Consider the following 139,469-nt stretch of genomic DNA (forward strand, 5'->3'; position numbering starts at 1 on the left):
GATAGCACTTGGACAGCACTTAAGTCAATCTAACTTATATACCCAAGTAATGTAAGTTACATCAACTTACACAATTAGCATAGACTAGACCTAATCAGATAACAGCACAGACAGTGGCAGTTCAAGTTCCCTCACATTTCACTGTCAGTGTACCTCAAGTGTTCTAAAGAGTAAAATGTTTCAGGATGGAGAAAGTGGTTTATTTTCCATGCCGATAAATCCCTTGCTGAAACAATTAGAAGTGGCAGTTATTGATCTTGGTTTACAATATTGACACCAGTCTACTAGGAATCATCATTACTAGCTAACAGAAGAGACCACTATCTAATTTAAGTTCATATTAAGTGAATAAATTTGAGCCACTAATTTCAAGATGAAAAGCTCCATATTCCAAGAGCAAATCCCCTAACATATTCAGTCTTGTGAATGGCTACCTTAGGTTAACAGTTAGCATTCCTTTTTTAGTACATGGATTTCTTTTCAAGATCAGAAAAGAGAGCAAGGAAACAGAAAAACAAAACAAAAAATAAGAAAGATTATTAGGGAAAAGAAAGAGACACCATGGACAAAACTACATGCTTTTTAACTTGTATGATGGGAGTCTGCTTTTCTCTCAATTAATAACGATTACATTAATAATTGGATTGGGGTAGGCAATAATTTTTGATGGGGGAGCCAGTCCAAGAATTTGGTAAGTGGTCAAGGATCACACTTTTCCATTATATTAATGAAGGAGGTGCAGGGGCCTGGGATGGAGGTTGGGTTCAGAAGGAGCTTGGGGTAAGGGATTGGGGTGTGGGATCTGGGAGGGAGTTTGGGTGAAGGAGGGGATTATGACCTGGGGCAGTGAACTGGAGTACAGGAGGGGGATCATGGTCTGAGAGGGGAGGGTGACCTTTGGTAAGGGTGCACGAGTTTGGGTTGTGACCTGGGACATGGGATTGGGGTGCAGGGTCTGGGAGAGGATTCTGGCCTGGGAAAGGGCTGTAGGAGGAGGGAATACAGGGTCTGGGGCAGGAGTGCAGGAGGGGGTGCAGGGATTTGGGCTGTGACCAGGGATAGCAGATTGGAGTGCAAGGTCTGGGAGGAGGGTTGTGACCTGAGGAGGGGTTTAGGAGGGGATTCAGTGTCTGGGAAGATGTATGGGGGATGGACCAGGGGTGCAGCAGGTTTGGGTTACATGGGGTAGAGGTACAGAAGTGGGGCAGAGGGTTGGGGGAGGGAGGGGCTGGGGTGCCAGGGCAGGCCCTGGCTGAAAGACCTTACCTGGGTGGCTCCCAGCCAGCTGCCCAGCAGGTTCCTTAAACAGGGTCCCTGGTGTCCATACCCCTGTATGACTCACAGCAGCCACAGGAGCTATGTTTGCTGCTGTAAACACCATGAGCCTGGGAAATGAGGAGGGAGGGGTTCTTCATATGCTGCCTGTCCTGCAAACAGGCAACTGCTATTGGCCAGAAACTGGTCAATGGGAGCTACTGAATCTGGATGCCAGTTCCGACTTACATACAGATTCAACTTAAGAACAAACCTACAGTCCCTATCTTGTACGTAACCCGGGGAGTGCCTGTATTCAGCTTGAGACATTTCTAAACCAAGCAATCTGAGTAACTGCCACCTCATTGACCCTATCTCATGCCTTGGGGCAGGTCTAAACTAGAAAGTTAGTTATGAAAAATTCAACCCCCTGAGCAACATAGTTAAGACAACATAAGCCCCAAAGTAGATAGCTCTAGATCAACAGAAGAATTCTCCTGTCACCCTGGCTGCCACCTCTCAGAGGCAGATTTATTATAGCAATAGTATGGTCCTTTCTGTTGCTGTAGTAAGCGTATACACTATAGCACAATAGCACAATGAAGGCATATCCTTAGCATGTAGTTAGAGTTAAAACCAATGTGTGGATACCTGAAAAGATAACTACTTCATACTCGTTTCAGTTTTTCTTTATCTTATGTGATTAACTTCATGCAGCTACCTCTTCTACCATATCTAGCTAAATCTATGCAAAGAAATTATTTCTGTCATTTGAGAGTTAATACTACACTGAAATTACCTTTTTAAAGTACTTATTCTTAAATTAGGAAGCTGTGGTGGGGCAACTGCCCCACACTTGCCAGAAGGGGTTAAAGCAGGCAGGAGGGAGCTTGTGCAGAGCCCTGACCAATCAGGGAGAGGCTTTTAAGAAGCCAATCAAGGTATAGCTTGCTGGGGCAGCCCTGTATAAAACCAGTAGAGAGTAGACAGTTGGGTCCTGACCAGAGAGAGTGTGGAACTGGTTCCCTCAAAGGCAGCACTTTCTATAGAGCAGTGTTAGGCAGGCTAGGGGGGGTTAGAGAGGGAGGCTCCAGCCGATACCAGTCAGGCTGCTGGCCTTACTGCAAGTGCCAGGAGGGTGCAAAGGGTCACAGGGAAAGTGGGCCAGAAAACAAGAGGCAACGGAGGGAGAGTGAAGGAGGCAGGAAAATGCTGCCATCACAGGGTCCTTTGGTCCGAACCTAGAGTAGTGGGTGGGTCTGGGTTCCCCCCTTTCCCACTTGCACCGCGTTTAACCACCCTTGATGTGTGGCCTGGAAGGATGGTGCTTGCCCCTGAAGTAAGGGGCTAGGCTGAGGCTGCAGTTGGCTACGGTAGCAGGTGCTAGACTAAAGAATGCTGATAATCCACAGAAGGGGGATGAGAGACCACTGTACTAGGCACTACCAGAGGGCAATATCCCAAAGAGGATGCCATGGTCTGGAGGTGACATGGATTCAGAACACAAGCATGGATGCAGACAAGGGAGACACCAGCACAAAGGAGGCACCCTGCTAACAAAAGGACTAATTCCCGGAGGTACCAGCAGGAGGCTCTGCAGCAGTGAGTCTCGTCCGATGACAGAAGCATAGGAAGAATGATCTTGTAGTTAAGATTTTGTACTGAGAATCAAAAACGTTGATTTGTATTCCTCACTATGCTATACATTTATGATTCTGATTCTCCACTGCTTTGCACCATGTGAGAGATTTACCACTGAGCTGGCAAATAGAGGGGAGGCAGCTTTGTCTCTTCCCCTAAGGGGCAATCCAGTCCCCACTGCATGTAAGGCCTCTAGAGAGCTTTGTTGGAGTGGAGAATCACTGGAGTATTGCAATCCAGAATAGTTTTTTGCCCAGGATGGAAGTGGGGGGATGCATAGAACCCTTCTGCACCACAGATATTCCCTGCAGCCGGCTGGAAAATCAAAAAGATAAATTGCTTTATACCTCTTTTCACAGGTGGAAATGAGAACACAAATGTACAAGACCACAGAAAAATCAGGCCACCTGTGTTCCCTTGAAGTAATAAAAAGTTAAGGCCTAGACCTGCAAAGAGACTTCGACTACAATGCTCAATATTACAGCATATAGCTTTTAGGTATCTTGACAATCTCTGCAGGTCAAAACCCCTATGTTAAGCATTTAGTCTCCCCTATACAACGCATGAAGAGAGCAAAGTGCCTGAAAAAGGGATCCACAAATGCTAGTGTGCTAGGCAGAGAATAGAAGCTAGGCCTGCTACAATAGCAAATAGAAGATGCTTATGAGAAGGGCATGTATGTCTTAAGCACCAGCCCTCTTGTTGTGGTAGGGACCTAAATCTAGGCTGCTGGGAGGCACCTATCTCTTTGAAATCCACAGATAGAAACCCCTCTTCTGTAGTCAGATAGCTTAGATGCCGAAGTCACTTCTTACAGTAATGACAAAACTGACGCAAGGCAGACATTTAATTACTTCCAGACCTGAAGAAGCATTCTGTGTAAGCTCAAAAGAGGGTCTCTCACTCTCACCAACAGATGTTGATACTATAAAAGGCATTACCTCACCCACCTGGTCTCCTTTAATTCACAAAAATAGCTGGAAGAGAGAGGATGCAGTCTCCCTTATATCTATGGGGTCTACTCCAATAGAGGAGAAATCATACATTTTTTCACAGGTTGCTAACAACATAAATAGCAAATTTCACAAATGTGTTTATATATCGTATATATACACATAACAAGTAATGTACTATACTACTGCTCTCTTTGTAATTCACTCTGGATAAGAAAATCTATTCCACAAATTAATTATTAACTCTCTATATATAAAAAAGATTTTCCTGCTGGGCAACAGAATGATGTCCCTATCTTGTACGTAACCCGGGGACTGCCTGTATAATAATAAAAGTTGCATATAAAACTTAGAAGTACACATTCATGCTTACTAAATAAAACAATCTGTTTTATTTAAGTGACATCATGCAGAATTCACTAGCAATTGTTGACATCTTCTGTCTCTGTGGAGTGATACCTTCCCATACATCGAAATCACACTTTCTGCATTGTAGGCATTGTAAGGCAGCATTTTGCTGACCTGTAGAGATTTGGAAACAGACCAGAAACAGCATCCCAAAACTCATTTACTTCTACTAGCATCTAGTTTTCTTTGACAAAGGTGAGATAAGCAGTGTGTTTGTTGCCATGAACTTTCTTCCATCCAGGAATCGCTTGAGTTAGCTCAGGGTCAAAACACAAAAAAGGCACCTGATGTGGGTCAAAAATGTGAATAGAACTCAAAGTAGGCAGCTAGTTAGTTAAGATGGTAGTGACTGATCATACCTGCAGTACTGGTTTAACTTTCTGCTATTGACTGAAGAACTTCTGATAAAATCTATCAGTTTGTTGTATGATTGTCAACTATTAAAAGATTACAGTCTGTTTTCAAGCTCTCTAAGGGCTTGCGGTTATCCCACAGGGAAAAGTTCCCAAGTGATTATTCCATGTTTCAAGGGGTTTTGCATTTGGATGGTGGCAGTGTATGACCCAAGTTCAGGAAGTCTGTGACCTTGGGGAGTTTTTAAACAGAAGCCTTTTTGTGGAAAGGTATTTTAAGGACTCTTGAGGACCCCCATCTTCTGCACTCAAAGTGCCAGAGTGGGGAACTGCCTTGACATAGGCATACAGTCTTCTTTCCAAGTATGAATAAAATGTGGAGTATATATTTATCCCATGTATCTGTTACTTTGTCAGCTGCAACTGAAACGGAATCATATTCTACCAGCACAGATTTTGTAGTCTGAACATGTTTTACAATTGCTTTTGTTAGATAATCTTGGTGAAGCCTATCTGCACACAGGAAACTGCCAGCGTTTGGTACATCACTTAGTTTTGGATTATCCGTTTTTTCTAAACTACTTGGAGTTTTTCTTTTAAATATCATGGATAGTTCTGTAACCTCTGCACATGCTTTTCATTCAATATGTGATTCAGACTCAAACAAATCCAGAGTCATGTGGCAAGATAAAACAATTTATCATCATCTGCCTGTAGGATTCTTACTCAAAAGCTTCACATGATCCAAAGCTGAAATGCTTTTTTGCTTCTTTTTCTTATGTATTGTCACCCATCTTTATATGCAGCAACAATCCTTTCACTCAACCTTATGACTGTCACGCTTGTTTATCATCATAAATGTTGACACACTCTCAATTGACAATTTACTGTAATGACTGCTATGCTCATTTTAGTCTACTTCATGCAGCTTGGCAGCCACTCTCAACCATTCACCATGAAGATTAGAGCGATATCACATGGTTTTAGAAAACTGTGTTTGCATTATGGTAACGACAGAAGTTTTTTCAGCATATTTTAGGAATGATACATATTTTTATTTTGAAGGTTAATTTTGCAAATGATCCCATATTTCACAAAATCCGTGGAATCATGAATTAAGTAGGCCTCTACTTCTGACCAGTAATCCAGTGATTAGAACATTCACGTAAGATGCATAAGACCCTAGTTCAACTCCCTCTCCTATGTACTGAGGAGAAGGAAGTTGAATAGAGGTTTCAGGGAAGGGGTCTGACAGAGATCCTCGGGTTAGGGGTTCCATAACAACCACGCCTAAGAGAAGGAGATGGGTGGTGGTAGTCAGGGAATCCCTCCTAAGAGGGGTGGAGTCATGAATATATTGCTCGAGTATGCCAGGATGTAATCAAGAAGGCCAAAGCGCAATTGGAATTGCAACTAGCAAGGGATGTGAAGGTTTCTACAGACATGTTAGCAATAAGATAGTGCTCAGGAAAGGTGCGGGACCCTTACTGAATGAGGTAACCTAGTAACAGATGACATGGGAAAAGATGAAGTAGTCAATGTTTTTTTTGCCTCTGTCTTCACAGTCAAGGTCAGCTCCCAGACTACTGCACTAGGCAGAACAGTACGCAAAGGAGGTAGGCAGCCCTCGGTGGAGAAAGAACCTATTTAGAAATGTTGGACATACACAAATCCATGGGGCTAGATGTAATGCATCCGAGGATGCTAAGGGAGTTGGCTGATGTGACTGCAGAGCCATTTGCCATTATCTCTGAAAACTTATAATGATCAGGGGAAGTCCTGGATGATTGGAAAAAGGCAAATGCAGTGCCCACCTTTTAAAAAGGGAAGAAGGAGAATTCAGGGGACTACAGACCCGTCAGCCTCACCTTAGTCCCCAGAAAAATCCTGAAGGGGATCCTCAAGGAATCCATTTTGAAGCACTTGGAAGAGAGGAAAGTGATCAGGAATAGTCAACATGGATTCACCAAGGGCAAGTCATGCCTGAGCAACCTAATTGCCTTCTATGACAAGGTAATGGTCCTATGCATATGGGGAAGGCAGTGAATGTGATATATCTTGACTTTAGCAAAGCTTTCAATACGGAAGGGATGGGCAATAATTTTAGATGGGGAGCCACTTCTGAAATTTTTGAAGTGGCCCCAGGCTGCTCCAGAGGGGCAGGGCCTCAGGCAGAAGGGGTGTGGCCATGACACTTCTGTGCTTTCCCGCCCACAGACCCTGACTGGCTGGAGAGTCAGGGGAACACATGCAGTCTTTGCTCCTGGACTCCCAGAGAGAACTGCCAGCTGTTCTGAACAGCTGGTGGTTCCCTCTAGGCATTCATGTCCATGGCGGTGGGAGGAGACTTCACTTGTTTCCCTTGCCCCAGGTCAATCTGGGTCTGAGGGAGGGAGGAGCATGGTAAGTCTCTCGCTCCCAGCCCCCATCCTGCAAGGGGCATACAGTGCTTAGAGTCAACCCTGGTGGTTGACTCTAAGCACTGCTACCCCTAACTAGGGAGGAGACTTTGTGCCCTCCTCTGTCCCCAGGCCCTAATTGACCTGGGGGCGAAAGAGTGGCAAGGCATCTGCAGAGGCCCTTTTGTTTACCCCCATGATACGGTCTCCCACAGTATACTTGCCAACAAGTTAAGGAAGTATGGATTGGATAAATGGATTGTAGGTGGATAGAAAGCTGGCTAGACTGTTGGGCTCAACAGGTAATGATCAACGGCTCAATGTCTAGTTGGTGGTCGGTATCAAGCTCAGTGCCCCAGATGTCAGTTTTGGGACTGACTTTGTTCAACATCTTTATTAATGACCTGGATGAGGGGGATGGATTGCACCCTCAGCAAGTTCACAGCTGACACTAAGCTAGGGGGAAAGGTAGCTATGTTGGACAGTAGGGATAGGATCCAGAGTGACCCAGACAAATGGGAGGATTGGGCCAAAAGAAATCTGATGAGGTTCAGCAAGGTCAAGTATAGAGTCCTACACTTGGGATGGAAGAATCCTAAGGCCTGTTACAGACTGGGGACAGACTGGCTAAGCAGCAAGCAGTTCAACAGGAAAAAAGACCTGGGGATTACAGAAGATGAAAAGCTGGATATAGTCAACACTTTGCCCTTGTAGCCAAGAAGGCAAATGGCATATTAGGGTGCATTAGGAGGAACATTGCCAGCAGGTCCAGAGAAGTGATTATTCCCCTTTATTTGGCACTCGTGAATTCACATCTGGAGTACTGCATCCAATTTTGGGCCCTCCCCCCATTACAGAAATGATTTGGACACATTGGAGAAAGTCCAACGGAGGGCAACAAAAATGATTAGGGGGCTGGAGCACATGACTTATGAGAAAAGGCTGAGGGTTTTGGGTTTATTTAGTCTATAGAAGAAAAGAGTGAGGGGGGATTTGTTAGCAGCTTTTAACTACCTGAAGGGGGATCCAAAGAGAATGGAAAGAAGCTGTTCTCAGTAGTAACAGATGACAGAATAAAGAACAATGGGCTGAAGTTACAGTGGGGGAGATCTAGGTTGGATATTAGGAAAAACTAATTCACTAGGAGGGTGGTGAAGCACTGGAATGGGTTACCTAGGGAGGTGGTGGACTCTCCACCCCTAGAGTTTTTAAGTCTGGGCTTGACAAAGCTTTGCTGGGATGATTTAGTTGGGATTGGTCCTGCTTTGGGCAGGAGTCTGGACTCAATGGCCTCATGAGATCTCTTCCAACCTTATGATTCTATGATTCCCACCTCTCAGGTGATCTATAGTCATGTGTTTCTCTCTCTATTGCTTGCTCACTGGATCAGTGCATGTTTAGTTATTTGTATAAAGAGACTTCAACAAGAGACTTTGAGAGAGACCTACATAAGAATATCCTATAGCCTAGTAGTTCTGAGTATGTCAACCAAATCAGGCCAAGGTGGTGTCCTAGGTGGGACAATAACTATATCCACTTGGTTTCAGGAGTGAACTGGGGTTTAGCATCAAATGGGCATCCAGATGCTTGCCTAAAGCAGCAGTGTGTATGCCTAGAAGCAGAAACTTAGGCAGCCAGGGAACTTTACAGCAAACATTTAGGCACCACATGAGTTTATGTGCCTATTGGTTAGGCAGCAGCTGAATCTGGGATTTAGGCCAAAGTGATTTGTCCTGTTTACCCATCTGTGCAGTGGGGGTAATCTAATACACATGTTGTGAAGAGAGTCAGATTAAGTCATAGGCGCACTATATGCCGCCTTGAGTAGAGTCTTACCTCCTGGGATCATGTGAATGGATCAAAATTTAAGCTTTCAGTTAAAAAACTCCCTAGTCTTTATGACTGCGAAAAAAAGCTTCAAAATGTGAACCAAGCACAATGAACATATTGATGTTTGCCAGTGCCGCAAATAACCTAAAAGAGTGGCTCTGAATAGATGAACCAGCCCCTACAGGTGTCTCTCAGGGCCATGGAATGTCTAGAGCCCCATTTGCCTTTATCAAGGCCTAGTTATGAATTCATCAGGGGTTGTGAAATGTTCCAATATGAAAACCATAAGACACCTATATAAATGAATTATTAGAAAATTCATCATATTCCATTGGTGAGCTCAATATATTATAGTTAAGATTGTGGAAATGATTCTTTATGCTCAGGCTTTATTAATTCATCTGAAAAATCTGCTTTGATTTGAGGATTCAACTATGGAGGGATGTTTACAGAGAGAGAAATATACAAATCCCCTACTGGTGTTTTTGTAAGAAGGTCAACACACACGGCGAAAGAAAAATGAAAGATGTACAGGTACTGGCTGATATTCCTGCATCTAAAACTGTAACCGTTTTCAAAATCTACATACACAATTTCACTCATTCATCAGTATTTCCACACTGTCATGTCAGATGCTAACATGTTAGAGTTACCTATTAATTTATTTGTACTAAAGAGACCAGGACTTGCAATATTAGATTAGAACCAACTGCACATTTGTAAAATTACTGCAGAAATAATGTGTGCAAAGCAATAGGCAAAAATTGTTTACTATGCGTATTGACCCATATTTTGCCATTAAGTGTAAAAGTTTCAAATTCAAACCCAATAAGCAACTGCTGTCAGAAATTTTAGCTATTTATGCCATTCATTTCTGGGACATAGTAAGTACATATGCATTCAGCAATCCTCAGTAGTGAAAGCCAAATTCAGATTATAGCAACTTGTTTGTGATGTTAATTTAAACTACAGGTTTTGTAGGAAGAGAAGACTAGTTTTAAAGAAGTCACCCATGGGCTGTTAAATTGAAATTTCAGCAGAGGCACTGAGCAATCCTTGCGTGCACACATTTTAAATATCCCTTCCCGAAACAGTGTAATAAACCAGTGTTAGGCAAGTAGGCTCACACCTACAAAAACATTTTTGTCTAGCATTTCCCTGAAACAAACAGTCCAATCCCCAAAGAATGAGTCAGGCATTTAGATGCTATACAATGAATAGGGAAAGACAGGCTCCTTAGAATGTGATCCACAAAACCTGCTTGCTAGAAACAAAATTGCCTATGAGGGAGCCTGTGAGAGAAAAGAGAAGGGTGTGTCCTAAGCCCTAAAGCAAGGCTTCAGGGAGGCACTGTTTATCGAAGGCAGTGCTAACCCATTGCGAGCCCTAAGCAGGAATAGTTATGTGCGCCCCCCCCCCCCAACAGATACTGAAAAAAGCAAATGAGGTGCCCCCCCCCCCCTTTGAATTGTTTGGGGATGTACTTGCTAAGATTTACTGTTTGGGAGAGAGATTTGCTTATTTTGAATTGAATTATTTTAAAGGAGTTTTTATACTTTTCTCCTCTGAGAAGGAACAATTTTACCAGGCCTTTTTCAGTAAGATGACCCTTTAAACTATCAGGCTACGTCTACACTGGCCCCTTTTCCGGAAGGGGCATGTTAATTTCAGCTATCGTAGTAGGGAAATCCGCGGGAGATTTAAATATCCCCCGCGGCATTTAAATAAAAATGTCCGCCGCTTTTTTCCGGCTTTTAGAAGTAGGAATAAGTAGGAATACTTCAAAGTATATTTGTCAATGGTGACAAAGAGAAAAGAGGGGAAGGATTCCTACAGAGAGTGAGAAACAATCAAATCTGCAAGATGAAATTTATCAAAGAAGGCATTCTCTATTATGGCCACCACTTTTCATCTACTATCTCTGACTAGGCTATTAAATATCATGAAAAGATCCTCTTCAGATAGCCTGTAAAACTAGACCATAATCTAATGTAGACTGGTTTAGGTTTGTCTCTCTACAAGTACACTCAGGCTATCTACAAAAAGGATGAAGATGGCAGCCAATTTGGCCATATCAAGCTGCAAGAGTTAGCCAACATGCTCAGATAAAGCTCCTCCTCTTGTGAAAACTGGTTTGGGTTAAAACCTCTGTAGAGCAGTCTGTACAATGGCTACAGAGGTCATAGTATCAGAAGTAGTCATAGAATAAAAATGGGGTTAGAAAGTTACAGATTGTTGTAATAAAACATAAATCAATAAAGCTTTATGAAGTTCACAGGATTGTCTTTGAAAGTGTTGTGAAATTTTCCTATGAGATTGAGGACTGAGAGATCAGATATAGAGAGATCACTTTGTGAAAAGTGTTCAACCACAGGGGTATGTCTAGACTACATAGCTCTGTCGACGAAGCCATGTAAAATAGTTTACCCAGCATAGGCAAAGAAGCAGGGATTTAAATAACCCCGTTTCATTAAAATAAACATGGCCGCCGCACTGTGCCAACGATCAGCTGATCTGGCACAGCGTGGTGGCCATGTTTATTTTAATGAAGCAGGGATTATTTAAATCCCCACTTCTTTACCTATGCCGGGTAAACTAGTTTACATGGCTCCATCAACGGAGCCATAAAGTCTAGACCAGTGGTCCCCAACCTTTTGAGGTTGTCGGGCGCTGGGGGCGTGGCCGTTCGCCCGCCGGGCGCCAGGGGGCGGGGACACTTGCGCGCCTGGGGGCAGCCCCCCCCATAGCCGCATGGCCGGGGCCCCCCCCCATAGCCACGCGCCCGGGGCCAGGGCCCCCCATTAGCCCCGGGGCCGGGGCCCCCCCATGGTCCCGGGGCTGGGGCCCCCGCATGGTCCCGGGGCTGGGGCCCCTCCATGGCCACGTGCCCGGGGCCAGGGCCCCCCCATGGCCACGTACCCGGGGCTCCCTCCAAGGGCCGCGCACCCGGGGCCGGCGCTCCCCCACCCCCTGCAAGCGCCGCGCGCCCGGGGCCGGCGCTCAACGTGCGCCATGTGCCCGGGGCCAGACCAGCCCCGAGCACCTGGCGGGCGCATGTAAATGCCCCTGTGGGCACCATGGCGCCCGCGGGCACCGTGTTGGGGACCACGGGTCTAGACCAGTGGTCTCCAACCTTTTCACACTGAAGATCACTTTTTAAATCTCAGAACAGGTAAAGATCTACCGCCCTGCTCCTTCCTTGAAGCCCCGCCCCTTCCTTGAAGCCCCGCCCTCTCTATTCTCCTCCTGTCCATCACTTGCTATCCCCAACCTTTACTTACACACTCTGATAAACAGTTTATTTTTAAATTATGCGATATATAAAATTAAAATCACGTGTTTATAGTTATGAAATAAATGGTCTGTTTTTTTATTCATGCTATTTAAATCTAAAATGAAGCATTTATACTTATACATTTTGTGGGGTCAGAGTTCTGCGGCTGGGGGCAGGGGAGAGGGAACAGGGTGCTGGGAGGGCAGATGACAGGGTTCTGCAGCAGGGGACAGGGTGCCAGTAGGGACAGAGTTCGGGGAGTGGGGACGGGAATGGGGACAGAGTTCTGTAGCTGGGGACAGGGGAGTAGGGTCTGGGGAGTGGGGACAGGGTGCCAGTGGCAGCAGAGAGTCCCCTGCATCTGCCTCCTGCCAGGATTCTCTCCTCCCCCCTCCCCGAGAGAAGCCAGCACATGCCTTCCGCGGCAGGGCCAAATCCTCGCGGGAGCCTGCCCCGGGGCCAAACCCCCCTTCCATGGCATGACCCGGCCCATCCCCTCTCCTCCCGCAGCGCGGCCAACCCCCACGGGCGCCTGCCCCAGGGCCAAATCCCCCTTCCACAGTGCGGTCCAGCCCGGCCCAGCGCAGCCAACCCCCTCCGGCCAACCCCTGCCCTTTCCTCCCGCAGCGCAGCCAAGCCCCACAGACGCCTGCCCTGGGGCCAAACCGCCCTCCCACGGCCTGGCCTGGCCCAGCCAAACCCCGGGGCCGACCCCTGCTCCCACAGTGCAGGGAAACCCCTGTGCTCAACTCACCCCTCCGGCGCTGGCAGCGCAGGGAGGCCTCCACACTCCTCCTCCGGAGCCGATGCCCCCTCCCCCAGCATGCAACAGAGCTGAGGGAGGGGAGCAGCCCGTGCACGTCCAGAACTCCCGGAAGTGACGCGGGCTTCAGACAGGACTTCCGTCCACCCCACGGGAAGCCAGCATTACACTAGAGGTAGGTAGTGGGGCTTCTCGGGGGTGGGGGGATAATGGGAGGGTGGAGTTGCCCGAATGCCTCACGTTCGACTGGTCAAGACCTTGCGATCGACCAGTCGATCGTGCTCGACGGGTTGGTGACCACGGGTCTAGACATACCCCAGGTGATTATTTTCACGTGTGTGAGAACACTCAAGAGGATAGTGATTGTCTGGTCTTACCCATATTGTTCTTACTGGGACATTTAGAGCACTACATGAGGTACACAATATGTCTTATAAAGCACTTGTAAGACAATGGTCCATACTGCATGGGGATCCTATGACCATGCTAGACCACACTGAGGATGCACCCAGGATAGAGTGCAAGAAATAGGGAAACCAGTCTCCAAAGCTAGTGGTTTATTCCATAATTCAGTTCACCAAGTTAATAGAAAAAGAACTTCTGCTGTACCACACTGGTTAACCAGAAGCCAATTACAGTCTCCTTTAGGCATTCCAAGCCTTTGCTCCAATCTAGACAACCAATATAGTAAGATGTACTGAAAACCCATTTCATCATAATTGAGGTTCTTACTAATGCCAAATGATCAGACACTTAGTTCAGGTCAATATATATTACAGATCTTACCAATATTACACGGGCAGCCAATCCTTAGTAAACTAACTAAAAATGTATTAGCAATGAGTAGTCCTGTAGCACCTTAGTGATCCGTGGTCTGGTTTTACTCACTGCTGAGCTAGGGGTTTTTTTTGCAAGAGATGACTGGTGTCCGCTGTGTGGGGAGGAATGAGGTTCAGCTCCTCCCCAACAGCTTGAATCATATATATTTTGTTAGTCTCTAAGGTGCCACAGGACTCCTTGTTGCTTTTAAAGTTACAAACTGACATGGCTACCTCTTTGAGACTTTGTATAGATTTATTAATGAAAGAAGACAGTTATGCAGTTAATAGATTATATATGTAACCCTTCTGCCGGCAGTAGGCCTGGCAGTAACCAGGGCTGGGTTCAATATCTTGGGGTCCATCTCACACAGAACTGGCTCGAGCCTCCACCCAGTAATCTGGGAAATTCACACACCCCTGGGTGCCTCTGAGAGGCAATGCTTCCTCACTCGCACTGAGTCTGAGTGTAGGAAAGAAACATTTAATGAAACAGAGAGAGAAGTCATACGGCATTAACTTGGGGAAACCACCACAAACAGAGTTCATAACCCAAACATGAGCTAAGCCCCCCCCCCCCGCCAAGAATCACCTGAAGTCCAAAGAGTCAGACACCCCAAAAGTCTCTGTCCCTGGTCCGTGCCACCCAGAGTCCCAAAGTTCACCAGCAGGGTTTCATCTCCCAACCTGGGTAGAAATGTGGGTGGGGGGATAGATAGGAGGCACCTTACGACACTCTGCCACGCTCCACCAGCTGTCTCGTCCCACACCACTGGACACTCCACAGGTAGCCTGCCGCCACTCCTCGCCTGCTGCTGCTGCTGGTCACCACTCCTTGCCTGCAGCCGCTCCATACCATGCCGCTGGTCGCCACTCCACGCCACTGGTCGCCACTCCTCACCTGCCGCCATGCCACACCACACCACACCACACCGCTGGTCATCTCTCCTTGCCTGCTGCTGCTCCTACCGGCCACGTTACTTCACCAGCTAGTGATTCTCACCAGCCACTCTGCTGGTCGCTGCCGCTTCACTGGCTGTAATGGGTCTGGCTCTCAGCCAAACCAGTGATTTCAGCTCTCAGTGATTTCAACTCTTTAGCCCCAGCTGGACTGGTAAAGGAATCCAGCTTCCACTGGACTAGCAAAACAAAAGACTCCTCAGGGAGTCCGCTTTAGGTCTGTCCTTAAAACAAAGGGGAAAGGGGCAGGTTGGTCCAGTCTTACAGCTACACCTGGCAGGTGTGAAGCAGGCTGACTCAAGCCCTTTAACCCTTCCCCCCAGCTCAGTTCACTCAACTCTGGAAGGGGGGAGGCTTGTTCCTCCGAGATCTCTTACCAGCTGTCTGGTGCTCCTGCAAGCACTGGTGGCATGTTTTACAGTTCCCACATTTAGGGGTAGCATGATTAGTGACCCCACTACAGACCCAAATTATTTACAGTTCTCCACATTCCATTCCAACACTGACCCTCCATCAGCCCTGGCTGAATGGGATTTACATAGCCACACCTCGTATTCTCTCCTGAGCTGTACTTACATATCAACAGTTAACAGTTAATTACCTTGCAGAGCTAAACAAGTGGGCTACGTCTACACTGGCATGATTTTCCGAAAATGCTTTTAATGGAAAAGTTTTCTGTTAAAAGCATTTTCGGAAAAGCATGTCTAGATTGTCAGGATGCTTTTCCGCAAAAGCACTTTTTGCGGAAAAGTGTCCGTGGCCAATCTAGACGCGGTTTTCCGCAAAAAAGCCCCGATCGCCATTTTCACGATCGGGGCTTTTTTGCGGAAAACAGTACTGTGCTGTTTACACTGGCCCTCTTGCGCAAATAATTTGTGCAAGAGGGCTTTTGCCCAAACAGGAGCAGCACAGTATTTCCGCAAGAACACTGATGATCTTACATGAGATCGTCAGTGTTCTTGCGGAAATTCAAGCGGCCAGTGTAGACAGCTGGCAAGTTTTTCCGCAAAAGCAGATGATTTTGCGGAAAAACTTGCCAGTCTAGACACAGCCTTGTAGTGTGCACACCCACCCCTCCTTTTAGCTGGCTGATGGCAAGCAGCAGTTCAGCCCCTGCTTACATATATATACAAATTTTGCAAAGTACTTATACCAAAGTTTATATTAGTAATGGAATAGACTGCTGGCATGCAAAAGTCATTCTGATAGCTTCCAAAAGATTGGAATGTCCTCAGTCCATAAGTATGGGTCAAAATGCTCTTTTTAATTCTAGATCCACAGTCCAGAGAATTAAAGGAAGAAAAAGACAAAACAGAGGTCTTGCACAGATTTTTTATATTCTTTGCCATGTGCATGGAAATTTACCATACCACAAAGTCCACAGCCCCTGTTTATGGAAAGTAACTGGCCTACAATGGAATCCTGGCCAATAGGAGCTGCAAGAAGCCATGTCCCAGTCTGCACCATTTCCGTTATCCCCATTGGCCAGGAATAGTGATCTGCGGTGAATGGGAGTTTCAAGCACCTGTACCCACAGTGGCTCAGCTAAATAAAGTGCCAGTGGCCCACTAGGGGCTAGCTCTGGTGAACCACATCCAGCCTGTGTACCGCTTATTGTTCACCGCTGGGTTCAGGGTTTTTTTCCAGAGATGACTGGTGTCCACTGAGGATTGTGTATGTGGAAAATGAGGTTCAACTCCCCCCAACAGCTTGAATCATGCTCTTCTCCAAAGCTCCCTGTAGTTTTCAGATATTAGTAACGGGCAGAGGAAGCAGTAGAAGCAGGCACTCTCGCTGCCTCTCCCAGTTGTTTGCCACTGTCTTGCCCCACAGCCACAGCACACCAGTTCTAGCTGCTGCAACAGAGGGACAACACTCTTGGCCAAAGGGAGCTGCAGGAACTGGCGTGAGCCGGGACACCGCTTCCAACAGCTCCCATTGGCTGAAAATGGAGAGCTGAGGCCAAAAAGAGTTGCAATTGCCTGTACCTGCATGGGTGCATGAAAATATAGTGGTGGCAGCCTGTTGGGGCTAACCCTGGAAAACTGAATCAAGCCTGTGGGCCAGTATTTGCCTATCCCTGCCTATAATATGTGCTAACTACTTATGCTAAACCATCTGTTTTACCTTGCATTTAGCTGTGGCCTTGGAGTACCTATCCCAGACCTGAGGAAAAGCTCTGTTGCTCAGAAGCTTGTTTCCCTCACCAACAGAAGGTGGTCCAATAATACAAGCTGTTACCTCACCCACTTTGTCTCCCTATCCATAATAAACCATCTTGTTAGTTTTTAAAGTGCTACATAGTCCTGTTTTTTGTTTCAGCTACACCAGACTAACAAGGCCACATTTCTATCACTATCCATTATGCCACACTCTTGCAAAGAAACTCAGGAACCACCTTATCAGCACATATCCTAATGACTTAACCAACTAACCAAACAATAGAGGTGCTAATTGTTCTTAGCCTCTTGTAACTACTTGAACCATCTACTCACTGTCTCTTCCCTCCCCTTTTTCTCTCTCCCTCCCCTCCCCATCTTTATTTATTCTTGGATCTGGACTTCTAATATGCCAGTCATCTGAAGAAGTGTGTTGTGCTTATGACAGCTCATGATACCATCTACATGTTTTTGTTAGTTTTTAAGCTGCTACGAGACTATTCGTTGTTTTTTTAAGTTTCTCCTGTTACAGACTAACTCTACCCCTCTGAAGCTTTTGAGACTCCCTCCTGAGAAGGACAATTGTTAAGGCGGAAGAAGGGGGAGTCTTGAGTCACACCACCTGGGAGAAAGGAAGAAAGATAAATCAAAGAGCTTCAGCCCCAGATGGAGGAGGGGGAGCTGTAACCTGAGCCCCTCCACACTGGGCTGAAGCCCCATGGTTTTGGGCACAGCAAGTCTAGCGCCAGGGCTGTGGCTACTCCTGGAGTCACAATCCACTTTGGGGGCCCAGCCCACAGTCTGGGAACCGTTACCCTAATGTCCTGGGAGGCACAACACCGCAAAGCAAGCTGGTTTTAGCCAGCTCCGCCTCCAGCCCTGCCTAAAAGCGTCCCCAGCGCTGTCAACAACTGAGGACTACACTTCCCAGCAGGCAATGGGGGGGGGGGGCGCTCCCAGCTACACGCATGCCCAGTGCTTGCTTTGCCCTGCCATAGAGACCGAGCGCTCCCACCTGCCCCGGGCCGGCTGCGTGCGGAGGGGGGAGGAGCCGCGGTAGCGCTATGGAGCCCGAGCTGCGGCCTGGGGTTGTTGCCGCCGCCCCGGAGCAAGAGAGGAAGCTGGAGCAGGAGAAGCTCTCCGGGGTGGTGAAGAGCGTCCACCGGCGGCTGCGCAGGAAGTACCGGGAAGGTAAATGCCGGAGCGCGGCTGGGCCGGGCCCGCCCCTTCGCCGGCCGCGGGTGGGCGGTGAGAGCCCCCCCCCCGCATGCACGGAGCCCCCAGGAAGGGCCTGGGAACTGGTGCCGCCTCCTATGCGGAGCCCCAGGCCCCCTGTTGATGCAGCCGTTGGGGCTGGGAAGGGGCGGGCCTAGGTGCTCTCCTCAAAGGGGCCCCAGGTCCCGGTTTTCTTTCTGTTTTCGTGTCCCTGCCCCCAATAAACAGGGGGGCGGGGAGCTGCCGCCTGTGTGTGCAGCTGGAGGCGCTGCACCGTCTGCAGCGCTGTTTGCACGTCTGGGGTTAGTGACGCTGAGGCTGCTGAAGGCTCTCCCTGCCACCCCAAGTGCTGCCACGGGGCTTCGTCCTGCAGGACCCGGCTCCGCTACCCCTTGTGCTGCTCACAGCTTGCATAGCCTCCCGGTGGCCTGTCCTGGCTTCCCTCCTCTGCCTCCCCGCCCCCCATGGGCACCACAAAGCTTCAGCTTCCTCCTCCTGCCCCCCCCCTTAAAGGGTTCCTGGTGGGAGGCTTGGTGCTTGGGCAGTTCTGGAAGTGGGGGTGGAAGGGATGTCCCAGCTCGCCCTTTTCACCTGCCTGGTGAGTCTGTCTCTTTTCTATATGGTTTTCTGCAAAGCAATCCCATTACAGGCACATCCCGTTTTCCTGTCATAACCAAACCCAGACCTTGTTTTAATTATGTATGATAAGAGGAAATTATACTGAATTCGCTGGTCCTAGCTCTTACCGTTTAGGAGGTGTTTTGAGCAGACACACAGATTCTTTAAAATATATAGTATATTATCTCAACTGACTAATGGTCTTTGACACATGATCCAGGAGATTTCTAGTTAGAATGTGTGACCTTCCATGAGAGTTTCAGATGTTGCACACTAGTGTGGGATTAGAATAGCAGAAGCATCTTGGAAATTAGACACAGCAGTTGTGAAGACTTAAAGTACATTTCAAAATTGAGATCAATAGATATTTGCAACAGAAATTACTCTTATCCTCTAGTCTGATCTGGAAAACATAGGCCATAATATTTCATCTAGTAATTCTTGCATTGTAATTTTTGCTTGAGTAACATCATGTCTTTTTGAAAAATATGAGTGGACTGGAAACTGTTTTTATAAAAATACTTGACTCTTGTATGGCATTTCTAATCCTAAATCTTTAAATGTTTTACATTTCAAACTAATTCCTGCCTCTTCATCCATGGCTGCCTGAAGGCCATCTTGCTGAAGCTTGCTGTATGGACTCCCCAGATTCTGAGAACACACATTTGTTGGGAATCCTAGCCCAAATTAGCATGGCTACCTTCTAGATAGATTTATCAGCTCTTTCATGGTGGAGACCAAGGAGCACTGGTTATTCCAGTCCTCTTGGGATGTCTATACTACATCTTGTGGTCTTTGTGTATCCACAGAGTAAAAATATCTGTGTAAATGTTGCTTTGACATTGAAGCTCAGGTGCATGTTCACACTCTTGAGCCAACCCCTATTCCCATCAGCCTTGAAAGTCTGAACTATGGTGTATATAGCTATTAGCGTGAGCCCCACTTAAGTCTGTCATGTGGGGCTGGGAAGTTTATTCCCAGATGTAGTGTTTAGGCATATGCATTTGTAGCTATACAAGCTTGAAAGAGGATTTCTCTCATCTTCTGGGCCATGGAACAGTTATCAACACACCGCTTAACTGCTCAAATTGTGTTCTGTTGGCAGCAATTGGGCTTTTGGCTGCTCACACCTTTCTGAATTTGCAGACAGATTGAAATAACAGAAAGACAACACTTAGGACTTTTCTACAAAACTGTCACGGGGAAGTGAGTGTAAGATAGCTAAGGTGTGACTTTAAAGTACAATAGTTACAGTATTTGAAACTAGCCCCGTGTGGACACTCTTATTCAGCATTCAAAGTGCCTTTTTGTAGATTCAGCTATAGCTGTTCTACAGTAATTATTCTGGGCCTTTTCCCTTGTATAGAAAAGCCCCCAGCTAACATTTAGTTGTCATAAAAAAAATCATTTTATGACAACTTAAATTATACAGAAATCGGGTAAGCTTCCTCCTGCCCAGGAAAAGATTCTTGCTTGCCATTGGAAAATGAATATATAGGAAATATTTTACTAATACTAATTTTCTTCTTCAGAATGGTTCAATTACGTTGGGAAGTAAATAGTGTTATCTATAGTACTCGTTTGATTTTCTTTACTGCGTCTTGCACATTAGTGAGAACTCTGTTTGGCAGACATTGAATTGAATTAATGGTGGGGAGGAAGGAGAAATAACAAAACTATTCAATAACTTATATTTCTGTAACATGGGGCTTTCTACCCCTTTTATTCTAACCAATTTATAATCTTCATGAGCTAGGTCCTGGAGTAAAATGTTTCCACTTGAGGCGCTGGAGCAGTGTGAACACAGGAGCCAGCTGTGAGCGCCTGCTGAAGAGCCCAGCCCAGAGCACCCAGCCAGCTGTGAGCACATACACAAAGCAGCCCGGACGGCTGTGAGTGCCTGCTGGAGAGCCCAGCTCAGTGCGCCCAGTTGGCCATGAGCACATGCGCAGAGCAGCCCAGCTGGCCTTGAGCAGTTGCTGCGGTGCAAAGCCGCCCAGCTGGCTGTGACCTGCACTCAGCCATGTGCTCTGAGAGGCCAGTGGGCTGCACTTATTCTTTTATAAAACTGTTCCAGTGGGCCGCAAAAAGTTTCGATTGGGCCGCATGCAGCCCTCCAAACGCCAGTTTGACATGCCTATTCTACAGTATAACTCCTTCTGACCGGAACTCACCTTTTCTGTTTTATGAGAAATAGTCGAATTCCATCCATATCCCATTGTCTTGGCACATCCAAACCCTTACCTTGTTTGAAGTTATGATGAGAGGAGGCTGCATACCAAATTTGGTGGTCCTAACTCTTACCATTTAGAAGTTCTGGAACACATGGGCTCACGGATGGACAGACAAACACACACGTCTAAAATGTACAGTAAAGATAATAAACTAGGACCCTGCCAAATTCACAGTTATGAAAAACGTGGAATCTGGTTGGTTTTTTGGGGGTTTACCCAGATGTTGTGCTTTTGCAGACCTCATGGAGGGAGACCAGCATTTCTCACATTGTGGGTCCTGACCCAACAGGAGTTGCAGGAGGTTACAAGGATATTTGAAAGGTCATTGTATTGCCACCATTATTTCAGCTTTGCCTTCAGAGCTGGGTGACTAGAGTGATAGCTGCTGTCCGGTAGCAGCACAGAAGTAAGGATAGTGTGACAGGCGAACAGGCCCTGCACTGAAGGGCTGGGAGTAGCTCAGGCCCAGCTGGCTGAAAGAGCCCCGCCCCTCCAGCCCTGCTGGGCATGCTCCCGGCAGAGGGAGCTCTGCAGGAGGGGAGGCAGCTGGGGAAGGTAGAAAGGCCCAGGCCGCAACTCCGGTGTTCTGCAGCAGCAGAGGCCAGAGCGAGGGCCAGCATCGCACTCCAGGAGTGAAGCCGGCAGCCAACAGCGTCGGAGGGGACCGGACCACCTACACTGCCCGCCCTGACCCCGATAAGGACCGCCACAGAGGCGGACAGACTATAGGGGTGCCAGGGTGGTAGGAAGTAGCCCAGGGCAAGGGATTGCTATCACAGCTTGGTGTGTATCGGCTGGATTTCCCACCAAGCAGGCAAGAGCAAGAGTCCCTGCCTGCAGGGCCCTGGGCTGGGACCCGGTGGAGAGGTAGGGCCCAGGTCCCCCTACCATCCCTTTCCACACCCTGAGCAATCACCCCAGCCACGACAGGCTTTTCCCGGAGCTAGGCCTCAACTACCGTATATGCCCTGAGAGAGGGGCCTGGACTTTGTACTGGAACTGCTAGAACCGTATAGGCCCAGTTAGAGGACCCGGGACCCTAGGGGCCGGCCCCCCAACAGGTGGCAATGCCATACCATGTCATCCTTTCTTCAGCCCTGCTGCTCTCAGAGCTGGGTGGTCAGGGAGTGGCACCTGTTTCATCTTCGATAAACGCAGTGAGATGTAGGAGTGATGTGTATTTGACTTCCCTATTTGCTAACCCTTGTTCTTTAAAGCTAATTTCCATTTTATCTGAGCGATATTTACAGGCCACACCGAACTTGCTGTTTTCATGGACTTTGCAAAAGTACTCGAAGTCACAAGTGGTGCTGTACTAGTTGCAATGAACTACCAGCTGGGCAAATTGATTTAAATCAAGTTACAGGTTAAAGTGTTAAAATCTGGGACACACCAACCCCAGCCCAAAACCTGGTCAGGCTGGACCGTGGATTTTGCTGAACTAGAGAGCCCCGGCTGGCCAGGTTCTGGGCTGGTATTGGAGAGGACAGTCCCAGCCTGGCTGGCACAAAAGGTAGTGTAGTCTCTCCCTGGCTGAAGGCAGTGGTGCTGGCCAAGTTGGTGCCCCCAAAGTGGTGGGGAGCATGCCAGAGCCTTGACATCCCCTGATCCGGCAAACTCCATGGTTTGGGATTGCTCAGACTGACTGCTTAGAATGCACTGATTTTTGGAGTAGGCCCCGTTGAAATAACTCACTGGCATTTCTTGTTTTCTCAAACAGTATACAATAGGGTTCCCTTGCAAAAGCTGAAATAAAATAGACCCATGGCATCCCTGTTATCAGGGCTGGACAATTTAGGTAATCTACTTGCACATGACGAGTAGATTATAGCCAGGCACGGTGCCGCAGCGTGATCAGCATATGCGCAGCACGGTCTGTGCATGCACAGCGGGCTGAACTGTGCGGCTTGGTGAGCCCTGCCTATTATATCTGGGGACATAATGTTCCAAAATAAGAGTGATGTATTATATAATATAAGAAAATGAGTGGCAATTAGCAATTCTAGATTTCTCTTACTACAGCTTCCTGTACAGGTTGAAACTCTAGACCAGGGCTATCTGGTTTGGCAACATCTGTGGTCTGGAAGGACCGTGGATGTTGCTGGACTAGGGAGCCCTGGTAGAAGGCCAGAGGTAGAAGCCCTGCAGTGGCCAGGAGTCCAGGCTGCCTGCAGGGGGACCACTGGCTGGCAGCCCTGCCACAGGAGCCTGGCTGAGCTGCAGCAGAGCGCTTGGAGCACCAGTTGACTACGGCGGGGCTGTGGTCTGCAAGCCCTGGGTCAGCTGCAGTTTGCAAGCCTCCCAAACAAGCAGCAGCATGGGAAGCGGGAGGGGGCGGCTCCATGGATCCAGTGCTAGTGGGAAGCTTGCTTAAAAGCTGGCTCCTCATGGGCACCAGCTCCTGCCTTTTTCTCCGCCCCCACCCGCTACCTCTGAATGTGTATAGTCAACAGGATTAACGGATGAGCCTAAGCTTATCGATTCATTGTGTGTTCGACTACACATCGACATCCCTACATGCTACTGTTTAGTCTGCTGAGAAACAGAAATTGAAAGCCTAAACCTTTCAAAAGCAAAGAAAATGTGTCAAGTGTAAGCAGTGCAAGAAGATGATGCAGGGCCTAATTGCAAGACTGAAACATCACAAGGAAAACTATTGATGGGGGGGCAGGAAGGAAATGATGTGGATGAAGCTATCGATATGGCTGAGCGATCAACTGGCTAATAATTTAAATAAAAAAACAACAAAGGTTAACTTATTTCAACTAATCTTTGTGGCTTGTTTAATTGGCTAACTAGATTTAGAATCTATACAAAAAGCTGCAGGAAGAGAAATCTAGAGTTGCCAGTTGCCATTGTGTTGGTTCCTTATTTTACATTGCTTAATACATGACACTTATTTTGGAATATTATGTCCACAGACCATAATGGTGATGCCATAAGTCTGTTCCCAGTTTTACTTCAGCATAACTCAAGTTTCCCAAGGAAACCCCACTTTTTATATTCATTTTCTCACAAAACAGAAGTGCTAGTGAGTTCAATGGGACTTACTCCTAAATTGATTGCTGTTAGAGTGCACTTAACCTTATATTGTGTGGTCCTTTTTTGGGGGGGGGGGGGGTGGGAGGAGCGGGCTCAGCTTAGAATCAGATCTGCATCCTTGCTGGAAAAAATGTAAATGATTAACGAAATAATAGAATGAAAAGAATTGAGAGGAACCACTATTCAAAATTATTTTTGAATTTTGTTCTATTTAATTGTAAGACTTAGATTTTCTATGTGCAACAAATTTCAAGGTCATCCGTTGGTACTTCTAGCTTCAGTGCTGCAACTAAAGATATTTCAGACTACAAAGTATAAGTAAAAAGTAAAAGACTTGTCATGCAGTAAAACTACCACCATGAATGAGATTGCAGTAAGGAACAGCAAATATCAACAAGACACTATGGAAAGATTTTCCAGTTCATTTAAACCACAAAATCTCCTCCTTTTTGCATTGTTAATAATTAATACCTTCTTTGACATGGTTAAGTTCTTATGATCAGGCTACCTTTCATCTCCTAGAGCAGATGGTGGTGGAAGGTTGCTATATGAGAGAGGAACTTGAACAGTATGTAAGAAATACTGAGGGGAAATTTGCCAGTTTTAGCCTTAATGAGTGGAGCAGTGCACACAGTGATCCAGTAATCTATCCCTGTGTGACAACAGAAGATGGGTTGCATATCTTTCAGAAACAATAGATACATTGGGAAATGCTTAAACATCATCAATATATTTAAAAGAAGGGACAGGGAAAGCTGTAATAAACTGAAGAAAAATTCAATTGCCACATGCGCAATTTTTTGTCAAGCAACACTGCAAACGTGGCATAGATGAGAAAAGATCAGGAGGGTCCAAACTTATTCTCCTTCAAGATGTTCCATGGAATTCTCTATCTGTAATGAACAATTTATGGAGAATTGGCCTAGTCTCATAAAAATTTGAAGAAAATCCTGATTAATCGACAGAAATATCTCCTCTAAAGTGGACAGTAGTTGTAGATGTTTCTAAGGACTCTGTACATTTATTGTTCTGAGGGCTTGTCTATTACAGTTAGTAAAACTTGAAAATAGAGTTTAAGGACATCTGTAGTCACAGATGACTACAAATGTGAAACACTTATGTACATTTGAGATTTAGCTTAATAAAATATAAGTGCTGTTGTGTTTTGTGATTGAGCTTTTACCGTTCCTAACCTATTGCATCTGCAGCCTGACACCGGTACTATTCCCTAACTTTATTTGTATTAATTTATCTAAGAAAATGACATGAAGTGACATGAAGTATACCCTCTTAGATGTGTGAATAGATTCACACAGAATCTATTAGGTTGTGTCCCCCTGGGCGTTAGTGTGCAAGGGGAATGTGCGGAGCATTCTTCCACTTCTCATTTGGAGGACTGTGTCAGTGAGGGGAGTAGCTACGGGTAATTTTTTTGTGCCTCTCACTTGTGTGTGGCCCCCAACCCTGCTTTAAAAGCTAAATCTGTTTTCAGTTTTTGCTATTCTTGGAATGGGCAGAAATTTAAGTTCTCATATCCTTAAATTTGTTTTCTGCTGTGTTTTAAAAAACAAAAAAACCACAAGTCCAGTCCCTGGAGTAGCAAGAAGGCCCTTGGGTTATGCCAGTTCCGCTTTTACAGCCCCAAGAAATGGTGACTGCAGCAGCAAAGTCAGAGACCGGGTTGCCTTGTGACCTTTTGGGCAGCCAGTTAAAGTGAACCACAGACACAGTTCAGACTTCCTCTAATGCTGCTTAAGTTAATTCATATGAACTCATTCCGCATCTGTCTTAGACAAGTGTTTGTTTTTTCAAGTGGGGGTGGGGGAGTGAAAGGATCACCAGTGAGAGTAAGAGAGGGGCTCAGTTGGGTAAGAGTTTGAAGAGGCATTATTATTATGTTGGAGCAGGAGAAATGTCTAGGGTTAAAATCTTAATATGTAAAAAGCAACATAAGGTTAACAAGTAACAGAAAAAATAATGGTAGGAGTGTGGTCAGAAGAGAGTGGTAAGTAGTTTCTAAGCATGGGCGGCCTAATAAAGGTAGGAAGTAACATTGCAGGTTAGCTTTGTTACTCCATCCAATCTTTTATTTGTAATATTTTTTCTTCATGTTGCTCCCTCATTTTTTTTAATCTTGACTCATTTTGTCAGGATTCTACTTAGACCAGTGTTTCCCAACCGAGGTTCCGCGGACCATCATCAGGGGTTCTGGGAGAAATCATGGAATAAATAATGCTGGGCAGAGCCTGGAGCATCTGTCACGCCCTTCACCTCCCACCCTGGCACTCGGCTGACTTCTGCGCCGCTCAGCCAGACCACCGCATGGGAGCAAGCAGCCATTTGGGCTCCGCGAATGAGAGGCAGGAGGGGGAGGATATTTGGGGGGGGGAAAAAAATAGATAATACAAAAAGACAGGAAAAATGTTCCAATTTTTTTTTCTTACAATGTAAGCTGACATATAAATAAATATAAAACAGCTCTTTACAAATAAATTTTCTTGAAATTTTTTTTAGCAGTAATTGAATTGCGCTCCCTGCTGTCAACTTTTTCTGGCCAAGCAAATGTTTTCATAGGTAGGGGTTCCTCAGGATATGAAAAATTATTTTAGGGGTTCCTCCATGGGGGAAAAGGTTTGGAATCACTGATTTAGACTAAGCATTTCAGGTCTGGGTGTGTGGGTGTGAGAGAGAAAGTTTCTAACACTTGTAAATACTCTGTAAACAAATTAGAGCAACTAATCAAAGCACCAGCAACTTGTTAGATAAGCTTCATCCAAGACTTTTGTAGTTATCTTGTGTGGCCTACTAACTGGAGCCCGACTTAGCAAGCTTGCGTATTGTGAAGAAGCATTTGCAAGACCGCAGTTAAGCTTATGTTAGAATTCATTAGAAATAAATTTTGGTAGCTATCAAAGCTTAGACTTTTTTTGCTAAATTGGTTTTGCATAGCTACAATTATGCTTCCTTAACTCACCCACCAGGAAAGTAACAGACAAGTAGCCGTGTTAGTCTGATCTTGGGCGGGTGGGGAAGAACAGTCATGTAGCACTTTAAAGACTAACAAGATAGTTTTTAGGTGATGAGTTTTTGTGGGGCAGACCCACTTCTTCAGATCATATTCAGATTATATAACCGAGGGATACAATGAAAAAAGTAAACAAATTACAAACTACTGAATCAGCTACATAGAACAGAAGGTGGAATTGTGTTAGTGTCTTACCAGACAGTGAAGAAATTTAGACTCTGGATACACTACTATAAAAGTCAGTGAAGGACTGGGGGCCAGGTCAGAAATGTTTTAAGTGACCCTGAGCTGCCCCAAAAGGGGTGGGGCCTCAGGCTGAAGGGGTGGGACCAGGACACTTCCATGTTTTCCCCACCCACAGACCCTTTTTGGTCTGAGAGTGGGGGAGCATGTGAAGTCTTTGGCCCTAACCATCTCCAGAGAGAACCGCCAGTTCTGAACAGTTGGCGGTTCCTCTAGGTGCCCGCACCCCTGGTGATGGGAGAGTACTTTGTGTGCTACCCCCACCCTCAGGTCAATTGGGGCCAGTGGGCAAGGGGAGCAGGCAAAGTCTGTCCCCGCTGTGCAAGGGAGCATCATACTTAGTCACCCACCAGCTAAGCAGCAGCTGGCGGTTGAGACTAATTGCTGAGCCCCTTGCAGGGCAGGAAGAGACTTTGTGTGCTCCACCTGCCCCTAGGCCAGTCAGGGCTTAGGGGCAAGGGGAGCATGTGAAGTCTCCTGTGCTGCAAGAAGCACACAGAGCTTCTAATCACTGTGCCCTTCTTGCAGGGTGGGGACAGAGTGGGAGGAGACTGTGTGCTTCCCTAGGGGCAGGAGAGCAGCAGGATCTCCGTGGGCCCGATCAACCCACTTAGCAGGCCAGATCTGCAAAAGTTATTCAGTTATGCCACTCAGAGGTGTGAATTAGCCACCCTCTTAAGTTGCCATAAGTCATATAGCTTAAGTGTCAAGGTGTAGTGTCATTGGAGAGCTTCTCCTGCTGACAAAGCTATGGCTGCTTATGGGGATGGAGTAATTAAGCTGATTGGAGGGGGAGAGGAGAGTTCTCATCAGTGCAGCTGTATTGCTGTAAGCTCTTTAGTGTAGCTGTAGACCTACATAGTTTCTGTCCCTCCTCTGTCTGTTCAGTCTTATCTGGGTGCTTCATAAAACACCTTTTCCAAGGAAACCAAGCATGGGGAATAGAGGTTGTACCGAACATCCTCCTTAAGAGTACTGTGTCAAATGACACAGGCATGCTCCCAGGCTGATGTCTGTAACTGCTGGTGTCTTATATTGCCAACTACACAATTTAACTCTTCTTCCCCCCCCCCCTCCCCTCCAGTTTTTGCTTTCGGGAAATAATGAGACTGAACGATGCCATATACATGCTTTCAAGTGTTCTGATCAGTCAGCCAGTTTACTAGTTGGGGCAGAGAAACTTTTTTGCTGTTTGCTGGTCATGAAGCAGGCAATCTGCTACAGGGTGTCCCTGTTATAAGTCACCCCGGTATATGCTGGTTTCGCAGTAGCGTCATTGATGCTTGAGGGAACTGATCTGTTTAAAGTCTTCCTATTTCCCACTCTTTCATCATGCCAAAAAAAAGACCTATTCGTACAAGTGGAAGTCAGCTGCGGGAAAAAATTTCCCTGCTTTACATCCTTTCACTATACGTTCAAAACAACATGGACTTATAGCGGGGATGCCCTGTACAGCTTTTTTTGTTTGGTTTCTCTGTTGGATTTGGACTAGATGTGGTCTGTCTGTCTGGCATTCATGCCATAAGGCCATCTCAGATGAAAGAATGTAAATTCCTTATTCTATTGTCTTCATTTTATACCTTCTGAAATTTTTTCACATAAGGGAAATTGACTTAATATTTCTGAACCACACTTTAGTCAGACTGTCTGGCAAGAGCTAAACGTCTTGCCTTAGATTTCTCAATTACACAAGTCACCAAACTTCTGTACACCCACACCTGCTGCAGTCAGAGGGAGAATGTGCTACAGCAATGCTTTGCCTGCTCATGACACAAACAAATTGCTGTTCATTATTCAGGTCATCATCAGCTCTTTTCTTTCTTATGGCCTTAGATTTGCAGTAGATAACTGAGCATGTTGACATGTAAACTGTCATAAATGGATATCCGTTAACTCTCTAATTGGGAATAGTTTGTTGCTCTATTTTTCAGTTGCCTATAGACTTAGGGAGGTATCACTGGATCAATTTATGCTTCGTTGTGAGGGTTGTGAGTTCAATCCTTGCAGAGGCCATTTAGGGATTTGGGGCAAAAATTTGTCAGGGATGGTACTTGGTCCTGTTGTGAAGGCAGGGGACTGGACTTGATGACCTTTCAAGGTCCCTTCCAGTTCTAGGAGATAGGCAATCTCCAATAATTTATTTAGTTCAGCTCTTGACTGACTGACTCAAATCTCCTGGACCTTTTAGGTAAGGCAGTTAACACAGATAGGAGATGGTGTTGTGCTTAGTGTCTGGCACACAAAAGGGAAACAATACATCACCTTCAACTTGGGTATTGCATGGTCTCCCTCTCCTTCCTCCATTCCCTCCTTTTATGCTATTATGAGGAAGGGGAAGTTGGTTTAATCTTGGAGAAATTCTTGCCAAAATTAAATTCTGTGCACAATATTTTAAAATTCTGCAATTTTTTTATTACATAACATCGTAGAAGCCAGCCAGTTACCTGAATATAAGAACATAAGAATGGCCATACTGGGTCAGATCAAAGGTCCATCCAGCCCAATATCCTGTCTGACGACAGTGGCCAATGCCAAGTGCCCAAGATGGAGTGAACCAAACAGGTAATGATCAAGCGATCTCTCTTGCCATCCATCTCCACCCTCTGACAAACAGAGGCTAGGGACACCATTCCTTACCCATCCTGGATAATAGCCATTAATGGATTTGACCTCCATGAATTTATCTAGCTCTCTTTTAAACCCTGTTATAGTCCTAGCCTTCACAACCTCCTCAGGCAAGGAGTTCCACAGATTGAATGTGCGCTCTGTGAAGAACAACTTCCTTTTATTTGTTTTAAACCTGCTGCCCATTAATTTCATTTGGTGGCCCCTAGTTCCATTTGATAGCATCTGTAAACAAGTATGTCTGTAACAATACGGGCACATACACAAATTCCTCCATAAATAGAGATAAGAAAAACCAATACAACAATACAGTTCTTGTTTCTTTGTCACTTCCTCCTCCTCTCCCTTCCTCCCTTACTGGATGGCCAGACACGCCTCCTTTCCCCAACCAGAAGCCAGTTCCAAACTCTAATTTCCACCTCCGACCCAGATACTCAGACCCTATCCTCCTAGAGCTCAGTGATCCAGAGGGAGAAACAATCTGCTGCTCAGGTCAGGTGTGCAGTTTCCTGTACATGGCTGCCTCCTACCTAAGAACTGCAATTTCTGGGAACAGTCTAGTTCCCTCCCCACACTCTTGTACTCTGTGTGTAAGCTGGGCTCTTCCGGGTCCAGCAGCCCCTTGTGATAGTCAACATCTCTGTAGCCAATTTCTGTGGGGATAACAGAAGATTCTGTATACTCAACATTAATTTCAGCAGAATTCCCTCAGGAGTACTTGGTTGTGTTTTGCCTTGTTGTTCTTTCCTTCCTAGTTTTTAAGAGTCAGAAGCTCCATCTCTTGTATCTCCCAACTCTACTATCTCTACCAATATGAAGAAAGTTCTTGATTTTTTTTTTCCTTCTTTCCTTTCCTGCTCCTTGTTTGCCTTGCACTGAAATGTGCCTGTTAATTGCTGCTTCCACAGCAACACCGAAGTGAAAGATGGTATCTTTTGTCTACAGCTCTCATTGTATTAGTTTGTTTTTGCAAGCTGCTGATTCACTATCTCCTTTTTCTTTTTTGGGAGGAGGGATTGAAAAAAATAACTATTCTCTCCTTTTCTGCCTTGACACTACTCAAGTTTCTTAGTAATAGCAGGTGAGTATTGCTGCTCTTGCCCTATAGTATGCCTACCACAGAAGCAGAATAAGACACAGGAAGTATGATCGTTGTGTGTGTTATTCTGTAAACTCTTTGAAGCAATGACTGTACCTGAGTTACATTAAAGCTGCTAGGCACTACTGAATAATATGCAACTTGCTTCTGTTTTGGGGAGCTCTGTATGAAGCATCAGGAAGAGGGCAAGTTCTTCTTAGCTTTACCATTCTCTTAAATTGTGTTGTCCAATTTGGTTAACCTGAATTGTAAAAAACCTTGTTTGTGGGAAAGCTTTTTAATGCAAAAAGGACATGGGGACAAACTCCTTCATAGAAATCAGCTTCATTTTATTACTTGACAACTTCTGTATCACCATCAATGAATTGACTAGCTAAGATTGAAATTCCAGTCTCGGCAAATATCTAATCTGCATTTGTGCAGATTAGATAATACACACATCATATGATGATCACTCAACTAGCCAGAGAAATGTATACTTTGAATTTAAAATATGGTTTGTGTGAGTCAATATTTGACATTGCAGACTAACAGGACTGCTTTCAAGAAAATGTTCCAGTTTAATCTTTTATTGGAAAGTTCCCTTGTAGTACTTTATTCCTTGTGAAAATCTAAAAGTAAAAAAAACTATCTAGAAGATGACCACCACAATGTGAACTGAGTAAAATGTATACACTATAAATGGTTTAAAAATCCTTAAAGCTGAACTTCATTTTTATTTTAGGCATTGATAACACGAAAGTGATAGAAAATGTTGGGGTTTTAAAAAACCTGATTGCATGTTTATAGCATGGTTTTGTTTTAAATGTAAGGCAACAATATTTAAATGGCAAACATTAAACATGGTATTCTGCTCACACTCTCTTTTTACTTTTGTTTAGTGGGAGACTTTGATAAGATTTGGCGTGAACACTGTGAAGATGAGGAAACTCTCTGTGAATATGCTGTGGCAATGAAAAACCTTGCAGATAATCACTGGACAAAATCTTGTGAAGGAGAAGGTCGAATTGAATGGTGTTGCAGGTAAATCTTTGGTTTAGCAAGATACAGTTGTGTAAATTCTCAAACTGTCAATCTGAATCTTCAGTGTAGAGCATATTAGTAGTTTCTGCTTTCTGAACTTATCTCAATAGTCATGTTTGAAGGTGTGGTTATTTTTAAGAACAATGGGAAATATGATGCTGTTTTACTATTCTAAGACTTTTAGTCTATATTGTCCTGGATTTCAATCTTAAATCCAGACTAAAGCATTCCCAACTAGGCTTAGCAAAACTTTAAGTTGTTAAAATTGTTAGTAACTGAGCTACTTATAAAAAACACGCTTAGTATGGGGTTCTAAATCTAGACTCCTTAAATTGAGGTAGTACACTGTTGTGAAATAATTCATTGTGTTATTTGGAAAGAACTTATAAAAACTGGTTGCTTGCTGCTTTTTGTAGTTGTATTGATTTTTTTTTTTTAATATAGATCTTTGCTATATAATTGTTGCATGTTCTTCTTATCTCCAAGTGGGTTTGAAAGCATACCGAGTTTTGCACCTGAATTTTATTTAAAGATGTAGAATGCAAAAATATATCCTTGTGTTACTTGTCATACCCAATATTCCATATATAAAGTTTACTTGTGGAAATGACTTTTTTTTGGTCAGACAGGATGGGTATAATGGATATAATGTCTCTTTCTGGACCAACCTACCTTTTAAGCTACACAGAATTCTTCCTTGGGTCTGGGGTAGATATATTTTTTTTCTCTTTTGTCCACAATCTCAGTTTTGAAACTACGTAACAGGTTGAACTGGCCTTAGAGCTGGGACCTAAACCCCAGATCCGTGGCCAAATCAATTGACTGAAGGTTTGCCATAGGCATCACTTTGGGCCTGCTGTCATGTAAGAGGGGATGCCTTTCTTACAGTGAAAGGAAATAGAAAATGCCAGGATATTTTCCAACAGTAAGCTTCTTAAATGGAGAAGACCATAGGTGTGGGGCGAACTAGGCGATGGCATACAGATTCCTTCCTTTGTTTATGCCAAGTATCTGTGACCAAAGGATAGAGGCAACCTAAACTTTAAAAGCTAAGTGGAAGATTATTTGTGTAACCCTCATGACCAGAAAAAGGAACTGTTTTTTGCTTTGGAGGGGGCAAGCATATTTTAGGTAAGTTGTTTGATTTATTGAAACAAAGAAAAGGATCTTATTTTGAAATTTGAGAGTTTCCCTGGGCTTGAACCAAGACATTCATTGGATGTCCGATTATAAAGCCAGTCTCCCCTACTTCTAACAACCACATTTTTACATCAAAAGTTAGGAATGGGACACTTTCAGCCCACTTAATTAGCCTCATTAGCACCAGTCCTACAATTGACAGGTACTCTTCTCCCCCCCCCCCCCCCGCTCCCGTTATGAATATCTTGATTCTGTTTTCACTCTAGCTCATCATCTGAAGTGGGCTTTACCCACGAAAGCTCATACTATATATATTTTTGTTAGTCTCTAAGGGTGTGTCTATACAGCAAAGTTATTTCGGAATAATGGCTGTTATTCTGAAATAACTATGCGAGCTTCTACACAGCAATTTCATTATTTTGAAATAATTGCAAAATGACAGATGGCTTATTCTGACTTCTGTAAACATCATTCTATGTAGAATAAAGCCTATTCCAAAATACAGGCAGTCCCCGACTTACGCGGATCCGACTTATGTCGGATCTGCACTTATGAACGGGGCTTTCTCGCCCCGGAGCTCACAGGCAGCGATCCGCCACCTTGACCTCCGGGGCGAGAAAAGCTGCTCCCGGTGCCCCTGGTCTGCTGGAGACCATCTCCAGCAGACCAGGGGCACCGTGAGCGAAGCCCCAGCCGCGGCGCTTTCCCGCGCCTCTGAGGCTTTGCCAGAGCAAAGCCTCAGAGGCGCAGCACCCCGCTGCCACTGCGGCTTTGCTCCCCGTGTCCCTGGTCTGCTGGGGGGGGGGGGGAGGCGCAGCTAGTGTGCCCCCCCCCCAGCAGACCAGGCTTTTGTTGCCGTACCCTGGGGCAGAGCAGCTGGGGCGCTGCCGGTTGGTCCCGCAGTGCCGCTCTGGGCACTACTGGACCAACCCGGCAGCACCCAAGCTGCTCTGCCCCAGGCGTCCTGGAATCAGCGCTGATCAGTTTCAGCAGCAGCTGACTTGGGGACGCTTGGGGTTCTTAAGTTGAATCTGTATGTAAGTCAGAACTGGCGGTCAGTTTCAGCAGCGGCTGAATCTGGACGCCAGTTCCGACTTACATACAGATTCAACTTAAGAACAAACCTACAGTCCCTATCTTGTACGTAACCCGGGGACTGCCTGTAGTTATTTCGGAATCAGGGCTGTGTAGACGCTCTGCTTCTGCTATTTCAAAATAGCCCCTCACCAGGGCCATTCTAAGTTATTCCTACTGGGGCTATAAATCAAGATAGGCTTCCCTAATGTAGACGTGCTATCTCGGACTAATTTGGAGGCTTCCCAGCAGTGTAAATGTGCTATTTCGAAATAAGCTATTTTAGAACAACTAGTCTGGAATAGCTTATTCCGAAATAACTGCAGTGTAGACATGACCCAAGATACCACAGGATTATTCGCTGTTTTTAAAGTTATGGACCAACGCTGCCACTGCTCTGAAACTATTTTGAATGTAATACATGTGCATTCCTTGAAAATTCAGGGAGTAAACTGATACCTAGAAGGCCAGATGATAGGATAGATTGACCCTCTGACATGTGCTTGTTAACTTCTTAATAAACAGAGGTGAGAATTTTTTGCAATTCTTCACTTCATTTCTTGAGACCAGACATTCTCACTTTTCTTCTGCTTATCACGGATGATCTGCAGAGATGATGGGTCACGTGGTGCTGAACTTTCTTGTGTCCTGCTACTTAACTGATGAAAAATACGGTTTTAAAGATAATACATACTTTGTTTACATAGAAAAAGTAATTGTAGTCACTACAGTAATGCAATTATAAGAAGTTTCTCTTCAGAAGTAGAATACAGGTTAAAAATCCCTGGTCTAGTACCCTAGGACCTGACTGGTCCTGGATGAAGGACTTTTCCGGACCAGGGGAGGTCATTTCAGGCCCCGTGCTGCTGCCCCGCCCCTCCCATAATTCCCTCCTTAGCCCAACTGAGCCACATGCCAGCTCCCCTCCTTCCCCCCACAGCCCAGCTGAACCGCACACCTACTCCCAGGCCCCCACCCTTCTGTAGCGCCAGGACTCTCTGATCCTGGAACATCTGTGGTCATGCTGAACCATGAATGTTGCTGGACCAGAGAATCCTGGATTTTACAGATGCAAGCAAGCTGTAATCTGAATGTTAGAGAACCCTTTCAGTAAGCCTTATTTTTTTGAGGACAAGACTTTTGAAGATAGATCTTCTTAAGCATTTTTAATGAGGACAAAAAATTTACCCAGAAGCTAAAGAAAATGTGTACAGTGGCTGTATCTTTCTTTTCCTCTTGCCTCTATGCACCTTTTTTAGACTAAATACCAGGTAAAGCGACTGTCTGCAATTTATTTAGTTCTACTGTGTTATGTCAGCAAAATACTCTGTCTATTCTTTAGTATTAAGAATGAAAGTTAAGAAGATTATTTAACTTCTTTTCTTCTGCTAGTGGGGGTCACTCAAAAATAAAAATGTTTCTTGCTTAATTGAAATGTTTCTTTATGGTATGTGTAAAATTTAGTATATGGTGACTGAGCCTGAGCATTTATAGCCTTAAAATAAGGCGACTCTGCCTCACTCAGTATATTTGATAGTTTCAGGGAACAGCTTGGAAAACTTCATGTATAGGATTAATACAAGATTTGTTTGAATTCCAGAAACACTTCTGGACCCCATGATCATAAATTTGAACAGTAAATTAATCATACCCTGCCTGTGCTTTACTCTTTTTTCTTTAGAAAATTTAAGACTAGATTAGCAAACTACTTTTGTCTTCCCAGTTTCCTTCTCTACTGAAAACTTTAGCTTTGTGGTTTTCTGCATTTCTTTCTATTACAATTAAGAAAATAACTTCAAATTGAATGCCTTGTCTCCATTTAGAGGGTTGGCTAGTTTTAGCAAAATCCACCTCGTGTATAAATACCATCTACTGGCAAAATAGTGCTTTTGCTGATGCAGCTATTCTGGTTGTACAAACAAAATAAGTTATGGAAAAAGTACTCTTACTGGGATAACTGCTTCTGCATTAAGGTTTTGCTAACCTCACCATGTGGTATTTAACTAATGCAGCTATGCTAACAAATGTTTAAGTATAGATGCTTTGGTTTGCTCTAAAATTTACTTATATAAAGAAGTATTCTGTAAAGGTGTGAGACTGGGTAAGATCAGATGAGAAACAATCAAATGAAATAGTCTTAACACAACAGGAAATGACAGATACATAGTGACAAATTTTTAAAGCGCTTACACAAATGCTAGCAGTCTAAAAATAAGACAGATGAGTGCCTCATATTAAAGGAGAATATTGATATAATAGGCATCACAGAAACTTGGTGGAATGAGGACAGTCAATGGGACAGTCGTACCAGGATACAAAATATGTCGGATGGACAGAACCAGGTCGTGCTGGTAGGGAGAGTGTCACTATATGTTAAAAAAAAAAAAAAAAAAAAGTGGAATCAAATGAAGTACAAATCTTAAATGAACCAAAATGTTCGATAGAATCTCAATGGGTAGTGATTCCATGCACTAATAATAATAATTTAGTAGTAGGGGTATATTATTGACCATATGACCAGGATAGTAATTGTTACTAGTAACACTATCAAAATAAAAAAATCAGTAATAGTGGGGGATTTCAGCTTTCTCCATATTGACTAATACACATCACCTCAGGACGGAATGTGGAGATAAAATGTCTTGATACCTTAAGAGTCTGCTTCTTGGAGCAGCTGATTCTGGAACCCACAAGGGGGGAGACAGTCCTTGATTTAATCCTAAGAGGAGTGCAGAATCTGGCCCAAGAAGTAAATGTAACTGGACCACTTGGAAATAAGTGACCATAAAGTAATAAAATTTAACATCCCCGTGATGGGAAAAACCTCAGCAGCCCAACACTGTAGCCTTTCATTTCAGAAAGGGGAACTACACTGAAATGAGGAGATTAAACAGAAATTAAAAGGTACAGTGACAAAAGTAAAATCCCTGCAAGCTGCATGGAAACTTTCCAAAGATGCCGTAATAGAGGTCCAACTTAGATGTATTCCCCAAATTTAAGAACACAGTAAGAGAACCAAAAAGTGCTGCTGTGGCTTAACAAGCAAGTAAAAGAAGTAGGGAGAGATTAAAAAGTGGAAGTTAAATTCTAGTGAGGAAAAGAGAAGTATAAACTGTCAAATTAAATGTAAGTATAATAAGAAAAGCCAAAAAGGAGTTTGAAGAACAGCTAGCCAAAACCTCCAAGTATTAGCAAAATGTTTAAGTACATCAGAAGCAGGAAGCCTGCTAAACAATCAGTGGGGCCACTGGACGATCAAGATGCTAAAGGAGCAGTCAGAGACAATAAGGTCTCTGCGGAGAAACTAAATGAATTCTTTACTTCAGTCTTCATGGTTAAGGATGTTGGGGAGATTCCAAAACCCAAGCCATTCTTTTAAGGTGACAAATCTGAAGAATTGTCTCAGATTGAGGTGCCATTAGAGGAGGTTTTGGAACAGATTGATAAACTTAACAGTAACAAGTCACCGGGACCAGATGGCATTCACCCAAGAGTTCTGAAAACTCAAATGTGAAATTTGTAAAACCATTAACTGTGGTTTGTAACCTATCCTTTAAATAGGCTTCTGTACCTAATGACTGGACGACCGCTAATGAGATGCCAATATTTAAAAAGGGCTCTAGAGGTGATCCTGGTAATTATAGAGCAGCAAGTCTGACGTCCGTACAGACTATAATAGAGAATAAAATTGTCAGACCCATAGATGAACATAATTTGTTGGGGAAAAATCAGTATGGTTTCTGTAAAGGGAAATCATGCCTTACTAATCCGCTAGAGTTATTTGAGGGGGTCAACAAATATGTAGACATGGGGATCCAGTGGATATAGTATACTTGGATTTCCATAAAGCCTTTGACAAGGTCTCTCACCAAAGGCTTTAAAGTAAGTTGTCATGAGATAAGAGGGAAGGTCCTCTCAGGGATTGAGAACTGGTTAAAAGATAGGAAACATAGGGTAGGAATAAATGGTAAGTTTCCAGAATGGAGAGAAGTAACTAGTGGTGTCTCCAGAATGGAGAGAGGTAACTAGGTAACTGGCACCAATCATATTCAATTTTATTTATAAAGGATCTAGAGAGAAAGGTAAACAGTGAGGTGGCAAAATTTGCGGATGGCCTTAACTATCTTGAGTAGTTAGTACCAAGACAGACTGTGAAGAGTTTCAAAATGATCTCCCCAAACTAAGTGATAGGGCAACAAAATGGCAAATGAAATTCCAAGTAATGCACCTTGGAAAAAATAATCCCAGCTATACATACAAAAGGATGGGAACTAATTTAGCTATGACTCCAAGGTTTCTCCCTTCTGTAAGTGTGGTTAGTTTTCTGAAATCATCCACTCAATGTACAGCAGCAATCAAAAAAGCAAACAATGTTAGAATTATTAAAGGGATATAGAATAAGACACCGAATATCTTATTGCCACTATGGTACACCCACATCTTGAATACAGCATATAGACGTGGTCACCTCATTTCAGAAAAGACCGATTTGCAGTGGGAAAGGTTGAGAAAAGGACAACAAAAATTATTAGGAGTTTGCAACAGGTCCCAAATGAAGAGAGATTAAAAAGACTGGGACTTTTCAGTTTACAGAAAAGATTAAGGGGGGATATGACAGAAGTCTACAAAATCATGACTTGTATGGAAATGTTATTTACTTGTTCTGATAACATAAGAACTAGGAGTCACCAAATGAAATTAATAGGTAGCAGGTTTGAAACAAACAAAAGGAAGCTTTTTTTCACACAGCATACAGTCAACCTCTGTGGATCTCCTTGCCAGAGGTGGTTGTAAAGACCAGAACTTCAACAGGGTTCAAGTAAGAACTAGATAGTTTCATGGAGGTTAAGTCCATCAATGACTATTAGCCAGGATGGGTAGGAATGATGTCCCTAGCCTCTGTCTAGAAATGGATGACAGGAGAGGGATCATGTGGTGATTACCCTTTTTGTTCCCTCCGTCTGGTACATCTGGTTTTGACCACTGTAGGCAGACAGGATACTGGGATAGATGGACCTTTGATCTGACCCAGTATGGCCGCTCTTATGTAAATATTCAAGAAGGGAGGGGAGAAGTGGTCCTTAAACTTGATATAGATGGAATTCCATATTTTGTTCGTTGTCCACTTTTATGCCAATGTGAAAATGTATTTCTCCCCCTTTTATAAGATTAGTGATCAGCAGAATTATGTAAATATTCTTCTATCCTAGCAAAATTGTAAATTGCTTCTCTAATGCATGAACAGAATCAGAACAGTCAATTTGTGGTAATTGACAGGATAGTCTCAATCTCTCTTCTATAAGAGACCTTTGAAATCTCAGTGTGGGAAACTGCATCCAAAAATGTTCTTCTAAAAAAAAAAATCTAATCTCTGTGTTCAAAATGTATTTTAAACATTAAGACTAAGGACCTGAAATGTGTATATACCTATAATTTCTCTCTAAGAAGAGTGAAGATTTTTTTCAACTTCCATTTACACATAATATAAACAAAACAAATGCAGCTAAACAATGTTTTAGAATAAGATTGTTAATATAAATAAAGTTTAATATTATCAGCTATACTGAGACAATTCCAACCTCTCTAGTCTTAAACTGGAAGCCTACAATGACCCATGACAGAATCAACAATAACAAAATTATATAATAAGGGGGAAAGGGGAAGATCTGTAACTTAAAGGTGATCCATTCTGTGCTTTAGTGGATATTGCTAATAAATGCTTATTAACAATTGTGTTCTTGCCCTCTGTGGTTCTAGTGAGATTTGGAGTGGCTTTCAAGGTTGGTCTTGATGCTTTTAATTGTTTTTTCTGCTTTCTAGTTTACCTACACCAATCCTTATGACTAGGTTATATTCCTTGTTTCCAACAAGTGTCTTGCAAGTACTTGCTAAACCTTCACATTTCTGGAGACCACACAGCTACCATCTAAGTAGGGGAGAAGAATATACTTATAATTGAAGCCTTGATAATATCTTCACAAAGTCCACCTTCCCTTCCCTTGAAAGTTAGGTTTCATTTATGTATAGTTAATATGGAACTTATTCCGGGAGGGGGGCAATATGCCTCACTTGAACTTAGTTCAGCTTTTGACTACTGCTTCTGGTCAAAGCACCTAAAAGCAATGAAGCTACTCTTGATTTCATATGTCATCTGTACAGAAGATAAGTGGCCAAAAAAATCAGGATTATAATTGCCTTCTGAAAGCTATTGGAAACAATGCACTCTATAGATAGCATTGTGAGTTTTTCTCTTTTAATATGTATTGCCACTTTTACATGGGATTTTAGTTAAGGGTTTGTATCCTTCATAAATTACACTTTTAAAGAAGTTTTTGCTTCATTCTCAGTTTGTCATGCTGCTGCTAAGTTAAAATTAATATAGGTAGGCTCTAAAAAATTCATAGTCCATGTGGTCAATTTCAGAGTCCTAGGACTTTAAAATTAATAAATGTCATTATTTCAGCTGTTGAAGTCTGAAATTTCAGGGTTTAATTGAAGAGCTCCTGATCCAATAAGTGTGTGTGTGTGCGCGCGCGCACACAAGGTTGTTGTGCATTGCTTCTGGTGACAGCACTTCTGCACTACTGCTGGTGGCAGCAGTGCCTTCAGAGTTGAACAGCTGGAGAGCTTTCCTGGCCAACAGCCCATCTCTGAAGGCAGAGATGTTGCCAGCAGCAGCTCAGAAATAAAGGTGGGATGGTATGGTACTGCCATCTTTACTTCTGTGCTACTGCTGGCAGGATGCTGCTTTCAGAAACGGGTACATGCCCAATAGCTGCCGCTCTCCATCCACCCAGCTTTGGAGGCAGTGCAGAAGAAAGGGTGGCAATACTACGATTCCCTCCTAAAATTATCGTATAAACCCCCTGCAATTCTCCTTTAGTTTAGAACCTCCCGATTTCAAAAAAAGCTGGTCTTCCCCTTGAATTCTATGTAGTACAGGATAAAAGCACACCAAGGACCAGATTTAACAGTGTGGTTCATTTCTCATTGCTGTGAATTTGGTAGGGATCTAAATATAAGTAAATCCCAATTATATTCATTTTTATAGAGATCTTCACCATCTCAAGATCTGGTATAATCAGAGTTTAATAACTTTATGGCAAGTTTTAGATAATGTGTAGATCTGGTATCTATAGTCAAAGTTTCCAAACCTCATCACAGGTCTGCTAAAATATTACTTTGGATATTTTCTTTTTTAGTGTATGCCGAGAATATTTTCAAAATGGTGGAAAGAAAAAAGCACTTGAAAAAGATGAGAAAAGAGCAGTTCTCGCATCTAGGACCACTTCAGCCTTAAATGTTCATCAGATTCCCAAAATTGAAGAACCGTTACCTGATTTCAGCTTGACAAATCATGAAACCATATCAGAGCAGTAAGTTGTAACTTTGCTAAAAATAAGAAGTTTTCAAAGGAAAAGTTTTCTCCAATCTTGTAACAATGCAATTTCACAGAAATCAGTGCCCTACTGTATTTCTAATGCAACTTTTTGTAGCTTTAAAAAAGTGTGTACATATTAATATTCTTTTAGGGAATGTTATCATTTTTGGTAGGCGCTATTTCAAAAATAGTGTGGAAGAAAACAAGCCTTCACTCTGCGTTGTGTTTAAGCAACAAGTAGCTAGAGGCAGTTTTATTACGAGCTGCAGCAAGGGAAAAACTGGTTCGGACGGGGGGAGGCCGCCCCCTTCCAAGGCAGATCTTCGAATACAAGCAATTATGAAGCAGTTTATATACTGTCTATTAAATATAATAACAATTAGTCTCCTTCCCATTACAAACACCAATGGCTAACAGTTATTTAGTTCCACCCAGATGCTCCTTATCTCAAGGTCCCTGCCAGAGTCAGCATTCTATCCTTATCTCCGTATAGAGGTGAGAGGCAAAGGCAGCGTCTAATTACAGATCTCGCGTTGTCAGGCCACAGACTTAGCCTGACTCTTGCTGTCTTGTTAACAAGACCAAGATGGCTGCACACAAATTCCCTTTTCCTGCCTCCACATAGTGGCCCGGAACCTATTCTGAGATTGACAATTAAGTCTTTTTTTCTCTCAATTTAAGGGGGGAAAAATCCTCTAACAACCATTGGTGGAACAAGCTTATCTTGTTAGTGTTCTTTAGTATAAACAGCTTGGATTTGGACAAAGGGAACTTTAAGAGGAAAGTGCTTCAGTGGGAAACTGCTGAATATTCAGAACTTTTGAAAATTAGTGTACTTTGTCTAAATAAACATTGGGTCCCTAAGATTATGCTCCTTTAAAAACAAATTAAAAATGACTATGGTCAAACTTTTTTGATATATGTACAGTAGACTTCCAATAATCTGGCACCTTTTAGGACCTAGGTGGTGCTGGATTATCGGATATTACCTGAGTACCAGGAGGTAATATAAGGGGGCATACTCCCAACCCAATACCCCCACCCCCATGCTGAGATCCTGGAGCTGCTGGTACAGCTATGTGTCTCCCTCCAGGCGCTGGGGCACGTGTGCTGAGAGGCCGGCTTTTCAATGAGGTGGCCAGGACGCCATGCACAACCCAATCCCCCTCCCCTTCCCCAGAGCCAAACACCTCCCCTCCCTGCTGTCACCCAATCCCCCTTCTCCCCCAACCCTATGTCCAAGTCCCGAAGGAGCTGCCTGTGCTCAGCGTCCGGCTGCTAGCATGTGCAGGCTGGGGACCATGAGCGGAACGGTGCAGGTCGTGAGTGCACATGCGGCTCACAGCGGCCTGGCCGTGAGAGTGGCTGACCTGAGCAGTTCTGGGTTCCAGTTGATGACCGACTATCAGGAGTGCTGGACAACTGGATGCTGGGCTATTCGAGTTTTACTGTACTTCCAAATTACTTCTTGAAGCTGAACTTCTTCTTTGAATGATGTCCCCGTAGGTGCTCCACTATAGATCTTGGGCCTGTTCTGGCGCTGCAGATTGGAATTTTGAGCAGCACCAGTCAGCCGGACTGCGTGGCCACTGCCTCGTGGTATTCGTGCCATTTTGCACATGCGTGCGGTATGGCTCCCGCCAGTTCCTCTCAACTGCCCTCCACCATGGACGGATGGATAGAGCGAGCTCCTCTCTTCAACTTGGCCTAATCAGAAAATCAAAGAGTGATTAGTTAATTGCTATAGTCCGTATTAGCCAGTTATAGTTGTTAGATTCAGTTCTTAGTCTGTTAAAAAAGCAAATAAAACCTTCTTTGTTATTTTGAGGCCTCTGAGGCTTCAAAAAAAAAAAAAAAAAAAAAAAACCGAGGAGACTCAGTCTGAATCCAAGATACTGGGTTCTCCTGGTTTCAAGAAATTACAACACGTGTCGTGAACCTATGCCGATTTCAGACGGCCATTTGTGTATTCGTTGCCTAGGTGAGGCTCATGCTGTGTAAATGCTCTCACTGTTTGAAATTAACAGCAACAGCCTGGTGTAACAGGGAGATGCACCTCTGAACGATTCCTTTTGATAGGGCGCTTCAGCTGTTGGACTCAGCATCCGCTGTTACTGCAGACCCTGCTACCACCCAAAAACAGAGAGACTCCTTTCCAGGATCAGTTTTACCCAAAAAGACTTGGGCCTCACTAGCATGCTCCCCCCTGCCAGCTCCACTGACCAGGGTGAACACCGGAGATAAGCCCGGGACGTCTGGCACCACCTCTTCGCATTCAAAGGTGGTTCTAGCCTTAAAGGTGAAAGACAATACCCTCAGTGCCAACACCACAGCCATCGATGGCACCGAGATGGCCGTCGGCACCGGCAGCCCAATCTGCCAAGACCCCCGTGCCAACGTTGGCACCAGCTATAGCAGCGCCACCAGCACCCGTGGCTCCAGAGACCAGACAACAATCTAGCCTGGCACCAAAGGGCCAATACGTCAGCACCGAGGAAAACCCCTTCAAAGACAAACGGGCATCGGAGCCCAAGCCGGAACTTCATTTATCTGACTTTCTCCCCGGCACTTCCACCGGCACCGGGGTCACCGGTACCGCACATTCTTTGAGCTGAACGGCATGATTTTTCCACACTGAAGAGCTCTCTGCCTCTTTACTACAGCACCACAGAAAGATTCTCGCCACTATGCGAGGCACCTTTCTGTTTCCCCACCACCGTCGAACAAAAGGGCAGACAAAAAGTCCCATTGAGGGATGGAGTTTTTATTTATCCATCCCCAGCCCAGTTCTTTAGTTGTGGACGCTGTGCAACATAGATCCAAGGTGCGGCCATATAAGAACATTGCAGCTGACAAGGACAGCAAAAGGATGGATTTATTCAGAAGGAAAGTGTACTGTACTCTTCAGTGACACTTACTCTGCATGGCCAATTACGCAGCACTTCTATCGATCACAATTTTGACAACTATACAAAGCTGACAACCCTTATGGACCATATCCCTGACTCCAAGAGGCCGATCCTGAAATCTATTGTTCAGGAAGGCTATGCAGCCGCCAGTACAGATCTACAGATAGCATTAGATGGCGCGGATACAGCTGCTTGTTCAACAGCCACAGCAATTGTGATGAGGAGGGCTTCCTGGCTGCAGGAAGGTACCAAACCAGTTCAAGGGAAAAGGGTTCTACTCTCACTATTTCCTCATGCAGAAGAAGACAGGATGGTAAAGACCCATACTCGACCTCAAACTCAATTATCTCTGAAAACAGTGATTCAGAATTGTAACTCATGCATCCATAATACCAGCACTAGACCTTCAAGATGCCTACTTCCACATCACTATCCATCCTGCCCACAGATGAGTCCTTCACTTCACAGTAGGCATAGAACATTTTCAGTATCAAGTATTACCTTTTGGCCTTTCCTCCACTTCCAGGGTGTTTTCAAAAACCCTTGTGGTAGTGGCAGCACACATGCTTTGAAGGGGGATTATAATTTTCCCTTACTTTGACGACTGCCTTATAAAAGGCCTCTCCTCTTCAGCAAAACACAACACATGATAGCAGTAACCAGATACTTTCAATTCCCTCAGTCTAATCATCAACGACCAGAAATCTACACTCAAGCCCCCTCAGACCTTGGAGTTTATTGGTGCTCATCTAGACTCTGCCACGGCACGGGCCTACTTACCGATCCAAAGATTCCAAGCCATTCAAGACCTGGTTGCAGTACTAGTCACCAGCTCTACGGTCCCAATACTTACTTGTCTACAACTAATGGGCCATATGGTGGCCACAACCCACATACTCCACCATGCAAGGCTACGCTTCCTCTATCTTCAGCATTGGATAGCATCCGTGTATGCTCCAACAAAACATGTTCACATAATAGTGACCCCCTCCGGCTGATGTCTGTGAATCCCTAAAATGGTAGACAGATTCGCACAACCTCCTATCAGGCATCCCCTTTCACCGGCCTCAACCTTCAGTCCACATTACTATGGATGTCTCCCTCATCAGTTGGGGAGCCCACACGAATGGTATGTCTGTTCAAGGCTGATAGTCATCATGAGAGAACTCTCCACACCAATTATCTGGAGTGGTCTTCAATGCTTGCAGACACTTTTGAAATTTTATTTGGGACGCCATTGTAAGAATACTTACCAACAATATCACCACAATGTACTATATAAATCACCAAGGTGGTGCACAATCTCATTCCCTTTGTGCAGAAGCACTTTGCCTCTGGAATTGGTGGACTAGCTGGGTGGACCGTTTGCACCGGATCATAAGTGGGAACTCTAACAATATACTCCAGCGCATTTTCCATCGCTGGGGTTTTCCTTTTGTAGACCTTTTCACCACCTACAAAAATATGAAATGCTGATACTATTGCTCAAGGGCGGATATCGGTCCTGGATCCCTTGGAGATGCCTCTGTCCTCAACTGGGGGCCCCCCGTCTCTATGCATTTCCCCCATTGTACTTCAACCCAGAGTCCTCGAAAATATCAACACAGATGGTGCCAGGCTGATCCTCATAGCACCCATCTAGGCCCGCTAGCCTTGGTTCCCATTTCTCCAACGAATGTCTCTGCCTTATATGTCCTTCTCAATCTACGAGACCTGCTGACCCAGGACCGAGGATCCCTCCTACACCCTCAGCCCCAAACGCTACACCTAACTGCCTGGTTCCTAATTGGCTCTGTGCATCTGAAGACCTCTGCATGGCGCACGTCAAAGAAGTATTGATTCACAGCAGAAGGGATACCACCCAAGCTACTTACATCTCAAAAGGCTCGTCTAATCGTGTTAATCTGTATGCAGCACCTCTTCATCAGATACTCGACTACATGCTCTACCTAAAACAGAAAGGTCTAGCCATTGCATCCTTGAAGGTGCATCTCACGGCAATCGCTACTTTCCAGCACTTTATAGACAGTACTTCAATGTTTGCCCACCCAATTTATTAAGAGGTTTCTTAAGGGGTTGACAAACCTTAACCCTTCTCATAGATCCCCTCCTCCACCTTGGAATCTAGACTTAGTGCTGGTCACACTTACTAGACCACTCTTCAAACCTTTGGATGCTACATCACTCCAAATGATAACGCTAAAGGTGGTCATCTTACTTGCTATAACATCTGCCCGCAGCTGGCGTCCATAGCAGGGGGCCCCTCTGTCCGGGGTTCCCCCTGCCTCCCTTCAGTGCGGGGTTGCTCCACTCTGTCGCACCTATACTTCTTGCATTTGTATATAGGCATCTAAGATACTGATTTGATCTTGCCTCCCAGTTCTGTCTTGTCCCTCCTTTTTTTTTTGTGCTATTAGAGCCCATGCTCCCTCCCATTTCTGAACTTTCTCCCAGGTCTCTATGTTCTTCACTTACCTGTGGGCTTTGGTCACTTGCCCCCATCGAACCCAGTTTAAAGCCCTCCTCACTAGGTTAGCCAGTCTGCATCTGAATCCCCTTCCTCAAATGGTGAACCCCGTCCCTGCTTAGCAGTCCTTCTTGGAATAGTATCCTGTGGTCAAGGAAGCCAAAGCCCTCCTGGTGACACCATTTTCTCAGCCAGGCATTCACCTCCAGAATGTACCTATCTGTGCCTGGGCCCCTACCTTTGACAGGAAGGACTGAAGAGAATACCACCTGTACTCCAAACTCCTTCCTCCATACTCCCAGAGACCTGTAGTCACTCTTGATCCATTCAGTGTCATACCTTGCAGTATCATTAGGGCCCACATGGATGTGTAGCATGGGGTAGTATTCAGAGGGATGGATAATCCTTGACAATGCCTCAGTAACATCTCAGATATGGGCCCCTGGCAGGCAGCATACCTCCTGAGATGACATGTCAGGGCCACAGATGGGCACTTCCATCCCCCTCAGAAGAGTAAGCCACACACCTCACCACAGGAGGTAATCCTTCATTCCCTCGACATGCGCAGGGCGCTCGCCTTCTATATTGAGAGGACCAGGGCTTTCCGTAAAACAGAATGTTTAATAGTTTCCCTTACTGATCCAAAGGTGAAGCGCTATCATCTCAACGAGTTGAGAAGCTTATAACCTCCTGCATTACCACTTGTGGTTTGTTCCGTACAGAACAACTCCTATCCCAGCCAAAGGCTCATTCTGCAAGAGTGGTAGCTACATCCACAGCCTTCCTGTGAGGGATTCCCCTTTGGGACATTTGTCAGGCAGCCCCATAGTCATCCCATGGCACTTTCATGAAGCACTGTGCAATTGTGCACTGACTAGCTGTGGACGCTTCACTAGCCTCAGCAGTACTTTCATCATCAATTAGGCCATGACTCTGGAACCCTCCTTCTGGGTATCTCTTGAGTACTGCTACAGTCACCTACAGTGGAGAACCCACAGGGATATCACTCGAAGAGGAAGTTACTCATTTTGGTGCAGTAACAATGGTTCTTTGAGACGTGTGTCCCCGTGGGTGCTACACTACCCATCCTCCTCCCCGCTCCGGAGTCTGAGTCCGCCGCAGTATTTGAAAGACAGAATAAAAGTGCTGGGAGCTGGACTGTGTGCGTATGCAACAGGGCGTGAACACCACGAGGCACCAGCCGTGCATGCATGGTCCAACTTACTACTGCTGTTCAAAACTCCGACCTGCAGCACCGGGCCAGCCCTAACACCTACAGTGGAGCATCCATGGGGACACACACGTCTCAAAGAACCATTGTTACTGCACCAAGGTGAGTAACTTCCTCTTTTTTTGAACTTCTTTGATTTATTTTTTAAAAAGTACCTAAATAAAAAATACAGTACTCATTGGAGGTATTTTCCCTCTCAAAGTTCTGATTTGTTTTCAACCTTAACTCATCTTAACAATCTATTTTTATTTTTTACTTTTGATCCTGGAATAATACCAACTTTTATGCCTATTATAGTTCTAAAACATCTGCCATCTTATAATGGGCAGCACGAAATGTGGATAATCAGATTGATGGGAGAGATTTATACTGTACAACAAGTATAGTAGAGACTACATTTATGCTCATTACATTTTAATATACTTTTTAAAAAAATGAGTGAACTTAATTTATGCGCTTAAGTTCATGGGTCAATTCTTATGACTACTTATCTTCCACAGTATTATGCTAGCAGTTTCAGGAGCATTTTTTAGATCTTGTTACTGTGCCATATCCCCTGTGAACAAGTTGTATGTATTATTCATTAGTGAAATGAAGGGCAGGTTAGCAGTGTTACTAATGAATCTCTTATGTCAACATCAGTTATTATCTTTGTGTCTCTAACTCTGTTAGAGTAACATGAATATGCCATAAGTGTCTCTGCATAAAATGGTTGGAAACAAAACAGAGAATTTTCCTCCAATTTTACTCTATCATAAAGTATAGTATTCATAATTGCAACCTGATTGCATCATAACCCTGATTTCTCTCCCCTTCATCCCTCTCTCCCAAAATCAAACTAGGAATTGTGTTCAAAATTTTAACCCCGTTGCAGTTATACTTGCTTACATCAATAGATCAATTAGTGAAGGGATTAATAAATTATTGTATATAAACTATAACTTCTTAATTTTAGAAAAGATGTTCACTTAACTTTATAAAAAGAGAAATCAAATCCAATGAATCCTGATTTCATTTCTATCAACTTCAATGAACAGGGCCAAAGATTAGGTAATTAGACATTTATTTATAAACTAGAAAATTTACCTGGCATAGCTTGGGTCCTTAACTCAATTTTTTTCCTTCATTTAAATAATTACTCTGAGGTGGGGCTCGAGATGTGGGGTTCAGTATGCAGGCTGCCCTCAGAAGAGAGGACTACCCTAGCCCTCTCTCACTGCAGCAGCTTGAGACCAGGTGAGAAGCACTTTTCCATGGCCACTGCAGTTATAGTAAGCAGTTAGGGGAGAGGTACCAGCTGGGGGACAGTCTCTCACACTCTCTCTCGTATAGCTGTGTGTTTCTCCACCCCTGCTCCCTTTCCCTACTTTCCATCCCATATTACCTATAGACCTATGTGGTTGTTATATAACAGAACACTCCCTTTCTGTCTTATAAGAAATAATCCCATTCCAGGCACTTCTAGTTTTCTTGGCACAACCAGTAATGTTCCTATATAAATTGGGGGGTGGAAGGGAGGTGTAAGTGACTCCTTTGGGGGTGGGAGGCTCAGAGCTGGAGCTGTCCCAGCTGGGGAGGAGGACCCCTAGCCAGCCCTCTTCACCCACCTGGTGATTCTCTTTTCTTTATGATTTTTATGAGAAGCAATCCCATTTTCCTGGCACAACCAAATCTTTATCTCACTATAAACTATGATAAGAGGAAGCTATATACTGAATTCGGTGGTCCTAGCACTTACCATTTAGGAAAAGTTCTTGAACAAACAAGCAGACACACAGATGCACGTTTTCAAATGGATAGTGATGTGTATCACTTACATTTTCTGTTTTTTTTTTTTTTTTTTTTTAATTTAATATCCTTTATGTATTCAATGGCAAAACACTGCAGTAACTGAGGGTATGTCTACACTAGCCGCCTAGTTCGAACTAGGGAGGCTAATGAGGGCGACCGAAATTGCAAATGAAGTGCGGGATTTAAATATCCCGCGCTTCATTAATATGTTCCTGGTGGGTCGCCATTTTGGAAATTGACTAGTCCAGAATAACTGCCCGCATCTACATGCGGCAGAGAAGGGCGATTCCGAAATAAACCCCTTACTTCGAATTACCAGTTAGACTGAAAAGTTCTAATGAAGTTTAACAGTATAAAGAAGCGGAAGGATTTTGTTGGTTTGTTTTTTTGGGTTACTTGGGAGAGAGCACTGTAACGTGGAAAGTCCTTGGTCATAAGTCCCCAAATCTGGATCAGTAATGCTCCCTGTATTGTATGTATCATACCAAGTAATAAAGCAATCCAACTACTCATCAGATTTTAGAGCACTTACAGTTGAGCTTCATAGCATATATAATGGTAGGAATGGAAAATCTCTAGGGGGTTTTGTTTTGTTTTTGTTTTTTTGTATTGGCATATGTGCACTGTATAAAAAGTGTACTCTTTTATAAAAACTGTTTAGACTTAGTGGATGCTATTCACTACCTTGGGTAAAAATCAGCAGATTGAGAATATTTTGACTGACGTAACGTCAATAATTTGATCTCAAGCGCTGTGCAAAAAGTGTGTGTATGTATGTATTAAAAATAAAATCAAATCTCCATATCGCTCCTGGAAACTTTTTTTTAAATGACTATTTTGGGATATAGTGTATTTCTGCAATCCCTAGTTTGGGGTAATGCACACTACCCTGCATTCTCTTGAGGTACTCCACATTTCAAAAGAATCCAGAGAACCATGTGTATTTTAGAGGACTTAAAGGGTTGACCATTAAACAGGATTCATAGACACTACCTTAACTATAGTGGTACTGACTGCCATATTATAATAAATAAAATGAAATGTGTATCATATTTTTGTGAACTGTCACAGGAACTTGAAAAGAGAGCCTAAAATGGTCTGCTCTTTAAATCATTCTGAATTTCACTTAGTTACATCATAGAATTGGGGAGTTCACACTGTCCTAAACAATGTACAAATTAAGGCCCTCCATCTTCTGGGAGCTCGGCATGGATCCAGAGGTCTTCCTTCTCAGAACTTATTGCCAGTTTGGGGTCCCTGGAACCTCCCACACATCTCATCTGTGATCAGTGCAAAGAACCTGGTTTGCTTCCTCTTCAGTTTAGAAGGAGAAATTGTCACACTTAGAATTATGTATTATACTTGTGCACTATATTAGAGAGAACTGATGTACATCCTTAGTTATTTACAGACAAGAACTTATTTTGAAAAATGTCACCGTGTAAGTTGAGTTATTAGCATTATGAGACATTACTACAGTGGTCTGTTATATAAATCCTGTCGAAAGTGGGGTAACATTATCAGGAACTAATAATGAGACTTATTGCTACCACATGTGTATTCATCTCTGAATCAGCAGCTCCTGTCTTGTCCAACTCAACAAATGACAGTTCTTGCCTTGTTACAGCTTTCTGGCTAGCTGCCCAGTTTTTAGGGGGATAGATGTCCACATTGAAAATAGCTATCAAAATGTACAGTAATTTGAGTTCTGTTACAAATACAAGGTTTTAATAGTCATGGAGATTTAATCAAATTCACCCTCATGTTGGCCTGTGGGTGGGGGAGAAGAGAGCTGAGCATATTTTCAAGAATGTACATCATATCTGCACATGCTGTGACTGATTTGAATCTCTTATCAGTAAAGTGTTATATTAGTGACTTTGCACTTTATCTAGTGACTGAAGTGCAACCATAATTTTTGTTGTTAAAGTCTTTATATACATTGAAGTGTTTTATTCTCCATGCTAGCTGTTTTTGTGTACTTGGCTATAAATTGGTAATATTCTGGCATATAAATGTGCATTATGTGAATAGGGAAAATGGATAACCAAGCCCAACTCAATGAGGCACTGATGGGCATAAGAGGAGGATTTTTTGGATGGATGAATCATTGGAATGCCTGTGATAAGGAAACTGTTTTGAATCTTCAAATCAAGTTTAAATAATTCCTCTTGCCCTTCGTATCTTAAGTGCTAGAAAAGCATGAATGTGTGAGCATGTAGAAATGCAGTGATTATGGCAAACAAGCAAGAGCATATATGAGTGTTAAATGTAGATTATAAACTGAAAGCTTTAGGGTAAATTGCTGCTATTGGAATGTGAAAGCATATTTGTTTGCACAGTAATCTTGATGCAGTGTCCAAATATCTCAATGGGAGTGGGGGAGAGAGGTAAGAAACGCTAAATAGTATTGTTGGCTTGAAATGCAAAAAACAAGAAGAGTAAAAGCTTTTTGACAAATATTCCAGGCCTCTTTAATATATAATAAAGAAACAAAGACAATCTTTTACCCCATTCTTTTCTTTATTTGTAAGTCCCCTATAACCAAATTCTTTGGTAGCAAATTACCTTTTTAATTTTTAGAAAGCATTTCCTTCTAATACAGAATATTTTCCACAGTAATTCCGTATGTGTCTGAAGATTAGTTTTATTGAAAGATGAAAACAAATTATGTTAATCTCTCAATCACCAAGTGGTTCAGCTGGAAGCTTACAAATTTAGCTGTTTGAACTAGCAAAGCCTCTTCAAAAACCCAGTCAGAATCTGGTTGGTGCACTGGAGTCTGCAGTGGAAGAGAACAGTTTCCTCATCCACACTTTCAAGGGGATTCACATCTCAAGGAGATCTTGCAGAAGACATTTGCCTTCTCTCAATTTGACTTGTATATCTGTAGGGAGGAGTGGGAAATGAAACGAAAGCCCTGACAGTTCCTCCTTAATGATGTTGCTGATATATCATATTAATGACCTTGAAATAAAAAAATCTATTTCTAGTTTTCTTCAGCACATACCTGAAATGTTTCACAGGCCATATGGAAAAGGAGGGGGAAGAGAAATGATCATCAGAAGCAAAAATATTAAGATTGGATCTCTGACTTCTTGTGATAAGATGGAAGAGGATTATGAAGGATCACAATGACCAATAATCAGTTGACTTTCTGAAGGCTTATATTACAAGCAACACTTCATTTTTTTTTAAATGTTATGTCTGGCCCATATGAGAGTCTTAAGTAGTCCCATGCTAAGACAATTTACAGAGCCATTGTTCTCAGTCTCACAGAAGAGCCTGTAAGTTTTGACTTGACAATTCTATAGAACCCATGGAAAATGTGCTGTACAGGCAGTCCCCGGGTTACGTACAAGATAGGGACTATAGATTTGTTCTTAAGTTGAATTTGTACGTAAGTCGGAACTGGCTCCAGATTGAGCCGCTGCTGCTGAAACTGACCAGGGGCTGACTACAGGAAGCCCGAGGCAGAGTTGCTCTGCCCCCAGCTTCCTGGAATCAGCCACTGATCAGTTTCAACAGCGGCTGAATCTGGAGCCTGGGACAGAACAGCTGGGGCGCTGCCAGGTAGGTCCCCCCAGGACCAACCCGGCAGCACCCCAGCTGCTCTACCCCAGGCGTCCACAACAAAAGCCTGGTCTGCTGGGGGGGGGGGGCACACTAGCTGCGCGCCCCCCCCCCCCCAGCAGACCAGGGAGACCCGGAGCAAAGCCTTGGGGGCGCGGGACCCCGCCACCTCTGCGGCTTTGCTCCAGGTGTCCCTGGTCTGCTCGGGGTGTCCCTGGTCTGCTGGGAGGGGTCCCCAGCAGACCAGGGACACCCGGAGCAGCTTTTCTCGCCCCGGAGGACGTGGTGGCGGGACCACTGCGAGTCTGGGTGGTCCTGCCACCCGCGAGTTCCGGGACGAGAAAAGCCCCGTTCGTAAGTGCGGATCCGACATAAGTCGGATCCGCGTAACTCGGGGACTGCCTGTATTCAACAACATTATCACCTACACTTCTCCATATCCAGGAGTAGTTTGCCTCCTTTCTAAACAGGTATTGAATATTTACTGTACATCATTCTCCTTTTCTGCCTCGAAAGAATGTTATGTATTCAATCCTTAAATCTCGATAAGGCTTTGAAAAATGATGCACCAATATTAATAGCTAATTATCAGACTACTAGCTAAGGGGGTTCATATGTTCTGAATAAAAGAGGAACAAACAAGTTATGAAGTGATATCTCTGCCCCGAAGATGAAGCTTAAAATATGAAAATACAATTAGAATCATTTCACTTTTGATTCTGTCATAGAATGTTAAAGGTGAGTGAATTCATGAGCTATATAAAATGTCTGATGGGTTTGTAGCTTGGTTTGATTGGGAGGTGAGGGGGGGCAGAAATCTTTTGTAGACTCAGCACTTGGTTTTATACATTATAGTCTATATTTATAAGGAATTATTAAATAAGGCATTTAATTTGGATAAAATGGTTTCCCTATATGGTTTTTGTGTATTAAAATGTTTCTGATATATTGACGTTAAAAAAAATTAGTTATGGTTTGCAGGGCAGTTTCATTTTTAACAGCATAGATTGATTTAAATCTGTGCTCAGAGTCAGAATGGTAATAGTTACTTCAATTAGCAAGCTTGGAAACATTGATTTATTTTAATTGATTTGTGTTTGTACTTTATTCAAAACATATTTTGCATTTTAAACTAATATATTAAATAGAGGAAATAATTGGTGAACTGTTTCTGGTCATCTTGAGACAGATTTTCAAAGGTCTTTACCTAAAGATATGAACATAGGTGCTTTTTTTTTTTTTGGGAGAGGGGAAGAAGATTGAAGGAATCCTAAACTGTTTAGGTAGCAGTTTTAGGTACCTAAATATCTTTAAAAATCTGACCCACTGTCCCTCAGGTTTTTAGAATTAGTAGATGTCATCTTTTCCCATCTGGTTTTATTGGAAAAACAAGTAAGCTTTTCAGTTTTTTCAACTCCTGGACAATTTCTCAATTTTGAATGAATTAATCAGAATGAAGACACTGTCCTGTCTCTACTGGTTGCCTAAACTAAAATAAAAGAAAAAATGATGTTATGAAACATTTATAATGCTTGAATTGACCTCAGAAGTTAAGAATATTTTCCTTCTGATTCTGTATATAATTTTCAAAAAGCTGCATCCTTTAGCTCATTAAAATCTGAGAACTCATTGGTTGAAGTATACTTTTTATTTAAACAATTTTAGTAGATTATAGTAACTTGAGGCCTTCAAATAATTTAATTTGATTTAAGTAGTTTATTTTTAGAAAAGGTATTAAAATACAAAATCTGATTTTAATAGTCAATTAATATTTGTTTTTAAATCTGTTTGTTACATAGAACAAGTAAGTATCTTTATGCCCAAGGATTTTTGGTTTCTGTATGTCTAAATGTTGTTACTTTGTGAAAGAGCACTTATTTTTGTGGAAATTTCTTTTCAACTGAGAATTTGTTCTTTTCATTTTGGAGTGAATTTTTATCACCTAGCCAGTGAAGCCAATGGAAGGTTTCATAGGACCTTAATGGGTGCAACTCTGTGCAGTATTTAATTGTTTTAAAATGTTGTTCTTGGAATACTGCACTAATAATCATACTGGTATCTATTGCAACAAAAAGAAGAGAAAAATGTCTAGGGTCTCACAATAAACCCAAATTTCTATAGGATTAGTAACTGATGTGCTGTTGGGACATGACTAAATTGTTACAGAATTGAACGTTTCTTGTACTACAGATATTTGCAGGGGGAAAAGCTGCCAGATGTTATAGTGATTCTTACTGACATGCAGGATAGATAAATAGATAATACTTTAAATGACTGAGAATTCATCATGATTTTGATTTACGAGGATGTTAGTAATATTAAAACTGACTTGCTGTATCTCATTTCTAAGAATTTTAAGGCATGTATGTGTAGTCTAAAATGAACGATAGTTCACATTTCATAATTTAGTTAAAATGCATCTAGTACAGTGTATCTGTGCTTTATATTTTTCTAATAGTTTTAGCAGTAAATATATGATCTAGTGCCCTACGGAGCGTATTTCAATACCATTTAAAAATACTGAACTGCCTTTGAAAGCATTTTAAATTCATTCTGGATCTGATGGTGTTGCAGTGTTTCTTTTTTGTGGTACTCCCAGATATTCCCAGTGCGCCATGGTACAGTGTGGGAAATAGTAGTGTATGTATATTATGTCCTTTTGAAACCATAACTTTATTACCAAATGAAATTTTTTCAAACATGGTAACATACTTCACACAGAATTAAGTACTACATCAGGAAAGCTTAGTTTTAAAATCATCCTACAGTTTTTGGTTCAGATGGTAGCTGAGCAATTTTCTTGACATATCTAAAATGTCAGTTTTCAGCTTCTGATTATGATAGAATGATTGAATGGAATTTTACCAAGCCTTTTTTTTTAACAAAATAGTTCACCTGTGGTTTCAAAATTGTTCATTCTTAGAGTAAATTTGACACATTCTATATTTTACAGGTGGGATAGCAATAGTAATACAGGCAGTCCCCGAGTTACGCGGATCCGACTTATGTCGGATCCGCTGTTACGAACGGGGTTCCTCTCCCTGGTCTCTGCAGACCGGGGGGGGGGGGGGGGGGCAAGCAGAGCCAAGCCGCGGAGCGCGCGATCAGCTGACAGCCCAGACGCGTCTAGGCTGTCAGCTGGCCGGGTGCTCAGGGGCTTGGCTCTGCTTTGCCCCCCCCCCCATCCCCCTGGTCTGCAGACCGGGGGTGGGGGGGGAGCAAAGCAGAGCAAAGCCGCGGAGCACGCGGGCAGCGGACAGCCACTGCGCGTCTGGGCTGTCCCGCTGCCCCCGTGCTCCGTGGCTTTGCTCCAGACACCTGTGGTACAGCAGCTGGGGCGCTGCCAGTTGGTCCCGTAGCGCCGCTCTGGGCGCTACTGGACCAACCGGGCAGCACCCCAGCTGCTCTGCCCCAGGCATCCCCAAGTCAGCCGCTGCTGAAACTGACCAGTGGCTGACTACAGGAAGCCCCTGCCCCGGGCTTCCTGGAATCAGCCGCTGATCAGTTTCAGCAGCAGCTGACTTGGGGATGCCTGGGGTTCTTAAGTTGAATCTGTATGTAAGTCAGAACTGGCGTCCAGATTCAGCCGCTGTTGAAACTGATCAGTTTCAGCAGCGGCTGAATCTGGACGCCAGTTCCGACTTACATACAGATTCAACTTAAGAACAAACCTACAGTCCCTATCTTGTACGTAACCCGGGGACTGCCTGTATAGCAAATATCTAGGATGAGAATAAAAGTTACTTCTCAGCTACAATTATAAATTTGCTACTATGATACAATAATTAGAAAAATAATTTCAGGTAGAGCTACTTCTTTATCTTCATGTTCCAGAAATTTACATTTTAAACTGACGTTAGTCCTATAATTATAATTTGTTCATCTTTACTGCATAAGACATAATTTCAATACTTCCCTAGGGAGGCGTGAGCTATGTCACAGTTTTTGTTTTTGTTTGTTTGCGTGTGTTCTGGCTGTCAGCCCCTAATGGCTGGGGCTCATGCTGAAGGGCCATGCATGCCCAGGAGGCAGGAATAAAGGGACTGCCAAAACCCTACTGTTCCAGGACTGATAGCTGGAGTCCTGCCACTCAGGCTTCCTTTTTCCGTACTCCCCCACCTGGAGGCAGAAGGGCTCCAGCTGTTAGCCCTGTATGGCAGCAGAAGCACAGAAGCAAGGGTGGCAGTGGGGCACTGAGTCTTGTAAAAAGTTTGTTGATGATTATTAGTTTTCACACTAATTTCCTTCTGTGCTGCTGTCGGAGTGATGTCTTCAGAGCTGGATGCCCTGTCAGCAATGACTGTCTCTGCTCTGCCTTTAGAGCTGGGTGGACTTATGGAGGTGGGGAGATGTAAATAACTGAGTTGTGGGGGATCAATCAAATAAGGTTGAGGACAGTTCGTTTGAGGAATGCTTGCCTTACAGTTAGTTTACTACTGTAAGACTACATTGTTTGGGTATCTGATCATTCTGTCTATATCTGCACATTTATTTCACCAACATGTAAACTGTTTGACAAACTGGGTCTCATTTTTTCAATGTTTCATCCTCATGTAATAAAACTCCCTCATAATCTATACATACAGTAGAAACACCTCTTGCTGAATTTAAAATCTTAACTTAGCATTTGCATTGGTTATAAACACAGTAATTGTTGACCATTAAGTTGGTTTCTTCTATGTGTAAGCGTATGATAGTAAATTTGGATATGCTGGTGCAAATTTTCTTTGTACAGCAAAAAGTGAATCAGTTTTTAATTTCTAGTATGCAATGGAAGTTCAGAAAGGGAAAAAATGCAGCTTGTGGGATGTAAATAGAAAATAAATTTGGTTGATACTTCAGCTAGCCATCCTTCAAAAAAGATTAATGGTAATGTTTAGTTCCGGCATACATTTTATAATTGCTTTTTTTGTCCAATTATCCTATGTAGTGTGATAAACTATAGTAATTAAAAGTTTCCGTGACTTACTTCAAGAAGCAATAATGTTCAAAGAGTTTGGCTAACAGTAATAATTTGATACACTACATCTTAAATGCAGTCTATTTGACTAGATACAACACTGTGAAAGTAGGCAGAAATTAGTTGGTACTGTTACAGAATCTGGAATTAAAATTGTGCAAGATTGCCTTTCAGGAGTGAATTTAATTTTAACATTTTCTCCTCTAATACCACATACTTGGAAATGTTTTTGGTATGTTATAACAGTATTGTATGTGTATGGAAGCCTTATAACTAAGAAAGCTTAATAGTTACAGTTAATTAGAATCTGTTGCACCTTGAGTGATTTACTCACCGTGAAAGAAAATGTAACAATCTGATTATATGTCTCGTGTGTTTCTGTCAGCTGTCATGCAAAAGTTGGTAGTGGTTATGTGGATTTAGTATCCTCTTTGACCAGTTGTTTACTGATTTCAACTACCTGACTTCATCCTTCTTTCTAGTTAACTGTGGCTAAAATGTGAACTACTGTCTCTCCAAGAGGCTTCATTAATTTTAGGTGTAAAAGTGAATAACCTCTTTCTTTTAACCCTCTTTCTCCCCATTCTTTTCCCCTAGCTAAGTTGTATTATTTCACTATAGGTGAAAATAAATTCATCCATTCTCTTCTCTCCCATTTGACAATAAATAAACTTCATGTAATTAGCATTGCAGCTGCACCTACTAGGAAGCTTAGGGTTCAAACACTCTTGCCTTATCTTTCAATTGAAAATAATTGTGACCATTATAGTTTTTGCCAGCTTTTGAGGCAACAGATGCTATTTGTTGATAGCAGTTAAGACCCTCCTACATAGTTCCTGACGCACTGCTGCTTGTTTACACCTAAATCTGTATTTTTTTCAAATATATATAATTTAAGTTCAGAAATCCTCTGTATGGTCATTTGAGGAAAGCCCAACATTGTTTTTTGCACTGCTAGTCCAGTGTTGCTGAATGCAATGTCTGTTCTTTTGGATGATAGAGACCATTTAAAGAAAGGGGAAATAGGCATGCTAGGCACTTCCCCCTTCAAACTTGTCCCCTTCTATTTTCTTTGCTTTTTGTATGTATAGTTACACAATTCTTTAATCTCGGTTATGGTGTTACTTTCAAAGACTTAAAGGAAAAGTATTGAGCCTAACTATATTTACTGGTTTTGCCTGTGTACTGTTCTGCTTTGTGGTAAATAGAAATGTTATTTTGTAGGATGAGGGAAGAAAATGCACCATGACAAATTGCAGGAACATAATTTTATCTTTATATTGAATAGCAGGCAGCTTCACCACATGCTTCTGTAATCTAAAATTATAGACAGTTATGTGCAACTGTATCAAACACAGTTTCCAGTATATTCTTTGGAAGTCCATTGTTGTTTCAATCCTGAAAAATAGTCATCCTTTAGAGGAGAGACAGATAGTGGTACCTTGACTAAAAAAGCTGACCTTTTTTCTGTTATTCATACAGTTATTAAACATAGAGTGAACTAAGAATGTGAGCTAAATTGTGCCTCATTTTAGGTAAAATAAATGTTGAACAAAAATACAAGTGAGGACAAAAGTCCCCTGCCATTCTCCATTGATGCTTTAGAGTTATGCTCTATAGAATAAGTTTTTCTCAAAGGTCTTCTCAGCTCAAAATCAGAATATTAATGCACCATTCTCGGTGATGCATCTTTTTCTTCCTTCAATAAGGATATGGTTAACCTAAATGATTGTCTCCTGGCAGTGTAGTAAAGCATTCACATCCTGCTTCAGCTCTTTTAAATGGCAATCATATGGGAGGATGAATGGAGTATTCTGCCATTTGTGTAAAATACTTGATATATATTATCAGGTCCTGACTTTTCAAAGATGCGCAGTACTCACATAATCCATTGACGTCAGTTGTAATTCTAGACACAATCGGTATAGTTTAGAATGGGCAGAAAGCACAATTACAATAGGACTGTGGCTCAGCTATATTCTGTACCATCAGCTCATTGAAAAACACACACACCTTGGTACATACTCCCCAGGGATACAGACCCAGGTTCAGGAAGGGGTCTAAAATGATAGTATCATGAATAAAGATGATATAATCAAATCATGAGGTACAGGGTGATGGGTAGTATTTAAGTAGTATCAAAGTGTGGTAACCAGACAATGTCAGAGGGTGGCAACCTGACACATCAGCAGTGATATGTAAGTTGTTAGTACCTGTATATAAAGTGGTGTCTTGGGAGGGCGGGGCGGAGGGAGACAGTCTTTGGATGACCTAGGGGGAATGGAAATTTCCCATTGATTGAGTCATTCCATTGTTACAAATGACACATGCATTGTGGTTCAGTAAAGTCTACTGACAACTATTACAGTACTTTGATTAACAATAAATCTGGCTAGACACCTTTGATCCTTATCTGATTTGTGGTCTTTCGGGGCTCTCTTGGGGTCTGCTGCGGACACTAAGTGCACAAGTTGACACGGAACACATCATTAAGCACACAGACAAGCAGCCTTTTGGTTATCATAAATGGAGCCAAACACCTGTAAGAACATCTTGACAGTAAATCCTACCCCCACCTGACTCACTGCACCAAGCTTATAGTTTATGGGCAGAGCGGATTGTGTAGTTTGATTTTTTTTTTTTTTTTTTTTGACTATTAAGTTCACTTCATTTATGAAGATGCGGGAGGAATAAGTCAGGATCCAAGACTTGTTGTCCTGATAAAATATTCCTCCAAAGTTGTCCCAGAGGAAGTCTTGGGAACTGAATGTTTTAGAAGGGAAGGGCTCTGGTTCAAGAGGTACCAGCAAGTAATGTTGTATGAAATAGCTCTCCAGGTTTTTGCTTAAGAAAAAGTCTTGGATCCTCCACAGAAGGATTCCCCCTCATGGTGTTGGGTAGCTTTTCTGGCCTAGTTATTAGGAAATTCTTGTATCCATCAGGACAGGAACCCTTGGGATCCTTTTCTTGTCAATAAAGCAGTCAGTTCTTTAGTTCATGGCACTCCTTGTTGTTGTTTCTTTAAGTAGAACCAGGTAGGATCCAACAAATAAGACTCCAACAGTGTTTATTAGTCTACTCAGTCAGTCAGATTGGATCCAGAAGTTGGTTCTGATTATGACCTGTTATAAACAGCTGCTGGTGGACTACTTTGAATCTAAGCTTTTCATGTCTTTTCAAGATAATGTAGCCATCTCTAGTCAGGAAATTCAGATCCTTCATGCAGACTGTCGGTGGAACAGTCTTGTCTCTGTAGATCGTCTTAGAAATTTTTGGTTTTGGAAGGTCTTTCCACTACTTTGCAGTTCCTGCCAAAACTTCCACCATTGTTGCCAGGACCTTTTTCATCAGTTGAGAAGGCAAAAAGAGCAGTCGGTTTTGGTAAAACTTCTCTCATTTAAGATAAACAAATAATAACTTAAAACGTAAGGACTGTCTTCCTGACATTGACAAAGTTCCTTATGCAGTCAAACAGATATATTTGAAAGCCAATATTTAGACTTTCTGATAAATATCCTTTGGGTTCAAGAGGTTCCACAAAGCAATTTTGAAATAATAAAAGGTCTATGTGACAGGAATATTCTAATGAGCCTTTCTTGCCAACAGATGTATTTTATATGCCATTCAATTTGGGTGTCAATTCTAGGGTCACACCACCTTTTTAAAAAAAAAAAAAAAAAAAAAGGAGCAGTGTAGGTACTGAAAGCTGTACAGCAGGAGGGAATAGCTTACATCACTCAACTGATCTTCATGCTAATGTAGTGACACCAAATGATATGCTGAAAGCTTTTTTTTTTTTTTTTCCAGCTACCCTTTGTCAGAAAATAATAGAGTTTTGGGCAGGGGTTTTCAACCTATTACCTTTGGAGGCTCCCTCCTGCCCCCAGCACACAATAAAAATTCCACAATCCACCATGCTGTTACAACAGTCTTCAGTAGATTAAAAACTAGGACTGTTGTTAAGGGGTAGCAAGCAGAACATTTGCTCAGATGTCCTTCCTGGGAGGAAGGTCTTGAGCTTCAGTTCTGAGCAGTGGGGCTTGGGATTCAGCTTTCTGTTGTGGGCCCCGGTGAGCCTAATGCTGGTCCTTTACTCTCAGATTTGTTTTGACAAACCCCCTGAAACCTGCTCACAGCCCCTCAGGGTGTTTCAGACCCTAACTACTGGTGTTGCAGGTTGTAGAATGAAAGGTGTATGAATGAGAAATTGCAATCAGTGTGTGGGCACTCGTATTTTCTTCCCAATCCATAAGAAAAATTTAGGACTAAGAAGCAGAAAGACATGCCCCATATACTCCTTCTACACCAGACTTTAGGGGTGCCCAGGCTAGTAGATTTTTGTGGGGCCCCCTTGGCTCTGGGGTCGGGCTAAAAATGAGTTCAGGTTGTGAGAGGAAGCTATTGAGAAGCATCTCAACACTCATCACAGATCTTGAGAGAGAAATCTAAATTTATCCATGTGAATAGAGTCAGGATAACAACTAACTTTATCTGCTCTCAGTCTCAGAGGTAGTTTTGCTGGCTTTGTTGAGGCACCTGTACAATATTCTCCTTGCTACGTTATGCTGGGAAACCCCACTCCTTTCAGACACTGCCTTTATCTCCCACGGTTGCTAGGAATTGATAACTCCCCCCCCCCCCACTCCCAAAAAAGGTGTTGGTTATCCTCCAGAATGTATATGCCATCTACTTCTTCATCTGTCCTTCAGTGACCCTTCTCACAAGAGTCTTTCTATGTCAAGAGGTAAACCATCTCCTCAGCATGAGAGTTACAGAGCCTATGCCAGTACATCTGAGGCAAAGGCTTCTACTCTCATTATTTTCTCAAAGAGAAAGGGAGGTTGGAGACCCATATTGGACTTGAGTGCTCAACAGATATGTCAAAGAACAAAAATTTAGTGTCTTGTCATTTGTAATCTCACATTTTGTATGTGTAAAATTATTAGTGTCATCTGCATGGTTCTTTACAAAGAAAACAAAAATGCTATATGAGATCTAACATTTATGTACTAGAAGATTTACCTGGCATTGCTCAGGTTCTTAACTCAATTTTTGTTTGTTGGAAAATGAAGTGAAAATGTACGTGCTTCCATTTAAATGGTTGCTCAGGGCTGGATATGAGGGGTTCAGAATGCAGGCTGTCCTGAGTAGAGGACTACCCCAGTTCTATCTTATGGCAGCAGATTGGGGCTAGATAAGAAGCATCTCTCCATAACCATTTCAGCTCCAGCAGGCACAGCTCAGGGAGGGGTGTATGTCCCCTGTTTGAGGAAGATCCAGGTTAGGCATGGTGGGAACCATGAAAAGACCACTTGTCCTGCAGCAGCTTTGGGGCAGCTCTGGGCTAGGTTCCATGGATGGGGGCAAGGCACCTCCTTCTGGCCCAAGCATGGAGTGGGTGAGGGGAGGTGTCCCCTCCTGGGCTCCAGCACAGAACTGCTATGGCTGGAGGGGAAGGAGGTGGGGAGAGGAGAGGCGTGAGGTACCTCATCCCACGGCCCCAGAACAGAGCTGCTGCTGTAGTGCTGTGCTGGAGCTGAAGGAAGAGGTGACACTATACATGTCCACCCTGAACCTCCTTTCAGCATTCACTCAGTCATGCCAGTTTTGAGGACTGATCTTGATTTTGGTTATTCTGTGTTTCTTCTGTTTGTTCTTATGAGACGCAGTTCCATTCCAGGCATATCATGTTTTCCTGGCACAACCAAACCCTTGTGTCTTAAGTTATGATAAGAGGAAGCTGTATACTGAATTCAGTGGTTCTCACTCTCACTCTTTAGGAGTTCTCAAATAGATAAACACACAGACAAACTCTCAAATACAGTAGGTTCAGATATTTTATTTATAGCTTCTTGTTTTGAAAGGTATTTTTAACCATATTATGAAACTAGTGCATCTGCTGTTAACCACAAGTTTATTCAAAACCTACACAGTATTCCTAAATCTTTTTTTAAGTTGTAACATTGGTATAATATCATTCTTCACCTTTTAATAATGGTAATTCTCATTCATACAGTGCTCTCAGTAGCTCTTATGCTTGAAAAAGTGACATCACCCAGAGTAAGCAACAGTCATAAAACTCAGCATTTATCAGAATCATTCTGTTGCCTTGTGCTCCCCACCTGGTGTGTCTGTTCAGCCATTGTCTCTCACCTTATGCCTGCACTGCACAGTCTTCAGATCAGAGATCATCTCCTTAGCTCAGTGGGCCTACTGTAAGCACCTTCAGGGTACAAACAAAAATAATTTTCTCTTCTATTACTTAATCAGCGCTTACTGTTCTACATAACCTTCTTGTGCTCTACTTGTGTAATTCAGAATATGCCTTCAATAAACAGCATTTGATAAAACTGAATTTCTACTTTCTTAGGTTGCTGTCCCCCTCAGGAAAGATTAGGTTACTTGATGTTGGCAGTTGCTTTAATCCATTTCTGAAGTTTGAAGAATTCTTGACTGTCGGCATAGACATCGTCCCGGCTGTTGAGGTATGTAATGTTGGCTGAATTTATTTTTAGTCTGAATTACGTATTCTACAGTAAAAGACTTAAGGGAATATGGGTCCGTTTTAAAAGCTGGTATTCTGAGGCTTTTGAGGGTATGGGGGAAGTGTAGGTAGCACTCCTCAGAACCCATGTCAATGAAGAAAATATTTTAAGATAAACTTAGATTGTTAAAACAGTCACAAAAAGACATCAATCAAGGATGGCCAAACAATGACTTATAAGCCACATGCAACTCTGTAGCTGTAAAAGTGTGGCTTGCAGAGCCCTGAACCTCTTTTCCACCTACCAGACTTGGGAGAGCAGCTGGAAAACTTGAGAACTCTGGGGTAGGGGATTCAGTAAGAGCAGGCCTTGAAGTCCCAAGTCCCTGCAGGTGCCTCTTGAAAGGCTGAAGCCCCAATAGGTGTGTCCTGGCTCTCAAGCGTGTGAAGATTGTCTTATTCAGCTTGGAGGTGCAATAAGTGAATTAATTTTTATTGTTAAACAAGGAGAGGGATACCTGTCAAATCCCATAAACATGCAGGATATATTTAAAGGCATTTTTTTTCATTTTTTCGCTAGCTAAAAATAAGAGAAGACAAATGACTTTCAATTTAGAGCAACATAAATATACTATATCAGAGCTGTTGGCTGCATGAAACAAACAGCACAGAAATTAGGGCTAAATGTATACCCACACAAAATTGCACTAGCTTAATTAAATCTGTGCAACACAACATTCTTAGCTAAACCAGTGCAATCTCTGTTTTTGGAAAAATCCTAAAATGTTTTAAACTTCCTATAATTATTATGTACTGATTTTGTCCCCTCCTCTTGGCCTTACTTATGTTATTGATGATTAATCAGACTCTCCCTCATGAAGTAAGGAGTCTCTTCAACAAATGTGAGTCACAAGACAGTAGGAGGGAGATGAGAATATATAAAAGGAATAGATCTTGATTTTAAAACTTTAACCACACCCACCGTCTTTAAGAATCCTGAAGTGAATGAGCAATGTCCTATTTTAGAAATGTAATTGGAAGCTAATACATACTACACCTAAACTTTGTAAAGCCAAAGTAAAAATGTAAAAGCTTCCATTGTGAGCAGTGCTATTCAAATCAGTGCATGACCAAATTTGCTTTCAGTCAAAGGGAATGGTTATATTTTAACACAGTAATATATCAGCCTTTGTATTCTTCAATACTAGTTCACAGTGAGTGTGGAGTCAGGATTATATAGAATAGATGTGGGTTCAGTAATAGTAACAGCTTGAGTATAATGCTGTCCTTTTTTTGCTGCTTTGTATAAAGACTTATTGTTTGCAGTTGTATAGCATTGTTTAGGCAGAGGATGCCCTATGTCAGGAGTGGGTAAGACAGCCTCCATGGGCTGGATCCAACCCACCAAGCTGGTAGATCCAGAACATGGCCGCCCTCCCACTCCCAGGCCAATCAAGACCTGGAGATGGGGGAGTGTGCAACCCTCTCCTAACCCTAACCCTCTCCTGCCAGGGGTGCACAGCACCAGAGGGAACTGAGAGCTGTTTTAAAATAGCTAGCAGTTCTCCCTAGTGGCTGGGCAAAGGCAGGGGTGCGAGGGTCTTCACACACTCCCCTAGGCCTTGATTGGCCTGGGGCTAAGGGGGAGTGCACAAATTCTCCTCCTGCTGCAGTGCCTAGATTTCATGTGATTCCTCCACCCTCAGGCTAATCAGGGTCTGTGGGCTGGGAGCACAAGAAGTCTCCTGGCCCCACCCCTTCCAGGGTGGCCAGGGGCCCCTTTTTAAAATTATTGCCCATCCCTGCTTTATGTGGTATTGCAAACCTTTTAGGAATTGATATTGGATCCCTAAAAGGATTTAAGCACTACTGAGTCCAACATTTAAGCACTACCCAATGAGAATGTGCATATCTGCCTCAGTCTAGGTGTCTAGGTGCCAATGCCCCAGTGGAATTTTTAAACTAAACATTCCCCACCTGTCTTGCTTGTATGTCTCCATCTGATAAGTGTGTTCTGAGCATTCCTAACACCACCACACAATGTGGCTTGTGCGGGAAAAGTGGGAGGTATGCATTACTAATAAGAACTTGTCCACAAAGAGATGTGGTGCTTGGAAAGCCATAGTTTAATTCTGTAGTGCACTAACCTGCTGCACACTATGTAAACCCTGTTGCTGTATGCTAAATGTTCCACGGTGTGGTTTTATCTGGTGCTGAGAAACTCTGATGTCTGTCTTAACAGTAGATCAGATCACACTAAAGAACTTAAATGTGTAGCAGTAGCATCCACATAGTGACTTAATGTGCAGCAAGCTACAAAATTGTGGACTAAGGCTATGTCTACACTACATCTTGAATCAGCATAATTTACATTGCTCAGGGATGTGAATAATCCACTCTGAGCAACATAAGTGCTGGTGAGAACAGGGCTATATCCGAGGAAGAAGCTGTCCTGCTGACATAGATACCATCTCTCGTGGAGGTGGGTTTTTTATGTTATTGGGAGAGCTCTCTCCAATCAGCATACAGTGTCTTCAACAGATGTGCTGCAGTAGCACAGCTGCATATATAGACAAGCTCTTACTCTGCGGCTTGGCATGCACTAAATCTCTGTATAGATGAGCCATGTAGAACACCTGGATCATCTACCCCCACCAAATGAGGAGAGTGAGCTTGAACCTGGGTCTCTCTCTGAGGTGAGGGGGTCCTAACCACTAGGCTATAGTCATTCCATCCTTTTGCCCTTATACAATACTCAAATCCCTTGGTGGATCTAGTCCTTAGTCCATGAACCCCTTACTGCTTTTTTCATTGTTAAAGATATATATGGTTATAATAGAAAAGTTGTTTCTGCAAGTCCTACATATATTTTTCTATACAATTTAACACTAGTATCAACTAATATGTAAGAATATATATACTTAGCAAAATTAACTATTTCATCTCAAAATAATCATACTTTTCCAATAAAATCATAGTTCATATAAGGCCCTTTGTAATTGCATAGAAGAATGTAAGATCAAGTTACAGCAATCAATTCTTGAGGATTCCCAGATAAATTACTTATAAACTTAAAGATGCTGCTAAGGTAACTTAATCCGTGTCAGCCAGGAGTTGGAGATTTTTAAGTACTTACCGGACCTTCATAATGTAACCCATAAAAGTGTAAAGTGGCTACTATGGAAACTAGTAATGGTGAAGCGCAAACTAGCACAGACAGAAAACAAAGAGCAGGAGTTAACGACCATGTTTATAAAATGCAAAATCTTAAATATGGATGCTGTATTCTGAGAATTGGGGCTTTTAGAATATAATAAATTGGTGTTATATTCATTACTTTCATATTGCTGAAACATTCATAGTAATAAGGGTTAAGGTTCTCCATCCCTAAGGACTTGGTGGTTTGTTTCTGTACAATACCAAATGAAAATTCCAGTTACTGTATATTCTCAGTTCATTTCACGCCACTGTCTTGCATTGTGAAAAATAGTTGGAGCACATCTTACAACTTTTATATACAGTCTCTGAGTAAGAAATAATTATATGTAGACAAACACAGAAAACCAGAAAAGGAAAAAATGTTAATGCAAACAGTGACAAGTAGCTTTAGAACAGTATGGGCTCTCTAATTCATACTTCAGTAACTTTCAATAGCTTTTGTCATTGAAAAAGTAAGCAGTGAGTAGCGAAGTTTCTAAGAATGAGTTACAGTACAAAGTATGCTGCAGAATCTTTATTATACTGTAAAATAGCATCCATTTGTCAAATGTTCATTACATAAATGTTTTTCTACTTTTTTGCATTTCATCTTCATTACCAGTTTGCAGTTGAGTATTTCACAGTAGATTGTCCAGTCAGCCATGCAAATTTAGTGAGCCTCTACAGCATTAAAATGTTTTGTCCTAAAACTGTCATCTTTTTATGAAAAAAGTCAGATAATTAATCACCAATAGATATATTCTGTGTCCTAAATTGACAAAACACATGGAACATGTTAATTATTTTTGCAGTATCCAGTGTTTCGAGGGAGTAAGAGTTTGATTCTCTGTGTATTGAATTACAATAGTATTTTACTCTTCAGTAATTTGGATTTAAGTTATTCTGTGAATTTCCTGGATCCTTAAAGCAATTAAATTTAAAAAAAAAAAAATTTAAATGGATGCTTGGGTATGAAAATGAAAACTACAAATCCAAAGAGGAGTCGTGGCATTGTTTTTAGGATTGCATTGCTTATTTTATACTGCCCCATATTTTGCATAATTTTTTGCATTGGCAATGTATAGTTAATTGAGAAGGAGAGGATTTTGCAACCAAGTATGAGGCATGAGTGCATTTGAGCATTTAGAGATGCAAGCAGAGAATATGGGGCCAGCACTGTAACTGAGTGTTTCTATCAAAATGATCATCAGTGAAATAGTTTTTGTGACACTTTAACAACTTTAGGATTCAGAGGCGACACCAATTGAGATTAAAATGGGTAGTTCACATTTCTGAGCTGTTGGGTGTCAATGCATTGATTCACATTTGAAGGCTTTATGTGCAACAGTAATAGCTCGCATTCTTTCCATTAACTTTAGATTCTACAGCACAATTTAGTATCAAGAGAGATAAAAAAAGTATGGAATATCTAGGGGCTTCTTCATAATCATCCCATGTATTCATTCACATAATATTTGTTACTGAGAGCAATCTTAATCTATTTTAATATTTTCTCTCACCAGAGTGTATACAAATGTGACTTTTTAAACCTTCAAATTCATCAACCTCTTCAGCTTGCACAAGATGCTATAGATGCCTTTCTTAAACAGCTGAAAAATCCTATTGATTCTCTACCCGGAGAACTCTTCCATGTTGTAGTTTTCTCACTTCTCCTTTCTTACTTTCCATCACCTTATCAACGATGGATATGCTGCAAGAAGGCCCATGAACTTCTGGTGCTGAATGGCTTGTTGCTTATAATCACTCCTGATTCCTCCCACCAGAATCGCCATGCTATGATGATGAAAAGCTGGAAGATTGCCATAGAATCCCTGGGCTTTAAACGTTTCAAGTATTCAAAGTTTTCTCACATGCACCTGATGGCATTTAGGAAAATCTCCCTGAAAACTAAAAGTGACTTGGTTAGCAGGAACTATCCAGGGATGTTGTATATTCCACAGGATTTCAACAGTGTAGAAGATGAGGAATATTCTAACACTTCCTGCTATGTTCGATCAGATATTGAAGATGAACAGCTAGCTTATACCTTCATGGAGCTTCCTGATGCCCCTTATGACTCAGACTCTGGTGAAAGCCAAGCTAGCTCAGTCCCTTTTTATGAGCTAGAAGATCCTATATTACTTCTAAGTTAATGTAACAGTTGAAATTCCCTTTAAGTCCAAACTTCTTTATTGCTTAACCAATTTTGCTATACTAACATGGGCTTGTTACATAAAAATGGTTTGCAAAGAAAAATGCAAAGGTTTACAGAGTGCTATTTTTTTCTACTTTTGAATTTTAAAATTTATTCTTGTACAAAAAGTGAAGAATACATGTTTTTTGCAAAAAACGACTCATGTCCTAGTATAAATTGCTGTTACTTTCTTTAGGATTTTCAGAAAGGTACCGGGTTTTTTTCTTCAGTGCTGTGAAATATGTGAATTCTACTTAATTTACTAAATGTCTTGTTTCAATATTTTTAGCTCTTAATATGGTTGAGCTTATGACACTGGAGTTGGTGGATTTCTGAGAAGTAAATTTCACTTGGATAGTAAATACGCAAATAAGTTTGGAGTAAGCTGTATGGTGGTTATAACTTGTCCATATTTTTCACTGAAAAAACTTTCTGTACTAGAGAAAGTTGTTTCATTCTGGGTAAGTTTGGGCTGAAGAAACCTTAATACTTGCACATTGGTTTTACTTTAAGATTTGTTGCTCTTTCTATTTCAGTTAATTGAGGTAATGCCAAAATATTGAAGCATATTCTCTCATCTCTGTACACATGTAAAACCTCACTGGCATAATACAGGTTGAACTTCCCTTGTCCAGCACCCTTGGGACCTGAGTGATCCCGAATAAGGGAATTTGCTGGACCCGGGGAGGTCAGGCATCTGGGCTCTTGTCCTGGCAGCTGCCCTCGGAGGTCCTGGAGACCTGACCTCCTCCAGCTCACTTGCCTGGGTCTGCTGCCCGCAGCCCACTCATGGGGCTCTGCTCCCTGACCCCAGCCCCACATGAGGTGGAAACTGCTCCCAGGGCTCTCTACCCCATATCACTGCCCCTGCAGGCTCCCACCGACCAAACCAGCTCTGTTACCAGCTGTTCTCAACCTCTGCGGCTGGGGTTCTCTGGTCTAGCAACATCTATGGTCCTGTTGGACCACAGATGTTACCAGACCCCAGAGAATCCCGGGCAAGAGAGGTTGAACCTGTAGGAGTAGGTGTATGTTGATGAGAGACTAGCTCTGGCATGGGATATAGTACAATAGGTTTAAATACCTTTTTGTTTTTTTAATTCAAAGCTGGAAAGTGTTTGCAATTTCATTATTAAAGTAGCCTTAACATATCAGTATTGCCCACATTGGATAGTTTTCTGTATTCTTCTAAAGTTCTATTTTGCATACAAGTTTTAGAGCAAAATTCTTATGGGTAGGAAAAATACTAAGATTAAGTATTCTTTTATAGCTATAGATCTTAATTGCAGCATTTCCACACTCTAGCAGGCCAATTTTGTAAATACTAGGACTCAATTCTACACATTTTAAAGGATGTGCATATACTTATGAGTGGTCACTGGGGTTACTCACTTAAGTGAAGTTAAGAGAATACTTAAGTATTTGCAAGATTTGGGCCCCATTCCAAATAAGGCATTTGACTGGACACTTCCTGTGACTTTCTATAAAATTTTGCAGTTTGGCACTGAGACAAAATCCATTCTGTACACATTCAGAACTATTTCATTTAAATATATATAGTAAACTTCTGCAAACAAATGTCTATACTGGTGTAGAAACAATGGTCATTTTTTAAATACTTTTGCTTGCTATTTAAAAATAATTGCCAAACCTGGGTATCTGAAGTTAGGTAGCTGCATGTGCATTTGAAACTAACTACCGAACTAGAAGTAGCTTGAATTAAGTTCCAAAATGTGGGCTTTAAGACCCTAACTTTAGAATAGATGTAAACATTTTTTTAACTAGTGTTATAAAGGTAGCTTCACAAACAATAAAATTGATCTTTAGGCCCTATGAAACTAATATATTCATCCTTCAGAAATTACCAATTGCCATTTCTAGTGTGAATTTTAGGTGGTTATTAGGTTTAGTTTTGTTTTTAAAACAATTCCATTGAAGTTTTGCACTGAAGTTTAACAAATTCAGATGTCTTGATTTGCTTTTATTTTTTATTCTATACTTTCTTGGCAGTTGGCCCCACTTACACCATAATTTTCACAAACTGAATTTAATTGCTTTATTCTTCAACATAAGCTTTTTGTAAATCTTGCACATCAGATTAGATTATAGAGAATTTTTTAAAACTTGATTGCTATAGTTAACTGAGTGACGATTTATTTACAAACAAAACAAGAATTATATTTAAAAATGTAAACACTTTTAAGACTAGACAGAAGCATTGAATTAAAACTTATGATAAATTAAGAGAATAGTAAAAATTTAACAAAGCCGCTGATACATCTACTGTGTATTTTAATTAAGTTAAATACAGCTTGATGTGGTTATGTTAAAGCTAAATATTGGTGCTATAAATTCTCAATTGTTTACAGAAATTATTGATACTGATTCTGCTTATGCTCCATAGTGTGCATGAGCTATTTTAATTGGTACTCCTTTTAAGAAAAAAATACAGAATTTATTACCACCTAGCATAAATATGTGTACTGATCTAATGTAAGCTAACACTCCATTTACCAGTTATTCAGATGGATACTGCTTGGAATTCAGACCAAGAGATAAATAATTCAGACCAGAAATAATTTTAAAAATTGAGTGTTTGAGTTCAGCCTATCTGACAACTTGGTGACATTCTAGTTGTGAATCAAGGACTCTAGATTATTATAGAAGCTGTGGTTCTTTTTGCTGCCCAAACTAAATACCCTAAATGCTTTCCAGAAATGGAGGGCATGGTTTGGCATGAGGAAAAGGAGTTTTCTGCTATTCTGGCCTGTCAAAACAGGAGAGAGATGTCATTCTTTTAGAAATACAGTTTTGGAGGTTCAAGAAGAATGTCTCTAGGTTTTGAAACTCCTCAAAATTGAGATGTGAAAAAAGATCCCCATACTCCAGATGTCAGGGAGAGGGAAGCAGGCAGACCACAAAATATTTGTTGGCATTTATGTTGTGTTTATTTCACTACTTTTGTGAACAAAGCACATGTATTAAAAAAAATAAATAAAACCCTTTTGTCAGTGTCTTATTTTAGGGACTGTTGTCTTTTCTTGGAAGCTGTTCATTTGTTATTTGTATACATTACCACATAAAATTATAATTAGGGATGTTAGATACTGGTTAATTGAATAGTCGAGTAACGAATAGGTATTCATCAGTTACTCAACTATTCTATAGCCTGGGGGGAGGGGAAGCAGCGTGGGGTGCTAGGTGGGAGCTGGTCCACCAAGGGAGCCAGTTTAAAAAACAGTTCTCTGCACACACCAGCTGCCTGCCTCCCTACACTGCTCCCTGGGAGTGGGGCCGGAGCACAAGGACAGAGGCTGCTGCAGGGGTGGGGAACGGGGCGGGGCAGGGCAGGCTGCCATGAAACAGTCTCTGTCCACTGGGGCTTGAGCTCCAAAAGTCAGCAGGGAGCTGGAACCTCCCACTGACAAGAGCTGCTGCTGCAGATCAGCCTCTGTCTGTGGTGGCCAAAGCTCACCATGGATAAAGGCTGCTTTGCAGGATACCTTTCCCTGGGCCTACCTCTCCCCACCCATGCTGCTGCAGAAAGGCAGATGCGCAGGGATCAGGGAGGCGGCACTGCCGAGCCAGTGCTGGGAGGAAACGGTCTTTAAGCCAGCTATCCCCAGCACTGATTTTTCCCTCACCCCCATGCTGCCTCTGATACAGAGGTAGCAAGAGGGGGAATGCAAGTAGTCAGATTAACTGATACATTTAGGCTTATCAGTTAATCGTATAGTTAATTACTTGTTTACATGCCTAGTTATAATTACTGTATAAAACATTTTGGAGAGGAGTGTTGAGTGACAACAATTTATGAAGCAAGAAATAGTAACTAAAAAGCAAAATTTGGTATTTTTTATAATGTTTGTTTACTGAAATATTTTTTTATAATCTTAAATATTATATAACACTTCAAATTAACAAATATAACTCACTTCCTTTGCTTTCCTGTCTATTCTATATACCTCCCTTTCCAATCTCCTCCTCACTCATTCTGCTTTTCTCCACCAGTCTGCCTCTTACAGGGTACAGCCTTGCAGCACTTACAATAGGTGTTTCCTCTCAGGGTACGTCTAGACTACTGCGTTTTGTCGATGGACGTTTTGTCAACAGATACTGTCAACAAAACTTCCGTCGACAAAGAGCATCCAGACACATTGAGTTCTGTCGACAAAGCAAACTGCTTTGTCGACAGAACTCCGTAGTCTGGACGCAATGTTACAGGCAATAACACCTTCTGTCGACAGAGTTCTGTCGACAGAAGGTGTTATGCCTCGTAAAATGAGGTTTACCAGCGTCGACAAAACTGCTGAGTTCTGTCGACGTTATGTCGACAGAACTCAGCGGTAGTGTAGACGCTGGTATAGTTTTGTCGACAAAAGTCCACTTTTGTCGACAAAACTAGGTAGTCTAGACACACCCTCAGTCCTCATCAATCACAGAGGCATTGAGATATTAGCTCCACTAGAAAACAGTTCAGAAGGGAGAAAAAGGCAGTCAAGAAAGCAGCATGTAGGCCCAGAAGGTTGAAAATACAAGATTCCAAGGCCATTTCAGCAGAAATGTAAGAAGTCGTTTCAATTTTAATACAATAGACTCTACTTAAGAGGTGTTTTTTTTCCTGTGGAGTTCTGGCAATTCTCAAGCTAAGAGGTGCATAAAAAGGTTTTGAGTGTCTATTACCTTTCTCATACCCACTTGGAAAGGGAATATACTATAAACATTGAATGCTTTGGTTGTTGGTTTTTTGTTTTGTTTTGTTTTGTTTTTTTGGGGCAGGGGGAGAGGTGTTTGTTTAAAAGGCAGAATCATGAAAGCTGTTCAGCTATGTATTATGCTTGGAGTAAAGCAGTAGGAAGTACAAACCAACATTAGTTCCGTTGCAAATTCATACCAAAGCAAAGGCTATTCCCATCCTTCTATAACCCATAACTAGATTTTTTTTTTCTTTGTTAAATAGCAGCAAATGTTGTTTGGCTGCTCTTAGGCTTTGTCTGCTTTGCCAGCAGAGCCTATGCAAATGAAGCGTGGATTAGCATTTTGCTGTGCTTCATTTGCCTAATTTATTCAAGCCATTTTTATGCAAAAACAAGCAGTATGGATGGGGTTTTTTGCGCAAAACAGAGGTCTTGTGCAAAAAAAACCCCAGTCCACACTGCTTGTTTTTGCACAAAAATGGCTTGAATAAATTAGGCAAATGAAGCACAGCAAAATGCTAATCTGCACTTCATTTGCTTAGGATCTGCTGGCAAAGCCAGCAGTGTAGACATTGCTTTAGTGTTGCTTCCTGCAAGAAACCTTGGGGTTTTTTTTCTTCTCCCTACCTGAAAGAGGGACTTAAAGACTTAAACCCTTTAAATAAATCTCCAGATGCACCTATTGAACAGACCAGATGTCTTATGTGATTGAATCATCAGACTGGTGCTTTATTATAAGGGCCTAGTATCCATATTAAGTTTTGGAGCTCAAATCACTCCAAAGTATGTATCTAAGTAGTCAGGTCAATTTTCTCACTTTGATATTTATTGTATTTGTGGATGATACTCTGCTAATGTAACACAAAGAATGTCTTGCAACCTTTCCCTCTTGTATCTTCAAAAGTTGGTCATTTCTAAAGAGATTTGTCACTTGCACAATAACCAGTTTCTGTGTTCTCCAAGTCAGAGGATTAATAGATGCTTCAAGGGTTTTTTGTTTGTTTTTTTTTAAAGAGTTGAGCCAAGTCCATAGGGTTATGGATTTTGTTTTTTCAGGAGACCTCTGTAGGAACTGATTTACTCCCATTAACTGTTCTGCCAGTTTTAACTAGTGGTGGGAATGGTTACCCAATAATCTAGTCTCTCTGTTATACACACTGGTAAGAGTCAGCTCTTTCAGAACAAACTGAAACAGCAGCTTTATGTTCATAGGCCCTCGTTAATGCCTACATTATTCAGGTTTTAAGTCTAGCCACTGCATAAATCCCCTATTAGATTTCACAGGAGCAACTAGCATTCCTCAAACTGGGAGTCCCAACACAAAAGGGGATGGGGAGAGGGTTGCAAGATTATTGTATGGGGGATCATAGAACTGCCCCCTTTTCTGCATCTGTTGTTGGCAATAGTGCTGTCTTCAGAGCTGGATGACTGGAGAGCAAAGGCTGCTGTAAAGGCATCACCCTGCCAGCAGCAGTACAAAAGGGTGCTATCATATAAGCCACATGGAGTTTTAAAAACAAAACAATATTCCTTCACTCAAAAGTTGGTATACTATTTTTCTAACTAGAACTATCCAGTCCAAATAAGCTGCACAACAAACAACTTGTTATATTTTAATAGACTTCAGATTTTTATGTGCAGGAATGCATTTAGCTTTCCTTAGAAGGTAAAACTGCTTGAATGTCTGTGCGTCAGAACAGGGCATTTCTAATTTGCATCATGTAGTTTTTTCTTGAGTAAGAAAGCAGATTTATTTCTGTAATGCTCACAGACACCAGATTGATTAAGAGAAACTGCTCTCTATGAAGTAGTAGACAATGAAACTGTGGTGTGAAGTACCATACTGATATTAGGAGATGGTACAAATTTTCATTAATGAATACAGATACCTTACAGAGAGGCCCAATTTTCTAATAACCATCTCTACTAAAATAATTGATTCCCATGTGGACTACTCACCTCTGTTAAATCTAAGACAATTGACCTCAGTGCAATCGCGGTTAGTGCTAACCTACTTTCCTTGAATTCTATATTTGTAGCTAGACCAACTTCTGTGGGTGAGACCAGGGCCGTCCTTAGGATTTATGGTACCCTACGCGGGATGATTAAACTGGTGCTCATATGCCTCTTCCCTTCCCAGAGACCCCGGCAGCCAATCCCCTCCCTCAGACTGTGTTGCAGGCAGCGTATTTGGCCCTCTCTAGGACCCGGCCCTGCTGATGCATGTGTAACCCTTCCTGGGTAGGCCTGGCAGCAACCAGGGCCAGGTTCAATATCTAGGGCTATGTCTACACTGGCGGGTCATTGCGCAAGAATGGCTGTTCTTCCAGAAAGTGTCCACAGTGCCTACCTGCTTTTGTGCAAGAAGATGTACAGGACAGCGTAGTAAGAGGGCTTCTTGCGCAAGAGCTACACTCTTTTTTTTTTAACAGGTGTAAGCCCTCTTGTGCAGGAGCTCTTGAGCAAGAGGGCAATGTGGATGCTTGGCAGGGATTTCTTGCACAAGAAAGCCCTATGGCTAAAATGGCCATCAGAGCTTTCTTGCGCAAGAAGCTGCCACTGTAGACATAGGCTAGGGGTCCATCTTTCATAGAACTGGCTCGAGCCCCCACCTAGCTGGGGTAATTCACACACCCCTGGGTGCCTCTGAGTGGCAATGCTTCCCCACTCATAGACACAGAGTCTGAGTGAAGAAAAGAAGCTTTTAATGAAAGAGAGAGGTGTGTCATGGCATTATTTTGGGAAAATACCACAACAGAGTTCACTTACCCAAACTTTCTCCATACTCCACTGCAGATGCCCCCCACTTATAGCTCTGTCTAGTCAGTGCAGACCCTGACACATCATCCAGATGAGTCCCCTCCTTGGCTGTGTCTACACTGGTGCGATCTTGCGCCAAAGCGGCCGCTTTTCTGCCCAAACTTGCTGCCTGTCTACACTGGCCGCGAGTTCTTACACAAGAACACTGACGTTCTAATGTATGAAATCAGCGCTTCTTGCACAAGAACTATGATGCTCCTGCTCAGGAATAAGCCCTCTTGAGCAACTGTTGTTGTGCAAGAGGCCAGTGTAGACAGGCAACATGAATTACTTGTGCAAGAAAGCCTTATGGCTAAAATGGCCCTCAGATGCTCTCTGGCACAAGAAAGCTCTACACAGGCAAGGATGCTCTTGCGCAAAAGCACATCTTTTGCACAAAGGCACATGCCAGAGTAGACACTCTTCTGGAAGAGTTTTTGTACAAGAACTCTTCCACAAAAGAGTTCTTGCGCAAAATCATGCCAGTGTAGACAGAGCCGAAGAGTTCTTGTGCAAAAACTCTTCCACAAGAGAGCGTCTCCACTGCCATGTGCTTTTGCGCAAGAGACTCCATGGCAGTGTAGACACCCTTGCGCAAGAAAGTGCTGATGGCCATTTTAACCAAAGGGGCTTCTCGCACAAGAAATTCATGGTGTCTGTCTACACTAGCCTCTTCTCGAAGAGCTCTGGCGCAAAAGGGCTTATTCCTCATGGGGAGAGGAATAACTCTTCCGGAAGAAGCCCTGTGTTCCAATGCTGTACTGTAAATTTACTTCTAGAAGAACACTTGTCCAGTGTAGGTAGCCGGCAAGTTTTTGCAGAAGAACAGCTCTGTTCTTGCACAGGAAGCTGTCAGTCTAGCCCTGTAGCCAGCTGCTCTATGGGCTGCAGTGTGTCTGGCTCCCGGTCAAACCAGTGATTTCAGCTAAAGAGTTGAAATCACTAAGAACTATCACCTGGGCTGGCAAAAGATTGCAGCTTCTACTGGATTAGCAAAAAGACTCCTTATGGCAGGTTGAGCCAGTCTTTCAGCTCCCACCTGGCAGGCATGAAGCAGGCTGACTCAGCCCTCAAGCCCTTTCCACCCTAACTCAGTTCACTCAACTCTGGCAGGGGGGAGGCTTGTTCCTCTGAGACCTCTTACAATGATGGTATCTCTCCTGCAAGCTCTGCTGTCATATTTTACAGTTCCTACACTTATGGGTAGCATGATTTGTGACCCCCACAACAGCCCCAAATTAGTTACACTACACCACCAAATTTCATTCCAACACTCATCCTCCATCAGCCCTGGCTGAATTGGATTTACGTAACCACACCTTGGATTTCTTCCCACTCCTGGTATGAGCTGTATTTACATATCAACAGTTAATTATCTTGCAGAGCTAAACAATTGAGCTATGTCTACACTCACAGCTTCTTGCACAAGTATGGCCATTCTTGCGCAAGAATCTGCAGTATGTCCACACTGCCCGCCCACTCTTGTGCAAGGAAATTTACAGTATGGCGTGATAAGAGAGGGCTCCTTGCACAAGAGTTACACCTGGTAAAAAAAAGTGTAAGCTCCTGTGCAAGAGGGGAGTGTGGATGCTTGGTAGGGATTTCTTGCACAAGAAAGCCCTACGGCTAAAGTGGCCATCGGAGCTTTCTTGCACAAGAGAGTGTCCACACTACCATGGGAGCTCTTGTGCAAAAGCACAGCTTGCACCTGGCAGTGTGGACGTTTTCTTGCGCAAGACTTCTTGCACAAGAAGCTGCCACTGTAGACATAGCTTTGGAGTGAATATACCCACCCCCCACGGCTGCTCTCCTTTTAGCTGGCTGGTGGCAAGCAGTAGTTTAGCCCCTGCTTACCCATGCTTCACTGCTGCGGGGGCAGAGTGGTGCCCCAGAAATACTGGTGCTATAGGCAACTGCCTATTTTGCCTATGCCCAGGGACAGCCCTGGGTGATACACTAGCTGCCGGTAGTGCGGTGTTATGCTCCTTTCTAGTACAGTGAACCCTCGCTACTTCGCCGTTCGACCATCGCGGATTCACGACTTCGCGGACTTTTTTCATTACATTATGTATATACGTGAATCCGCGATGGTCAAACCGCGAAGTAGCGAGGGCTCGCTGTATACATGTTAAATATACATGTCCCTACTTCGCGGATTTTCAACTATCGCGGTCGGGTTTGGAACCTATCTACCGCGATAAACGAGGGTTCACTGTAAATGCCATTTTATCTGGTGAAGGCAGGGCAGCTTTTGCCTCTGCCTTAGAACAAAGGGGGACTGAGCCCTGTGCGTAAAGAGACTGTGACAACCTTCCTAACAGAAAAATAGGCGACTTAAAAAGTGAAGCGTCAACATCTAGTGGGGGCTGCAGGAGCAGTTTGCCCTTTAGCTGGGTCTCTTCTCCCCCACTTGCCGGCCGCGCATCAGGCCGGGAGGTGGCCCCACGGGTGCAGGGGGGTTACTGCTCGCCCCGTCAGCCCGCGCTCGGGGGCGGCGCTAGGAGAGGCCGGGCTGTCTCGCTCTCTGGCGCTAACGCGCGCCCCTCCCCCGGCACGGCTGCCCTAAGTCGGGGGGGGGGGCAGCCCCTCGGGAGGGCAGCGAGGATGTGGCAGCTCAGCGGGGCCAGCCCGAGGTAGCAGAGGAACGAGCGCCCCAGGCCCCGCCCCTCTCCCCGCGGTTTGGGGCAGGACCCGCCCCCTCGTCTCGTGCTCTGGGAATCCCCTCGCCCCCGCCGCGCTGTTTGCACCCTCGCGCTCCCCGTAGCCAGGGAGGCGCCATCATGGCGGCGGCGCTGCAGGAGCGATGAAGAACTTTCCAGGGAGTCGGCGCAGGGTGAGTCCGGGCAAGAGGAAGCGAAGCGACCCGGCGGGGCTCTAGTGACCGGGCTCGGGGGGTGCGGAGCGGGCGAGAGGGAGGCTGGGGCGCGTGGGGCCCGGGCAGCGAGGGGGGCTGGGCAGAGCGGGCTGGGTGACAGGACCGTGGACGCCGTGCTGAGGAGGAGGAGGAGGAGGCGGCGGCGGGGGGGTTTCGCACACGGAGCTCAGCCTGGGAGAGCAACGGCCGGAAACTTCAGGGAAGTTTGTTCCCAGGCAGCGAGGCCTGCGCCTGTCGCGTGTTTTCCTTTCGCTTTCGCGTTGCCTCCGTCTCCGGGTTCAGGCCGCGCGGGCGCGTTCTCAGCGCTAACGCCCCTTCGGAAGAACCATCCCTCTGGCGCCCGGGGAACCGGCTCTTGGGCAAACTACTTAACCCTGCCCGGGCCCTGGACCGGAAGCTGGGGCAAGCCCATTTCTGAGGATCCTGTCTCCCTCTCTGAATGCTCATTCCCACGCGGTATCTCCTGTTGGCTATCCAGGGGTATCGGGAAGGGTTTGCTTGAAACATGTTGCTCCTGAGTCTACTGTATTGTTCAGAGATACTTGTTGTCTGGCGAAAGTCTAGTCCACACGCAATACACCGGTTTTAAAGGTATGCGTGTCAACCTGTGCAAAATCGGGTGCATATTTTTAGTTTAATTTTGATTTAAACCAGGATTATGTTGGTTTAACTTTCATTAGTAAACCAATAGAAGCGTATTCGCATAGGGATAATTTCCAGATTAACTGAAGATTTGTCTAGTGTAGGTGTTATAGGTATATTGTTAGCCGTGTTTAATTTGTATTGAAAGGGATGCTAGGCTTAAGCAGTTCTTTGGGATTCCTACATTAGTTATGAATGTAAGATTGCTGGAGCCATGAACTGTCAAGACTAGAGGTGCAGAGGCTCAATCCTGGTCAGGGATGTACAACTCCGTTTCATTGGTTAACTGATTAAAGGGGAACAAGAGGAGGGAAATGCCCACCACCATCTGCTGCAGGCAGGGGCTGCTCTAACTTGTCCAGAGCAGCCTCTGCCTGTGGGGCGCCCAGGCCCACCAGAGGCAGAGACTGCCAGAAGCGGCTCCAGCCCCACCCGTTAAACTTTCACATCCTTAATCCTGGTAAACCCTGGCACAAATTAAGCATTGATCGTTTGTAGGAATGTTCACAAATGTGGTTTTTTTTTGTAAATATGTAATCGCTGATTTTTTTCAGTTGTTACATATTTATACATGGGGGGCAGGTGTGAGCACTCACCCATCTGCCTTCTCTCCCTCTCTGTGGCCTCTGATACAGAGGCAGTAGAAGGGTGTGTGGGAAGGCAGCTCCATGGGACCCAGTATGCGCACAGAGCTGGCTTGCAAGTCGGCTTCCCACGTGTACCAATTCCCCCCTACCCCTACACCCTTGGCACTGCTGCCTCTATGAAAGGCAGCAGCCTGGGGAGCAGGTGGCTCCACAGGAACTGGTGCTCATGGGAACTGACTTCCCCCAAAGAACCAACTCCCCATCCCACCCACCCACTGCTTCTGTAGGAGGGAGTGGCAGGGGGATAGGAGGCTCTACAGAGCCAGCATATTCAGGCAGGTGCCTTAAAAACCAGCTCCCCATGGGCAGCAGCTCTTTCCTACCCCCCCACCCTTGCTGAACCCAGGTTTACTGGTTAATCATGTAAATGACTACATGCTAAGATCCCTAGTTGTTATATGTATCGTAACTAGCACATTTTAGAAGTCTAGGGCAAACAATGCATATTTGATTTAACGTGCTATACTAGTGGTATCTCCAAAGGGGACCAATACTATTTAACTTATTTATAAATGATCTGGAGAAAGCAGTAAACTATGAGGTAGCAAAATTTGCAGATGATACTAAACTTCTTAAGATGGTTAAGACCAAAGCAGTCTGTGAAGGGCTTCAAAAAAGATCTCATCAACATAAGTGATCGGGCAACAAAATGGCAAATGAAATTTAATGTTGATAAATGTAAAATAATTCACATTGGAAAAAATAATCCCAATTATACATACAATGTGATGGGGACTAATTTAGCTACAACTACTCAGAGAGAGATCTTGGAGTCATTGTGGACAGTTCTCTGAAAACATCCTCCTAGTGTGCAGCGGCAGTCAAGAAAGCAAATTGAATGTTAGGAATCATTAAAAAAGGGATAGAGAATAAGACAGAAAATATCTTTATGCTTCTATATAAAACCATGGTATGCTCATATCTTGAATACTGTGTGCAGATATGGTCACCTCATCTCAAGAAAGATATATTGGCATTGGAAAAAGTTCAGAAAAGGGCAATAAAAATAAGGGGTTTGGAATGGGTCCTTATGAAGAGAAATTAAAAAGACTTAGACTTTTCAGCTTAGAAAAGAGCAGACTAAGGTGGCGGTGGGGGGGAAGAGAGAGGTCTATAAAATCATGACTGGTGTGGAAAAAGTGAATAAGGAAAAATTATTTACTTATTCCCACAATATAAGAACTAGGGGTCACCAAATGAAATTAATAGGCAGGTTTGAAACAAAAGGAAGTTTTTCTTCACTCAGCGTACAGTCAACCTGTGGAACTCCTTGCCAGAGGATGTTGTGAAGACTAGGACTTTAACAGGGTTCAAAAAAGAGTTAGATAAATTCACGGAGGTTAGGTCCATCAATGACTATTAGCCAGGATGGGTAGGAATGGTGTCTCTAGCCTCTGTTTGTCTGGAAATAGATGATAGGAGAGGGATCATGTGCTGATTACCCGTTGTTCCCTCTCTCTGGTGCATCTGGTTTTGGTCACTGTCGGCAGATGGGATATTGGGCTAGATGGTCCTTTGGTTTGATCCAGTATGGCTGTTCATATGTTCTTATGTACTAGTAGTGTAAAATCTAGTAGGAAGACTAGGTTATACTTTATAACAAGACTACTTAAAATCCTTGCCTATAAAAGCCATAATTTTGTTTTGAAACCAATTTTAGTTAAATCTCTTTAACTTCATAAAGGTCTAAATCAGAGATCCCCAAACTGTGGGGTGCAAAGGAACATTCAGAGGATGTGATGGGCCCCAGGCCAGCTCACATGGGAGATGAGGAGAGAGCGCTACCCAGGTGCACTCCACCCCCAACTCTCTGCTCTGACATCACCCCCAACTGCAGACTGATTGTGGCTCCTCCCTTAATGCTAGCCTTAGCCCAGCTCTGTTCCTCACCTCCAACCTCAGCCCTCTTAAGCCTGTTATTTCCACTCCTCAGTGCTGCTGCTCCCACTGCTGACCCCATCCCTGTGAAAGGGAGACGGACAACGGCAGCTATGATAACGGGGGGCACTATCTTGAGAAGTTTGGGGATCACCGGTCCTTTAACTATAAACCATGGTTTTCTTTTTTCTATAAATTATGTTCAGCTAGCTTACACCCCAAATTTAGATTTTACTTAAAAATATAAAGAGATGCAGAAGCTGATGATTGTAATTAGTTTTTTAATGAAAACATTGCTAATACAAACATTGTGGATTTTTTTATTTAGTTATAACTGCCCTTGTTTTTGAGTCAGCCATTGACATAGTGCACTAGTAATGAGAAATGGAAACCTTGAGGGCAATATGTAAGTAATACGTTATATTGATTAGTCTATTTTCACAGTCTCATCAGAGTGAAACAGTGGAAACAATGATGAGTAGATGATTTTTTGAAAGTCTCTTCCAGTTTTAATAACATGAAGTACTGAAACAGATAAGGAATATTAAAATACATAGTTTCTTCATCTTGGCCATCTCCTTTTAATAATGATAATGTCGCTATTTTCCTCCCAGGGAAAAGATGGAAACCTCTGCTACTTTTAACCTAAGTAAATACATGGGAGTAGTAACATTTGATAGAAAGAAACATCCATTTGTACTGGGAATCAGTATGATGACTGGGCAGTACACTTAATTATCTGATTGGAGGGGAAGCAATAGTGAGGGAAATAAATCTATCTAATGCCCTGATTTAGAAGCATACTTAATTTTTACATACACAAAAAGTTTGGTGGAATTCTGTGGGAATCAGGAGTATACTGTAATAAAAAACATATTCCTCCGTGTATTCAGATATTTGAGAGTCTGGATATTTGAGAGGGTAGGAACCATTTGGCAGCAGAGGGCCTCCCCCACAACCAGTAGCTCATGTTTCTTGCAGTTCTGGCCTTGGGCTCTGCTCTATTCCTTCCACCTGCAGGGATAAGCTTTGTAGCAGAGATAGGAGGGCTCTGCTGCTATGGCCATTAGGTAGTTCCAACTTCCTGTGCTGTGACAGGGCCAGTGACTCCTAACCAAGATTCTGCTCTGCCCTACCAAGACCAGAGCCTTCCCTGTACATTTTGCTTGCAGGAAGTGGGTGTCCCCAGAACTGTAGCTATGCAGGGCGCTCTCTGCAGCTCTGTTCTTATGGTCCGGTTCACTCACTGTCATGAAAGCAAGGATCCAGAAGGCTCCCTGCGTTGCCACAGGAGCCATTCAGCATTAGGGTGGCTTCCCATAAGTCCAGGGCTCATTTTCCTTCTCTTTGCAGTCCTGGCTGGGATGTCTCTGTCTGTTATCCAGAGCCCTTCCTTCTCCTCCAAAATGAGATGGAATTCTGCAGTGGGTTTGTTTCTCATGCTGGGGGAAAAGGAAGGGATTTGGATAATGCGAAGGTTTGGATAATATGTTTTCAGATAAATGGGAGTATACTGTACTTGCCTTCACAAATGTTTGCAAGATCAGACCGTTAATTGAATACTAGAGTTGCCAGGTGTCTGGTATTTTTGCCTCCTGTCCAGTAAAAAAAATTCAGAAAATACTGGACACCTAAAATGTCTGGTACTTTGTGATTTTTTTTTTTCCCCCCCGGCCAGGAGGCAAAAATCCCGGGCTGTCCGGCTCAATACGGAGGCAGCTTGGCAACCCTAGTGCTTACTGAGTTCCACAGGCGAGCTATCTGGCCTGATGCAGGAAGGCGAGATGGCGAGTGGCCACCGGCAGCCTGTTGGGGGCCAAAAAGCTTCACCACACGGTTTTTAAAGGGGCCAAGGTTTTTTTGCTCAAGAAACTTTTTCCTAGCGTGGGAGTGTATGTGTGTTTTTGTTTTTTTTGTTTTTTGTTTTTTTGGTTGGTTGGTTTTTTTCGTTTTGGTATCTTTTCTGAAACCATCTGGCAACATACTGAATACATGGAGATTTTCCTCAAGCCCGAGCACCCCTGTGTATCTCAAAAGCTTGTCTCTCTCACCAGCAGACATTAGTCTAGTAAAAGATATTAGAGAGACTGGTGTGGTGTGTGTGGTAAGTAATATCTGGGACTGACATGACCAACACTGTGATAACTGTGCCTTGTGAGACACCAAGCAATACTTGGACAATAAAGGCATAGAAATGTAGGACTGAAAGGAACTGTGAGAAGTCATCTGGTAATTCCTCCGTGTTATGGTGGGGGCTGTATTATTAAATGAAGCATTGTAGGATTTATATTAAACTGATTTGAAGACACATTAACACACACACACCCATGTCATTTTCATTATTGCGAATGCTGCTTGATATTGCCAATGATATGCAATATTAAAACTAAATAATATTTTAAAATTTTATCTTTTAAGGCATAATTAATTGCTGCCCCAAAATAGCCAGAGTGCACTTGCTAGTTAAACTGGGTCCATAGTAGGGATGTTAAGAGCCAGGTAATTGGGTAATCATGTAGTCGATACAATGTTGTAGTCAATAAGTCACACTATTAGTCAATAAGGGAAGGTGCTCAGAAGTAGCTACCCCCTGCTGTAGCTGTACAATTGAAAGGCTGCCAGGTGCACAAACAGCCTGGCTCCTACTACATTTAAACTGCAGACCGGCAGCGGGGGTAGCGTCTAGATCCGGTGCAAGCCAGGACTAAGATGGGCTTGCTCGGTCCCAGCTCACACTGGCCCTGTCTGGGGGGGGAATCCCAGCAGGGAAGTGGGAACCCCCATGGACAAGGGGCTGCTGTGGAGCAGCCTCTGTTTGTGGTGGTCGGAGCTGACTGTGGCAGGGGCTGCTGCCGGAGCAGTCTTTCCTGGCCCCCCATCACTGTTGCCTCTGATAGAGGAAGCAGCAGAGGGGAAAGAGGGAGGCAAGCGGCATCGTAAAGACAGTGCTACAGGGAACCTGCTTTACTGCAGTACTGGTTCCTGTTTACCTGAAGTACTGGCACCTATTCCTCCCTCCCCCTCCCCCACTTGCAGGCTCTGACTTGGAAGCAGCCAGGCTGGGAGGGCAAGGGAATGCAAGTAGTCAACTCAACTACTCTTCTACATTAGGGATGTAAAATTTCTATTAGTTGATAAGGGCGCCTCTGCCTTTGAAGTATAGCAACAGCCCTAGAGCTGTTGCTACGCTTCAGAGGTGAAAGCGCTGTAGGAAGCACAGGGCCAGCGAAGGACTCAAGCAGTGTTTCAAAGTGGAGCCCCTACTACTAACTCATTATACACTCTTGAATTGTTGCTAATTTGTTATTGGTGAATGGTGCTGATTGGTTAAATTACTGCTGATAACTCTTATTTGGGACTAAGGAGGCAACTTATCTGTTGAGCTGACCCTGCTTATAACTTATAAAATCACTAGAAAGACTTACTTATTGCTCAGGTCCGAGTGGGGGACAGGTGTGTGTGTGTGCAGGAGTTAGGGCAGGGGCTTGGGAATATGAGGGACTATGGGTAGGAGGCTGAGGGTGTGGAGGGTGCAAGAGTCTGGACTGGGGAGGGGCTCAAGGCAGGAGCTGGGGGGTGCAGGAGTCAGAGCTGGGGTTGGGGGGGCTCAGAGCAAGGGGTAGGGGTGGCTGGAGGCTGCTCTCTGGGGATGGTGGGAGGCATACAGCCTTCCCACTGGCTGCTCACTAGGGCTGGGGTGGGGTACATAGTCCGCCTGTTAACTGCTCCTGTGTGATCATTCTGAAGTATAACAGTTGGTACTACACCCCTCCTTTTCCATTGCAAAACAATCATTCCACGAACATCTCATTGTCCCACCATAACCATTCTGACCTTGCTAAGAATAAATACACATAAATGCAGGAAAAGTCAGAGAGTTTTAAAATACAACAAATGGTCTGGTAGCACTTTATAGACTAACAAAACATGTAGATGGTATCATGAACTTTTGTGGGCAAGGTCCACTTCTTTAGATGACCATCTGTGCCCACCAAAGCTCATGATACCATCTACATGTTTTGTTAAGTCTATAAAGTGCTATCAGACCACTATTTGTTGTTTTTTTTCTGTAACAGACTAACTCGGCTACCCACTGAACTTTTAAAATACAAAGAAATACATTTGCCTCAAAATATTATTAAATTAATAGGTATTGAAACAAATAGCTGCATTTGAACAATTATAGTAAATATAACATCTATTTTAATATATAATATTATCTAAGCCAGGGTGGGCAATAATTTTTTGCCACTCCAGAAGGGTCGGAGCCTCAAGCAGAAGAGGTGGGGCCAGAATGCTTCCCTGCCCACAGAACATGATTGGTCTGTGAGTGGGGGAGCCCCTTTGCTGCCCCCCCCCCCCGGGCTCCACCTAGGCACCCATGCCCCTGGCGGTGGGAGTAGACTTCCCATGCTTCCCCACTTCCAGCCCAATCAGGGCATGGGGGTGGGGAGCATGCGAAGCCTCCTTCTGCCCTGCCAGGAGCACGTGGTGCTTCTAAGTGCCACGTGCTCCTTGCAGGGCGGGGGCTGGGCAGAGGAAACTTCTCACACTCTCCTGCCCCCAGGCCAATCAGGGCTTGGGGCCTGTGGAGCATGCAAAGTTTCCTCCTGCCCTGCCAGGAACGCATGGTGCTTCAAAGTGCCTCATGCTCCTGGCAGGGTGGAGGAAACTTCTCCTGGGGGCAGGGGAGCAGCAAGGCCTCCATGGGCCAGATCAACCTTCTTGCAGAGGCCCTTTTGTGCACCCTCAATTTAAGCTAAGTAGGATTCAAATTTTAAAATATTACACCAGTCCTCTTGCTTCAAGCCACAAATAAGTCTTCACTAAGGCCATGTCTACACTAGGAAACTATTTTTAAATAACTAAATTCAGCTTAAAAACTTCCAATTAAAGAAAAACAAAATAGCATTTTCCCACTACGAAGAAACCTTGAAATTAATCTGAGGCAAGCTCTGTTGATGTGGACATGCTACCTTGACTTTGAGCCCCAAGAAGCATTGGGGAGTAATTAGTTAGAATTACTCTGGGGAGCAGTTACTTCAAAATAGTGGCACCGGAGCATCCACACTAACACTATTTTGAAATTAGCATTATTCCCCGAGAAAAGCAGAAGTACAGCTGAAGCAGCCCCTTATTTTGAAATATCGGGCTTGGTAGTGTGGAGACTCTGCTTATAAATTTGACCACAGGGAGGTTATTTCGAAATAAAGCACTAGTATAGACCCGAACTTAGGGTCAGGAAGAAATTTTCACTATAGAATAATACTGATCTCTGTCATGTTGGTCAGTTTTGTATGGCAGTTTTTGAGTTAGTATATTGCAAAAATATTTACAAGTTTTTCACATAAATATTGTATTCCTCTTCCCCCATAGGATCTGACAAATTACAGCCTCTCTCCGAGTTACGAACCAAACACTTGGCTGTAACTCGATCTGTTCGTAACTCGGACCCCATTGAGTTACATGCGACCGCGCTGTTCGTAAGCGTGTAACTCGGGGACCGCTCCATGGGAGTTTTGGTCATAAGTGCGAACGGATCTGAGTTACATCTGGTCAATAAGGCAATGATTTACAAAGTGGTGAAATAGTTATCAGATTGTAAATGTAGTAGTCTTTATTCTGGTGAAATTTTTCATTTCTTGGTGGCAGATAAGTAGAAATTTGATTTCACAATCTGTCTGAAAGACATTTGATGGTTATTTGTCTTTTTCTTCCAGAGAACTTTCAGATTAAAAGGATAGTTTTGTCAGTAAAGCCCTGGGATCAGGTTTGGGCTCATGAAGTCTCGGGGTTTTCCTGGCTGACACACTGAGCAAGTCTGTTAATTTCACTATGCTTTCATTCTCCATTAGTATTCCCTCTAAGGTGTGCACCTGCATGGGCACACACCAAAACTTTGCATCCTGCCCTTCTCCTCAGCAGAGTCACGCCGTGGCTGCTCAGCTACTCTGGGGCGTGGCCAGTGGTGGGTGGCTTTCCTGCCCCAGGAGCAGCAGGGCAGCCACCATGGGACCCTGGCCCTAGCATCAACCCTTCCCCAGGGCTGGAGCTGTGTGGGCCACATGTTGAGCGGCAGCTGCTCTGGTGACCGTGGCCTGAGCCACATGTCTGGTGGCAGGAACCAGAGCTGTGTGTCGAATGCTCCGGCGGCCCCAGCTGAAGCCATAACTGCAGCCATGCATCAGGCAGGCACCTACTGGCCAGCTGCAAGTCCTGGGAAGGTGCCAATGAGCAGTGCCCAGCTTATGAGCAAGATGGGATATGGGGCAGGCTGCGAGAAGTGGGCACTGTGCCAGAGACTTGCAGGGAACTTCCCTCCCTGCCCCCGAAGGAGCAGCCCAGCAGTGGTACGGGGTGAGTGGGGAGCCTCATATGGCCCTGCAAAGCCAGCAGGGGATGTGCCTGTGGGCGTAGGGAGATGGCCATGCAATGGGATTCCAATTTAAAAAAAACCAAAATCGCATGTTCCCACTACAAGGAAGCATTGAAATTAGTCTGGGTAGGCAGGCAGGGTGCGTGGTTGCCTTACCCTGCAACTGTCTCTGTTTCACTGTGTGAGGCCCTGCTGCAGTCATGGCAGGCAATGGGAAATGGGGGGGCCCCACAGGCAAGTGGGTGTCAAACCCCTTGAAGTAGCATCAGTCAAGGAATCCCTGCCCAGGCTCCACCCCAAACACCCCTGCAGATGTGTGGGGTGAAGAAGATGGAGGCATAGGCAGGGCAATAGCTAAGAAAGTTACATTGTAGTAGGGCCTGCTGCTGCTGCCTGCTTCTGCTTGATCTGTATCTCTTTCAAGGGGAGGCTTCTTTCCAGCTGCCAGGTACACAGGGAGGAATGGGGGAGCCCAGGTCTGCTGCAGAGAGCAGGAAAAGATCTGAGAGGGGTGCGGGCTGCAGACCTTAAATGGAAAGCGATGGACTGATCCCCGAAGGACACAACTGCATATAGAAAGTTTGTGTGGAGCGGGGACACAGTATAGGTTGCTGCTGATGCTCCAGTATTTTAATCAGGACGGCTTGGGAGCTGCTTTGAAAGGAGGAAAATATAGTCAAGGTCTATCCTAAGGGAAATGGGTGGGAGTTTAGCTGATGTTGCTGCAGCAGTCCCACGGGGCTGATAGAGGTAATCATTCCAAGGGCTGTGGGCTACAACTTTTTCCCAAAATGTGTCTAATGGGAAGGGAATGGAGCGGGGACACAGTATAGGTTGCTGCTGATGCTCCAGTATTTTAATCAGGACGGCTTGGGAGCTGCTTTGAAAGGAGGAAAATATAGTCAAGGTCTATCCTAAGGGAAATGGGTGGGAGTTTAGCTGATGTTGCTGCAGCAGTCCCACGGGGCTGATAGAGGTAATCATTCCAAGGGCTGTGGGCTACAACTTTTTCCCAAAATGTGTCTAATGGGAAGGGAAAAGTCTAGCAGACTTTTGAAACTCACTGAGAATGAAAAATTTCCTGCTTTGTTTTGGGCTTTTTTTCTAGCTTGAATAAGATTTTTTTTCAGAAACGTTGATGCCAAGATTAAATCACATCTGTAGCAGAAATATAAAATTTCAGGGGTTGTCAGTAAGCAGATTGCAGGACAAATATACAATACGTTGGCACTTAGGGTCAGCCATAATAATAATGATGCGTGGGGGAAAGGGCTGTTTTAGTATTCTTTCTTCCATAATATACATGTACACACACAAAATATATGATATTTGTTAGTAACTGGTGGGTGCAACGGTGGCACACATCCAAACATGACCTCAGTATTGGTGCACAAGACAAAACTCACTCTGTTCATAGATGGAAAATCTTAGAGGGATCACTGTTCTCCATCTGTGAAATGGAGATAATGTCACAGTGTGTTGTGGGGATCAACTTACTAATGTGTCTGAAGCTTCCAGATACTTCAGTAGCCAAATAGACCTATTAAGTACCTATATACATAAATACCACAAAGGATACTAAAAAGTAAGGATGTTAAATATCGAGTAATTTACTAGTTGAATAGTCGATAGGCACATCTGCATTCTTCCTTTGCAATGTACAAGAACCCCCGCTAGGGCTCTTGTACATTGCAAAGCAGGAATGCAGAACACCATGTGAAGCCTGGAGCCAGCAGGAAGTCCCGCTGACTCTGGGCTGCACGCTGATATACCAGCTTTGAAATGTACAAGAGTGACCAGCGGGGGCTATTGCGCATTTCAAAGCGGAAGCACTCTCATGGAGCCTGGGGTCAGAGCCCTCCGCTTCACTGCCACTTTGAAATGCCACGTGGAGCAACTGACCCCAGGCTCCATGTGGCACTGCTTTCAAACGCCGAGGTGGAGGGAATCGACTAGTCGATTCGACTATCCCATAAGCATTTGCTTATCGGATAATTGACTAGTCCTTAACATCCTTATTAACAAGGGTTAATAAAAAAGTAGGAATTTCTTTTTGTTACTTGAAATAACAAAGTGAGTGATCATAATAGAAACAATAGATCTGAGTTAGGGATTTAGCATGTTTCATAATTTTCTCTTTTTAGTATTTTACTGAAATAAGAAGATTAGGAAGTTGTCCATTGACAGATACTAGAGTTTTACAGAAATGTCAAAGGAATATTTTTGGAATGTGTAGATTCATGAAAAGACTTTATTATCAGTTATGATTTGATTAGCTAAGTTATAGGAGTTTTTATGAGATGAGATTTATGAGCATTTCAATTCATAGTGGTTTTGAATAAACTTCAGTGATCCACCAGTTATAGAACATATACTTAAAAATTACACGTATATTATTGATATTGTATATTTTGAATTTAGATTGTAAACTCTTTGGGACAGGGAGAGTATCTAATATGTTAGTAAATAAGTTTAAAGTATGTAATTTAGCACTGATATATTCATTCATTCTTCTTTCAGGACTTCTATAATCCAGGACTATTACTGATGAAATGACATTGCAGGAGGCTATTGCTGCACTGCATTTTTCGGATGAAACCCAGTTACTTTTTGTGGAGTGGGTAAAACCCCATAATTGCTTATTTACATGTGTAGATCACTGCGTTACTGTGTTAGTCACTGTCTCTATGCAGCAATGACAAGATTGGAAGAAGCAAATAGAGAAGTGAACATGCATTCATCAGTCCGATATCTTGGCTATTTAGCCAGGATCAACTTATTGGTTGCTATATGTCTGGGCCTTTATGTCAGGTGGGAGAAGACTGCAGATGCACTAATACTGGTAATCTTTATCCTTGGACTTTTTGTTCTTGGAATTGCCAGCATACTTTATTATTATTTTTCAATGGAAGCAGCGAGTTTGTCTCTCTCCAATCTTTGGTTTGGATTCTTGCTTGGCCTCCTCTGTTTTCTTGATAATTCGTCTTTTAAAAGCGATGTGAAAGAAGAAGCAACCAAATACTTGCTCCTTACTTCCATAGTTATAAGGATATTGTATGCTTTGGTGGAGAGGATTTGCGGCTGTGTCCATCATCGACCGACTCTGCTGACAACAGTTGAATTTCTGGAGCTGGTTGGATTTGCAATTGCAAGCACAACTATGTTGGTTGAAAAATCCATAAGTATCATCTTGTTAGTTGTGGCTTTGGCCATGCTGATTATTGACTTGCGGATGAAGTCTTTCTTGGCAATTCCAAATTTGGCAATTTTTGGAGCTCTAGCATCTTTATTGTTTTTTCCGTCCCTCAACATTCCCACAAACCCATTTGCCTTGTCCTGTTTCTTTAGTTGCCTGATTTCAGACCCTCTTCTTGATGTCTACTTCAGTGGACTTTCAGTTACTGAACGATGGAAGCCCTATTTGTACCGCGGTAGAATTTGCAGAAGGCTTTCGGTTATCTCTGTTGGAGTAATTGAACTTATCTTTTTTGTTCTAGCAGCATTTAAATTAGGCGACTTGGGTCTCTGGTACTTTATTATACCTGGTTTTTCCATTTTTGGAATTTTCTGGATGATCTGCCACATTATTTTTCTTATAACTCTTTGGGGATTTCATACAAAATTAAATGACTGCCATAAAGTCTATTATACCCACAGGGCAGAGAATAATAGCCTTGATCGTGTCATGGCTTCTAAAGGAATGCGTCATTTTTGTTTAATTTCAGAGCAACTAGTATTTTTCAGTCTCCTTGCAACTGCAGTTTTGGGTTCAGTAACTTGGCAGGTAATAAATTATATTTATCTCTTTCCCTCCTGATATTATAAATAACTCTTTTATGTCATTTATGATATGTAATATTAGGGCCCTATTAAACTCACAGCCGTGAACATCACATTCTGGACTGTGAGATCAAACCTTCTGTTTGAAATGTGGCTAGTGGAGGGTAGGAATTTTGTGAAGTGCTGAAACCACTTTTATCCTATCTTTCTTAAAATCTTAGGGTGCATTACATGGTAAATATGATGCTACTTTAAAGTATCTTGATTTTTCATTTGAGAATTATGAACAGTTTCTGTGATTCAAGTTAATCTGAGATGGCTATCTTAGCTATATTTATTCTTGAAAATAAGTAAAACAGTTCTGCAGTTGCACATTTTCAGGTATCTGTAATGCAGAAGAAGCATGCTTTACACTTGTATCCTGAATATTTAGTGCATGTGAAAGTTCATGAGAACCAAACAGGCCTATTTCTCTTAAGATCTTGGCATTTATTTTCATGTAAGTTAGTAGAAATTGGAAAGTCTTTATTTCGGTAGGGACCAATTAATTAGATGTAAATCACTTCTATCTGGCAGAGGAAATGTGAACTTGTTTATTCAGCTGGGGAAGGAATAACTTCAATATGAAAGGGGAATCAAATAGATCTTCCCATTTAGAAAATCCAGGTCATTCTAGTGATGAATTGAAGCAAGGAGAAATTTACAATCATTTATATTTTATTAAGTAACCAGTAAATTAGTCTAAAATTACAATGCATGTATCATCTACTAAAAATATCTGTCTCTTGATGGATTAGCATGAGCTGTCCCCAAAAGGCCCATGTGCTTCTGTTCACTAATTTATGTAACAGCAAAGTATGATCAAACATCACTTATAGTTTCCAGTGATTTTTGTTACTTTGGGGGGTTTGAGTAATTTCATATGATGAATGAAATTGCATTTAATGTTGTTGGCCAGTTAGAATAACTTATAACCATTTTTTTGAGCTACTGCATGATGAACAGGGTGCAGCTTTCAGGTAGGGCATGTTGCAATAGTTTACTTTGCTTCTGAAAGGAATCCTGAGGTAACTAAAGGAAAAAAAAGACACTCTTGATGACTTTTTATTTGAGTATCCAGGAACAATAAGTTTGTTGAAGATCTACTTGCCTATAAAATCTTTAGGGTCTGTTCCTGCACAAACTTACACTTGAGAAACTTTAGTCCCACTTCACACAGTTCCTGTGACTTCAATAGAATTTATTCACATGGGTAACTTTACGCATGTAAGTGTTCGCGTAATTGGATCCTTAGATTCATGGCCAGACTAGAACATGCAGGTGATTGATTCAGATAATCTCACTTATAGTAATCCACAAAATGATGACTAAATTCTAGACAACCTTATGTGTCTGGGAGTCCTGGGAAGATCTTTTATCAGAAACTCTTGAATATGTAGGTCAAACATTGCCATTTGTTCTATCCCAAAGGCAAAAGATTGCTCTTCAGAATATTTCTGAGTTTGAGATAAATTCATTCCTTCTAGGAATAATATTTAATACTATCAGGATTCAGAAATAAATTCCCTCAGAGAAAGAGAGATCTTTCTGCAAGCTAATCGCTACTCACTTCGTAGTCCAAATAAAAAAATGTTTCTCCCAAAAGATTTGAGTATACACTGCTATAGTTAATTTAGTTCTAGAAATATGAAACTTGTTTTTACGAGAGGTACTACAAGGCTCTGAATAGTACATTACAAGGTAGTCAAATAAAGCTAAGTTTTCATTTCTGAAATAATGAAACAAAATACACTGTGCTACATTATTCTTAAGCATTTATTAATTTATTCATTTAAATTGCACCGTGTCTTCCAGTCTAGTGTGAATTAGTGAGATTGTACTGTTTGTGTGCGCATGTGTTTCACTTTCAACCACTCTTGAAAAACTGTCATGAAAACTTAGTATAAAAACCTCGCTTTCCAATTACCTTGAGAGTAATAAAGATTTTGTGATATTGTACTTAACGCTTCAAAATACATTACTCTTCTGGTCTAAGTTGTTGAGTTTGCAAAGCTAGACTATATAAATGTTTACAAGTTTGGGTTCTATTGCATTAAATTGTCTATTAAATAGCTGTTTTATATGTGATTCATGTTTCTGTTCTTCTTTAACTTCATTTTTTTCCTATTATATATTTTAGTGTATCTTTCCCTCTGGCTTTTTTAGTGTCATTGGTTCCTTATTTTCTTCTATTCTCTAATAGTCCCTTCCTGTCTTTTTTTTCCTCGTGCACTGTGATCTCTTCTCCCCCTCATGTTTTGCCAAACCCTTACTTTACACACACACTTGGAAATTTCATCACCAATCCTCTGTCCCTCTTTCTCTTTGTCTTTCTCACTTTGGCTATGTCTACACTGCAGGCTTTTTGCGCCAGAACAGCAGTTCTTGCGCAGAAACTTGCAGAGTATCTACACTGCACGCGTGTTCTTGCACAATTAAATTTACAGTAAAGCGTCAGAAGAGAGGGCTTCTTGCGGAAGAGTTATTCTTCTCTCCACGAGGAATAAGCCCTCTTGCACAAGAAGGCAGTGTGGATGGGCAACAGGGGTTTCTTGCGCAAGAAACCTCTATGGCTAAAATGGCCATCAGAGCTTTCTTGCGCAAGAGTGTGTCCACACTGCCATGGACACTCTTGCACAAAAGCACATCTCTTGTGCAAAAGCACATGGCAGTGTGGATGCGCTCTTGCGCAAGACCTTTTGTGCAAGAACTCATGCGCAAAACAGTTCTTGCGCAAGAAGCCTGCAGTGTAGACGTAGCCTCTGTGTATCTCTCCTTCCTGACTTGATGCATGTGCTCTATCTCATTATTTCTTTTATAATCTATCCACTCATTCTCATTAATTTATTTCTCATTACTCCTCTTTTCCCTAAAATCGTTCTCCAGTACTTAATCCAGTTTGAGATGCCTTCTCGCTCTCCTCCTACGTCCTTGCTTCTCCTTAGTTATTGGTCAGCTCTCATAATTACTCACTACTACTCCATTTGTTTCTCTGTCCCTCTTCCCCCTCATCTACTCAGACTGCAGTCTTAGCCAGTGAGGGGCAACCTAAGTTAGAGAGTGGGCCGTTTGAGTGGCCCTCAAGATTGTTGTGATCAAAATTGCCTCTAGGTATGGGGTAGTTTTGCTAATTGTGCTTGTGTACTTAGAATTTTCAGGGTGTTCCAGCTGAACCATAACAGCACTTCGATTGGATGTGGAAGGAGTGCATGGTTCTCACAATGTTGTATGCACCTCATTTCACATACCCTTGCTTCAAGTGTGTGTCGTTGTAATAATAGTAGGAAAAAACCTATGCAGATGAAAACCAGCAGAGTTTGACAACCCTGTGCCTGGACAATGGCAAACAAAATGTCTCGTGGGCCATACATAAAACCTAGTGGGCTGCAGGTTGCCCATCACTGGTTTTGTCTGTCTGCTGCAGTCCTGTAGGATTTCAGTGAGTTTTAGGGCCAGGTATTGGTTTTCTGCATCTGATAAATATCATTGTCAAGTAAAATGCTTTGAAAGTATTCCTGATGTTCTGCTTGGTACAGTCATATTATAGAGAATGATACTGAGGCAATAATACCAAAGGTGCTTTTAAAATTTCAACAAAATAGGCTGAATAATAGTTGAATTTTATATATTGGACACATTAAGCACAAATCATACAACTATACAAGTCCAACAGATCAAGACTGAAGGAAAAAGAAGAGCTGACCCAGGAAGAAAGAGTGAAATGGCATAAAGGAAGACATGTTAGTATGGTGGTGTAATAGAGGACATGACATTGAACAGAGTACTTTAAAGGGAGAGACTTGTAGAGCAGATCCCATTTGGAGTGAGAGGACTTGTAGAACAGATCTTCATGCAAGGAAGAAGAAAAATAATAGTTAAATTTTATATTCCTGTTACATGGTGTAGTATACTGTCATCTAAGATTCTCCATCTTTTTTACCTAGGTCCCAAGTCTTGCACTTACTTATACATGTGCTCAACTTAACATGCATGATTAGCCCCATAGAAGTTGGTGGTATTCTAAGACAAGAACTTAAAAACTAATCATGTACTTAAATGTTTGCAGGATCAGGACTTTGGGGCTAAATTCAGTGCTTACCTAAAGAGGTACAAATACATTTATTTCTGGGGAAGTGATTCTCCTTCTGCTACCAGTAAAATTGGCCCAAAGACTCTTTTTAGAATGTTTAACTGTGTAATTAAGTTTGTCTTGGGCTGACGGTAGCCTATAATTATTTGCACCTGGCGTTTCAGCATCAGATTAGATTTGCTCAAGTAATTTTCACAAATCACTGAGGTAAGTTTTAAAGAAAATCCTAGCTTTTTTCATTTTAATTTGTAAGTGGATTTCATAATACATAAATATATCTATTTTCTTTTTAGCCAAAGAATGGGATCTTTATGAGTGTGTTTCTGATTGTTTTACCTCTGGAGTCTATGGCTCATGGGCTTTTCCATGAACTGGGGAACTGCTTGGGAGGAACATGTGTGGGATATGCTGTTGTGATTCCCACCAACTTCTGCAGGTATAGTTGCCATGGTAAATGTTTGCATACTGCAACTTATTGTAATTAGTGCAGCTGTTATACATAGGCAATCAAGTGGTGTAGCTTGCTTTTCAGCTATGAAATACTAGCTTAGATGTTAGATGGCTGTGTTTGAATGATTATTCTCCTTACCTATCCTTACCTTCCAAAAATAATATTTAAATACTGTGATGGGGTCAGGTCAGATAGTTATAGGAGGGTGATAGAAGTTGAGTATTGTCTCTCAGGATAAGCAGGTTGCTTTTTCCCTGGTAATTGAACAGGTGTTACTTTAGGTTAATTAGGACACCTGGGACCAATCCAGGTCCTGCTAGAACCTGTTAAAAGCCTCCCCTTCAGTTAGATAGTAGGACTTGTAAGAATTAAGCATGCTACTGCAGAGTTGAGTGGTGCAGATATTGACATATGCCAAGAGGGAGACATCACAGATACAGAGGCAAAGCGTGGAGAATCTCTGCCTAGCATGGTGAACAACCCTTCTGGGCCTTGGAGGTTTGGAGAAAAAGACCCTGGCAGAGGGGGAGAAACTAAACAGTGTGCCTGACCTTCTGCCACCATGCGAGAGGGGTTACTAGAGACTGAGGCCCACTTCCCCCTCCCATCAGTGAGGCTGGGACCATAAACCCAAGGGTATGGGGAAAGTCCATGGTAGAGAATAATCCCCCAGCCCACAACTAAGGAATCATGAAACCCTCTGAAAAGGAGCTCTCCTATAATACTTACAATACAGATTTACATTCTGTATACAATTGACTTGCTTTTAAGAATGTATAAGAGGCTCCAGTTCTACAAAATGTACTACATGAAAGAGACTGCTGATTTCATGTGATGTATGTTGCAAGGTCAGGGCCTTAGATTCTGAAGTCAGTGCAGGTATTTTATGTAAAGAGACTTAATATAAGTAGGCAGTGAACTCATGCTTAGAACAACTTTATAAACTGTAAGAGAATGATTTAACTGAGTCTCATTATTGAAAATATGTAGGTGTGAGTGATTAGGATTACTTATACATTACATATTATCTATGTATTTGCAGCAATTCATATAAAAATTAAGATTGTGGCAATTTTTTTTGTTTGGTACTAATCATTTACATACTCATACAGCTACAAACCATAGCTTCTGAAGTTGAAACATTCTATTTGAATCCAATTCTTATAATTTAAAGTGCTTTATCTTGAAAATTGACACCCGAGAACTCATGGAATGCATATCTTCCATGCATATTACAGGGAAATGGGATTGCAAGTTGGATGTGTATGAAAACTGTTCAGTTTGCTATAGTTGTGGATTTAATGGGCATGGAAAAAATCACGGGATGATGGGGGACATGGTTTTATTGGAGGGAAGGGGTTGGAGTATGGTACCTTTGTTAAAGAAAGGAGTCAAATTCTTAAAAAAAAAAAAAAAAAAAAAAAGCTTGTGCTGTTGTTTGGTTGTTAGATACCATTAAAATCATTTGAAAATGCCATGGTTTTGAATAAATGAAGATTTTCACTGTTCAACTGTTTATTTGTCTGTACATTTAGTAATCATATAAATAGTTTTTAATGGAAGTGTTTCTCCATTAAAATAATTTCTTGGATGTATGATGGCCATTGTGCTCCTCCGTCTCATTAACTATATAAAGGGAGTCTGCAACCATGGATTATGGCTGAGGATGGGAAAAATTCTGCATTTTCATGATGCTGTACCCTCCTAACTCCACAGAAGCCCCTCAGTTGGGACTTTGAGTTTGAAGGGGACAAGTGGTTGCCTAGCTTCAGAAGTGAAGTGACTTATGCTGCTTCAAACCACAATGGTGGGGGGGGGGGGGGGAGACTCCTGTGCAAGGTGTGGGGGCTGAGGCAGCTGTGGTCTGAGGAACACGTGAGGTATGCTGTCTAGAACAGTACTGGGGCTGAATGGTAACTTGAAAGAAATTTCTCCATGAATGCCACATATGCTTCATAGAGATGCACAGGTCCATGGGCTTAGTGATGAAACCTTTGAGAATTAAATGACAGTTGTTCTGCAGTCTAGATGAGAGAGTCTAGTGGTTTAGTCCTCAGTTCCAAAGTGCAAACTTTAACACTAATTAATTAATCACATAATTACCAGGACAATAGTAAATTAAAACTGCTAGAGCTCCTGTGACACAATAATCCTAATAGGAGTGAATTTGACCCTGTAGTATATTGTTGCAACTTTTCCATTTAGAATGCACAATGATTTGTATTTTACTCTCTATAAAATCATCAGTGGAACAGCAACTTCATGAGCTTTGTTCTTGCAATGTTTTCAGCAACCCATATTCTGCAGCTACCAAACTGAGGGCATAATATCCTTCTTGGTCTATTATTGTTAGGGTTTTAAAAAATTATAATAAACTTAACATTACAGAAGAAATAATCTTGCCTTTCTTGTCCTCGGCAATAATCCAGTTCCTGCAATGTGCTAAATTATTGTATGTCTGGATGTTTAGTTTATCCATGGAGAAATTGGAGTAAGGTTTTGAAAAACAGTGTGTAAGGCATTGGCAATGTTGCCCTTTCATAATAATAGTAATAATGGAGTTCAGTTAATAAGCCCATTCTCTAATTGAGCAGATAAAGCAAAAGCAATATTAATATTGTATTTACTTTAATACAATTATATCAGTGCAATGTAAACCAATTTAGGGCCCATAACAGTGAGGAGATGCAGAACCAAAACTGTTTAGCCAAAAAAGGAAACTGATATTATTTAAAACTTATTTTGAACAAAAGCAATGGAAAAATCTCAACCAAAATCACATTTCTTTTGCTTGTGGGTCTTTTTGTGTTTTGTTTTTTTCAAATGGTAGAGTCAGAATAATTCACATTTCCATCTTGCAGAGTCTGTGCATCACTACCGCCTTACCCAACTAAAAAGATTTGATACAATTCTCCATCAAACTCTTCCTTACCAGTTATTGAAGTGCATTGCTGGAAAGTGATGACTGGTGCTTTCTTCCTCCTAGTGGCTAAGCAGAGCCTTGCTAGCTTGGGAGATACAATCTTGATTCCCTTTTGTGATGTGTTTATTGACATATATGCTCTAGTGGTTTACAAAATCACTTTTAAATGCAGTTTGATTTCAAACCTTGCAGTAAGTATTTCAACGAAGTACTTAAACACTTAAATGTCAATAGTGAACAAAATATTCCACATGTAGAGAGAACTGATTTCACCAGTTGTTACAAGTATGTAATGAATACAGTAATAAAATATAACTAAATATTTTTTCTTTTTAGTCCTGATGGCCAACCAACACTTCTTCCACCTGAGCATGTGCAAGAGTTAAATTTGAGGTCTACAGGCATGCTCAATACCATCCAGACGTTTTTTGCCTATCACATGATTGAAACATATGGCTGTGATTATTCTACAAGTGGACTTTCTTTTGATACGCTTCATTCTAAGCTGAAATCTTTTCTTGAACTTCGGACTGCAGATGGACCCAGACATGATACTTACGTTTTGTATTACAGTGGTCATTCCCATGGCACTGGTGAATGGGCACTAGCAGGTAACCAGTATTTGGTGCTTTTGATAATATTTTTTCCATTGATAGAACCTACAAATAGATTACTGCTTTATTCTTAGGGAATCATACCATACTGCTATTAAAACTCAAAAAGTTTCATATATGACAGCTACACATGTGCATGTGAACAATATAGCTCTAAAAACAGGAGGTGTAAATGGCTAAAGATAACCATGTGAAGCTTTCAGATAAATGAATAAGACTTGAGTGTACTTATACATTTACGGTTTTAAGAACCACAGTAAAAATGAAAAATAAAATGCTTATGATAGCAATAACAAAGTGAAATATATGTATTAAAATGGAATGTTGAGTTCATTAAGAAGCTATATGAAACTTAATTAATTTAGAAGTCTTAAAATAAAATAGTAATCTTATCTAAATCAATTTAGTAATGCCCTGGGATTGTAGATTTTGTTCTACATTATTTATGAACTATTTAATACAAGTTTTATTGGCCAAACTTGCAAGGCTCTACATACATTCAAATTGGTGGCATTTGTGTGAATATCTTTTGAATGCCACATCCCTTCAATTCCAAAATTTCAGGAAATATTTTAGGCATCAGTGTTAGGATATCTGTTGATTATGGGGGAAATTGCAGGACTGGAGGCAGGGAAATGAGAACATGTGATATCTCTGTTACCTGATTTAGTGGAGAGACAACTTCCAGCACCTCTCTACTCATAGTTCAAAGAACTGTTTGATGGAAGCCATTGGCTGTTGAAATTGCTCTGTTGAATTGGAGACTCAAATTAAGGTGCAGAATATAGATCCCTATTAACATTGAGTTCTGGTTTGCACCTAAAATTTAGGTCAACCTAGCTGCATCACTCAGGTATGAGAAAAATCCACACCACTGAGAAATGTAGTTAAACTGCCTTAAATCCAGTATAGAGATGTTAGAAGAATTCTTCCATCAACCTATCTTCTAACATCTCGCAAGGGAATGGATTTCCTACAGTGACAGAAAAAAACCCTTCTATTGTTGTAACATACAACATTACAACAACAGGGATGTCAACTTGTAGATGACTATACAATAAACTGATATGCCCTGGCTTATCAGACAGCAAGGGGGGGAGGCATGAGCCACTCCTCTCCTCCTCCTTGCGGTGCTGCGTCATAAAGAGAGGCAGCAGCAGTGAGGGAGGTAGGTGGGAACTGCTATGCGTGGGGAGTCGGCCGCGCGTGCCCTCTCCGTAGACCCTCTTGCAGAGGCAGGGGGAGGGACAGGCAGGAGCTGATGTTGGTGGGGAGCCAGCTCTTGTCTGCCCTCCCCCAACCTTCTTGCAGTGGGTCTGGGTTTCTTCTAGGTTACCCATGAATGATTATCCTGTTGGCACAGCTCCAGTTTTTACACTCAGGCATCATATAAAGCCACACAAAGAAAAAGAGCAGACAATTAGTATTTGTCACGAATCACTTTCATGTTCAGTTTCCCATTGCGGGATCTAGGTAAACCATGGTGTGCAGCTGAATTTCCTGCCTGATAGAACTTCTTCTAAATGCAGCCAGCTGTATAAGCTGGAGGGTATTTGATAATATAATTGCGCATAGTTTATCTGAAAGTGATGTTTTGTGACAGATGGAACAGACAGCTCTTCTAATCTGTACCATCCTCTGACCTCTGAATCGGATTCATAGAGATGATGACAATGAAATGTATCTGAATGTTAACAGTAGAGAAGATAGTATCTTCTGGGGGCTTAGCCAATGATGTAGCACAGCAGTAGCACTTCAGTCTTTGTGTTATAATGATATCTTTAAAGGAGGCTTACTGTATTTATAAGCTCACTAATGATTTTTCTTCATTGTTGGAAACTTCAAGTAGCACAGTAGTGAATAAAAGAAACTGTTAATTGTTCATGCATAAAGTATGAGCAATAAAACAGCCTGGGAGGTCATGTTCACTGATTGAATTCAAAAGGCAAGAATCAGGCTATAAAACTTTGTCTGTTACTGGAGCTGTCAGTTTAACTGCCTGTGAAACTTGCCAAATGGTGAGATGCTGCTACATATCTATAGTTCTCTTCCACAGCTTGGTGTCTACCTCTGGTGTTGGCTAACCTTGACATTGTTTGAGGTCAGTGGGGTTAGCACTTTTATGTATCAGAAAGTCCTAAGTGACCTTCTTTTAGTTAGGTCCACAGTACTGCCTCTTCTGAATTATCTATACCTGCACATGATCATGCTGAAATACAAGAAACTCATCCACAGGCTTTGAAAATGTAAAATAGCAATGAAATACTTTTTCCTAATTTACATTTAGGACTTGTCTAAATTAGGGGAAAATTTACCACTGAAATCTCAAAATCCGATACATTGCACTGGAGCAAAGTGAGACTAGAAGAATTATAATTTACTGAATAAAGCACACCACTTTGCATCAAACCAGTGTGTAAGATTAACCTGAATTTTCAGCATTTATTTTTGTTCTCCAGATGATTCCGTCCCTGTTGATTTGAACTTTAAAATATGTACTCTAACTCCATCATTAATGTAGTTTTTCTCTGGAAATAAGATTACAAACTATAAATGCATTTTCGCCATCAAAGCTAGAGATTTGCAAACAGCAATATCATATCACATCCTTCCATGGGGGCAGGGAACTGGACTCAATGACCCCTCGAGGTCCCTTCCAGTCCTAATATTCTATGATTCTGTGATATCACATACTCTTGGGATATCGCTTGATAGTCACTATTTTAGGAGAACACTTCTTCTGACTACACAATTCTGTGGCTAATAATAAACTGCCACTGACAAGACTACTTGGAGTTCAGTTGACCAAAGAAATGGGAGATGTAGAAACTGCTCTCATTGCAACATATTCTAGCTGCTGGTGGTTATTTGATTTGTTTATTTTATTGAATAGACTCTTTTTGTTCTTTGGACTCTGTATCAGGCATCTTACAAATGGGTGAAATAAGTACATGGGTTCAAGAAGAAATTACTGTTTGCAGCAAAATGTCTTAAAATATTCTAAAGCATCTGAGCAGAATTTTTTGGTGGAAATTGATCAAGCTGTATGAAGACAAAATAATTAAAATATTAATAGAATCAAGCAAATGTTATAAAGTAAAATCTGCTCAGATTTGAAGCTATAGTAAGTCATATTTACATCCATTTGCATTTCACACTTATACTAAAGGATTTACCCTGCATTGCTCAGGTCCTTAGCTAAAATAATTTTTGTTTTCTTTAAATCATTGCTCTGGGGGTGGGGCTGGGAATGAGGGATTCACTATGCAGGTTTCCCAAAGGAGAGAGGACAGCCCCAGCCTTCTGTCATTGCAGCATTTTGGGCACAGGTGAGAAGTGCCTGTCTGTGGCTTCTGCAGTAGGCACAGCTGAGGGAGTGGCGCATGTCCCATTGATGAGGGACAGACAGACACATAGACAAACTCTCACACTCACAGTCCTTTTCTCCACCACTGCCCCCTGCTGCCCCAATGGGGTTATAGTTGTCCTGGTTGCCATCTCTGGTCTCTTGCTTGTCTTCTTTATGGTCATTATACAGTATAACTGTACTAACAGACCCCCTCCCTCCCCTTCCATTTTATGAGAAACAATTGCACTCCAGGCTCATCCCATTGTCCTGATAAAGCAAGGTAAGAGTTTTGTTGTAAGTTAGGATAAGAGAAAATGGCACACCAAATGTGCTGTTCCTAGCACTTTTTAGGAGAAGTTCTTGAACACACACTCACAGGTGGGCAGAAACACAAACTCTCTCAAATACATAGTAGATTGTCACTAGAAATTCATGACTTCAAATGCAAACCTTCTCAAAGTTAGGTTATGGTGAGTTTACATGTTGATAGTAATTATTAAAGCATTAAAAGGAAATGCCACTCAGATAACTGCCTTGATTGATGAGTGTCATGTGGAAGTTTTAAAAAAAAGGCACAATTCGTTGCCACAAATCAAACACTTTTGAATGTCTGGTTTGAGTCAGTCTGTAAACATTTATTTAGAATTTACCATAAAGTTTCTTCATCAAACCAAGAAAAAAAATGTATCCTTTCTGTATCCACTGCTAGTTTACTCCTGAGGAAATTGTGTCACTACAGTGCAGCAGAGAAATGCTCTCCCCGCCTCCTCCCCCACTCCCATTGATTCTCTCTACTTCCCTGAAGAAAATTGCTTTGCCACAGAAACCAAGACATGCTGCACAAGTGCTCACTCACCCCTCCTTGACAGCTAAGGCATGTTGCTTTGGGCAGCCAGGAGAAAGGTCAATCCCTGGGGTGAGAGGAAGTCTGAAGAGATCCCCTGGCCATCCACGAAGATTAGTCACAGCTAGACAATTGGGGATGGAGATGGAATTCCCTCTTTCCCTCTCCTTCACTGCACAGAGCAGCCAGGGGTGGGTCAGATCAACCCAAAAACTTCTTCAGGCTCCGAGAAGCTCCGTAGTGTAGGGTGAGGAGAGCATACTGAGGGATCTGAGTGAGTGGTACAGTCCAGATGCATGGGGTTAGGCAGACAAGGGTAACAGTGACCCAGCCTTCGTCTATGCACCCGAAACACTGCCCTCAAGGAGCCGACCTAACCAGAACCAGTGTTCCTGTAAAGCTGAGCTCTTGGGCAGCCACCAAAGAGAGATTCAAGTTCGTGATGTAAAATTCTGTTTAATCAGTTATCCAGTTAAATTTGGGTTTAACAGGTTAACCACATAAATGGGGGGTGGACAGGAGGGCCACTGTTACCAGACTGGGCTGGAGCAGCTCCCCCATTGGTTACATATAACTGGTAACCATCGCCCAGTCAGACAGATGCTTCCTGATTAACCAGTTAAGCATTCACACCCTGAATTCAGATGCCGTCCAGCTGATTAGCAGAGCACTCACAGCCAGCAGCATGTGTTTCTCCTGGTGGTGCACATACACACATGTATTGGTGCATATAACAACATGTATTCTGCACATGGAGGGAAACAAATACCAAGCCCACCACCCTGTATCAGGAGCCTACCATATCCAGATCCCTACTCCACTGGGACCCAGTTAGCTGTCCTGACTGCCCACCAAGCCCCACTGAGCCCTAACCACTTTTACTTAGAATCCCCTGTAGAATCCCATTCCCCATATATCCAGAACCCCACAGTGAGCCCCTGTGCATCCAGATCCCACCCTCCAAACACACACATACACACAGACTCCCGCTGAGCAGCTTTCATCCGAACACCACCACACAGGACTTTGGTACTATTGAAGAAATAATGTGCCAAAAAAATTGAAACATTTCTGCAAAGTTCTACATATTTTATTTATAACCCAGAAACACAACAATATAATTACACCATTTTCAATTATTTTGGTGACTGAATATTTCAACATACTTAGCAGCAAATTATTAAAAATTGTCTAATTCTTTTTTTTTGACAAAATATGCAAAATTGTGCATAACATTAAAGTATTGTGTGCGCAGAATTCCTTTAGAGGAAAGATTATAAATGAACTGGCTTTCTTCATAATATAAAGGTGGATGCCACTTTTCCTGGCTGACATATGTTTAACAGAGTACAGATAAAATTACTTTGATGGCTTTGATCATATCTAGCAGAGCATTACATTGATTCTAGTTAGTCTGGTTTAAATTTGTGTAAATTCTCATACAACAAATATGCATATTTCAAAAGTCAAATAAAACTACACTGCCAGGGCAGAACTACTTCCAAAATAAGATCTTCATATTTCAGCCTTTAACGTTTAATACATGAACTTGTTGCCTCCTGTTTGGTGTACTGAACGCTTTATCTTTTCTTCCAATTGAGATATATATTTTGTATATAAATTCAAAGAATTTAAACATGACTTAAGTGTATGCAGACTCCCTAGTGATAATTGTTTCTAAAGGAGGGGCATTACTAGGTTAAAATAATATCTTCTTTAAAACTCTAATTTACTTACCTATTTCTACTAATGGTGCCTTAGATTATTAAAAATCTTGTTAAAAACTAGGCCAAATTTTCAGTCTGTGTCTGTAATATTGTATATCTAAATCTATATTATAGCTCCAATCTGCAAGCATGTGTATGCATTCCAGTTGATGTCATTGGAGTTTTACTCACATATGCAAATATCAGGATTCTTTCCTTATGCTTCTCAATAATTAGCCTGATTTTCTTAGGTACTGAGTATTAACAGTACCCATTAAATTTAATGGGTTAAAAGCAATTCAAATTGTTAATAATTTTTTCTAATTAGACTGTTTTCTTCACATATAGTTTGAGCTTTCAAGGAGATGAAACTATACTGAAAGTTTTGAAGCACTACTCAGAAGTAGTTTTTGAGTTAGAAGCAGACAAACATTACATACAAATCAAAGTTTCATATCCGAGTACCTTTTGATGACCTGTAACTTAAAATCAATTTAAATTTGTGTAAACTTCACTGAAACATTCTGTTCTGCTTTTAGAGTACAGGCAGTCCCCGGGTTACGTACAAGATAGGGACTGTAGGTTTGTTCTTAAGTTGAATCTGTATGTAAGTCGGAACTGGCGTCCAGATTCAGACACTGCTGAAACTGACCTCCAGTTCTGACTTACATACAGAATCAACTTAAGAACCCCAGGCGTCCCCAAGTCAGCTGCTGCTGACCCTGATCAGCAGCTGATTCCAGGAAGCCCGGGGCAGAGCAACTCTGCCTGGGGCTTCCTGTAGTCAGTGCTGGTCAGTTTCAGCAGAAGCTGACTTGGGGACGCCTGGGGCAGAGCAGCTGGGGTGCTGCTGGGTTGCTCCAGTAGCGCCGCTCCTCGGTGCTACTGGACCAACCCAGCAGCACCCCCAGGCGTCCTGATTCAGCCGCTGCTGAAACTGACCAGCAGCGGCTGAATCAGGACCTGGGGCAGAGCAGCTGGGGTGCTGCCGGGTTGGTCCAGTAGTGCCCAGAGCGGGCGATGCAGGACCAATTGGCAGCACCCCAGCTGCTCTGCCCCAGAGTCCAAAACAAAAGCCTGGTCTGCTGGGGGGGGGGGGGGAAGCACACTAGCTGCGCCTGCCCCCCCCCCCCCCAGCAGACCAGGGACACGGGGAGCAGAGCCGCAGCGGCAGCGGGGTGCCGCGCCTCTGAGGCTTTGCTCTGGCAAAGCCTCAGAGGCGAGGGACCCCGCCGCGGCTGCGGCTTCAGTCCGGGTGCCTGTGGTCTGCTGGGGACGGTCCCCAGCAGACCACAGGCTCCCGGACTGAAGCCGCAGCCGCAGCCGCGGGGGGGTCCCGCGCCTCTGAGGCTTTGCCAGAGCAAAGCCTCAGAGGCGCGGGGAACCGCCGCTGCTGCCGCTTCAGTCTGGGTGCCTGTGGTCTGCTGGGGACGGTCCCCAGCAGACCACAGGCTCCTGGACTGAAGCCGCAGCCGCGGGGGGGTCCCGCGTCTCTGAGGCTTTGCTCTGGCAAAGCCTCAGAAGCGCGGGAACCTGCCCGGTGCCCCTGGTCTGCTGGAGACGGTCTCCAGCAGACCAGGGGCACCGGAGCAGCTTACGAACGGGGCTTTCTCGCCCCGACCTCCGGGGCGAGAAAGCCCTGTTCGTAAGTGCGGATCCGACATAAGTCGGATCCGCGTAAGTCGGGGACTGCCTGTAAATATATCAGTGTTCTGCATTGGAAAAGTCATTTGGACTGAGGTTGTAGGATATGACCAGGTGGCTTACTAATTCTGCTCTAAAATGGGACACGTGTAAATTTAAAACATACCCCATTCTGAAGTTTGAACTTATTAACACAAATAAAATAATGTAAACTTGAGTGCATGCTTACTGCCCCTGCTTAATGGTGGCTCTTCAAGTGCTTGCACATGTCTATTCCTTAGCACAGTTGCCAGATCTTTTCCCCCAGCATTATCCATTGAGTTGACTCCAGCTTTCTCTGTTGCCATGTGTTCATAAAGAGCCCTGCCTACCCCACTTCCCTTCACTTCCTTCTTACTGATGATGGTTGCTGGAAACCCTCATTGCTCAAGTACTTCATCTCTTAGTGGTTTTCTTCAGTTGTTAGTGTAAATAGCTGTAGTTTATTAGTTAGAGATTAGTTGTTAGTTTTAGGACATAAGTGTTTTAGATACATCTGCACTTGGGTTATCAGGGTTATCTGCTTCCCTGGTACTAGGGCATACCTTGGTTGTAGGGTTTCAAGCCCTACACATCCTGTTTTAAGTGTCTGGAGACGTTCATTGGAAAGACCACTGTCAAACTGATGGGATTTTGGATCCCCCGACTCCCCAGAAGGACTGAGCTGCAGAACTGAAAGTCATGCTCGTGGAGGCAGTCTTAAAACCTGCCTCTGAGCCCTGCTTAATTTATTTCACAATAGGAAGGATTTTGCTCCTCACTCCCTTATAACAAGGATGAGTTCACGATTGCACCTGCTGCAGTGAGTTGGCTGGATTAGTTAGCATCTTCCTGTAGTGGAAAAACCCTGCAATTTTTTATACGAAGTGCTAAAACAAGCTTACTATTGAAAACTGAAAATTGCACTATACAGGTTGAATCTCTGTACTCTGGCACCCTTAGGGTCTGACTGGTGCCGAACCAGAGAATTTGCCAGACCACGGGAAGTCAATATTGTCTAACAGCATTACTAAAACTTTCTCTGCTTACTGAGCTCTTAGACGACAGGTGTAAATTAGAGCTAAATAACAGCACAGAACACTGAAAGCCAGGACTGGTGTCTGTAAACAAACTTTATGGGACCACAGAAAACTTGGCCACACCCATGACAGGTGGCCATCTGGCTAACTAAAATCATGCCAGACCATGGATGTTGCTGTACCATAGAGTGCCAGACTACATAGGTTCAAGCTGTATTAATGTATATATTTGTCGTCTTTCCTGCAGGTGGCGATGCATTACGGCTTGATAATCTTTTGGAATGGTGGAGAGAGAAGAATGGTTCCTTTTGTTCACGACTTATAATTGTGTTGGACTGTGAGAACTCCCAGCCTTGGGTTAAAGAAGTAAGAAAAGTAAATGATCTTTATATTGCAGTACAAGGAGCGGAATTTGCCAAGGTGCTAGATATTGAGGAATCAGACCCACCACGACTTGGTGACTTTACCAGAGAATGGGTCGAATACAATTGTAATCCTGACAGTAACATCAGCTGGTCTGAAAAGGGCCGTGCAGTGAAAGCACTGTATGGTGTGTCAAAACGCTGGAGTGACTATACTCTGCATTTGCCAACAGGAAGTGACGTTGCCAAACACTGGATGATGTACTTCCCTCGTATTACCTATCCATTGGTGCATCTGGCAAACTGGTTTTGTGGTCTCAATCTGTTCTGGTTGTGTAAAGCTTGTTTTAGATGTTTGAAAAGATTAAAAATGAGTTGGTTTCTTCCCACAGTGCTGGACACAGGACAAGGCTTCAAACTTGTCAAATCGTAATTAAGAACCAAAGATAAATAGAAATGAGATGTCTGGGAAATTTCTCACTCTAAAATTCGATTGTCTTACGGCTTTTTTTATATGTAACAGTTTGTGGAGGAAGCCTTACTACTTCATCTCTTTGAGTAATTACAGTATATGCAAAGGGTTGGAAGTTTCATGCTAACCTAGGATAGGATTGTAATGTTTGAATTTTGTTACCAAATTATATATAATTTATTAAATATGGCCATGCACTTTGGAGATAGTTTGCATGTTCATATGTGTTAAGCAGAAAGCTGCCTGTGTTCGGAACTAACTAATAACAGGTTTTGATAAGCTTTGGCGTATATAATGATACTTAGCAGTTACATCCCTCTCAGACTTCAAATATAGGAAGAGAAACAAGCCAATGTTCAAATCTCTTAAAATTATGCCATCACATTTCTATGATAGTTTTCAGGGTATTATAGAACAGATTCAAACATTTAAAAACTCAAGAAACACTTTAGGCAAGTAGTTGCAAAAATATTTAGATTTGTTTACATTAACATTCCCAATCCCTGCCTGAAGCTTCAGTTGATCACAATACGGGTTGCCCTTGTGGACCTAGGGCATTAAAAGGAACTTTTAGAACATTTTGTGGCACTAACTATGTTGTTGACAGCCAAGAAAGAGAGGTTTTCAAATGTGGTTTTTAAAATGTTCAATATTTTTTCAAAATAAATTTGGTCTCTTTCAGGGATATTTTTTTAAAAGGAGGTAATATGTATAAAGCATAATAAATGTGCCAAAAGCTTTGTGGGGATGGTTCTGTCCCATCAGATCTAGTGGTCTTCCATCAATTTGACTTTCGAATTATTCCCTCTGCATAAGAACTCAAAATAAAGGAAGCTACTTAGAAATTATTCAGAGTTTTACATATAGAAATGATGTATGAATAACAAAATGGGAAGTATGGAAGTAACCTTGCCCCAAGGTTTCTTACCGGAAAATCTTGGCTTTGTTTAGGACCCTAGTCCTGTGTAGTGTTGAGTGTAGGTTTGGACCGAGGGATTGTCTGTTTCTTAACCTGAAACCAAGGAGTTTGGCAGAGAGATTACTTCCCTGTTGTTGGTGAGTGAAACATCTGAGCCCCGAGTATCCCTCTTTTCAGAGGACCTACCTGTCAGTACTGCTTCTTCTGTCTGAGATGTTTGTCGGTTAACATGAGGTGAGATTCCGTGAAAGGGCAGAACTCTCGGCCACCACAGTATTCTTAGCCCCTCTTTACCTGAAGTGCAGGAAATCAAGAGTTGTAGGCTGCTGGGTGGATCCGCTTAATCATTCATTCCCCAGCATTTTTGTCAAAATCCAAGCTACTTTATAAATAAGACATTAGGCAAAGAAGTTGCCTGAAATGTAATATTGATTTAAACATCTGAAAACAGCATTATGAGCTCTGTAGCTCTTTGACTTCTGAGGGCTCGTAGCCTGCTGGGTTTTCTAACTTAATGGTCAACTCATTTAAATAATCTGCCAGTTTGTTGCATATTCATTTGTAAACCCTATAAGAGAGGAAATATTCTAGTAATAATTGTTGGACACACCAGCAATCACAGTAACTCATTGTTCCTTCAAACTGTAAAGCCCAGTTTGTTAAATTCACTGGCAAGTTGGGGCTCCTTCCCTAAATTTCCTTTATCATCCTTTGTTGTGCAAATTAGTTTAGCAAGAGAAATCACCATTTCCTCCTTGTTACAAAAAGGTGGGGTAATTTAATGTGGGTGAGGGACAAATCAAATCATATAAACTATCAAATTCATTCCATTCAGCTGCCTGAAATGAATTCCTGAGATAATGAGAACTAAGAAATTCCAAAGAGTAAACAATACAACAGCAGACAACTGAGTTCCAAAAAACAGGAAGCACTGTCTTGACCTTACAGGTCTAGTTTACACAAGTATTTTTCAGCTATTTCTAAGTGGCAAACCTCAGGACGAGATCTTCAAACATGTAATTATTAGCCTTGGTAAAATGATGATTATTTTGGCTGCAGTTTTGGTAACAATCGCTTTGGTTGCAATAATGAACTGCTCCATCTAGATGGCTCGTGGTACCCAGACAAAAGACTATGTAATGGCAGATTTAAACGTATTAATTATGTATCTTTAAATTCCCATTATTAAGACATGGCAATTACAACACAAACATTTCCAAGTCAAGAAATTAGAACATTGCAGTTTAACAAAACATAAACATAAATCTGGAAATATTGTTGATTTCATCACCAGCCTTGACTCTTATCCATTATGGACTGATGAGAGATCCTTTAATCTCTAGTTGCAATTGGAAAAAATGTGTTTATATGAACTATATCATTATATATCATTATCAGTATATTCTTCTGTTCTACAATGAACTGGCTTTCATCCTTGTAACCAGAATTGGAGCCCATCATTGGAGAATGTACTGGAAGTCTGTGGCCATATGTTGATATTTTGTCTGCCTATGAAAATGTGAGCTCTCTGATCTATGCTGGAAGCATGAATGGCCTAATGTGGGAAAGCCAGTGTATAGTACAATGATGGGAAGGGACAGAGGGTAATATGCCAAATAATGTCTGCTGGGGCATGTACCGGAAGGCAAAGGAAGGGCTGAGCCTTCTGCCTCTTAGTGGGTGGGTTTACAGTTACCTGTTGGGTTATCACTAGGATAGTGGGGATGGTCTTCAGCTTGTAGCTGAAAAATAGATACAAGATGGATGCAATTGATCAAGAAGGCAAAGGTAAAGTTGGTGTTTGGAAACTTAACTGAGTGTCTCTAGATTTTTCCCATGTGTTTTAACTACAATATTCTAATTTCCTCAGTTTCAGTTACCCATGTTTTAATTTGAACTCAAAAGTCCCTCACTTTCAGACTTTTAAAAATGACAATAGTATTCTAATAATGCAGTTTTAAATGTAAAGATTTGTTTATAGCCATATTAACTAGGCTTTTTGTCTGGAATCTTCATTTCTTATTGTCCAAAAGAACATGTTGACTGTTTGTTTATAATTAAACAATATCCATAGGGGTAGGGAGCTTTCAGAACTCAAACACATTAATTCTGAGTGGCACTAACTTCCAAGTCCCATTGCCTAGCAGCACCAATGACTGAAGAACTCCTTAGTGAACCATACATCTGTGGCTGGCTCTCTATACAGGTGCCACAATTGGCAGGTGCAGCTGGAATTCTCTAGAGGTATTGTGGCATCCGCTCAATTATAGGGCCATGCCCTAACTTACATGTGGCTGCAAACCCGTCTGGAGCAGATAATACATCAGAAATTGCATGAGGCAATGACTTACCCCTAAGATTGGTCAGGAATAGACAGGCAACAATGGTACCTCATGTTATTGTTTTATTGACAGATAGTGGAGCATAGACTATGTGGGACACTCCTGTGGAACTGTGACCTGCTTACTGTTAAGCAGAAGTAAGTTTAGGAACATCTGCAATTGTAAGTCTTAGACCTGCTATAGGATGCATGGAACCAGACCTCTTTGAGAGTCATAAATGAAACTCTGCCCAAAGTAATCCTGGTGCATGGTTGAGGCTGTATTTGAATCTTGATGCCATCAGATGCTGTTTAAATCTGATATCAAAGAGTATCACGTGAGCAAATGCTTAGGAAGGAGCAATATGGAGCCAGAAGGTGACTCAAGATTCACAGGTACTTCTCACTTTATCTTTAGCAACTCATTCAATAAGCGTGTATTTTTATCACAGCTGTGGACTCACTTTATATTGGCTTGGTTTACATTTGTTACCACCTTTATAGGACATGACTTGCTAAAACATACAGATGCACTGACTCCTGATGACAATGTCTTGAAATGGAATAAGTGTTGCCAATATTCAGTGATGCTTTTCTCTGACTAAATGCAGGATGAATCCATTTCCTTTTTTTTAATTTTTGCACTATCACTTATTTACTCCCACTTCTTTGTGCTTTGGTGGTTTTGGTTTTGTCTTGTCTTCAGTTAAAATATGTCCTAGGATTTTTATTATTATTATTTCGCTTTCCTTCAGTTTGCAAGGTGATAATATAACAGTGTGTTAAACCTGAGTGCTTGGAAGGCATTTTCTGTTTGTTGCCTGCAGTGGATAGCATAATTGGGTGAAATTCCTTGTTTATAAATAATGTTAGAATGTTTGTTTATGGAGATTTTTTTTAATTATATGGTTTAGATTCTGTAAATGAATATTTATGTGTTGTAATAGTATTACTCAAATATATTTTGCTATTTTGGGTGCTCATCTCAATTTGTGTGTGTGTGTGTGTGTGTGTCTGTATGTGGTTTGACACTGTTTTGTTGTCATGCCTTAATCTTCCATTTACTGTAGTCTCTTGATTTACATGATTTTTTAAACACGGCTTGTTTCAGTATATTGTAGATAAAAATCACAGCAGAACTGAATGAAATACATCACCCAAGTGTGGTCTGAAGTTTGATACTTTCAGCAAAATTAAAAGTAATATTACTAGATTAAATAATTTGCACAAGATTCTGTTTACCTTGGGCAATTTTTTTCTTCCTTATCTTTTAGCATACAGCCTAATATGAATGCTCACAGGCTACATGTGCTTGAGCATTTTTATTTAGCCTGATAGATCATTCCACCTCTTTTGCACTAACAGCCTACTCCAACTGTCATTAAAGTTGATGGAGAGGCTTCTGTTTGAACTGGATCAAGCCTAATAAGACTGAGTGGAAATCAATAGACAAGGGCACTACAGAATCCTGAAAAAGTCAAAACGGTGTACGTACTACTCACTCAATATCTATGGATAACATACTGTCAGTATGTTTTTGTAACACAGATAAGACCACATTGCTCTTTGACTAAAAAAAAAAGGGGGGGGGGAGGGTGAAGCCCCGCACTGCTTGGATGGGAGACCTTTATTGAACGTGTAAGTGCTGCAGGATTGTTGGTGACTTGGCAGATTGCACAGCAGTCTTCCTGGTGAACCAGTACTAAAGTGGACCCTAGTATGACGGCTAAAGGTGCTGTGCTGCTGGAGGTACCATCCTTCAAAGACACCTAGAACTAAGGCCCTGACTACTTTGTGTTATTAAAGAGCCAATAATAGCGGTACTTGCAAAAAATAAAGGTTTCATAACTAAATTCCAACTCAGGTAATCTCATTCTATTATCCTTACATTGCTTTTGTAATTTCAGTTAATTATCCTTCACTTCCCATATTAAATTTCTGTATAATATTGCTGATTACTGCATTTCAATGGTGACATGATCGCTACAGTTTGTACATTTGGCCTTTACATTTGTTAAAGAACTTTGGAATGAGAGATCCTACAGGAATATAAGAAAAAGAAAATAGTATAATCTAACTCAATTCTTATGAGCATGATTCCTGTAGAAAATGGTACATACTTAGCCCTCTTTAACTCCTGTTTGAACTTTACAATTGTCTGTTCTTTAGGTGCAGGTAAATTGTATTATGCAGTTGGAAAGCAAATGTATCCTTCACATAAAAGCATACCTAGCTAGTAATATAGTAACATGAATAGAACACTAATGTAAACAGAAATTACTTTCAGGGAGAGTGTTCAGTTTGAGCAGCTCATTAGAATAATTCTGCCCTTATATAATCCAGCTGTTGATTAGGAAGTTAAAACACTGAAAAAATATAGAAGCAGCATGCAAAACTAACAAACATAAGTTTTTAGATATAGCCATATTGGCCCATAGATAAAATGTAAGATGCATAAAATAACTCAACATTTATATTCAGGATAATAGAAGGGTAATGAAGAGATCTGTATTTTTTTAATGAGCACACTGAGGTTTATGGGGAAGAGAGAAGAGAATGTGCTGGAACTTTAAGTGTCATAGAATAGGGATGATAAATACTATTTGGACACAAGCAAGTCTTTGGCAATGTTTAATGCTTTGCTTGACCCTATCACCATCGTATCTGAGCATCTTATGGTCTTCAGTTATTCATGCTTACAACACCCCTGAGAGACAGGGAAGTAGTATTGTTCCTGAGCTGCAGATAGAGACTAAGCCCTTGTCTACACTACAGAGTTTTGTTGATAAGTCATGTTGATACACAAAAGTGCTGTAGTAGAAATCAGTACTGCATGCTCATGTTTGCTCCCTCCTTTGGCAGAACACATCCACAGTTGGAGCATTGCTAACAATGTCAATGGTAGTGTGCTGTGGGTACTTATCCAACCGTCCAGCTCAAAACCTTCTGCAATTAAGCCTTGTGGAAAGCTGGAGCAGATAGTGGTACATCTTAGGACCAAGGTCAATATCCCAGCATTCCATGGACTAATGCATTAATTTGCTGTTGCAGCATTCCATGGACTTCTGGCTTTTGCTTCTCAACAGTCCTTGTGTGCTGTGCACCCCGGCATCTTTGTGAAAAGAAATGGATCACACACTGCTTTCCTATGTTCTGATTACTACCATCGTCAATGTCTTAATGACAGCTAAGTTAATTAAAAAGTTCCTAACTGAAGAAAACTCCCAGTTGCCTGACATGGTGTGCGATATGGATATGGATCATCTTTTAGATTGCTTTTGGAATTCAGAGAACATCTTCATACAGTGGATCATTACTTTTGGGCTTAAGAAACAAGCCCTGAATGGTGGGATTGTATTGTCATGTAGATCTAGGATGATGAGCAGTGGCTACAGAACTTTTGAATGCAGAAAACCACTTTCCTGGAACAGTGTATAAAGCTTACCCCAGCACTCTGGCACAAGGAAACCAGAATGAAAACTGCCCTGTTGGTAGAGAAACACGTGACAATCATTTCCAATAGGGATATAAATGAGTAGTTTAGTATACGATTAACCAATAAGCCTAGGCTTACTAGGCTTATTGATTAATCTTCTTGACTACATGCATTCCCCCCACCCCTTTACAGCCTCTGTCCACAACCAGCCTGGGTCACTGTGTACAGCTCTCTCTCCCTCCCCCCCCCCCCCCCCCCCCCCCCCCCCCCGCAGACCAGCCTCTGTCCATGGGAAGCTCGGACCCCCCGCAGATGGGCTGCTGTCCTTTAAAAACCGCCTCCGCTCGCAGACCAGTCTCTGCCTGGCACCCCGCGCTGTTGCCTCTTATACAAAGGCAGCGTGGGGTGACAGGGAACTCCTGGGGAGTGGGGCTGGATTGCACTGGCTGCCGGCCTCATCCCCGGAGACTATACAATAATCTAGTAACCACTGAGATTTCATGTGGTTACTTGACTATTCAGTTACCCGATAGCTAACATCCCTAAATTCCAGACTTCTACTGGTTAGTTGCAAATCATTTTGGCGTTGAGAAATCAACTGCAGGGGTTGCATTAATGCAAATGTACATAATCACATCCTGCCACAAAGGGCCATGACTCTGGGAAATGTGTGACATAGAGGATGACTTTGCAAAAATGGGTTTCCCTAACCATGGAGTGATGATAGCTCACATATATTCCAATTTTGGCACCAGAGTACCTTACAATGGAGTATTATCAATAGAAAGAGGTACTTCTCCATGATATTGCAGGTGCTTCTAGAACACTGTGGATGTTTCATTGACATTGACACAGGCTGGTCTAGGAAGTTGCATGACACACACATCTTCAGGAACATGGCCTGTATAGAAATCTACAAGCTGGGACCTTCTTTTCAGACCAGAAGAGTGAAGTGGGGGAGGTTGAAATGCCAATTGCGGTCATGGGAGACCCAGTATACTCCTTATAGCCATAGCTCATGAAACCTTAACTGGAGAATTTGGGCAGCTGTCAGGAGTAGTTCAACAACAGGCTGAGAAGATGCCATATGACAGTGGAATTTGTCTTTGCAGATTAAAGGCACGCTGGTGATGTCTTTATGCAGGTTAGACGTCAGTGAGGTTAATATTCCCATGGTCATAGCTACATATGGTACATTGTTAATCTTTGAGATGTTCAGGGCAAAAGGTTTGCTCCAGGGTGGAGTGTTGAGGAATAACTCTTGGCTGCTGATTTTGAGCAGTGAGTTGCCAGGTCTATCAAAAGGGCTCACAGTGGGGCAAGTCAAATCAGGGAAGCTTTGAGGCAGCACTTTGAAAATGAGAACCAGTAAGGCATATCTCTGTGATTGATGCTGCAATGTTACATTACATGTAATTTTCCTAGAAAACAATGGGGAAAATCGGGGCTGTACATTCCAGTAAGCAAATGATTAAACTTCCTGCATATCAGAGGGGTAGCCGTGTTAGTCTGGATCTGCAAAAGCAACAAGGAGTTCCGTGGCACCTTGTAGATGCATGCATCTGACGAAGTGGGTCTTTGCCCACGAAAGCTTATGCTCCGGTACATCTGTTAGTCTATAAGGTGCCACGGGACTCCTTGTTGTTCCCAATATTTGTATTTTGTAATGCCTGCTACCTCAATTTCTAGGAAACAAAGATCAATTACTGTTCAAAAACTTTGCTTTTATTGCACAAGAAACTGATGCTTGATGGGAAAGGAGGTACTAGGAAGGCACAGACTTTTAGAGCTGTGTGTTGGTCCATCTGTCACTTTGCTAATTATCTTAGGGGGTAGAGTGAAGTGGAAACTAGGATGTCTTGTGTAATGGAAAGCACTGTGTAGGCAGAGTTTAGAGGCACATAAAAGAGTTATGAATGTCCTGTAGGGGAGGGTGGGCCTGCATCTGCTCCATCTGCAGCATTATTAAAGAGTTCAGCAACTGCATTTGCTCCTCCGTGACTTTCAAAAATTCCCAGCACTTCTAAGAGGGAGAAGTGGATGGTTGTTTACCTGCCTGCAGAATAGTGGAGTTCAAACTGCTGCCCGGAGTGCTCAGGATGGGCATTGTGCGACACCTCCCAGAAGCCACTAAGCATAGAATCCAGTGTTATGTCTACACTGGCAATTAGTTGACACAATTTTACACAAAAAGTCTTATGTGTCTCATCTGGATGGCTTTATTTTGTCACCAAAAGAAGGGTGTTTTTTCCATCAACAGTCACGTGTGTGTATTCCTTCACTGTTTTATCAACAAAACTCTTTAGTGTAGACAAGGCCTTAAGAGACTTGCCTAAGGTCTCTCTCAATGTTTGCATGCGAGAAGAAACTGGGGCTAGTAATCTTCATTCAGCCCTCTGGCTGATAACATTGGTTATCTTCTTAATGTACCTATGGCAAGAAAATCTGCTAGTATACGAGACTCAAAACATTTTAAAATGTTAATAAGTCAAGCAAAAGTAGTGAACAATTGCAGAGACAAGGAAAAGTTACTTGAGTGCTTAACACAGGGGGGATATGATAGAGGTCTATAAAATCATGAGTGGTGTAGAGAGGGCGGATAAAGAAAAGTTATTTATTAGTTCCCATAATAGAAGAACTAGAGGACACCAAATGAAATTAATGGGTAGCAGGTTTAAAACTAATAAAAGAAAGTTCTTCTTCACACAGCATGTAGTCAATCTGTGGAACTCCTTGCCAGAGGAAGCTGTGAAGGCTAGGACTATAACAGAATTTAAAGAGAAGCTAGATAATTTCATGGAGGTTAGATCCATAAAAGGCTATTAGCCAGGGGATAGAATTGGTGTCCCTGGCCTCTGTTTGTCACAGGCTGGAGAAGGATGGCAGGAGACAAATCGTTTGATCATTGTCTTTGGTCCACCCTCTCTGGGGCACCTGGTGCTGGCCACTGTCGGCAGACAGGCCACTGGGCTAGATGGACCTTTGGTCTGACCCAGTATGGCCATTCTTATGTAACAAGTAAACAGGCTGCAGCACACTCATTCCATGATCCTTGTCACATTCAGCTAGTTGGGAGGCTGCATTCCCTTAGAAGATGCAGATTAGTTAATGCCTATTACACCTGCTGGTGTACAGGGCAGAAACAAAAATGAAGAACCTTTGTTGGTCATTGGCCATTTTCTCCAGTGTGTCCCAGTTGTAATTCATTCTCTTCACATGTGTCTCAACAGTACGCCACCATGTTGTCTTGGGCCTCCCATGTTTCTGTCATCCTGCAGGTGTCCAGTGCTATCTTTACAATGGCGTCTGCCTCCCTTCTCATCCCGTGCCCTATCCATCTCCAGCGTCTTCTCATAATGATAGTGGTCATGTTTTCCTGGTGGCATCACAGGAGCAGGTCGTGGTTGGAGATTGTTTTCGGCCAAAAGATGCAAAGTATCTTACAAAGGCTGGTGGTGTGAAAGAATGAGAGCTTGGCACGATCGCACTCTGTCATACACCAGTACTCTGAGCCATATAGTAGTGTTGATATGACACAGCTCTGGTACAGCTTAAGCTTGATGTGCACACTGTACTGTGTAGATCTCCATACATTGTTCATACTCCTGAGGACATTTCTGGCCTTACTTAGTCTGCTCTGGATGTCATTCTTGATGCCTCCATCATGGCGGATGATGCTGCCTAAGTACATAAAGCTGTCTGTGCTGGGTAAGTCTGCATCCTTTATCTTGATTGATGCTGGTGAATCTATATTGAGAATCATAATCTCTGTTTTCGTCTAGATAACTCTTAGTCCAACCTGGCGTCCAAAGGTGCATAGGTGTTGTGTCTTTTCCTGCATGTGTTGATGGGTATGGAAAAGCAATGCAAGGTCGTCCGCAAAGTCAAAGTCTTCCAATGTGGAAAAAGGTGTCATTCTGATACTCCTTGACGCATCTGTTGCTGTTCTCCACATCACCCAGTTGATCACCATGTTGAAGAGTAGTGCAGACATGACGCATCCCTGTCTGACCCCAGTCTTGACTTAGAAAGACAGATCGCAGTATCCCACGCTACATGTGAAGCGCTCTCACTCACAAGAAAGGGCTGACCTAGCCTAAGTGCCAAACTCCAGGTATGGGTGCAGGGGTGTGACTCTTAAGTGGAGATAGGTGCCTCCCTCTGACCTGCCAGTCAGGCACCTAAAACTGAAATAATAGAAGTTGGGTGCTTAAATACCTGTGAGGCTCAGTCCTAAATCCTGCCCTTCAGAAATCATCACAATCTTCTGGTGAGGCTAAGGAGGGAAAAGCCTTCCTGGATACTGCTGCTATGTGACTAACCAATAGCAAATGAGGACTCACCAGTGTCCCCAGGATGGGCACCGGGGTGACAGCTGACAAGCAAACACTGCAAAGAAACAGTTAATAACCTGGCCAGAGATTCCAGTTTACTAGCATCCCCTTTGGTCTGGATGAAGGTCCAGTGAGTTGACTCAGCCTTGCACCATCCACTTACCTAGGCATTTCCATGGCACTTCTCCCATGGTAGCTGAGACCTAGGTCCTCTTTCCCTTTTTCACAGCATGTCTTTCCCGTTCAGACAAGGGCAGCCCTAAACGCCAGATTTCAGAACAGGGAATGGTGCTAAAAACAGATTCTCTGGTTAGTCAATTCCCTCATGTATGTCTTCTCTGGTTGTAGGCAGGAGTATGTGAAAGTTTACTTACCTTCCTTTCCATTCAGGAACACATGCACATATGCCAGGGCAGCAAGAGGGAGGGGGGTTAAATGCCACAATTAGCTTTAACGGGCTGCTGTTGACAAGATTCTTAAGCCCAGAGAGTGCCCCCAGCATCAAGAATAATCTAATTTCAGAAGATAATACATTACTGCTGATATTTCTTCTCTCTTTTCTGAGCCACACACTTCAAGTCAAGCACCAAAATACTAATGCCTGCCTCTCCACTGGCTTTTTACAATTACCTGCTATGAAAACCCTATCATTTTAGCTTGAATTAGCATTTTAATTAATCAAATCCATTTCATCTGATGATTAATGATACTACACAACTGACACTCATCGTCCTCTCTAGTGTGACACAGCATGTGTGCTCCTAGCAGCTGCCAGCTGGTGTTGCTTTGGGAACTGATAAATAGTATGCTGATCTGTGCAAACAACATCAAAGTAACCAGTGTAAAAAAAGCACTTGGCCCAATCTGTAACTACTCTGTTCACATCACTGATGTTACACCAAAGAGGATGTTGGCCCATTTTAGAAATGACGTGAATATTTGTATTACACATGATTAAAGCTGTAACCTAACTCCATCCACCTGGCCTCCCACACACACTATCATAGCAATGCCAGTTGGTTTCCTTCCCTGCACTTCCAGCAGCTTGAACTGCATGTGACAGCCACCCGTCAGAATTTGGCCTACCCCCACAAGTTATGGAATGTTATGGACACATTTACCATTTTATTTCTCAAATCTATGCAGTGTTATAACTGGCTACTTGGAGCTATAAGGCTACGTCTACACAGCAGCATGGGGTTATTTTGGAGAAACTGATGTTATTCTGAAATAACATAGTCCATGACTACACTACAAGCAGTTATTTCAACGTGATGTTAAAATAATGTCAAGCTGGAGGACTTCTTACTCCAACTCCTGTAACTCTCATTTTACGAGGAGTAAGTGAAGTCAAAGGAAGAGTGCCCTTTCTCAGACTTTCTGCTGTGTAGACAGCGCTAAAAGATGCTATTTTGACAAGCTATGCAATAGATGTAGCTCAAGTTGTGTAGCTTATTTTGGCTTTAGCCCTGCTGTGTAGATGTGCCCAAATAGTGCATAGCACTTACTGTATGGTGCAGCACTGAAATGCTTGAGAGACGGTTCAAGTCATAATCCTCTTGTGAAGTCTGATGCCCAACATATGAAAAGAAAATAGGACACAGAGAAGCAAACGCAGGCCTGGTGTAAGTGGATGCAATGCCTTTTAGTTTAAGTTTAAACCTGCTTAATCCAGTTTGGCCCAGGTAGTTTAAGTGACTTGCCCAAAGAGAGTTTGAGGCACAGTTAGAGCTCAGCAATTCCTGGCTCCCTGTTTGGTCTTTACACAATGTGCCATTACTTATCTATTTGTATCACCTCTAAGTGAGGAGTAGTTTGCTAATGGAGGTCAAGAACAACAATCTAAATTAATTCCTATCCCTTTAACTTCTAGTATAGAGCATGACTTGCAGTTATCCAACCTTTCATCTCATTGGCTAAGCTAATCCGTGCCATTAAAAGGCAGTGTCTTTCTTTGCATGAAAGAAAGACATATGGCTTTTCTAGCAATAGTTCAATTGCAGAGCCAGAGTTTCCTGGCTACAGGTAGCCATATGAGGCCTCATTTTTCAGAACTTCTATGTACATCTTATCCATTTCCATCAAACTAAGCATAGCTGGCCTTCTTGAGGACTAGGTTGTCAGAGGCCGCAGACTAAAAGAGACATGGAGCCTCTTGTGCATGCCTAGATGTTGCCCCTTCAAGTCTGTGTGAAGGCCCAATCTGGGGACCATCTGAGTAAGCTTAACACTATATTAATGTTCTGTGGCTAAATTCAGGATTCTGTCCCCAGGGCTGTCAATACCTCTCTTTTCAAGAGTGTGCCATTCACTATAGGAAACAAGCCAAACCTAGACTGGGTGGTTTATATCACCAAATATACTACTGGCTGAGCATTTATTTCACAATGTGTGGAGAGTGTATTATGACAAATAAGCCTTGTGCATCATTAAACATTTAGAGAAGTTCATACACAACCACATGATTTCAACTCTTACAACTTTGGGGCTGGTTATGTTCAATATCGTCAACGATTTAGATGATGGCATAGAGAGTATGCTTATAAAGTTGCAGATGATACCAAGCTGGAAGAGGTTGCAAGTACTTTGGAGGACTGGGCTATAATTCAAAATGATCAGGACAAAATAGAGAAATGGGTGAGGTAAATAGGATGAAATGCAGTAAGTTCTGTTCACAGCCAATGTGAGGTAAGGCGCTTCGTGCATCCTTAGCCCATGTTGCTTGAAGAACCTGTTCATAAGCCGACCCCCACTCAGCTCTTCACAGTATTTTGGATATTTTTCCAAAAAAAGTCAGCTTATGAACAAGTATATATGGTAGTTAGACAACGCTTACCATCCTGCCTGGCACAAACTACATGTCACAACAGCATGGTATAGAAAGTGATTTTGAGAAATAAAATCAACACACAGGCAAGCGTTTAACACAGGATTGTCATAGCCAAATTACCGCTGTGCTGAAGGAAGTTAGCTATTGTGACAGTCCCTGTGCAGCTGGCTACAGTAGCCTGGTCCTATTTGGTGTCTGAGAGGTGGGTGGGTTTCAGACCCACATATCTAAAGGACCTTCCCCCAGCCTAAGGGGAGGGTCCACAAAGTCCAGAAAAACCAACTAATTACTTGGGACAATTAAAGAGAACAGGGATGGGTGTGAGGGTCAAATGGCTAAAACAAGGGAACCGGATGGGAATACCGAGCAGAGAACCCTGGACAGCGCCCACTGCTCCTCAAAGGTCTCAAGAGAGCCGGCAGATGCCGCCCAGTGGAACTCTGCCCAGATATGTGAGCAAATACAGGAACGGAAATAGGCCCCAGTCACAGGCCCCTCCCTTGGCCAACCTCTGCTCCCTGCTTTTATAAATTACCTGTTTGGCCATAGCCAGGAGGTTGACCAGGAGCTCTCATGACTTTGTGGGGCCATGGATGGGATGTGCGTAAATTAACAGGTGAGGGGAGTACAGCCAGAACCTCAACAAGAGGTTCTGGAGGAGCTGAAAGAGGGGCTGTAGACTGGTGTAGTCAAGGCAGACATGCGTCAGGGTCTCCCTCACACCACAGAAGGGGCAAGTGTCGGGAATGGGGGTGAACTGCGCCAAGTACACGCGCATGCTCACAGCACCATGCAGGAGACTCCAGCTGATGTCCCCGGTGGGCTGTGGAACCAAGGTCGAATAAAGGCTAGCCCACCAGGACTCTCCACCCTCTATTGGTGGTTAGGAGGTCCCGCCCCTTGGTGTCTGGGCGGGACATGAGGGTGGGGAAATGCAGCGTGTGAAGCACGAGCATGTAAAAGTGACTCTTTGGCGCAGTTCGGAAGGGGACCAGCTGCAACGCGTGCAGCTGGCTTGGGTGACAACGGGGAAGTAGTCGGGAAGGTACATGGTTCTGGGGGCCAATAGAGAGATCAGGAGAGCCAGGGGTGAGGGATGGGCAGGGTGCACCCTCTCGCAGGACCCTGTTTAGGTATACCCAAGCAGTGGGTGGCAAAGTGTCCTTCACCTCCTGAAGTACGTAGAACGAAGAGCCCTGTGCTGGGCAAATGCCAGAGGATCCACCAAGTTTTCTCTCGAAATAACGCTGCTACATGGGGCATTTTATTTCGCAATAATGCAATTTCAAAATGGCACCCAGAAACGATTATGCTAATTAAGTGCGGGATATTTAAATCCTGCACTTCATTAGCAATTTCAGTACACTACATTTGCATCCCTATCTCGAGATAGGGAGCAAGTGTAGACGTATCCTCAGGTATTAGGGGAAAGATACTGGGAAGGATCATTTTGGGGAGGTGGCTCAGGGAAAGGCTGAAAGACTGAGAGTGGAGGAAATGCTGCATTTGCCACTGCCTTAGGATCCCAGGGCTGGAACTAGGAGTAATTGGTGGGCCTGGATTCTGCCCACACCACTACAGAATCTGCTCCAGGGGGGAGGGAGAGGCATGATGATGAAGGAATTTCACCCCACACTATGGACTGGCTTATGATGAGGATGTCTCAGTAGACTGTGACCTTTGCCTCTTGTAAAGGGCCAATGGCTGTGTGGAGGGTCACGGTGAGCCTCTGAGGCAAACACTAAGTGCCAGGAAATGCAGGACCCTCAGTGCACAGCCAGAGCTTTGCCACAGTATTGTAAACTAAGGCTATGTCTAGACTGCAAGCCTCTTTCGAAAGAGGCTCTTTCGAAAGCATCTTTCGAAAGAGGCTCTTTCGAAAGCATCTTTCGAAAGAGGCTCTTTCGAAAGCATCTTTCGAAAGAGGCTCTTTCGAAAGAGAGCGTCTAGACTGCATGGAGAAATTTCAAAAAAGCGGCTTGCTTTTTTGAAAGAAAGCATCCAGTGAGTCTGGATGCTCTCTTTCGAAGAAGCCCTATTTACATTGAAGAACGCCTTCTTTCGAAAGAGGAACTTTCGAAAGAAGGCGTTCTTCCTCGTAAATTAAGGTTTACCGCCATCGAAAGAAAAGCCGCGTTCTTTCGAATTAATTTCGAAAGAACGCGGCTTGAGTCTGGACGCAGGGGAAGTTTTTTCGGGAAAAGGCTACTTTTCCCGAAAAAAACCCTGAGTCTGGACACAGCCTAAGACTTGAATGGGCACTTCTAAGCAGTTACAGCGCGTATTGCATGCTTGGCATATTTTGCAAACTAAAGTAATCTTCAAAACATCTTCGTGAGGTAGGCAATGTAAACCTAGGAAATGATGCAGCAGAAACAAAATGGGTGCATGGCAAACCGGGATTTAACTCAGTAGCTACTACAGTACTGGAAATCAGAACCAGGTTACCATAAGCAACACCTTGGCCTGTTTTGGTCCCCTGCTTTCCCACAGCCATTCTCCCTTTTCTATCTCCCAAGCAAGCTGCATACCTGGGAAGGGGCCCAGAAAGCTACCTTTCCTCATAGTTTTATTATCACTGTTTAAAAGATGAAAAAACTGACATTCAAGTGACTCAGTAACAGAAAGCCTAGGACCCAGGGTTCCCAACTCCCACTCCCTTGTCTAATCTACTAGAACACATTGCCTCAGGAGCAGACAGTGATTTAAATTGCCTACATAACCTGTATCTTTTTTGGCCATTAGACACAAAGTATTGCATTGACACTTAAACCATAGCCCAGAGCAATATATATCTAACTGAAGGTAGGGCTCTGACAGTTGTTCTATACTATCAAGTGAAGCAGATTAGACTGACCCAGAGAATACAAATATTTTAAAGTGTGGTGTTCCCGTAAGCCAGTGCAGCATCTGGGGAGTGACCCTGCTTGTCTTTATGGCATTCTGCATTTTTCCTCTATAAAGGTACAACAATTCACTGCAGAACGGTAAATAAAGCTCAGTCACAGATATAAACCTTTCCAATGACACCATCTGGTAAAACTGATAAGGTAAATTGCACTGCTATTAAATCTTCAACTCCTTGGCAAAAAATGAGTCTTTAGTAAATGCACTGACTCAAAGCTGCTTCTGAATTCATTAGTCAGAAGGGGGCCTATTTATCTCTCCCTGCCATGTAGACTTAAATGGGATTTTGCTGTTCTCTTCTGTGTATGCTCTGAATAGATTTTGCTACTAGCAAGATCTCTAACCTTTTAACACAAAGCTGTCTTGTTAGGACACAGCTGTGTGTGTATATAAGAGTTAGGGAAATCTAGTTTTATGGCCAAGCAGGATTTTTGCTTCTTTTTATGTTCAGACAGCTATTATGCAATATAATGAATAGATGAAACTCTAGATGCCATTAGTATTTTTTAACTCTCTCAATTTACAAATGGAATCAGTACTTCCTCAATCAATGGGCATTGTAGAAAGTCCAAAAATCAGGCCAAATATTTAAGTGCCTCTTATCCTTCCTGTGAGAGAATCTAGGCCTAAATTAGATGTGGCATTTGAGCTCATCATCCCAGACCAGGGTGGGCAATAATTTTTAATGGGGTGCCACACTAAGATTTTAGTAAGTGGTCAAGCGCCTCACTTCTATTGAGGTGGTGAGGGATCTGGGACGGAGGTATGGTGCAGAAGGGAGCTCAAGGTAGGATCCTGGGGTGCAGGAGAGGGTGTTGGTTCTAAGAGGGAGTTTGGTTTGTGATCTTGGGCAGGGTGCAGGGTCGGGGGATGGGTGCAGGAGAGGATTCTGGCCCGGGGAAGGGTATAGCAAGGGGTGCAGGGCCTGGAAGGAAGTTGTGATCTGGAGGAGGTGAGGAGAGGGAGTCCAGAGGGTTTCAGTGGTCACCTGGAGCAGGTAGTTGGGGAGAAGGTGGGGTTCTAGAGGCAGGTGAAACAGAGACCTGTAAAACAGATAAAAGTTCTCCTGGTTTGAACTTTCAGCTTGTGTGTGTCACCAACTCAAGTGTAGAAACCCCAGAGCAAATTAACACATGGCTTCAGGGTTGGTAGTCAGATACATGTTTCAAAGAGCTTGCAAATGAGGTTAATAAAACTAGCACCACACCTAGTACTTGCTACTTCTGTCTCACAAGAGCCAGAACTCTACCAAAAGCAAAGATCTGGCCTTAATGCAATACAGTTTACAATGTATTAATTAATAACACAGGATTTTTTAAAAAATCATTAAGGTCAGAGTTTTAGATATCTGCAACACTCCAAAAAAATTCTGTTAAAGAATCTTTTTCTTACCGTAAGCCCTTAACACTTATGTAAACTTCATTTGATGTGTAATCATGCAAGTGTCCTGGCACACACACATACACCCCTTGCAGCCTGCTCCCCTGCCTCCTCTCCAACCCAGCCAGCCAGAGAAGACAGCAGTAAGTGAGTCAGGAGGACACCCCAAACAAACTCCCCCCTCCCAATGTCCACCTCACCCAATGCCAGCACTCACCCATCCCCTATTTCCCCTACATACCTCTTGCCGTCAGCTTCCCCCCACCTTGCTTCCCAGCCTTGCTTGAGAAGAGAGCTGGGTTTCTGCCTGGGACAATAGGACTCTCCAAACTCCCCTCCCCTCCAAATTCTCCCAGCCAATTACTCCTTCCTCCTCTCCCAAACACCCCTACTCTACAATTCTCCCCCCAGCCACTTATTCCCTCATTCCTTATCTCTCCTCCCTACCTGCTCTCAGAGCTCCCCCATTTGAAGCAAGAAGGTGGCCCCTTCCCCAGCCAATCAGCTGAGTTCCCTGCCTGCACAGGAGCACTGAGTGGAGCTCAATAAATAACTGTGCAGTTTACAGGCAACTTAGAATGGGAGTTCCCTCTGCCTTTCCCTCTCTCGCCCCCCTCCCCCCCACACACTCAATTTATGTATGATGCAGGTGAATAAAGCAGCAAGTTCCCTAGGCTATGTCTACACTACAGAGATTTTTTTCCAAAAAAACATCACTCTCATCCACCCTGCAGTTGCGTTCTTTCAAAAAAAAATTGAAAGAACAGAGGGGTTTTTCCGATATTGGTAACCCTCTTTCTACAAGGAAAAAGCCTTTTTGTGAAAGAGCTCTTTCGGAAAAAGGCGTGTGTGGATGGGGAAGAGGGAGTTCTTTTGAAAGAAGAGGAAAGAGGAAAAAACACAGGTGCCCTGGTGGCCTCTCCGTCCATAGTAATCATAGTTTAATTGCCATTCAGTGTAGATGCTATCTTTCGAAAAAGCAGATGGGTTTTTCAATGCGCTTTGGCAGTGTGGACACGCTGTTTTGGAAGAAGTTTTTTCAGAAGATCTCTTCTGGAAAAGCTTCTTCTGAAAGAAGCCTGCAGTCTAAACATAGCCCCAGCTTGCAATCTTGTGAGTAATATATTTGTGTTGCCCTAAGCCAGCCCTACTCAAAAGGTGTGCCCTTCTTTGCTCACAGGCTGTCATTACCAATATTGTAAGAAATAGGCTTTCAGTTTTTCAAACCGCAGTACAGTAAATCCTTTTATCAGAAAATAAAATTTAAAAAATGACCATTGACTAAAGTCCAGACCAACTAAATAAATTGATCAAATAAGTCATCTGATATCTCATACATGCCCCAAATTAGCATGACATTGGCTGCCACTAGCTCCAAATCTATTTTCCTTTAATACATAATAAGCATAACTTTACCTGAAGAGGTCTGGAAATGTCATGGTCTGGTATATTAAACCCAGGTTCTGAGCAACTGCTGCAAACGTAATAATCCTGGACTGCAACAGGTACTGCAGGTGTTTAGCACCATTGAGAATCAGGCTACTTACATAGGTGCCTATCTTTAGATACCCTCAGGGCATGTCTGTACTACGAGATAAGATTGAATCTAATATGGTCGATTTCTTACCACCCAGCTTTGTGAAGTTCAAGGTCTGTGTCCTCACTGTGGGGAGGAATTGACTGCTGTCTGCAGTTGCACGTCCCCATTAGGGAGCTTACCATCAACTCAGAGAGGGATGCACCATGGGCAGCTTTGCATTTTGGGCTATATTCACAGTGCCCACTGGGTCCAAAACTGCAGCAGGTGGTTAGAGGGGCTCATGTTGCCAGGGTCCCATAAAGCTCTCGTCTAGTCCCTCCCCACTTGTGTGAGATAAAAGCAGTGTGCTAGTGCCTTGTGGTGCCCTGGTTGTCCACACAGACACCACAGGAGCATGAACATGGAGTCCGCTTTGCAGCAAGTCATTGTGATGGCAACACATCGTGGTGTGCCTAATGGCGCACTGGAGAGCATATGTCTGTCACTCCTCCAGCAAGAGGACAAGGACGAAGCTCAGCATAGCCATGGAGGCCTTGCTCATGCAAGCTGCCAGTCAATCTTCTGGCATTGCTGGAATGGCGTTGTGATGCAGACATGGAATGATCAGCAGCAGCTGCAGAACTTCTGAATGCTGAAGGCCACATTTCTGGAACTTTGTGAATGGCTTTCCCGTGCTCTGAGGCACCAGAATACCCGAATGAAACCCACTCTGACAATGGAGAAGCGCATGGCAATTGCTCTATTGAAGCTTGCCATGCCACTCAGCGGCAAATCATGTTGGAGTGAGGAAATCTACTGTGGGGACTGCTGTTATACAAGTAGCCAAGACCATCAATAACATCCTGCTACAGAGGGCTGTGATTTTGGGAAGTGTGGACACCATAGTGGATGGCTTTGCTGGGCTTTCCTAACTGCAGTGGTGCCATAGATGGAATGCACAACCCCATCTTGGCCCCCAACCATCTTGCCTCATAGTACAACCACCACAAGGGGTATTTCTGCATGGATCACATGGGCCATTTTACCAATGACAGCATGGGATAGTTGGGAAAGGTGCATGATGCTCACATCTTTAGGAACTCCTACCTCTTCTGAAAGATGCACAGTGGCACCTTTTTTCCCAGACAGGAAAATCAGAGTCTCAGAAGTGGAAATGCCTATTGAGATCCTTGATGACCCAGCCTACTCCTTGCTGCCATGGCTCATGAAGCCCTACATGGGCAACTAGACCCTAGCAAGGAGGAGTTCAACAAAAGGCTAAGCAGGTGCAGAATAGTGGTGCAATGTGCATTTGGATGTTTAAAGGGAAGGTTTCGGAGTCTCCTAGCCTGCGTAGATCTCAACAAATGCAACATACCCTTTGTGGTGGCCGCGTGTCGTGTGCTCCATAATCTGTGTGAGAGCAAGGGGAAAACTTATCTAACAGGGTGGGAGGAGCTAAGGCAGAGTACCAGCATGATAAGGAGAGCACAGCAAAGGGCAACACAAATCAGAGAGGCATCGGAGCTCAGTTTTATGCCTGGCCTCTTTTGAGACTCTGCCATGTGGCTCTCCACAAGTTGCCTCTTCATTCCCTCTGTTTCCCTTTAATATCCCTATCCAAGCAGTTCAACCAAAACATTGTGCAAATAACAGTTTTTTATTTGGGGAAAAAACATCAGGGAAAGGAATGAACTGAGAACCAGAAGTGGGGAGGGAGACTCAGGAACAGGAGTGCAAATACCTCCTGCCTCCCGAGGGCCTGGAGGCTCTGGCTGCCCTTGAGGTTCCCCCACACCGCAGGTCCTGGGGTCCTCATGATCCCCGGGAACTCTGGGGGTGGAAGCCTCGGGGCAGGCACGGTTCTGGAAGGTGGTGCTCTCCAGACAGATCACAACACGCTTCATGACAGTGGTCAGGCTGAAGAACTTTGTTGTTTGGTGAGCTGCTTCCTGGTGGCTCTCCTCTCCTGCTTTTCTGAGATCTGATCCTGCAGCTCTGCCTAGATATCCACCACAAGGATGGGCAGGCAGCCCATTTGCTCCTGAAACATGTCCTCCCTTGTGCATTTGCACCTGTGTATGTGAGCCACGTGGGCAGACACAATAGGAGGTATAGGATGAACCAAGCTGGCAACTCGCCCAGCTGCAAAGAGAAGTTACAAGGGCAGACCTTACAGGAGATCTCTTAGCGTACACCAAAGGTCTCTGTAAAGACAATGGAAAAATGTTCCATGGAAGACCAAATGTTAGCTTTAAAGAGGGCATTTTACAGCAGGTGCTCAGACTTCTGTGCGGAGCATCGGGACACACTCTGTCCAGAGGTAGGCAGGCATGATAAGGGGCCTGCAGGCAGGAGGCAGGTGGTGGCAGAGGGTGGCTTCCTGCTAGATCCAGCACATGCTTCTTTTCCTGCCTGCAGGAGGAGAGGGGTGTGAGTGGCAGATGGGACTTCCTGGGGACACTGCTTCTTTTCCTGCCCATGGAGGGGGGGGGGATTACCCACAGCTTCTTGGGGAGAGTGCTAATAGCTTTCCTTCTTCCTTCTTCTGGGTTGTCATGCAAGATACCAGTCTTCAGATCTCTCTGAGGGTACGTCTACACTACAGCGCTAATTCGAACTAACTTAGTTCGAATTAGTTAATTCGAACTAAGCTAATTAGAACTAACGCATATAGAACTAAAAACTAGTTTGAATGAGTGTTTTCCTAATTCGAATTAGCATGTCCACATTAAGTGGACCCTGAACCGGGCTTAAGGATGGCCGGAAGCAGTGCCGGCAGGGCATCAGAGGAGGACTTAGAGCGTGGAGATGCTGTCTCAGGCTAGCCGAGGGCTGCGCTTAAAGGGTCCCGACCCCCACCCCGGACAGACAGTTCTCAGGGGTGCCCCGCTTGCAAACCAGTCCTGGCTTGGAATGCCCGGACTACCCACACTGGGCACATCACACCACTCGGCCATCAGCCCGGCTGCACTTGCCGCAGGCTGCCATCTAGGGAGAGTGGGCAATTGGGGGGCTGCAGGAGAGCTTCCACACCCAGAAGCCCACAGAGCCAGCCCGGTCCTCCCCATCGGGGGCGTGTACCCCATTCCTCCCTCACCTCCTTCCACTTACCCTTCCCTAGCCCCTTTTCTTGATGTACAAAATAAAGGACAATTGTGTTCAAAAATGGAATCTGTCTTTATTGAACAAAACTGGGGGAGACTGGGAAAAGGAGGTGGGAGAGGGGAAGAGAGATGGTGGGAGAGGGGAGGGCAACTACAATGATCAGGGGTTGGGAACAGGTCCCATATGAAGAGAGGCTAAAGAGACTGGGACTTTTCAGCTTAGAAAAGAGGAGACGGAGGGGGGACAGGATAGAGGTTTCTAAAAGCATGAGTGGGGTGGAGAGGGTGCATACAGAAAAGTTCTTCATTAGTTCCCATAAAGAAGGACAGGAGGACACCAAAGGAAAGGAATGGGTAGCAGGCTTCAAACTAGTAACAGAAAGTTGTTCTTCACAAAGCAAAGAGTCAACCTGTGGAACTCCTTGCTGCAGGAGGCTGTGAAGGCTACAACTAGAACAGAGTTTAAAGGGAAGTGAGATCAAGTCATGGAGGTTGGGTCCATGGAGTGCTATTAGCCAGGGGGTAGGAGTGGTGTCCCTGCCCAAGGTTTGTGGAAGGCTGGAGAGGGATGGCACGAGACAAATGGCTTGGTCACTGTCTTCGGTCCATCCCCTCCAGGGTCCCTAGGGTTGGCCGCTGTCGGCAGACAGGCTACTGGGCTAGATGGACCTTTGGTCTGACCCCGTATGGCCATTGTAAGCTCAGGGCTCAGGGTCGGGGGTCTCAGTGGACCACCTTGATTTTCATGCACACCTGCTCCTGGGTGGCCAGGCTGGCAGCTCTCCTGCCGTAGCTGGCCACTTTCCTGTGCCTAGTGCGGAGATCGTGGACGAGGTCCACGATGTCCGCACTAGCCCGGGCGGGTGCCCGCCTTTGCGGTCCCGGGCAAGCTCCCGGGAGCCGCCAGCCTGGTCCAGGGAAGAGGGGGAGGGCTGGGGGACATCGGGTGGGTGGCTCGATCCGTGCCAGGTGCAGGGTTTGCTGGCTGGGTGCTGGCAGGCTTGCACCTGGCACGGGCACCGTAGCCAGCCCATGCTCCTTTAAGGGGGCCGGGAGGGGGCCAGACGAGTTTCCTTGGTGTTGGCCAGAGTGGCCACCAGGGAAACCTGGGGAGGGCTAGCCTCCCACTAGTTCGAATTAAGGGTCTACACAGCCCTTAATTCGAACTGGTAAATTCGAACTAGGCTTAATCCTCGTGGAATGAGGTTTTCCTAGTTCGAACTAAGCGCTCCGTTAGTTCGAATTAAGTTCGAACTAGCGGAGCACTAGTGTAGCACCTATGAAAGTTAGTTTGAACTAACGTCCGTTAGTTCGAACTAACTTTGTAGTGTAGACATACCCTGAGTGATTAGGAGCATATGCTGACTTAATATGGCCATAAACCTGGGCCTTATGCTGCACTGTTTTGTGGTTCCATGACACCAGACCACTTGAGGCTTGGTGAGGGAAGATGAGTAGGATGGCATAAGGCTGGCCACCCCAAAAATCTCATGAGAAGGTTTAAAGTGTTCCTATGTGAGAGCTTTGCAGAGCTGTGCAGGCAAAACTCCTGTTCCATCTGCAGATGCATTAACCAGCTGTTCCAGGCCGCCCCATACTGTATAAGCAGAGAGGGAGTGCGCCACACATCATACCTCATTTCCTAAACCTGCTTGTAGTTAGTTTGTGAACTCACCAGAAGTGTCCTCCCCAGGGTTGTCGATGGCCTGGGAGACCGGCTCCAGTGTCATGACCAGCTTCTGTCTCTTGGGCATCACTGGCTGGCTAGTCTCCTCCTCCTGCCCCTCCACCACTCCTTTCTCCTCCTGGTTGATGCCAGGCATACCCTGGCCAGACTTGACAACCACACTGAGGGAGCTGTCCGTCCCCCCTGAATGGCATCCAGCTGGCCATAGTGGCAGCAGGTGTGAGGTGCTACCCCAGAGGGGTCCGCTCTCCTCCCTGGCCTTATGACATGACTGATGAAGCTCTTTGATTTTTACTCTTCACTGCTGGGCATCCTGGAATATCCTTTTGCCCCAAGACAGCTTGCGATCCTGCCATCTGCTTGTGGCATCTTGATCGTGGCATTCTGCTTGCTGGTTTGAAGCTCATACAGGATGGCTTCATCCTCCCATGCCTCAGTTAGGTTTAAAATCTCCTGAACAGTCCAAGCTGGTGCTCTTCTGAACCCCTGGAAAGTGGAGGCCATGGCAGCAGAAGTACTTGCCATTATTGCAGTGGCCCCAGATTGCTGGAGGAACTCGTGTCCTGCAATGTACTGCTCGCTCACAATGGGCTTGCAAGGCTGGCCATGTGGGCAGGCCCTTCTACAATTCCTGGGGCTTTTTGAGCTCAGCAGCAGAGCAATAGAGGCAGAAGTGCTGGCCAGAGCAGTCATAGCAGACAGCTGCGGGTGGCCTCCTGGAGGCCAATAGCATTGAAGTTCTGGCAGCGCTGCATCTACACTAGCATAACTTTGGCTATGCACAGTCAGGAATAGCACTACTCCTGGTAAAAAGCAAGGGTACAGACATTGACTTCTGTGGCTCCTAAGGGCAGCGCAACTGGCTTGGCAGTATGGATGCATCACTTAGAAAATCAATTGTAGGTAGCTAAATTCAGTGTAAAGTGTGAGTGTAGACCAAGCCATAGAGAGTAACAGTGGCCAGTACATTTACAGTATGAAGGGACACTCTTTGGCCTTATTCTGCAAAAACATATGTACAGGCAGTCCCCGGGTTACGTACAAGATAGGGACTGTAGGTTTGTTCTTAAGTTGAATCTGTATGTAAGTCGGAACTGGCGTCCAGATTCAGCCGCTGCTGAAACTGATCAGTTTCAACAGTGGCTGAATCTGGACGCCAGTTCTGACTTACATACAGATTCAACTTAAGAACCCCAGGCATCCCCAAGTCAGCTGCTGCTAAAACTGATCAGCGGCTGATTCCAGGAAGCCCGGGGCAGGGGCTTCCTGTAGTCAGCCACTGGTCATTTTCAGCAGCTGCTGACTAGGGGACACCTGGGGCAGAGCAGCTGGGGTGCTGCTGGGTTGGTCCAGTAGCACCCAGAGCGGCGCTACGGGACCAACCGGCAGCGCCCCAGCTGCTGTACCACAGGCGTCTGGAGCAAAGCCGTGGAGCACGGGGGCAGCGGGACAGCCCAGACGCACCGTGGCTATCCTGCTGCCCCCGGGCTCCGCGGCTTTGCTCTGCTCTGCTCCCCGACCCCCAGGTCTACAGACCAGGGGGAGGGGAAGCAGAGTAGAGCAGAGCGGCGGAACACGCGGCCAGCTGACAGCCCAGACGTGTCTGGGCTGTCAGCTGGCCGCGTGCTCCGCTCTGCTTCCCCCCCCCCCCCCATGGTTTGCAGACCAGGGGAGGGGGAGCAGAGCAGAGCGGCAGAACGTGCGGCCAGCTGACAGCCCAGAAGCATCTGGGCTGTCAGCTGGCCGCGTGCTCCGCTCTGCTCCCCCCCCCCCCTGCAGATCAGGGGGAGGGGGAGCAGAGTGGAGCACAGGAGAGCGGCGGAACGCGCGGCCAGCTGACAGCCCAGAAGCGTCTGGGCTGTCAGCTGGCCGCGTGCTCCGCTCTGCTCCCCCTCCCCCTGGTCTGCAGACCAGGGGGAGGGGGAGCGGAGCGGAGCAGAGCAGAGCAGAGCGGCAGAACGCGCGGCCAGCTGTCAGCTGGCTGCGCGTTCCGCCGCTCTGCTCTGCTCCGCTCTGCTCCCCCTCCCCCTGGTCTGCAGGGGGGGTGGGGGGGAGCAGAGCGGAGCGCGCGGCCAGCTGACAGCCCAGAACAGCCCAGACGCTTCTGGGCTGTCAGCTGGCCGCGCGTTCCGCCGCCGCTTTGCTTCCTCTCCCTGGTCTGCTCGAGACCAGGGAGAGGAAGTGCCCCGTTCGTAACTGCGGATCCGACGTAAGTCGGATCCGCGTAACTCGGGGACTGCCTGTATATGCTTAACATTAAGCATGTAAATAATACTTTTTTAGCATAACTCTGTGTGCAATCAGGGTCTTATGCTGGAATAAAGAGATGGAGCATCAGCACTTGCAACCTCCAGATTCAATTTGTTCCACCTTACAATTAAATATAAATAAATTTTAATTAAGCAAAGCTTCCTTTGATAATATTGTTTACTGAGTCAATAATGATATTTTAATAGAGACACTTACAGACATTGAATTTCAAATCATTCATCTGAGACTAAAAGACTGGCTGTTATATTAGCAAAATTATTTAGAATGGGAATCCTCAGCATCTGATTTAGCATGTAAGCTATAAAATCTCAAAGCCCATTTTTATGAGTAACAATAAAGACAACTGTTCTGAACTTAATAATATTATAGGGTATGTCTACGTTACAGAGTTAGTTTGAACTAACGGATGTTAGTTCGAACTAACTTTCATAGGCACTACACTAGCGCTCCGCTAGTTCGAACTTAATTCGAACTAACGGAGCGCTTAGTTCGAACTAGGAAAACCTCATTTTACAAGGATTAAGCCTAGTTCGAACTAGCTAGTTCGAATTAAGGGGTGTGTAGCCCCTTAATTCAAACTAGTGGGAGGCTAGCCCTCCCCAGGTTTCCCTGGTGGCCACTCTGGCCAACACCAGGGAAACTTGTCTGCCCCCTTCCCAGCCCTGGACCCCTTAAAGGGGCACGGGCTGGCTACGGTGCCCGTGCCAGGTGCAAGCCTGCCAGCACCCAGCCAGCAGACCCTGCACCTGGCACGGATCGAGCCACCCACCCAATGCTCCCAGCCCTCCCCCTCTTCCCGGGACCAGGCTGGCGGCTCTTGGGAGCTTGCCCAGGACCGCAAGAGGCGGGCACCCGCCTGGGCTAGTGCAGACATCGTGGACCTCGTCCATGATCTCCGCACTAGGCACAGGAAAGTGGCCGGCTAGGGCAGGAGAGCTGCCAGCCTGGCCACCCAGGAGCAGGTGTGCAAGAGAATCAAGGGGGTCCACTGAGACCTCCGACCCTGAGCCATGAGCTTACAATGGCCGTCCTGGGTCAGACCAAAGGTCCATCTAGCCCAGTAGCCTGTCTGCCGACAGTGGCCAACCCTAGGGACCCTGGAGGGGATGGACCGAAGACAGTGACCAAGCCATTTGTCTCGTGCCATCCCTCTCCAGCCTTCCACAAACCTTGGG

The 139,469-nt window shown here is 43.4% G+C and overlaps 2 protein-coding genes across 7 annotated transcripts; both read left to right on the forward strand.

The window, feature by feature from the left end:
• Positions 1–17,745: 17,745 nt before the first annotated feature.
• SAMTOR (S-adenosylmethionine sensor upstream of mTORC1) lies at positions 17,746–73,354 on the forward strand. 4 transcript variants are annotated; one of them, XM_075929564.2, is made up of 5 exons: positions 17,752–18,060; positions 31,795–31,936; positions 41,353–41,526; positions 64,833–64,947; positions 69,668–73,354. In XM_075929564.2, exons 1-5 carry the CDS (start codon positions 17,877–17,879, stop codon positions 70,295–70,297), a joined length of 1,245 nt encoding a protein of 414 aa, XP_075785679.2. In that variant the 5' UTR covers positions 17,752–17,876; the 3' UTR covers positions 70,298–73,354. The 4 variants fall into 4 exon arrangements, with proteins under 4 accessions (XP_075785693.2, XP_075785679.2, XP_075785683.2 ...); XM_075929568.2 differs by having other exon boundaries at positions 17,756–18,003; XM_089779282.1 differs by lacking the exon at positions 17,752–18,060 and adding an exon at positions 28,648–29,751.
• Positions 73,355–80,388: 7,034 nt separating this feature from the next.
• On the forward strand, positions 80,389–115,806 carry TMEM168 (transmembrane protein 168). 3 transcript variants are annotated; one of them, XM_006122519.5, is made up of 5 exons: positions 80,389–80,667; positions 92,773–94,036; positions 98,455–98,597; positions 101,872–102,146; positions 110,998–115,806. In XM_006122519.5, the coding sequence occupies exons 2-5, from the start codon at positions 92,900–92,902 to the stop codon at positions 111,543–111,545; spliced, it is 2,103 nt and encodes a 700-aa protein (XP_006122581.2). In that variant the 5' UTR covers positions 80,389–80,667; positions 92,773–92,899; the 3' UTR covers positions 111,546–115,806. The 3 variants fall into 3 exon arrangements, with proteins under 3 accessions (XP_006122581.2, XP_075785717.2, XP_006122582.2); XM_006122520.5 differs by lacking the exon at positions 80,389–80,667 and adding an exon at positions 80,793–81,300; XM_075929602.2 differs by lacking the exon at positions 92,773–94,036 and having other exon boundaries at positions 80,390–80,667.
• Positions 115,807–139,469: the final 23,663 nt, after the last annotated feature.

The sequence above is a fragment of the Pelodiscus sinensis genome, chromosome 1, assembly GCF_052426305.1.
Source record: "Pelodiscus sinensis isolate ZL-2025 chromosome 1, ASM5242630v1, whole genome shotgun sequence".
NCBI classification, from domain to species: Eukaryota; Metazoa; Chordata; order Testudines; family Trionychidae; genus Pelodiscus; species Pelodiscus sinensis.

Coding starts and splice junctions, on each gene's coding strand:
- SAMTOR (XM_075929564.2), top strand. CDS start 17,877: ATGGAGCCCGAGCTGCGGCCTGGGGTTGTTGCCGCCGCCCCGGAGCAA. Junction 31,937..41,352: donor CGAATTGAATGGTGTTGCAG/GTAAATCTTTGG, acceptor TTTCTTTTTTAG/TGTATGCCGAGAATATTTTC. Junction 41,527..64,832: donor CATGAAACCATATCAGAGCA/GTAAGTTGTAAC, acceptor CTACTTTCTTAG/GTTGCTGTCCCCCTCAGGAA.
- TMEM168 (XM_006122519.5), top strand. CDS start 92,900: ATGTGTAGATCACTGCGTTACTGTGTTAGTCACTGTCTCTATGCAGCA. Junction 98,598..101,871: donor ATTCCCACCAACTTCTGCAG/GTATAGTTGCCA, acceptor TTTTCTTTTTAG/TCCTGATGGCCAACCAACAC. Junction 102,147..110,997: donor TGGTGAATGGGCACTAGCAG/GTAACCAGTATT, acceptor TCTTTCCTGCAG/GTGGCGATGCATTACGGCTT.